The following is a 143,493-nucleotide window of genomic DNA, read 5'->3' on the forward strand; positions in this document are numbered from 1 at the left end:
TTTCGCCGTTGGTGTTGTAAGTCGATTTCTGTCAAATCTGGGTAAGGAGCATTGGGAAGGTGTTAAGTGGATATTGAGATATCTCAAGGGCACTTCCAAATCGTGTGTGTGTTTTGGTGGAAGTAAGCCCTTACTTGAAGGCTACACTGATGCAGACATGGCAGGTGATGTTGACTCGATGAAGTCCACCTCCGGTTATCTGGTTACTTTTGTAGGGGGAGCAATTTCTTGTCAATTTAAGTTGCAAAAGTGTGTTGCCCTCTCCACTAGAGAAGCCTAGTATATTGCAGCCACTGACTGTTGCAAAGAGATGCTATGGATGAAGAGGTTCTTCGATGAACTAGGGCTAAAACAGAAGCAGTTTGTAGTTCTATATGACAGTCAGAGCGCCATCCATTTGAGCAAGAATCCGAGTTTTCATTCTAGATCCAAGCACATACATGTGCGTTATCATTGGATTAGAGAAGTACTCAAAGACAAGCATTTGTGTATTGAGAAAATCCATACCGACAAGAACGGGTCGGATATGATGACCAAAGTCTTACCCAAAAGTAAGTTTAATGTTTGTTGTGTTACCGCCGGAATGGTATCACACTTCTCCTATTGATTTGGAAATTGCATGGAGGTTTCCCCCCTTACTGTTCGGGAGGGGGAAATTGTTGGAGTTATCCCTCACATGAGGAAGAAGGAGAAATCAGTAATGTTTGCGTGAAGAGGTCTGAGCGCGAGCGCGCTCAGATTGGTATAAGACCAAAGCGTGCCCGCGCCCTTGGTACTGGAAAACGAAACAGGTTGTTGAGAGCGTGCCTTGCGCTCGACATTGGCCTTTGCCGAGATCGCGCCCGTGCCCATGCCTATAATTGCGGTTTCTAATTCGCTACAGTAACCGCGAATTTTGTTTTTGGTATATAAAATCTAAAACAAGGTTTTGGAAAACCTAACACACGAAAAAGACAACACAAGTCAGATAAAACCCAATTTTGAGAGCAATTAAGATTGTGAGAAAACCCTTGCATCCAGAAAAACTTGTAAGGAGAGAGGAGTCATATAGTAATGTGAGAGACTGAAAGGAGTGATAGTAATATTTTTTTCCATTTTATAGAAGGATTAGCTCTTGTGGAAGTAGGCACAATTGGCCGAACCACGGTACATCTTTGTGTTGTGCTATGCTTGCTCTTCTCTTTACATTATTATTTGTTGTTGATAGTTGTTTAGAGAGTTGTGCATGCTAGGTTGGTTGTAGTGGATATTTAGAATTTGTCTAGAATTGTAGTGTTTTATATTACAAATTATCTGTGTAGTAGGGATCGATTGATATAGGTATTAACCCCAACACTAACACTAGTAGAGTCGGAAATGCTGAACCATCTTCACTGAGCTGAGAGTTCCAACAAAAATAAAAGGGCTTCAACATGTGCGTTATCCATGAGATGCTCAACAAGCCAACTTAAGGAGTAAGGAGAACCTTTCATCTTTACGCTTAATGTGGACAGGTGTTGACAAAAACAATGGCAAAAAGGTATTAGAAAGACTTCTGCCTCACGCCAACGTACAAGAGTTGTTTATTGAGGGGTACCCAGGTGTGATTTTTCCTGGTTGGGTTGGATCTTCTACGACATTTCCAAAACTGACTTCCCTAGAACTTCGGCTCATGCCTAATGTGGAGGGATGGTCTTCTGAATGTCTAATTCTCCCTTCTCGCCTTCAAAGATTGGAACTTCGTGTATCCCCCAAACTGAGATTACCCATGCCGCTCCCTTCTTCACAGTAAACCCTGGAGAGATGGAACGATCCTCAGTTGAATTCGGTGGAAGCACATACTGCTCAATCTTTCGTCCCTATGTATTATGGGATTTGATAAGGTGAAACTCTTTCAGAAGCACCTCTACAAAGCCTTAGGTTGCTGCATACTTTGATCATCCGGGTGTGCTATAAACTAACAAGGCTTCCTACGGAACTAGAAAACCTGATGACACTACGAATCTTGAAGATTTATTTTTGTGGAGGGTTGGAATCTCTGACGGAGGGATTACGAAATCTGGCTTCTCTCAAGGAATTGGTCATTGGGCATTGTCAAAATCTAAAATATCTATCTGAATCATCCCTGCAACATCTAACAACCCTTGAGACTTTGACATTTAGTCATTGTCCAGACTTAGAAATCGTATCGGTTGATTTTCAGAACCTCATTGCCCTTCGTTCTTTAACCTTGGACTGTTTGCCTCAGTTAACATCATTGCTGGAGGAATTACGAAATGCCCCTAGACTTCTACTTCTAAGAACTCAGAATTGCAAGAATTTGAGAAAGTTACCAAAGTGGCTACTCGACCTACCAACACTTTATTTTCTTGACATCATTGGATGCCATCCAGAGCTACATAAGAGATGCAAGGACTGGACGGGGACTCCCCACTTTCGTGTGGTGAACGAAGAATTATCATCGTAATTGGTGAAAGCTCCAATACCATTGATCAGGGTAAGCTCTTTTTTGGTTTAAATATACTTATCTCATTACATGCCTACTTCACTATTTTGATGAATGCCATTTATTGTTCATTTTGTTCACAAAAGGATTCAGATGTTAGGAATCAGATTGTATGTTCTAATAATAAATGTAATGAGTATATATGACTTAAGATTGACATATACTTATCATTTTTGTTGAATATTGATAGGTTCCTGTTGTAGATTCAATTCTTTGAGTTCTTAACGCACACACAACAGACACAACCACAATTTATGTAATTCTGATGTCTCATTTGAAGGTTGATGAACTGAGAGACAGTTGCACCTTCGGTCGACTCAACTACGATAGGCAAATATGAAGATGGAGATACTTTAGGTTAGTTCATCTTATCTATTTCCTAGCAACTGGAATCTTATCAATTGTCTCTTGGGAAATTGATTGCAATTACAGACATCTTAAGGAATCTTGCAGTTCATAAAGTCTTTGCTCGAGAATGGGTATTTCTTTCAGATGAATAAAAAGATTAAGTCCATTGTACTCGCTCATCAAGTATTTGCAGGCACATCTCGAATTTGGAATTGTGGTCTGTTCTTTGCAACCACAGGAATTCCCTTTCTTGAGGAGTTGAGAAAGAGGGTCGCGTATATGAACCTAACTATGGCAGACCAATAGTCGGAAAGAATTAGCTGAGGTCAGTTTTGTAGGAACCGTTATGGTTGCATGTAATGATTTACTACAAACTGCGAAAACCCATGCACAGCGGAATAAAGGGTTCTCACGATTTAGTTATGATTCATACCTTTAGATTAGCTGTGATATCTCTGAGAATCCAAGCTCTACGAATCAGCAACTTCTTGATCTTCTGTTGTATTCCTATCCTTAGAATGGATGTTGTGTGGGCGTTATCTACCACCCTTTCTCTTTCTCTTTGCCTATCTTTTTCTATCACCAAAACTGATAATTTCGGCCAAGAAGAAAAATGTTTATTTATATAGGCTACAACAGGGACCATGAGGAGAAATTAGGGTTAGGTCTCCTGACGGGCTTAAGTTTCCTATGTTTGCCCAGAACACACGGCCCAAGTCCGTCAACAAATGACTTATTCCACTAAAGGTCATTGTTGCACTACCGCCCTAATCCCAAATTACGTATATGAGCTCCATATTATATGTTCGTTGATTAAGTCAAGTTACTGACAACTACATTAATCAACTTCTTATGTCCTTAAGTAGTACCACTCAACCTCATTGTCATGTCGGATTAAATCCACCTGCAGGGTTTACATGACAATCCTTATGAGCTCCTCAAGGGGACATCATCAGCCCAACTTTCTGCGGGTCACGGATTCCTTTTATAATCAACAACACACCTTACATACAATGTCATTACCCAATCCATCGAGTTTGTTGATTCACAAATGAATTTTACTCACTGATGATTTAAAACAATGTACAATGCACGTAAGTGCCCGTTATTATATCCGGATTAAGAGGACAAACATCCATAATAACAGAGGTGTTTGTTTTCTTATATAGTCAGTATAAAGAGAAACAACTTCACTTGATCCTGTTCAATACACACAAAGTGTACTAGTGTAATCTTGTAGTCAAGATAGACTAATACCAGATTATACTACAACCGTACTAATGGTTTGTCCAAATTCATCTAGGTTGTGAACGCTTATTTATACTTTATAAGGTACTGATGATATGATCTTCAGTGTGTCATTACACACCATATCATCTACAACATAAAGTATTAGACGCATGCATATAACTAATAACATATATAATATGCATAATATTTGTCCATATAATTCTCATTCAAAATATAAAGAATTAGAGTTATTACAAAAGTAATGCTTTTAATATATAATCCTATCAAGTTTATCTCATATATTTTGTTCTTATAACCATTAATTAAACGAGTTTCTTTCATTATTAATAGTAATATTGTTATTGTCTGTAATATGCGTCTTTGCGTGCAGTGTTTGAATACGGTATTCAGATTATGGGGTTAAACATTAAGCCCAAGGTGGCCGTTCATATGGGGAAAAACAGCAAAGCCAAAGGGTAAATGTGTTCACTCCCTTAGAATTCGTTTGACCTCATTCTGGGAGCTAGCGGCCCTCATCCAAGGCGCAATCTGATTTCAGCCAAGAGGCATGTCAGTCTGGCCTGTTGTAAGATAAGCCAATCGACTGCCAACTTGGAGATGGGTACTCAATGTGAAAAGGTTCTTATCAGAATATTTTGGGCCGAGCATGGAGAAGAAGATCAAGAGGGATGTGAGATTACCGAACAGAAACTCTATTTGAAAGAGAATAAGAAATTGAGGAAAACCCTCTTTCCCAAATAATGGAAAGTTGGAAACTACCTCCACACCCAGCAGCTTTTATTATAGTCGAGGTAGGAGCTTGAAATGGACGTATGAAACAATGTTGGTTTTAAATGGCTGTAAGGTTGGATAAGTGAGAATACTATGGTTTCAATCCTCTTTTTTAATGAAAATGTTTCAATTACTAGAAATACTTTTCCTAAATCTATTGTACTTCTAAAGGAGTTATCTCCACCAACAACATTTGGACATGCTCACATTTAATCTGCAGCTTCAAAGGTTTTTACCTCCAAAGCCAACAACGATGAGATCATACAAAAAAAACTCCAGACAAAACACAAACTATGGCAAAAGGACAAATATGATATAATGAATCATTTGAGAGATCATCAGGTATAAACTATTTAAACAATAAATGAGAATTTAGGAACATCACTCGGGTTTACTCACAGAAATGGACCTTGTTCCATTACACGACTGAACTGAATTAAGTCATGTTCTGGATATTAACAACAACGCCTAGTGGTGAATTTCAATCTCAACTGGGCATCCAACACTACATAATATGTATTTTCTGTCAAGGGGTGTGAGCAATAAGCCTTGACAGATGAAGATATTGCATCAGGTTGACGGGAGAAGAAGTAGTCTTGTTGAATATCTTCACATCCGGACATTGCAGAAAATATATGGTTCTAACAATCAACAAACAGAGAATAATCTGGCTAACCATTACGCCAATGGAATTCTTACTGGCTTATGCTGTTGTGAAGATAAACACAGGAAGATGGGACTGATGAAAATTTTCAGAGGATTCCTACTTCTAGAGTATCTAAAAAGCAGTTAAGCACAAAGCTGACAGATGCAGTTTAGTCTTTTATATGATCTTCAGTTCCTTGAGCCATTCTGTATGTAAGGGGCATGGATCTGGCTTTCCCTCTGTAATTGCTTGCTGCGTGAGTGAATAAAACCAACCATTCCTCCACTTAAACTGCATGCAATTGAAACCCAGCGTAAGAAGCATAATGGATGCAGTGCAAGAATGCAAGATAGGATGTTAGATTATGCACGCAACAACAGGTTTACCTCTTTAACAGCAGTTGGAAAGTGAGCAACAGCCCTTGAATAAGCGCACAGCCTTTCCACCATTGCTTCTTCGAATAATAGTCCTTTCTCTGCGGCCGCAGCAGATGCAAGTTCGGAAATGAGGCTTGCAACCTGCAAACAAGACTAGCAGAGTGATTCTAGTTTCCGTGTTTCAATGCTAACCTCTCAATTATGATTCTTCGAAAATAACATCCGAAGACATTTGCTGGTGTAAAATATCTTTTTCATTTAACATGTTGAAATCAATAAATAATTAAACATACTCTTATCAATGGATACATTTAGGTGGTAGTTTAACTACTGTATGCATGATTTTCAAGAATGCTATGACCATAATTATGGCGTTTAATGCTCTATGTTCACACTTATGTGATGAGCTACCAGCACAAGTCAACTGATAGTAGGCAGTAGGCACTAGTTTTAAACTATTCTAACCATTTGACAACTTCTACTTTCTGACGCAATATGGTTAGCAAAAATGTCTTTTGTTCAATATGATCGGGATCAACTACTAAAAATAAAATAAAATCTCAAAGAGGACTAAAGGTTCAGTACGAGGATCGACTCAACTAACAAGGTTGAATAAGCTTTACCTCAGAACGATACTCTTTCTCCACAACACCCACAGTAGCACCTGGATGACGGGCTCCAACAAGCATAAAAGCACATATCCAGATCAATTTCTCTAACATTTGCTTCTGAAAAGCTTCCTTATCAAGTACCTATCGAAAATCCAAAATCAAGTTGACAAAATTTTAACACAAATATTCAAAATTTATCGTTTCATCCAAAATTGAAATTAACCAATAACTGTTCCAATCAGATCATTGGAAAAAACCATCATTAATCTACCTTGCAAGAAAGTCCTCCTGCTTGTAATCTTGTTGCGACAGCAGATGCCCATTTTCCATACGCAGCAGTCAAGCCTTCTGGATTGGTATCAGTCTTCCCATCAACAGGAGGTTCTCCGAGCTTCGATACAGCAAAATAAGCCAAAACTTGTTCAACGTCATTAAGGCCTTTACTATGAAGCCACGGCTCCAGCATCCCATTCTGGAAAAACACCAAATCTGCTCAAATAGTAAGTCCCAAAGATAGCAGTTGAAGCAGTGATTAGAATAGTAGGTGATAGCTTCATGTATTGAATGGAAAGCGAATGAGAAAATTCTTGCAACAGATGTTGGTCATATTATTGAATGTTTTCTATCTCTATATGCTTCTTCCCCAATATTTTAGTTTTAATCTCATATATATTTCCCACAACACTGTACCAATAGCTTTATCTGGTACTGGCGGAACTTTGTTTGTCCATGGATTACTTTCTTATTTTCTTCCTTTCTCTTTCTTGGCCTTTTTCTTGTACATAACTGAAAAATAGTTGTAAAGCAACAGTTTCTTCACTTTGACCAACTTTGCCCAAGGAACCTTAGCATATCATGAATCTGGGTAGAATGTTTGATAAATGGTGCCAAGATAAGTGCTTGCTTGTTATATAGTGCCAAGTTAAGTGTTTGGAATGAGGCGCTTGACAAAATCTAGTGTGTATCTAAAGGTAGGATTCTATTCAGTGCAAGGAACCTACCTCATTAAAAAAAACCTGATAGAACACTTGTGATACAGTGTCATTCAGTCCTAAATGTAGGAAAAGTATGGCATGACTTTGACAAAATGATATATAACTCGATGTGTGCTTTTGTTTGTCCAACATGTCACAAGAAGTTTGGCGCTACAATATTTTTTTAATACGTAAAAATTAATATGCTAGCATAATCAAAGGATTATGACAACACTTGAATTATTAGCCATAAGCTAATTATTCAAGACCGATACCCATACACCCTGAAAGTAAAAACAGAGATGACCAAAAAAACAACAACAGATGAACAGGCAACAAAATATATAGACAAAGCCCAACCCCCACACTGTTCTATGACCAGCCCACTCCAACCTAACCTTCATCTTCCTCCCCATCTTCTTTGCTCATTCCTCCCTCCTCGTCTTCCCCATTCACTTCCACGCTATAATATCTATCAAAAATTTCCAGATCCAGCATCTCATCCTCAGAATCAAATAAGTCATCTAAGTCTTCTACTCTTCTTGTTTTGACTCATATTTCCTCCGTCGCCATCTGCCTGTCCTGGTGCACTTCTTCCTCCACCCCTCAGTTCTTCTCATTAACCCAACCTTATCATTTGTAACACGGTACCACGGTCTAATGGTGTCACATGTTTGAATAAAATCTGATCTGTATCCCAAGGGTATGGTTTTGTTCAGTTAGAATGACGTTAAACAAGGAGTTCTGTCATCACGGTTATGAGATGATAGCTCTGAAAGAGTTGTGTTTTACCGAGACAATTTTCTGAGAACTAGCCAAGTCATTGGTATGCAAAACGAGTAATGCAATGGGGAAATGGACCTGGATAGTCCAATTTAGGTCTTGAAGATGGACAGAATTTTCCCTAGGACTTCCACTTCTAAAACTCATCTGTGGGCGTTTTACTACTATGCAATAGATTATAGAACACCACACCTTGTGTTCTTGAAAGTAACTGTGTGTGCATATTTTAGCAAATAGATATGTAACACGTGGCAGCATCTTCTCAAGGCTCGGATATGATCTTGGTGTGGGTAGAAAGTACCAGAACACACTTCAAATCCAAATCCTCTCACTTCCTAGGTTGGGAAGTGAGACAAGAAGAGGACGTTTGTGGGCTTTGGAACTAGTTGGAGTAGTAGGTTCGTATAACCAATTCCTAACTATGAACTCCAAATCCGGAACTCAACTACTAGGTTCGGAGCAGGTTCGTGGGCTTTGGAACTAGTTGGAGTAGTAGGTTTGTATAACCAACTCCTAACTATGAACTCCAAATCCGGAACTCAACTACTAGGTTCGGAGCAGGTTCGTGGGCTTTGGAACTAGTTGGAGTAGTAGGTTTGTATAACAAACTCCTAACTATGAACTCCAAATCCGGAACTCAACTACTAGGTTCGGAGTAGGTTCGTGGGCTTTGGAACTAGTTGGAGTAGTAGGTTCATATAACCAACTCCTAACTATGAACTCCAAATCCGGAGCTCAACTACTAGGCTCGGAGCTCTAACTACTATTTCGAACCTAAACATGTTTTTCTGTTGTTTAAGTCAATAAAGGAGACCTATTTGACTTGGGAAACATGGGGCTTCTAGAAGAGTCAAGATGAGACTTAACAAGAGACGGTCTCCTAGTTAAATACTAATTGGGAAACCTCATCTATTCTTATAAATAAAATAGTTGAACTACGCTTTGAGTTTGATTCCTATTCACAGGATACGTAGGCAGCCATTAAAGAACGTGGTTTAACTCATCTTTTCTTTTTCTTGATCCAATACTTCTCATTGTTCTTTGATCATCAACAAAATACTTGTGTTTCTAGATTAGGAAAAGTCATCACACAATTGGCGCCGTCTGTGGGAACACCATACAGAATTGATTTGATTTCTTGGTCGAATTTTTTTCGGTTCTTGGTTTTCCTACCCACCAATTTTTCTTGGGTTTGTTATTTTTTTTAAAAAAATTCTTTTCTTCACTTTGATTCAAAATCTTGGTTACTACAAGAGCTAACGCGAATCAAGGGAATAACGAGATCCATAACCCACATGTTACTTCTCAAAGACAATCTGAACGTAGAGGAGATCGTCGTTTTGGACAGGGGCGTGAGGAAGATGAGCCTAACAACGATACTCCCTAATCTGCCATAACCAACCAAGCCGTTATGGATGTTGTGATGGCCGAACGTGGTCGGCAGGAGGCTCGTTTACATTTTTTCCAAAACTACTACCGCACGAAGGAGGGTCGTTCACCTCCAAAGGTGTTGCCTACTGATGGAAACTCGAGGGGACAGTTCTGGCCACCAAGTGTCGACCATGGTGAGGGTTACGTCCCTACGCCTTATATCCCTTACTTCGTTGGGTATCATAGCGAACAACCAGATTCGAATCCAACCCGACACTCGAGTTCACACGGAACTGACTTCTCTTGGTATTCAAGTTCTCGAGGTACGAGGGATGGACGTCCGAATGTGCTTTCTCGGAATCCACAACTATCAAGGTCACCCTCGGTACGAAGAAGACTTTCAGTTCCAAGGGAACCTTCATTGCCTCGGAATCCCTCAGTTCCCCGATCCAGTTTTGCGAACTCCTCTACTCGATCTTGGGAACCGGAACCACGTTATCATCGAGATAAGAACTACGAGAGTCTAGGTTCGAGGTACAACAACGAGAGAACTCCAATTCATGAACTGACTACTCTTACACAGCTCAAGGCGCAAATACTGGAGGAATTGCGAGGTTCGAAACTAACCAAGATGGATGAGTCAGTTGTTCAATCAGCAATCGAGGGAGACATTGGAACTCCTTTTTCATGACATGTTATGAGTGGATACATCCCGGCCCCCATGATTATAAACCACCGAAGTTCTCTAAATTTAATGGAAAAGGAGATCCGGTCTCTCTTGTGCTCGTTTATCGTCAAGCAATGGTGGGTCTTTCTAAGAAAGATCATTATTTGTGTTGGTATTTTGCTTCAAGTTTGACAGACTCGACACTCATCTGGTACACGAAGCTGCCCAAGGGCAGCATTCACGAGTTTAAGGTGCTATCCATCAATTTCATTGTGAAATTCAGTTGCAACCGACCCTACATTAAAACCGCTGATGCACTATTTGACATGAAGATCCGAAAGGACAAACGTATTAGGGATTTCACCAAAAGATTTAACGAGGCTTAATTGCATGGTGACAACGTCGATGAGACCCTCGCCATTGTGGCCTTTAGAAAAGGGTTAGATCCCACTTCTGGTCTATACATGTCCTTGAAGAAAGAGAAGCCTACGAACATGACAGAGTTGTAGGCTCGGATCAATAAGTATGCGGAACTGGAAGAAGACCAATTGGATAGGAAATATTCTCATAAAAGAGTGATAACCAATGTCACCTCCGCTCCTGTTGGTAGGAGCTCTGCTAGTCATTATAATGATAGGAAGTATGAGGAACCACAGTCGGAGCACAAATTAGTCGACAGGAATTCCTATCAAGATAAGTCCAAGAGACAGAAGACTGGTGACACGTTTGGAAGTAATAAATTACCCCCACAGGATAGGGACTTCACCACTTTAACTTATCCTTATGAGGACATCTTTGAAGTTAACCAGGAACAAGATGTTCATGAAAGATCCTCTAGCGGTGAATCTCGATGCTAACATGTATTGTTTCCAAGTAATGTTACACTACTTCTTAGCTTCTAAGAGACAAAATTTTCACAAATTTGGATCTGCTTCCACTATACTAGGGGCATGATCTATGCCAATCAATTCTCAATAAAAGTTATATTTCTCTTTTCGAGCATTGTTTCTTTTATAATTTTCTGCTGGGATACATTTTAGATGTTAGGTGAGAGATCCTATATGTTGGCCAAAGTTGTATCAGAACCTTTAGAAAACTTTCTCGGGATGATGAGTGAAAGATCTCATGTGTTGTTCTCCGTGTGATGGAGAAAGTTTAACTTAGCTTGGATTTTATCCTCCTAAGAGCAGTTCTAATGCCTTATGCTTATAAGTGTCGGTTTAGGTATTAGATATCAGATCATTTAAGGACTTTACAGGAAATAATACAGGGGCACACCCTACGTTCCTACAAAGTCTTATTTATTAACAAAACTAAAGGTATTTACAGGAATTGACATAGGGGCAAACCTATTTTCCTACAAAACCTTATTTTTCTAAGATTCGGAATACGAATTTGTATAAAATATAATTCGACACTTTTGTCATTTTCCTTCAACGGTCGAATGTGCAACCATCGTCTGAGAGAAAAGTAGGGCATCTGTGTATACATATTTATGTAAATAAGGAGAAAAGAACACCACTTCCTAGCTAGTCTGGAACTTCACTTTCGGAACTTGTCCAAGTTCGGAACTCCACTTCCTAGCTAGCTAGTTAGGAACTCCACGTTCGAAACTCTACTTCCTAGCTAGTCTGGAACTCCACGATCGGAATTTGTCCAAGTTCGGAATTTCACTTCCTAGCTAGTCAGGAACTCCACGTTCGGAACATGTCAAAGTTCGGAACTCCACTTCCTAGCTAGTTAGGAACTCTACGTTCGGAACTCCACTTCCTAGCTAGCCTGGAACTCCACGTTCGGAACTTGTCCAAGCTTGGAACACCACTTCCTAGCTTGCCTGGAACTCCACGTTCGGAACTTGTCTAAGTTCGGAACTCCACTTCCTAGCTAATAAGGAATACAGAAAGTCCAAGTTCGGTACTGTTATCTCGATTAACAAATCCGAAACTGTTTTGTGGACGGAAGAATCCGAAACTACATTGTCAACTATAGTACCCGGCCTATCCGAATTGCATTGTAACTTGACAAATTCGGAACTGCCTCGACAATAGCATTGCCTAGTACTGGATTCGGAACTGAAATTTGTGGATTGAAGAGCCCGACATTGATTGGTGAGACATTGGATTTGGGAATACGCACTGATAGCAGCGGTACTAACTTGATCAATATGGATGTGCTGGCTCACTAGCAAAGCCGATACTGAGTACTGACCAACACTGGAACTAATTGTTTAAGTTCTTAATGTGGTTATTGGCTACCAAAACTTCGATTTCCTTAAGTCACCAATATATTGTGCTTTCGGCCTAATATGTGCATGTATGTGACGTTTCGAACAAACAAAGACATTACTCTGTTGATCAAGACTTGGAAGTACTCGAGGGCATCTGCCATTAACGAAGGCAAGGGGAGTCGGAGTCCAACTTTCAGCAGTCCAAGAAATATCAAGGGACTTTTGTCGGTTCCAAGGTTGGCAGTCCATGAATATTCAATTTTGATTTCTTTTGGAATTGAAAATGTGTTGCGGATCTTTCCCAAATTCGAGATATCACCGAATGGAATAATATACCAGTCAAAAGTGGGGATCTTAGTTTTCGGCGCTGTCGAAAGACGTACATCTCTAACTGCTCTATAACCCAGAACTGCTATATCAATTGAACTTGAAACGACATTGCTCGGTACACAATCCGAAACTGCCTCGCTAAATAAAGAATTCAACATTGATGGGTAATATGTCGAAGTCACACAGTCAAAGTAATAAGTCCGGAATTGGAAGTTATGGTTTGAGTAGCAAACCCGGAACTGATTGAAACTGGATTTGACAGTTTAGTTTTTGAAGAAAAAGACGTGGTTGTTTACACCAAAAAACCTCAATTTCCTTTTGTACAAACTTAAAGAAAGACGATCTAATGCAAGGAAAAAAGCGTTGATTATTTGTCAGACAACTACATGATCACCAACAATGCAATGGGGAAATGGACCTGGATAGTCCAATTTAGGTCTTGAAGATGGACAGAGTTTTCCCTAGGACTTCCACTTCTAAAACTCATTCTATGGGCGTTTTACTACTATGCAATAGATTATAGAACACCACATCTTGTGTTCTTGAAAGTAATTGTGTGTGCATATTTTAGCAAATAGATATGTAACACGTGGCAACATCTTCTTAAAGCTCGGATATGGTCTTAGTGTGGGTAGAAAATATCAGAACACACTTCAAGTCCAAATCCTCTCACTTCCTAGGTTTGGAAGTGAGACACTTCCTAGGTTCGGAAGTGAGACAAGAAGTGGAGGTTCGTGGGCTTTGAAATTAGTTGGAGTAGTAGGTACATATAACCAACTCCTAACTATAGACTCCAAATCCGGAACTCAACTATTAGGTTCGGAGCAGGTTCTTGGGTTTTGGAACTAGTTGGAGTAATAGGTTCGTATAACTAACTCTTAACTATGAACTCCAAATCTGGAACTCAACTATTAGGTTCGGACTTCGGAACAGGTTCGTGGGCTTTGGAACTAGTTGGAGTAGTAGGTTCATATAACCAACTCTTAACTATGAACTCCAAATTTGGAGCTCAACTACTAGGCTCGGAGTTCTAACTACTACTCCGAACCTAAATATGTTTTTCTATTGTTTAAGTCAATAAAAGAGACCTATTTGACTTTGCAAACATGGGGCTTCTAGAAGAGTCAAGATAAGACTTAACAAGAGACGGTCTCCTAGTTAAACACTAATTGGAAAATCTCATATATTCTTATAAATAGAATAGTTGAACTACGCTTTGAGTTTTATTCCTATTCACAGGGATACGTAGGCAGCTATTAAAGAACGTGGTTCAACTCATCATCTTCTACATCTCTTCTTCTTCTTGATCTAATTTTTGTCATTGTTTTTTGATCATCAACAAAATACTTGTGCTTCTAGATTAGGAAAAATCATCACATAGTAACTAAGCTAGTATGTCTGATCTTGGCTATAAGAACAGCGGAGGTTAACAGGTTAAGAGTACTATAGAGCTATGAAACCCAATATTACAGTACTTCCAATAGCAAAATAAATCACAGAAGTCAGTACCAAAATCAACTATCTTGTATATTCTACAAAATGGAAATTTTGTTAATCTGTTTTGCTAATGATAATACCCCCTAAGATTGAGTTTCAATCTAATTTGTATAGATATCCTTACCCTATCAACCTCCTTTAAGCAACTCAAACATATCATGCTGGAATTATAAGAAACACAACTTCATTGTCAAACATATAATAATTGACTTGTATCCAATACAAAACGGCGTTATTAGGAAATGAAAACCAAAGGGGAAAGGGGTAATTACATACCGTTCCAACGAGACTTAGGAGTGTTGTCAAGAACAGCATCCAGATCATCATTCCGGGTACACACCAAAACAGGACCAGGAAAACCAGAAGGCACAGCTTCCCCTCTCTTTATCATCAAGTCCCGACCATTGCCCATGTCCAACAAAGCAGTTCCTACACGTCCACCGCCAACTATTATGGCGGGAACAACTTTCGTAGAGGAGGCCATGCTGCTAGTTTTTGCACTCACTCTACTACCACTAATACTACTAGTACGGGACCAGAGTGGGCTACATGAAAAAAGTCCCGCTACTGCGCTGCTCATCTTTTCTTTATTTGGGTGTGATGACGATTTAAGAGCCACCCGTTTTAAGGTTTCTTTATCTTCTTCTGAAACGGGTCGGGTTCACTCATGGATCTCCATTTATAAATTTAAGACATTAGTTAATTCAAACATGGTTCGCGCTCGGTACCCAAAATAGCCAATATTATTATTCAAATCTAATAAAAAGGTGACCAAGTTCCAAATTTCCAACACACATTTCCCAAAGCAATTCAAATTTGAACTAAATCCATTTTCCCCGTATAATAATAACAAACAAAAGCAAAGATCCCATCTCTATACTATTTCCATTTCCATCCATCCATGACTACTAGTGGCTTCAAGAAAACACCAGTTCGACGTCAATCTTCATACAATTCACTCTACTTAAACCCCTTAACAAACAATGAACTCAAACACACTAGAACCACCAGTGACATGACTAACCGTAAAACATTAGCCCAACAACTTTTTGACAATCCAAATAATAAAGAAAATCTACTACCACCCAACTCAAAACAACAAACTACTGTTTTAACCAAAAGTAAAAACAGTAATGTACTAGTTCCACTTAGTGAGAGGAACATTGATTATAAATATTTTCCCATTACTCCATTGAGTGTTAAGAGTAAGCTATTGAAGTCATCTTCATTGCAGTTATGTATGCAACTGAATGAACCCGATACGAGTTTTGGGTTGAAGGTTTGGGATAGTTTTGAGTCTGACAAGTCGAGTCAGCCGAATGTTTGGGATCATTCGGATTCTGAAGCTGCACCGGCTTCTTCTTGGTCTACTTTGCCTAATAGGTTCATATTTAATATGCCCATTTTAGTTTTACTACTATTTTTTAATGTAGAAATGTTGATGGCTTATTTTTTTTTCTTCTTCCCCAGGTATTTGCTGTGTAGACCACTTCCTGTTGATATAGGAAGGTGTACTTGTGTTATTGTCAAGGAAGCTTCATTGGAAGGACTAGATGGTGGTTCACTATATTCGCTTTACACCAATGTGAGCTCGATTATTTATTTATATTTTCAAAATGTTGCATATTCTTATTGGGTTATGTGGTATGTGCATTAGTCATTTATGTGAACTTGCCACTTGGGCGATAAAAAAAAATTAGCAGCCGAAATTGTACTAAATCACTATTTGTCGGTGTCCTTCATAAGTAAACTTGAGCAGGATAACCTTCGTCAATAATTCATTTTGTTCTATTTCATGCTAAAGAATGTTGTCAGCTCATTCATGATGGTTCTGTGTCCATAGTTGTTGATTGCCTTGTGTAAGGACAATGAAGAAGAGAACCTGCAAAATGATATGGCTTAGAATTGATTCATAATTTATGACCAAGCTACTGGCGCATACTTTAATTATTGCATAGTTTGATATCATGCGAAAATGTTAGGTGTATGTAGTTTCTGGTTATTGACCTTTTCTCTATTTGTTTATACATAGAGTATGCATTTACCTTCTTGCTGTGGAGGAGTAAAGAACTTTTGTTCATGCTTATTTGGGTTTCAGTAGATTTGTTCATAATTAGCTAGCGTCTTACAATAATACATTTTTATTCTTATCTGTAGTACTAGGTTATCAATGGACATGGGCCTCTTGTTGCCACATCATTACATTTCATGATTTCGAATCATTTGCCTTACCTCCAGTTCTTCATATAAGTAAAGGATAATGTTGATGATTTTCTATAGCAGTAAGGAGCAAGTGTGTTAAATTTTGTTCTTTTCAAAGTGTGCCCTAGATGCACATCTATAAGTCAATAACAATTTGGATACTGAATTAGGTTCTCATGTGTTTTATTGATTACTCTGTCATTTGGTTGATTTTTGACATACAAATATCAGGACTTGAGAAAGACATAATAAAATGTCAATGCATGAACATTAAGAAAGTTTTTCTTGAAGTTTTGAAAATATTCAAGTGTTCTTTTCCCTGGAAACAAAGAGATACATGTATAAGGTATTCACAGTTAGTTTCCCTCTTTGTCTCTATAATTACTTCACTATCTCGTTAATACTACGTAGAGAGAACCATAAAGCATTAGAAAGTAAAGAAACTAATAATGCAGTTACGTTTGATTTGTAGAGTAACTCTACACTAGGGAGCCCTTAAACTAACAGATAAGGCCGATCAAACCCGTATGCAGGAGGGTCATGGAAGACAGGATCGAAAATTAGCTGTGGCTCATCACAGACGACGGAATGGACGATCGGAATTCACAGTTGCTCAGAATGCAAAGGGTTTATCATGCAGTTTGGATGAAAGCATCTTAGGAACTATAACATCTAACTTTATGGGGTCAAGATACCATATATGGGACCAGGTTTAGTACTATCTATTTGTGTTTGTTCCTTGTGATGTGTACATAAGACACAACCATTCATCCCAGAGAGTTTGCCCACTAACTCTAGGAAAATAATTTGATTGTAGGGAAGCACGCTTGACCAATTAAAAAAGCAACCAAAGCTACTTCTTGCAGTTGTAGGGTAAGCCAATCTAACTTTCCTTCTATTAGAAATTATTTTCTCCAACGGAATGAAAGAGTAATGTTTTGATCAAGGACATCCAGATATAAATATTCTTTTTGTTTTCAGATTTGTGCCGACGATAACCACCTGTACTGGAAGTTACAGAAGCTTGAAGGCATGGATACCAAAGCATCAGTCCATGCAGTTAAAAAATACAACTAAGGTGAGTCTGGTGGTAGAAATTAAGAATTAACCATGAGAAGTTCTACTGAATTAGTAGCAGACTGCAGGGTGGTAAGTTGTAGGCATCATATCATTCAGTGAATCAAGTGAATCCCTTTAGTCGGGATTCCCTGATTGTAGATGATCTAAGGAGCAATGTGATGTATATATATATATATTTTCTTTCACATGATACACCACTCAGCTGATTGAACCCTAATCTCAGGAGTTTCTTTGAGTTCTATTAAAGGCAGGGTGGCAACTTCTGCTCATGTTTGCAGCTTGTGTGGTGCCTATTCTTAGCGATCCACTTAAACCGAATAAGTTTAGTACTATCAAACAACTGACAGTCTAACACTATTGGTATTGTAGATTCAACACATTAATGGACTGCCGAAGGACTGGGAGGTGAATATGAACAAAGCTCAGCAGCTGTACTCCAAGATTCCACTTTACAATAGTGTAAGTCTGTAAGTGTCTACAGGCAAGAGTTCCCAATATTTACTCAAAGCCTTCACATTCAACCGCTGATAAAACATCTATGTTTATTTGATTTTGTATTTTTCTTCTTCTTATGCTTTCTCTTGCTCTTTCAGTTTTCAAAGCAACATGAGTTAGATTTTAGAGAAAGGGGGAGAGCAGGACTCAGAATACAAACTTCAGTCAAGAATTTCCAGTTAACAATGGAGGTAATTTTGTCCTTTTTTTTTTTTTTTAATAATCAAGTTGTCTTTAATTGCAGTTATTTACGAGTTGGATGATTGGGAGTTTCAGACATTTCTTGTCAAGCTGTACTGCTTACTTAATCAGACTGTGGAGCTAGAATACCAACTATTTGATGATGAATACTATTTATCTTTAAACAACATTAAGGGGAAGATTGCAGAATCACACATCTTAAATAGCATAGCTGATGTTTCACATCATCACCTGATAGTATACTCCGAATTTGAAAACCATTATTTTTCTCCTTGTTAGGAGAACGAAAGGCAATCGATCCTGCAGCTTGGAAGGGTGGGAAAATCTAAATATGTGATGGATTATAGGTAAGGTTTTAATTGTAACTTAAACCATTTGTATTTTATGAAACAGGAGCTGGTGGCCAACTGACCTTGAATAGAAACAACTCGTGTAATAATAACAACAATAATCAGAGAAATACTAACATAAGTAATGATAAGAACAGCAAGAATAATAGTACTATGAGTGAAAGACGGAAACTAAGAAAATCCTATTTTTTTATTTGCAGACATCCACTGACTGGATACCAAGCCTTCTGTATATGTTTAGCATCCATTGATTCGAAGCTTTGTTGCACCATATAATGGTAATATGGGTATCGCTTAATAGTTCAACCTCTGAACGCACAAGGAATTTTCTGCTTTTTGGTGCTTCCATGCCTCAGACAACTTACAAAAGTCGAACAACATGCAATTACTCTATGTAGAAAAAAGATCATAATGTAATTGCCACAGTTTTGGTGAACCGAGACTGAAAATTATGTGGTATGTGGGTGTGCGCTAAACATTCCTTGTTAAATGATAGCAAAAAGATGAAGCGGGAAGAGGTATTCAGAAATATTCATCTGTTTAAAAGTGTCCTCATTATTCACCTATGACCTTTGATAGGTAACAACTCATTCGTCTGATATATTTGCTATAAAGAAATGGTAGATTTTATCTTCAGATTTTTTGTCCTCGGATACTATAACCACTTGTTAATCTGGTGATGCTAATCCATATGTCATCTTTTTGTTTCTCTTTCTATGTTACTGCATTCTTTTGTGCTAAGATTCTGAGCATCTTATGTTTCATAACTAGTGTAAGAGAATGTATGTTTGGGACATGCTCTGCAAGTTTTACAAGGGCGACACATTGAGCATCTTGTGGTACGAGAAGGATACTGTACATAACACGACTATTCTGGGGGAAGACGTACTTCTTCACTGAGGTGGTACTGTTTTGCTCACACACGGTGGTTGAGGAGTAAGATTTTGTTGATCAATTTTTTTTTAATGATGTTCTAAGAGACACCAAGCTAACATCGAAGTTGCTCATGTTGGCATAAAATATGACAGAACATGCTAGCCACAGAAGAGTAGAAGACACACTAAACTATTACTACAGGACAGTGTATAAGAAAGCCGGTTACAGTGACAGTGTAAGAGGTATGGTCCCATCCAAAATCTGCTGCAGGTCTCTTCTCTCTTTCATATTGGTCTGATGTTGCTGGTTGGACCACATATTGCCACCAAGTTGGTTTATAAGAATCCAAAGAGCCATCAGCCATATTTGAGGTGGAAAGGTCCATATCATCTATGGAAGCCTTTCATCTTTTATCTATTATTACAGAGTCGCATTAGCTTCTCCACCACCACATTCATCTCTTCATCTCTTTTATTTCTCATATTCTCACTTATCGCCTTCATTCTCGTCCTTACCTCTCCTTTCTCTACCACCACCTGTTTAATCACCTTGGCCATTTCCCCACTCGCAAGTTTCCCGTTTCCACATTTATCTCTTTCGACTTCCACCCCTGCACCAAGCTCTACCACCAATCTAGCGTTCAGAGGCTGATCAATATGCATTGGCATAGCAATTATAGGAACGCCGAGCTTCATTCCCTCCAGGACAGAACTCCATCCACAGTGACTTACAAATCCACCAATGCTAGGATGCGCAAGAATCTTCATTTGAGGAGCCCAACCGTCAACAACCATCCCTCTCTCCCCAATTTTCTCTAAGAACCCTTTTGGTAGAGCTTCATGAAGCTTGGTTTCTTCCTCCCCCTCGGGAAACCTTATCACCCATATGAAGTTCACTTCACTTAACTCTAGTCCATGAGCTATCTCTTGCATCTGTTCTCTAGACATGAAATACTCAGTACCAAAGGAAACAAATACAGTTGAAGACTTACCCTTCTGGTCAAGCCATTCAACAAACTTCAGATGCTTATCATCGTTCGTAGCCTCTTGAACAAGGAGCCCTACAGGTAGGATCTCCTTACCAACTATGAAAGAGAGGTACTCTATATATTTGGCTTCAATCTCTCCAAATGTTTTAACTAAGATCATATCTGAAGATCGGTCACCGGACTGGAAGAACCTATCCTTGTTCAGCACGTTGTTTGAATAAGATCCTATCATTTGGGCCATTGTGTTGTACTCATGCTCTTGGTAGTAGATGGCCGGCAGTGGGAATTCAGTTTCAGCAGTTGAACTACTGAACTTGTGAATCAAATAGGAAGAGGCAGCTGCACCCATTGTTAGGAAATTGATGGCTGGAATGTTATGCTGAGAAGCTAGCTCAGGTGCCCAAGGTTGGATGAAATCATAAATAAGCAGATCAGGCTTTAAAGTGGTCAAGAAGGCTGGTTTTGCCATGTCAAGAGCTGTCTTGAGAGTGGATTGGAGATGGAGTGGGAGTGATTTTGTGGTGTGGCGTTGAGGGGGGAGATTTGGGAGGGAGGGAAGATGGAGCTCAACTAACTGAATTGAAGGAAAGGTTTCGCTGGATACTTGATTTTTGATGGACGATAAGTTTATAGGAGTAGAACAGAAATATATGTAGAAGTTTCTTTGCGTGAGTTTCTTGGCCAGCTCTAGGAAAGGTGATATGTGACCATGAGCCAACCATGGAAACAATAGAACATGAAGATCATACTCTTTACTATCCATGTTGTACTCTCTCTCTCTCAACAGTCGAAACTTTGATCTTCCTTAATGTAGGTGTAGGTACGCAACTCTTTTGTTCTATCTTGGTGTCTCTTAGTTTATCAGGCTTTCTCTTAAACGGACTGTCTGTTTACGGACATGTTATATAGTGTCTTTGCTCGTTGTTTGCTTGTTTATCATCATCCATATGGTTTAATGGCTATATAAATATCCATTCATTATGAAGGTTCTCTACCTTAGTAAGGATAGGTGGTGGAGGTTATAGGGTCCTTGCCAAACTCACTCATATAAGATCTCGTCACTTTGAGCGGGTTCTTGCTACGTACACCAAGCCCGCGTCAGGGTCGCAATGACTATCCATTAGAATTGTGCAGTTTATATAATGTCTTACACAATTTATATAGTCTCATATATAAGCATAAATTAAAAAGTTAATAAGCGTAAATTAAAAAAGTTGTTCAAGATACATGTCCGTAAAAGGACTAGTCTGTTTAAGAGAAAGCCTACTTAGTTTATTAATTAGGTAATAGTTTTGGATCTTGTTAGTGACTTCATTGATTTAAGAAACACGCGCGCTATATATGATAAGAACTCAAGGGTCACGCACACCCCCACACCTCATTTTATATCTTCGTCAGCTATCTTACGTATATTCTTCGAGTGTGCCATCAGTCATTTATAATTACATTCGTGTTCTGGACGAATGTGTTTGGTTCCGTATTCTAGTTGATGCTGATGAATTGCACTTGTTTTTCATCCTTTGGTAAACAGATACTTGATTGATCAAACCATCACTTTCCCTGTAAAAGAATTTGTCATTCGACCTGTTGATTTGCTTGCACTGAAGATGAACTGAAATTCGTCAGCCTATAAAAAATCTGACAAATTGTTAAAATGAGTGGTTTTCATCGATTTTAACTGACTTATTAGTTCTTTCGCCCCAAAATGAATTGAGAGTTTGAGGCCCAAATTGCCAATACACAACTATACATACCCATTAATCGAATTTATATATGTTCTTGCAATATTTGTAAATAAATGCTATGACATTGGTATTACTTTGGTACAAATGCTCCATGTCTTGTACTCGAATTTTAAATTAGCTTGAGTGCGGGTATAAGTTCTATGCTTGTATCTGATGGGATCTTAAGAATTAAAATCGGCATCTATATCAATCTAACATATTGAAACTCCCAAAATTAATTTATGGTTTAAATCTAATATATTGTCTCTGTATTGATAATTTAGGACTCCAAAATCTAATAAATCGTGGGAGTTTAAAGCAATCGGAGTTTAAATAGAAAATATATTCATAATTAATGACCCTCTGAGTACCCTAAGTTCCAACTATTGAAAACCCTTTAGAACAAGAGCTCTATGGTCAAATTGTTCAGCATGAAATCACTAATGTGGTTTCTCCGACCTACTTCTCAAGTTGCTGAGGTTGATGTTGGTTCTCTTATGGTCGTTATTCCAACTCAAGTTGATGTGGCTGCTAACACAAATGTTGATGCTGCTAGAGCTTTAGCTACTAAGGTGGTAGTTGGTACACATAGAGATGTGGCACCAGCTAAAGATACTCATCAAGATGTTGTTTTTGTACACATGAATGCTAAAATTAGTAATGTTGATTTGAATGTTGGGGTTCAAGTGGATACTGTTCCAGTACTGGTGGATGTTGCTATAGTTGCAAATGCTTCCTAGAACCTCTTGATTGGTGAGCAGGCTTGTGTTCCCATGATGAAACAACAGATGAGATCTAAAGTACAACCTAGCTCTCCACACGGTACAAGGTCGAGAGTTCAAAGAGAAACTCAAGTTGATGAGGAATGGACCACGGTTAGGTAAAAAAAAGTAGCAAAGAACCCTCTCCAAGTGTGGTAATGGGGCGCTTAGTTAGAGAAATTAGTCTTACCTTAGCTATGATTAAGCAGGTTTCCAAGACAAAATATAAAGGTAAAAATCTTGATGCCCATCAAGGAGATTTCAGATGATACTCTTGGATTAACATACGCTTGCGGTGAATGTGAGACTTTTTTCTACAACTTCGAGCATGTACATAAACATCTAAGGAATGATCATCCGGTCTTAAGGGATAAACTTTTGTTTGGTTGCATACATTAGATGTTTTTATGTTGTTAACTCTTTGTGTGTATACCCGAGCGGGTTATGTTCATGAGTTTCTCGTGGTTGTAAGGCTTAGAGCCTAGTATTATTGTAGTGAAGATTCTCCCTCTAATGATCATACTCTTAGGGAAGTATGTAACTCTTTGAAGTTTAATCAACAGGTAGGGTCTGCGTCAACCCCGTAACATTTTCAAAAATAAAAAAGTTTCAACTATTAAGGAAATAAAATTCATAATTTAAGACTTACGAGAGTACTTTCCTTTATATGACATTAATTACATAGATTTAGTTTAGGAAATAATTAAGGTCAACCATAACCATATATGTGATAGAAACTATACAATTTTTCCTTAATATATAGTTTCCAAATTATATTACAAATTAAACATCTATACATCCAAATTGGATTCCAAACTATACATCATGTTTCCACATTAAAACAAGCATACCACATTGTTTCGTACACAATTATTTGAATCGCACATCAAATTAACATTTTTATGTACGTGTAAGTTAACATTTAAATTGAGATGCCAAATTAGATTACCAAATTAAATATATATACCTCCAAATTGGTTTCCAAACTATACACCATGTTTCCAAATTAAAGCAAGCATACCACACTGTTTCGTACACAATCATTCAAATCGTACATCAAATTAACATTTTTATGTATGTGTAATTTAACTTTTAAATTGAGATGCCAAATTAGATTACCAAATTAAACATTGGGATCAATCTCTGTTTAGCATCTTTCTTCGCGAGAAGGTACCTAAGTGCTGCATGGTCTGTGTAGACGATGGTCGTGGAACCAACCAAGTAGGGATGAAACTTATCTAAAGCATAAACAATAACTATAAATTCTTTTTCAGTAGTAGTATAATTACGTTGAGCATCATTTAAGGTTTTACTAGCATAAAAAAATTACGGTGGACTTATCGTCTAACTTCTGTCTTAGCACAGCACCAACGACATAATCACTAGCATCACACAAGTTCGAAAGGTTTGGACCAATCTGGTGGTTGTATGATAGGTGCAGAGGTTAAAGCGGCTTTCAAAGTCAAAAACCTATTTATAATCATGATTAAAATAAAAAACAACATCTTTTAGGATCAAATTTGTTAACGGCCTAGCTATTTTAGAAAAATCTTTTATGAAACATCTATAAAAACCTGCATGGCTTAAAAAGGCCCTAATGTCATGGACAGTTCATAGTATAGGCAGAGACGCTATCTTATCTAATTTAGTCTTGTCTACTTATATGCTATCTTTAGATGCAATATGACATAATATTATGCCTCTAGTGACCATAAAATGACATTTTCCCCAATTTAAGACTAGGTTCTTTTCCTGACACCGTGTCAAAACCTTAGAGAGGTTTGACAGACAATCTTCAAAGGAATGACTATGAATGAAAAAATCATCCATGAACACTTCCATAAATTTCTCTACCATGTCACTAAAAATATGAAGCATACAACGCTGGAAAGTACCAGGTGCATTACAAAGGCCAAATGACATTCGTTTATATGCATACATACCAAAGAGACATATGAATGTAGTCTTCTCTTGGTCGTCATGGTTAATAACAATATAAAAATAGCCATAGTAGCCATCTAAAAAATAGTATTAAGCATGGTCGTCTAGACGTTCAAGCATCTGGTCTATAAATGGTAAAGGAAAATGATCTTTACGTGTCATGGCATTTAACTTTCTATAATCAATATAAATCTGCCACGTTATAGGACCTCGGGTGGAAACTAAGTCACCATCTGCATTACGGATGACTGTAACACCTGATTTCTTAGGGACTACAATAACTGGGCTCACCCATTCACTGTCGGAGATGGGGCATATAATGCCATCATCGAGTAATCTCAAAACTTCTGCCCTAACTACCTCTTTCATGGCAGGGTTCAAATGACGTTGTGGCTTGCGGGAGGTCTTCGCATTATCCTCCAAATGTATGCGATGTTTGCATACACTAGGGTCACAATACCTTTAATGTTGTCTAGGGACCAACCAATAGCAGAACGATGTTTAATTATGAATCACCCTTATCAAATTTGCCTCTTCAGTAGCAGATAACTGAGGTGAGATGATAATCGGATGAGTGCCATCCGGATCAAGATGAATGTACTTTAACTCAGTGGGAAAAGGTTTAAGCTCAGGGGTGGGAGGAGTGGGTAGGAGGGACTCGGGAGGTTCTTCCTCGTCAACAACGCAGATTTGTTCAGGAATAAGTTCTTCAAACTCAGGAGCTATATCTACTGAGGGGTCATGGATATGAGTAGACTCTATGAGGGCATGTACTTCCTAGATTTAGGAATCATCAGTAATGCCAAAGGAAAGGAATTGGTGCATCTGGTTTTCTGGGAATGTTTTGTTGAAACAATCTTGAGCAAGGCTCTCAATCATGCTAACTTCTCCATCTATAGTCGAGTCTGATGTCTGTTGCATCATCTTAAAAATATTTACCTCAACAACAACAAGGTTTCCAAAGGAAATAGACATCGAACCATCACAACAATTAATGAGGGTTTTCTCTCGCTGATTAGTTATACACTCCATCAGGCATTGTTTATTTCCTTCTATGAGGGTGTTATAAACCATCAGGTTTGTGAAACAATTTTGCAGAATGTGATTGATGGTGATTTGTGCGAGCAGTTTTCAACACTGTCTCCTGTTGAGCAGAAAAAGATTGTTGATGAGCTGGATAGAAGAACACCACAGGAGATATTGAAGAAACTCGAGGATATCCAAAACAAGATCATCTGAATAGGCTTCTGTGTATGCTTGCAAAACTCGAAGAGATGAGAATTATCACATGATACCACTATGTAGAGTTCTGTTACAAAACAATCAGATATAAACTTTTGTGTAGACAAAAAAGTTCAAGCGGAGATAATTCCTTTCATCATTGTAGAGTTTGCTATATGAAAGCATAAACCAGTTTTACTTCTGTTGGAGATGAGAACTTCTAATTTACATAATATACACTACACCATAACTGCATTTTTGTGATAGAGGCTTTTGAGGCTTTGTGATGCCAAAATGGCGCCAGAAATTTTGTGACGGCAATTAGGCGTCAGTATTCGTTTTTTGGCGTCACAATAAATCAAAAGGTTATTTTATTTTTTTAAGAAAATTCTGGAAAAAATTAGTGGCGGCATACAGGCGTGAGATTTTAGCTAAAAAAAAAGTTGAAATCAGCGCACGTGTTCTGCACAAGCGTCAAACTCGAAAGACGTTGGGTTTCTTCTCAATCTCAACTCTCTGAAAGAGTGAAACCCCTTGCCCTAAATATGTTCTTCCTCCCCACTTCTTTATATTCCACCTCCTTCCCCTAATTTCGACGACGACAGCTTTGTTTATCCCAACATCTCCATCTTAAACAGAGGTACTCTCTTTTCGATCTTTTAAGGTTACAGTCGATGAAGATAAGTTTTGTTTGTCTTGATTTTTGTTTTGGGGTTTCTAACGTGATTTCGTTTTCTTGGGTTTATAATCTTGTTCCTATGGAGTTTTCTCCATTTCGCAGTTTCTCCACCCAATTTGCATCAGATTCAGAAACGAGAACCATCTGTGTGAGAACCCCACTCTCTTTCTCTACTCTCTTGATCAAAACAAATCATCTAACCATATCCTCTCCTCTCTTTCTCATATCTTCAAACCCCATTTTTATCACTCTTGACCATTTATAGGAATATTTGGTAGTTAGGATCGGAAAATGTGTTGAAAATTGATACAATTCAAGTTGGAAAAAAGGAAGTATTTTCTGCAGAGGAAGCAATAAAGTTTCCTATTAACAAGCTGATTGATGGTGTCCAATTTGTTGGAAAACATGATGGAGAAGTGACGGCCTTATCCATTGGCACATGGATGACCATTAGTTTAGTTTCTGTGTCGACAGATGGCACGGTTGGTATCTTCACGTTTGTTCTGCGCTAGGCACTTTTATTTTGGTTATTCTAAAATGTTCTAGATACTTCTCTAGTTGATTAAGAGGCGTGAATTAAATTCTTATTGTTGTACATTTGGCTTTGTGTCTTTTCTGTAGTTGTGTCTATTTTTCTTTTTTGCCTTTTGCTTTGTTTTATTTAGCTTGCTTATCTGCCTTGGGTGTTAATTAGTTGGGTGTATTGTGTGTGTGTGTGTGTGTGTGTGTGTGTGTGTGTGTGTGTGGTGAGGGAGTTGGGTCTGGAGTTCTGGTTTTAGTATTAGCTTTTTGGTTTAGTATTTTTTTTTCCTGATTCTAGGTGTTGATGTAATCTCTGAATTATCTCAATATATTTAGATTGATGGATCAAAAATAAAAGTTACATTTGTGGCTTGGAATCATGAAATGATGTGGACAGTGAGGAGGATGATCACATCCGATTTAGGTCGACGATGACGTGGAAGGGGCCTGATCAGGGTAGGATGGCAACTGATGTTAGTTGTATTTTTTTGGTTTAAATACAAAAATATGCAACGTACTTAGGTCCTATTAACACTTGTATCAACATATAATTTTTTTTCCCAAACGATACAATGTACTATGCCCGATTTCACAAAAATAGCAATCTGTTAGGTTCCGTCAGTTAAGTGATGATGTGTCATTGTTTTTTCATTTTCATTTTATTTGTATTTTCCACTTGGCATGCCACATCAGCATTTTCTACCAACTCAGCATTTCCACCTCAGCATTGCCAACTCAGCATTTTCGGTTTTTTTTAAGTGACTGAAAAATAAATTAATAAATTTTTTTGAATTAATAAATATATAAAAAAGAATAAATTAATAATTATATAATAATAAAATAATTATATAAAAAATAAAGAAATATATAAAAAATATATTATTTTATTTATTATATATATTTGAAAATTATCAAAAAACTATAAATAATAATAAAAAAATATTATTTTATAATAAAAAAATATATAAAAAATATATTATTTTATTTATTATATATATTTGAAAATTATAAAAAAACTATAAATAATAAAAAAAAAAAGATTATAATATAAAAAAATATATTTTGTATATATATATAATAAAAAAAAATATTATTTATATATTTCTTTATTTATATATTTTTTATATTATAATATATTTTTTTATAATTTATAGTTTTTTTTAATTTTCAAATATATATAATAAATAAAATAATATATTATTTATATATATTTCTTTATTTATATATTTTTTATATTATAATCTTTTTTTATTATTATTTATAGTTTTTTGATAATTTTCAAATATATATAATAAATAAAATAATATTTTATTTATATATTTCTTTATTTTTTATATAATTATTTTATTATTATTATATAATTATTAATTTATTCTTTTTTATATATTTATTAATTAAAAAAATTATTAATTTATTTTTCAGTCACTTAAAAAAAAACCGAAAATGCTGAGTTGGCAATGCTGAGGTGGAAATGCTGAGTTGGTAGAAAATGCTGATGTGGCATGCCAAGTGGAAAATACAAATAAAACGAAAATGAAAAAACAATGACACATCATCACTTAACTGACGGAACCTAACAGATTGCTATTTTTGTGAAATCGAGCATAGTACATTGTATCGTTTGTGAAAAAAAAATCTATGTTGATACAAGTGTTAATAGGACCTAAGTACGTTGCATATTTTTGTATTTATACCTATTTTTTTTGTAAATGGGGGAGTTCTTAGTTGTAGGGTAGATTTTCCATTTCTTTCTCCTTGCTTCCTTGTCTTGGGATTTTTCCTTGTCTATTTTTTAAGTAAGGCCCAACAGCTGGAACTTGAGAACCAACGACTAGGTATTGAAGTCGTACTAGTCCTAGTTAGCTTGGTACATGTCTGAGTCTCCATGAATAGCCGCTAACTAGTAGTTAGTGCTTCCCCAGATCTTTGCTATATTCAGCGGCTTTCATAAGTATGTCCGAGACTCCTAGTATAGGTTAGACACCCTACCGGGCTGGTGCCTTTAGGTAAGGATAGCTGAAAAATAAAACCCATTTCATATAGATCGAGACTTGTAGCTTGATTATTTACTCATTCCATCTTGGTAAGAATTGCAGAAAATCATTCTATAACACTTCTTCTTCTTCGGGATATCCGACAAAATAGAAGTGAATTTCGTCTTTCTTCTTTGGGTGTTCTTTGCCGGTTAAGTCTTCTTGCCGGCGCTGATGCCCTTTTTGCTGCCGCCACTTTGGTGCCTGCTTTCTGCCGCCTTCTTTGGTGCTTTCTTTGCCCGGTGCGCATCTTTGTTGTTGGTGCTTCTTTGCTGCCATGGACCTTAGGTTATATAAGAGAAGGTAGGATCCAAGTTAAATACTTGAACTTGTTCCAAAAGGTAAGACAACAAGGAACCGAGCCAAAGGTAAGAATCACTACTAAAAAAAGCATATTTTATATCGGTTACAAGAATACCTCTTTTCAAAAATATTAGTGATACCCCCCCAATTGCAAGATCCAACGGTTACGAGACGATTTTTTTTTTTTCGATGAAGAAATCTAACCGTTGGATCACTCAAATGGGGGTGGGGGTAACACTAATTGCAACTAGTAATGGGGGGGGGTAAGTCTAACTAACCCTTTTTCATATCGGTTGTTGTTTGGTCATGTCGTTTACATAATAACTGATATGTTATATCCAACCTTTTATATCACAAAGTTCCAACCCATCTAAGTAGTTAAGTATGCATAATATCACTTACATTTTTTGCAATATAAGAATATTCCAGTTAGATATAAGAATTCGTGTGTTATTTCATTGCCTTACCGGAAAAGAAAGAGAAGAAACTTTTCGGTAGGCACAAACCAATTCTAGAGTTTGGGAAACTCATCCGCTGATGGTTGACTTAATTAGATCAACCTAGGTGTTCTCGAGCTTCTCTTCTCCACTAGATCGAGCATTTGATCTCCGTGGGGTTTTGCTAACTAGGTATCTAGTTCACCGGAATTTTAGATCTGTTTGTTTTGATCCAATTCGAGTAGATGGTGCCATGGGGTTTTGCTTTGTTTGAAGGTAATGTCTAATTTTTGAAATTGTTAGTTATATATGTTACTATGACTTGGAGTTTTTGGTTTTTATCCTTTTGTTTGCTTCTGAGATTCATTTGATGTATTATGCTGTATCAAGCTAACATTTTGGTTTGATTGTTAGAATCCCTGAAGTGTTACTCCCCGCCCAAGAAACTTCGGGGCTTTCACCTCTCCCTCCTGAACGTGGTGCAACAGTTGATATTCTTCTTGATTCTTCAAAGGTGAGATAAATTTTAGGACAGCAAATTACCTTATTAGGATGCCCTATTTAAGCTTTAACCTGAACTCATCATACGATACTTTGTTTTGAATTAGGATATCAAAAAGAAGGGGAAGGAACTCCAATTCAAGGAGGCTGAATTGAAGAATAAGGAGTAGGTATCTTCTGCTTTTGCCTTAGATGTGTATAAGCATGTGCATGTCGACATTGGATATCTGTGTGCTACATTAGACTAGGTAGTTGATGCCATACATAGAAGAGTATTAACTTTTCATTTTTTGTGATTGTCTTTGCCTTTAGTTAAAAATTAATCTGTTGGTTGCATTTTTTAAATGGCATTCAGGAACTAAATCGGAGAGAAGATGTTGTAGCACGAGGTATTTCCATATGAAACATCATTGTTTTAGAGTTTTAGCTTATGCTAATTGGAGTATATTTCAAAGTAGTTATAAATGTGTGCTAATTAGTGTAATGTTATTATTTTGTAGTTATTGGTGGTTCCCCGTAGCTTTTGAAACAACCACTATACATATTCTTGTTTGGTTTTGAGCATGAATTTCATGAAGTGTTTCTTATAGATTTGTATTCTGAATGAACATGTCGATTACACGTGTTGCTCTTTTGTTGCACAATCTTTGGATTGAAATTACTTTTGTTATTCTCTTTTCGGGGTGCTTTCTGTTTGTGTAAGGTCATTTGCAATCTCACAAAATCTTTGCTACCATTGCCGAGAAATATCATGGTGTAACCGATATAGATAAAGCGTTACCGTTAACGGTGAGTCTATAGTTCATCTTTCTATATGTATTATATATTACTCCAAAAGCATATGCAAATGCCAAAATTGTATGGGTAATAACTAGATATAACAATTTCTTTTGATCCAAGTATATATGATATGGTTGGGTTCCACAATTCTATCTCAGGGTTTTATTGGTCTATTGCAATTTGTAGGGTGTAGCTCTTTTAATAGTTACTAATACTATGACTTTAATCAAATGGCTTGAAGCGAGTCAAGCTGTTGAGTGTCCAAATCCAGCATGCATTCTTTTAATTTTATTTAGTTATTGGTAAATAAGGCAAGGTTTAGGTAGACAGACTACATAAATGCTTTTACAAACCAAAGATCACATCGTCAATAAGTTTATGCAACTAATACAAGTTACCTCGATCTTTCTGTCTCTATTAAAGATCTGAACCTATTCATTTATCGTAGACTTTAACATCTTTCTCGGCTACTGCGAGAAGCTTTTCTGGCGCATTTGTTAAAGTGCATCTCTATTCTGTTGTTAATTGTTATTGACGTCTACACATGCTTCCAAAAGAAAGACATTACTTTTATTAAGGCATAATCATTTGATGCGTAACCTTACTGCTATCTTATTCATTTTTTATTTGGCAGGAAAACTATACAGGTGGGGTGTTGCCATATCCTGTTACAATCAACTCATCCTTTGGTGTGTTTTCTAGCCTTAATTTGCTTTTTCTATTACTGATCAAAATTTCATTTTGTTTTACACAAATTGGGTGACAATAGTTTTACATAGTGATTATTTCAGTCAACTGTATCGTTATATGTGAATATTGTAGGGTATGTGACTTTGATTGCTAAATATTGATTAATGAGTTGGAGTTGAGATTGGTTAATTTTTTTATTGGGTAAGGTAAAGAGGGAATTGGGTGGTTCTGAAAAATGGAGCAGTTCCTTTAGGAATGTCTGACTCCTTTGGTAATTGAAGAGGAGTACTTGTTTAATGGATGAAGTTTTGTGGGGTTCTTAGAGGCTTCAAATATTTTCTTGACCCTGAAATTGGTTTTAATCAGTGTCATTGTTTATAGGTTGCTAAAGATCTATTGGAGGCAGCTCTACCACCAAGGTATTGAATGTGCATGAATAAAATCACTATCTTGTTGCAGGTCATGACAGAAACAGATCAATGCTATTGTGTAATTCTCAATGCTCATGATGGGGCTGCATTTCCAACTGACAATCAGTAGCCTACTTGTAGCTCTAATAAGACTTCGGTTTAAGAATTGAAACTGATTTTGGAAGGCTGAAGACTTCTAAGGTTAGAACTTCTCTCATTCAGTCTCCAAGAATCGTAATTTGGCTTGACTCATTTATTTGAATAAGTAGGGGGACTTTTATTTCAATTGTATTGTTAGTCTTTCATAGTTTTGTTCTGATTTTTCTTTGTTATGTGATGCATGAGTTCCAATTGATAACCTGTCAAAGTTTGAGAAGGGAGTGGAATATGTATAGTATGTTGTAGTAAATGTGCGTAAAACAGTGTAATGAAAATGAAAAATCAGCATTGCTAGAAGAAGCTACTGCTGATTTTAGATCCAGTGTTGTTGTTGAACATTCTTATGAGAGCGTCTTTCAAGTTACGAATCATTCAGGTTAGTTACTGTACCTTAATTATTTTATTTGCTCTACGTTCCTTGCTCTTTTGTTTTTCTTATCTATTTTATAATCTCAACTTTACTTTTCACAGATGATGTGATAATGAAAAACAGCGTTGGAGATGATTCAACTGTCTTGCCAGTTCCTTTACCATATACCAGGCAGAGTAGTAATGCTCCTAGCCTCCTACTAAGAAACCGGATTCGATCCGGTGGGTTCGGGTAAACAAATGGTTGTACCTTCTATAATATTCCATGAAGAAGATGAAGATGATGGGGATAAAGATAAGAAAATGAGGCCCTTGGTTCCTATTGATTACTCAACGGAGGAACGCAAGATGTCCAAACTCCCGTTCGAGGACACCACCACCTAATTTGGTTGTGGCGGCCAGAGTTTGCCAAAGCCGCATTTCAAATCTTAACCCAAAAGAAACGAAATGAAGCCGAAAGGACGTAAGTAGACGAGCTAGTGACAGTTCAAGCCAAGCCGTGAGTGAGATCACAATGATGAGGCCGGACATCGTCCGAGGGATGACTACAAGGAGAAGATAACTAACCGTGACAGGGAGAGTGAACGTGTTAAGACACAAGATAACAAAAACCTTTTGGATGCAAAGCAGTTGATTGACATGATTCCTAAGACAATGGAGGAGCTGTTCTCATATGAGATAAATTAGGCGATTAATGCGACAAAGGTGCGAGGAACATTCATATGATGTTATTTACTTATTTTCATATGTTGTTTTTTTATTAAATACAGTTTCTGCTGCAAACTGTTAAACACACACACACACACACACACACACACACACACACACACACTAAATTTTGGGCTTGTCTTTCCCTATTTTTAATGCTCTCGATAATGGAATTTACCCACTTTGCATACAAATGTTATTATTCTAGCATTCGGTAATTGCTCTTTTAGTTAGCTTAGCTAGTATGCATTGTAGCTAAACTTCGAATTGAGTCCGTTCTTCTTGTGCTGGAATGAACAAAACCTTTTTTCTTTGTCGAAGTTAAAATCATTGCTCGGTTTTCTTTGAATCCCAGGAGGGGATTCTTTCTAAGTCGATGATGAACGGAAGGGAAGGCATGAGGTTCACCAAAGTCGCGTTTAGCACTATGTGGCCCCAATCATTGAGTTAATATTTGATATGTCCTTGAGTCCAATGAGGCTAAAGAGTTAGAAGTCTTAGACTCCAAGAGCAGCAATGCATATCTAGTATAATAGGTTTCTGCTTCTACTTATCCGTTGTTTTATCTGCTCTTTCCTTTGAATCTGACTAGCTAGGCTGTTCCTAGTAGCTAGATATCTAGGTATCAAGTAAGTTCTATAGTCTTAGACTCATGAGACGAATCTGAGGCTGGATAGGCTTCCTCGCCTAGGTGGCTGGATGGAAAGAATCCTCGTCCAAAGCGAAAGGAAAGACAGGCGGAAGCCCGAGCGAGCATAATTTCATGTAAGTGTAATTCACAAAGGTGCTTCCAGACATCCCACAAAGTATCTCATTGTTCCTTTGTGGTAATGGTTGAAAAAAACTTTTATTGTCATCTTTTTTAGTCATTACTCTTTTTGTTAGGCAAATGGGACTCGAGCCTGACGTCTGATATATGATATGTTGCACATTTGAATATATTGCCATCTGATCATTGAGTTATTTTTTGAGCATGTTGAATTACTTGACATCTGAATAAGAAACTTTTTCGTTCAATTGATAATTCTTTGAAACAATCAGTACTATTAACTTAAATTACGGTTTAATAGTAACAATTTGTTGTGAAGATGAAGGTTTGAATTTGGAAAGTGATGTTGATGAGCAGTTTGGTTTATATTCCTTTCACTAAAGCTATATGCATTAGCATTGAAGGCCCTTGAGATGAAGGTGAGTTTATTTTACTCATTATCTTATGATTTTCTTTTAGTAATGCTTATAACTTTGAATGGTATTTATAGTCATTACAATTGATTGTCAATTGTAAAAACACAGTTGCGTTGGATTGACTACTTATGTTATTTATAGTCAATTGAATGGTATTTATAGTTTGTTATATATGAACTTAAAAAGTGTTAAGATCGAATAGGGAGAACCTTTGCACTGGACTGACTACTTATGTGTCTTTGCCATTTGCACAAGATATAAGATTAGATGAACTCTTACTTCACTAAAACACAATCGAGCTTGTGTTATTTCACTAAAAACACAGTTGCTTGTGTGTTATTATGATTAAACCTGAAAATTTATGCCTCATACCCATACTAAAAGCAAAGTATCTTAGCTAATTATACGCAACATCTATGTTAATGTCTAAATGGTGCGCATGTGTACAAATTCTCATAATATGGGTTTCTTAAAGTCGATAAGTTTTTATCCTACTAATGTTATATATCCTAGTTCATTATCACTTCTCGGCACCTTAAATGTATGTTTACTTCATAGGTGATAATTGAGACTCTAAGGATGGGGAACTACAGAGTTAATGTGCAAGGCCATGAAGATGTGGAGATAAGGGGTGGACTATTTTCATATATTTTAAGTTCAGGTTTGAAAAATCTTTGTTTCTTTTTCTCGTGTAACTCGTGGTTTATTGTGCTTACCAATACTTCAATGCATTCACCAGTGTAAATAAATTGTGAAACATTATGACATTGCCTTTGACACGGTTTTGTTAAGGTTCAAACCTAGAAGTTTTATGTTTAGTATGTTTTGACTATCTTTAGTGTAAAAATATGTTGGAACTAAACTATCTCTTGTTATAATTTAAATAGATCAGTCTATCTAAACTCTGTTAAATGAAACAGGCAAAGCATATGGCATTGGTTTGTCTCGCCTTGAAGAATGGAGGTGGTCTATATCGCAACAACTTGGACACTTTCTAATAAGACTTTCTTTTTATGTAGCTAGTTGTAAACACAATGTAATGTAGCATAGTACTTTCGCTTGGAAATTATAAGTATTTATTCTACAAGTGACTTCATAAATTTTGAAAGGGATGGAATGAATACTATATATTCTTGAATGGGATTGATGGTGTAATTTTGTATTCTATAGAGTGGACGGTGTTTTAAATGAGTTCTTTTACAGGGTGCAAGACTGTAAGGTCACAACAACCAATAATTTTTTTTTTCCTAAAATATATTTTGCGACGCCAAAACGATGTCACAAAATTTGTGATGCCTAACATTTTGTGACACCATTTTGACATCACAAATATTTGTGACGTCATTTTGGCGTCACAAAAATAATTGACGTCAAATTGTGACACCATATTTGTGACGCCAAAATAATGTCACTAAAATTATTTGTGACGCCATTTTGGCGTCACAAAAAAGCTGTTTTGGTGTAGTGATAGTTATATTTGGCTGAAAAAGATCATTGAGCTTGATTAGTTTAAAATATCATTCGGATATTTTTGTGTAGACAATGCAGACAAATGTGCTGTACACTCATGGGCGAACAATGTCAACACCCAATATGTCCATCTTTAAATGGCCATCTTCAGGTCATGGGCTCAGGCTTTGATTGGGCTCTGACCAAGATCATATCCTTATTTACTACAAAAATAAAAACTTTCTAATACTAATTCTGCAGGTAATATCTATCCAATTCACAACATAGAGAAAAACAATATAATCAATCAATGAAAAAAAAAAACAAAAACAAAACACTTGAATTTAAACCCAAAACCATATTTGAGGATTTGAAGTTTCTTTTTCATGATTTAACATTTGTAAATTGATTATTGTCCACATCATGATAAAATGAAGATGGGAGCGAGGATCTATGGTACAAAACAATAAAATATATTGATAAAATATAAACTAAAAGAATTTGAAATTAATACAATGATGAATGATTCATCTTTTCCAAGATTTGAAAGTTGAATTTGAACTCTTGATATTTGCCCAATGTTCAAACTTGAATATTTAAATTAATGTTGAACTCATAAGTTTTTTATCTCCCAAATTCCTACAAAAGTTAATTATAAAAGAGGAATTCTAGCATGCGCTGGCTGTACCGGTACGCAGGGCTAAGACAACCTAGATCCAGTACTTTGCCATGCAATACACCCTCACCTTTTGCTGGTGGAGGGCCTAGATTACATGCGTACCCATAATCCAACGTACTCTAGATTTTGCCTATACAAAATATAAACAAAATTCAAAATGTCGAGTTAGAGTCTTAAATTGTGCTTATCAACGGGGTTGGGTCGACAACTTTTGATCTGATTGTGGAGTCCGTGGGTTGACAGGTTGGGTTTGAGCATATAACCTACACCCATAGCCCGACCCAGCGTAGAAAAACGGTGTCGGTCGATCTTGAGGTTTGGGTGGCGACAAAAGACCGGGTCCTCTACTGGGTGATGGGTCAACGATTTTTTATTACAATCTATAATTAGGGAGTTCAATGCAAAACGCCGCGGCTGTGAAAGTGGATAAGGAGTTAAAACAGTTATCAAGTGGTCGGTTTAGGGGATGCCGACTCTTATAAAATCCACAATCACGGTACTTCTTCTCAGTTCCACGAATCATTCGCACAAAGCAAGCATGGGTTGCAAACCATCTCGAGATTTACGCTAAGTGATAGCGGGTCTCACGAAAAATCCATTGATCCGAAAATTTTTGTGAGGTTTTGCATTTCTTACTGCTAAATAAGTTGGCAAAGATGGTGAAGAGGATGAGTTGGCAAGTATATTGAGGTACTAATTGTTTTTGTTCATATACTTTTTATTTTTTGGTAACTCATATACTTAAGTTTGATAGTAGCTCATTTTACAAAACATAACCATATCTTCAAAGGTGCTACTTTTTCTAAAGTTTGTATTTGGTCACTCTCAATATACTTGAATATTGTATAGTTTGAGTTTTGGAGTGTTTTGGTATTTGGCAGATTAATATATCGTGGGGTATGGCTTTGTTTTGGTGACAATAGTTAAGGTTATTGCATAAAGTTTGTGTTTTTATTTATTCCAAAATCATGACAATACTTAATTCTTTGTTTTTTTTATGAAAGGCAAGCAGGGAAAAATCTCAACTTTTTGAGATTAACCCGTTTATTTCGATATTGGCTCACGTAAAAAAAAACACACACTATAACTTGCATCTTTATTAGTATGTATCATGATAGAGGCCGTTTGTTGTCCTAACAACTAGCGTATAAGATGCAATTAATATATAAGCATGATTCCGGTGGTATTGAGTTTACCACCAAACTGGTTAGATTAATGCTAATGCCAAACTAATTATCGTGTGGCTCATTGTGTAATATTTTGTATGTTATGCAGCTTAATGTCAGACGGATGATACAATTTATGCATATTTTGTTGCGTGCTCTTGGCGATGTTAATTACACAATGGGAAGTTCCACGATAGCCCCATGGGTAAAACGTTTAATTTAAGATTTATTAGAGCTCTTTATTAATGTCATCATTGTTTAATGTTTGAATACATGATGTTTCGTGTTACAGAGCGAAGCATTGACTCAATGGATAGAGGATCTAACACTCCTACAATTGTTGAACCAGCAAACACAAGTACCTCTACTAAACCATCTAAAAAAAGAGGTCGTGCTACATGTGATACTATTGCTACAGAAAAATCCAAAAGGATGAAGGTTCCTTTCAACGAGAGGGGTCAACCAATTGAAGATGAGTCCAATAAACTGGTCTCTTTCTTGGGAGCGACTGTAAGAGAGATATAAATATTGATGATTGGAGGAAGGTTTCTAAAGAACTAAAAAACAATTTGTGGACAATGACCAAGGTACTCTACTGCGAGAAAATTCTCATATTCAAAATGTTTATTATTTTAGTACTAATAATAAATGTTGCTTTTTATTTGAAATTGTAGCAAAAGTTTGTTCTTAAAGAAGAAGCAAGGAATTACGTTTTAAAGAAGTCTGGGTGCTTATGGCGAACATCAAAGTCAAGACTAAATGCCCTAATTGATGCTCATGATAATAAGCGTGATAGGATTGCTGCATGCCCTAAAGATATGAACCGTCGAATATGGAAGATATTTGTTAGGAAACATTCATCACATGAATACCAAGTGTGTCACGTACGTTCACTGTTTTTGGTAGATTATACGTGGAAGATGAAATATCGACTAATATTATTGATGTATGTTGCGGGGAAAAGGAAGATATTCAAACAAATCCAGTTGAAACACACACTTCCCCTTACAAGCAGTCGACTAGGATATGCACGTCTAGAGGCTAAAATGGTAATTCATGTCGATGTTGAATATTTGAATTCCATGCTTATACAGTACATAAAACCAAATGTTTAAATTGTTTAAGTTTCTCTTATGTTAGAAAAAGGAGAGTTCAGATCCCTCCTCCATAACGAGATCAAATGTCCGGGTAAAGGGACATCTGAAAAAAATGGAGAACACATGAATCACAGTAGGCTGAGAAAATGGTAAGATAAAGATTTTCTGAATACATTCCTTCAGAGGGGTGAGTCCATGTTTTTGCTCTTTTATTGTTAATTGGTCTTACCCAAATTTTTAGAAAACAATACAAGAAATCAAGGACACGGCATCATAATCTTCTTCCTCCTCCCTCCAAGATGATGCAATTTCACAAGTTTTTGGGCCTGAGTGTCAGGGTCATGTTAGAGGAGTTGGATTTGATGTTACTCCATCACAAATGGGTATCCTATCAGAAAGCAAGGAGAAAGTTGTGTAGCTAGAGCGACAAGTAGAAGAAATATCAAGAAAGGTTTCAAGCATTGAGTATGTAAGGGAAGAGATGCAAGACGATATTAGGCAAGAAATGCAAGAAGCGATAAGGGAAGAGATGCATGGAGCAATAAGAGAACAAATGCAACAACATATCCTTGAAAAGGAAGAGATGCAAGAGCAAATTATCCTTATGCAGAATTTAGTGAATCAGTTGATGATAACTCAGGTTACTGGTTAAGGGCTTGCTGTTGGCTTTATCCCTCACATGAGGAGAGAGAGAAGAAGTTCATTATGCGTGGAGATGTCGAGCGCGACCCGCGCCTAGATTGGCCTTGACCAAGGCGCGACCTGCGCCCATGCCGTAGAAGACCTCAAAATCTTTTGTCGGCCACGACCCGCTTCAGTTGCTCTTGCCCGAAAGCAACCAGCCCAAGACTATTTTTCGTGGGCTTTGCTACAGTAACCGCGAAATTTGTTTTTTCTTATAAAAACAAAATCAAGGTTTTGGAAAACCAAGAACTAATGCAAGCAAGCAACCAGAGAGAGAAAATCCAATCTTGAAACCTATCAAGATTGAGAGATAACCTTTACAGAGATACAACCCTATAAAGAGATAAGAGTGATCTAGTAAGGTGAGAGACTGAAAGGAGAGATTGTAATCTTCCTTCCCACTTTATATAAAGACAAGCTCTTGTGGAAGTAGGCATCATTGGCCGAACCATGGTATATCTTTGTGTTGTGGTATGCGTTTAATTCTGCTTTACATTATTATCTGTTGTTAATAGTTGTTTAGCGAGTTGGGCATGTTAGTATAGGTTGTAGTTGATATTTGGAATTTGTCTGGAGTTGAATTGTGTTCAAATACAAGTTATCTGTGTAGTGGGGGAATCGATTGGCATTAGTATAAACCCCAACAAGTGGTATCAGAGCCTTGGTTAGATTAGCCTAGGGTGTTATCCAAATCTTGGCTGGAAGGTGTTTGACAAAACTCCTGAGAGAATATTTGAGTTTAAATAACTTGTAGAGATGGACAAGTCCGTGAACACTCGCATGATGAGTCTGAATAGAAAGAACTACACCATCCGGCGCCAAGATGGAAGACTTACTATACTACAAGGACTTGACACTACCCATTGAGAATAGGGGAGTAAAACCCGAAAAAGGCGATGAGGATGAGTGGAAAAAGCAGCGATTGGATACATTCGACGGTGGATTGACGACCGGTGTCTTTCACCATGTGTCCCCAAGAGACTACAGCCTTCGGCTTGAGGAAGAAACTTCGAAGACCTTTATGAGAGGAAGTCGGGTGGAAACAAAGTCTTTGGTCGTTAAGAAGTTTGCCGACCACGAAGTACCAGAAGGTTCTTCATTGTCTGAGCATCTTAACGAATTATAGAATACCATCAATCAGATGCATTTGATGAAGATTGATTTGGGAGACAAAGTTGAGGCTTTGTTTATATTAGGCTCTATACCCGAAAGTTGGGAGACATTAACAGTCTCTCTACATGGAGCAACCAAGGATGGAATTGTTACCATTGAGATGGCTACCACGTCTTTGTTGAATGAGGAGACTAGAAGGAGTTCAAAAGGAAGCTTCTCTCACTCAGAGATCCTTTTCACAAGAGAAACGGGGAGAGGTAAAAGCGAGAAAACCATCTCGTTCTAGAGGTGATGACAGTATAAATCTAGGGGTGAAGCTAGAACTCCCCAAGGCCGAGAGGCAATGTTTACTATTGTGCCACCAAGGGGCCACTTCAGATATGAGTCTGAGAACATCGAAGGGATGAGAAGAATAGGCCGTGTACATGAAGACATGGTGCGGAGGAACGGAAACACAGGCAGAGATACTACTGCACTAGTCGACGATCTAGTGGGAATTGTATTAGATTGTGGTATGTGCTGTCTTAGTACCTCATGTCAGGATACATAGTGGGTGATAGATATAGGAGCATCCTATCACGTCACACTGCGCAGGGAATTCTTCACTACCTATAGCTGTGGTGAATATGCTGAAGTGAGGATGGGTAACAGTGGCATCTCGAGGATTATAGGCATTGGAGATGTTCATGTAGAAACCAATGTCGGCTACACCTTGACACTCAAGGATGTAAGACATGTCCCTGACATTCAGTTAAGTCTAATTTAATTTTGGGAAATTAGATGGCGATAACTTTGTAAACTTCGTTTGGTAATGGGGTATGGAAACCGGCGAGAGGTTCCATTGTAGCAGCCGAGGGAAGAAAACTTGCTCTCTTTACAAAACCACGAGGCTAGTTTGTGTAAAGCGAAGTGAATCTGTGAGAAGAAGCTTCCTCCGAATCCGTGGCACAAGAGGCGTGTCACATGGGCATAAAAGGGGTGGGAGTTCTTGCTAAGCGAAAGACCTTTACCCGGACATTAAAAGGTACACATTTAAATACATGTACTCATTGTTTGGTAGAAAAGCAACACAGGGTGTCTTTCCAAAGATTCCCGTCTAACAGAAAGGATAATGTCCTTGAACTAGTGCACACTGATTTATGTGGTCCTATGAGAGTAAAGTCCCACCAGGGAGCTTTGTACTTCTTGACATTCATTGATGATACATCAAGAAAATATGGGCCTATAGTCTGAAGATCAAGGATGAAGTACTTGGCGTGTTTGAGAAATTACATAGCATGGTGGAAAGAGAGACTGGGAAGTTGTTGAAGTGTATTCGCTCAGATAATGGGGGCGAGTATATTTGGCCGTTTGAAGAGTATTGCCAGAGTCATGGGATTTGTCATGAGCAGACCGTTCCCAGACACCGGAACAGAATGGAATAGCAGAGAGAATGAACCGTACCATTATAGAGAGGATAAGATGCATGTTATCTCACTCTAAGCTACCGAGAAACCTCTTGGGTAGAAGCAATCGCGTCTGTACCGTGCATGTGATCAACCTATCGCCCGTCAAAGCCTCTGAATGATAGTGACTATCCGGAGAGTATGGTAGGCGAGAGATGTTGATTATGGATACTTGAGGGTATTTGGGTCGCGGGGCATTTGTACATATTTGAAGGATGAGATCAAGCTTGATGACAAAGCCAAGCAAAGTGCATTTTTTGGGTTATGGAGATGAAAAGTTTGGTTACAAACTCTATAATCCGATTAACAAGAAGGTAATCCGAAGTCGAGATATTGTATTCTGGAAGACCAAACCATAGCAGACTTTGAGGAAGGTGAGAAGCTACAAAGCTTTCACCAATGATCTTGTTGATTGAAACCCGGAAGTACATCTTGTGGAACGTCGCGGAAGGCATTGAGAATCTGCAGAGAACCATGAGCACGAAGCTCGTGATGAGAATCCTATTGCTCATAATAGGATAGAACCTATTGGTATAGAAGATGCAGATGAGATGCATGAACCACCACCAGAGCAAGTAGAAGTGCATCCTCTTGAGGCACTAACAGATGGGGCAAAGGAGGTTAGACAAAGAGAGACTAGCTTCAACCAGGTATCCACCATATACGTACATGCTACTATCAGATGGTGGAGAACCTATGTACTATCAAGAGACACTTGATGGTACATACAAGGAGAAGTGGTTGAAGGCTATGCATGACGAGATGAATTCTTTTCATAAGAATCACACTTATGAATTAGTTGAGAAACCGCAAGGATGAAATTTTTTCAAGAATAAGTGGATATACAAAGTCAAGCATGAGGAGAACAATCCTCACCTAAGGCACAAAGCTCGCCTTGTTGTGAAGGGATTGACTTTGATGAGATTTTCTCTCCTGTAGTAAAGATGACTTCTATCCAGGTGGTATTGGGTATGACCGCAAGTATGAACCTAGAGGTTGAAGCGGTAGATGTTAAGACAACTTTTCTTCATGGAGACCTTGAAGGAGATGTCTACATGGACCAGCCAGAGGGGTTTGAGGTCAAAGGCAAGGGCACCTAGTATGCAAGCTGATAAAGAGCTTGTATGGGTTGAAGCAGTCTAGAAGGCGATTGGTACATAAAGTTTGATTCCTTTATGGCGAAGCAATGATACAAGAAGTCTGCTTCCGATCATTGTGTGTTTGTTCAGAGATTTCGAGATAGGGATTTCATAGTGCTATTGTTGTATGTGGATGATATGTTGATAGTTGGCCCAAACATCAACAATATATCAAAATTGAAGACTTGAGTAAAGTCTTTTTGACATGAAGGATTTAGGTCAAGCAAAGCGGATACTTGGGATCGCGGATTACTTCGTGTGAAAAAGAGTGGGAAGTTGTGGCTTTCAAGAAAAAGCTATATTGAGAAGGTGTTGAAGAGATTCAACATGGATCAAAGCCGGCCACCGTCCCATTGTCCGCTTGGTGCCCGATTCAAAGTATGACCAAAGAGATGTGTCCAAAAGATGAGCATGAGCGAGTCGATGGAAAAGATTATTTATGCATCCACAATTAAGCTTTGATGTCGCTTGATGGTGTGTACAAGACCGGATATAGCTTTTTTCATGGGCATTGTAAGCCGATTTCGCATCAAATCAGGGAAGGAGCATTGGGAAGGTGTTAAGTGGATATTGAGATATCTCAAAGGCACTTCAATCGTGTTTGTGTTTTGGTGGAAGTAAGCCCTTACTTGAAGGCTACACCGATCACGGACATGGCGGGGTGATGTTGACTTCGATGAAGTCCACCTCTGGTTATCCGGGTTACTTTTGCGGGGGAGCGGTTTCTTGGCAATCAAAGTTGCAAAAGTGTGTTGCCCTCTACTACAGGAAGGAGTATATTGCAGCCAGCGAGTGTTGCAAAGAGTTGCTATGGATGAAGAGGTTCTTGACGAACTAGGGCTAAACCGAAACGGTTTGTAGTTCTATGTGACAGTCAGAGCACCATCCATTTGAGCAAGAATCCGAGTTTCCATTCTAGATCCAAGCACATACACGTGCGTTATCATTGGATTAGAGAAGTACTCGAAGACAAACATTTGTGTATCGAGAAGATCCATACCGACAAGAACGGGTCGGATATGATGACCAAAGTCTTACCGAAAGGTAAGTTTGATGTTTGTTGTGCTATTGCCGGAATGGCAGCACACTCCTCCTGTTGATTTGGAAATTGCATGGAGGAAGCCCCCCTCACCGTTCGGGAGGGGGAGATTGTTTGGTTTATCCCTCACATGAGGAGAGAGAGAAGAAGTTCATTCTGCGTGGAGATGTCAGAGCGCGACCCGCGCCCAGATTGGCCTTGATCAAGGCATGACCTGCGCCCATGCCGTAGAAGACCTCCAGTACTGTCAGCGCGACCCGTGCTCAGAGTGCTCTTGCCCGAGGCGCGACCCATGCCCAAGACTATTTTTCGTGGGCTTTGCTTTCAAGATAGCTTGAAATTTGTTTTTTCTTATAAAAAAACAAAATCAAGGTTTTGGAAAACTAAGAACTAATGCAAGCAAGCAACCGGGGAGAGAAAACTCAATCTTGAAACCTATCAAGATTGAGAGATAACCTTTTGAGATACAACCCCTCAGAAAGAGATAAGAGTGATCTAGTAAGGTGAGAGATTTGAAAGGAGAGATTGTAATCTTCCTTCCCACTTTTATATAAATCTGAGCTTTTGTGGAAGTAGGCATCATTGGCGAACTACGGTATATCTTTGTGTTGTGGGTATCGTTTAATTTTTGCTTTACATTATTATCATTGTTAATAGTTGTTTTAGCGAAGTTGGGCATGTTAGTATAGGTTGTAGTTGATATTTGGAATTTGTCTAGAGTTGAATTGTGTTCAAATACAAGTTATCTGTGTAGTGGGGGAATTGATTGGAATTGGTATAAACCCCAACACTTGCAAAGCATTACATATGTACATCTGTTTGAGCATTTCCTTATATTTTCTTGCATTGTCTTAAACAGGGCTACGACCCAATGTTCAGTACAACTACAAATACACGAATGGTAAGAGCATCTTTAGGAGAGCAACTAAAAAAACACCAAAATTTTGAACCAAAAAAACACCAAACCAAAACAACACCAAGCAACTTTAGGAGCAACATCAAAAAAACACCAAACAACTACGCGGTTTCGCCAAAACCGCGCCATATAGCCCACGCGGTTTTGCCAAAACCGCTCCATAAAATCCCATCTTACAGGTCCAAGCCCACGCGGTTTTCCAGAAACCGAGTGCTATAACCATTTAACTCTCTTGGTTTTGCGATGTTCTCTTCATTTTTCATGTTCCCTCTCATCTAAACTCATCTCCTTGAGCCAAAAAAAAAAAAAAACACTACCAAAACTCTTGAAGATTTTTTCAATGGATCATTCATCTTCTTCTGATTCTTCATCGAGCTCGAGCTCTTCAAATGATAACATTGCAGTTAAAACTCGTAAATTAGTGGCTATTGCTCTACCTTTGGTTCGACATCGTCTGAGTTTATTGCATCAGCAAGAAGCAGAGTCTTTTTATAGACCACATGGTGGTTCGAAGAAAGGAAGAAAATATAAGCCTCGTCGATCTGAGGCAACACCGCTCGTGTAAATGCTAACTACTTCAGTATAAAATCCTATATTTCGTGACCACGACTTTCGACGCCGATTTCGTATGGGTCAGTCATTATTTACTCGTATTTTCAATCATCTTAATCATAATGTACCATATTTTTAACAAAAAGTTAATTGTGCGGGTAGGTTTGGGATTAACCCAAAAATAAAAGTAATTCTTTGCTATCACGAATGCTTGCTTATGGACCGCACTCTTGATCTAGTAGATGATATGTTACATGTTCTTGAGCCAACTTTGTTCATGAATGCATCGCTATTTTTGTGATGGAATTATTAGAATTTTTGGAGGTGAATACTTGCATAAACCAAATCGCTGCGGATATTCAACGTTTGCTTAAAGAGTCCGAGGCGTGGATGGCACGGAATGCTAGGAAGCATTGATTGCATGCAGCGGCAATGGAAGAATTGCCCATCCAGCGTGGCAAAGGGTCTCACACCGCCATAAGTATAAACCAAACAAATGATTTTGGAGGCAGTTGCCAATCGTTGGACGCATGGATTTGGCATGTTTTTTGAATGGCGGGTTCTCACAATGATCTTAATGTGCTTGACCGCCACTAATATTTGATGATATAGTCAATGATGAAGCTATTCCTTGTAACTACACCGGTGAATGACCATCATTATGATATGGGCTATTACTTGGCCGACGGTATTTATCCTAATTATGCCACTTTGATTCAAACGATTGCTAAACCGACTATTGCACAAGACAAACATTTTGCAAAGAAGCAAGAAGGCGCTAGAAAAGACATTGGCGTTTGGTATATTCTGATCAGCGTTGGGCTATTTTAGCGAATCCGCAGGGTTATGGTATTTGGATAACATGGCTCTTTTTATTATGAGGGCTTGCATTATTTTACACAATATGATTGTGGAAGATGAACGAAAGCGGATATCCCGTAGTATATTCACGATTTGGAAATACCAAGTAGAGAAGGTGCTCCTGAAGATCAACGCCACTTTGTTCTATCTCGTTGGGCATCAGGCGTCGAGAGGGTTCATTCAAAAGTTGTTCATGATAGATTGAAGAATGACTTGGTCGAGCATTTGTGGAGTAAGTGGGGCGGACTTGATTTCTATTTTTATTTGCACTTCATTTAGACTTTGTGTTTATTTATCGTTTCAATTTCTATGTATTTGTGGTTTTATGAAAGGATTTATGTATATGAGAATTTTGAAAATACAAATTTTTTTAGAATGATAAAAGTATCAACTTTAAATTAAAAGAAAATATTCAATTAAAGTACATTCTAATTAATATTAAAACACAAACTTAAATTAAAGTCGTCATTAATTAAAAGACATAAATTAAAAGACAAATTAAAATACTCAAATTAAAAAATATACAAACTCAAATTAAAAACATACAAACTCAAATTTAGACTATGCACTACTTTGACTACTACCAATGATATTGCCAAGTCGATTCTTCATTTTTGTAAAATTTCTACCCTTTTGAGTTTCAAATTTATTTCGTCTTGGGTAATCCTTCTAATTTCATTCCTAATATTTTTGCATCATTTTCATCTTCTCGAACTTCGGGAGCATCTTTTCTTCAATTGAAGTTTTTCTTTTTTGGATTTGAAGCTTCCAATCCATCGAACTTTTCTTCAATTGAAGTTTTCCTCAATTCCATCTCATCTTTCTTCAACCTCTTTGAGCTTCCAATTCATAGCCTTCTTTGGTGGTTTTAGAAAGTTCCATCAGAAAAACATCAAGTTTCTTAGCGGATTCCTCCACTTTAGAATCACCTTCTTCTTTCTCTTTTTGCCTTCTTTTTTTGTCTTCTTTCTTTCCAAGAGGTCTATCCTCAAGCCCATGAACTTGGTGTGGATCATAATCCATTGATTGAGTTGTCGCAGTTGATATTAGAATTGATGAACCTCCTTCCCCACTTTGACTTGACTTTTTTGGTAGGATGCAAATCATTTCTCTCTTTGTAGCCTCTTCCATTTTGGGTGAGTCTTTCACCATATTATAACATTGCATCCACTTCCAAACCCCATTATGCATCGCGATATGCACTTATTGCTTCCTCAACCTACCAATTAAGCAAAAACTAAATTAGAATTGAAAAATGTATTTGTTAATCAAAATAACAAATAAAAGTAAATACTTACCATCATATTGTCATTATAGCCACTTGGAGGAGATGCTTGAATTTTAGAAAGAATAGCATGAAACTTGTTGATATTAACTTGAATAATAGACCAACGGTGTTTCATACCCGTCAAGTTGCGTTCGGTCATTCTTCCTAAACTTGCATGAACTGCATTTAGAATTCTAGCCCAAAAATCGTTCGACTTTTGCTCATTTCCTACTACACCATCTTGACTAACTTGTAGCCAACTATTGGTGAGAGCAATATCTTCTTCTTGTATCCATGAAGCCCCTCTTGATTTTGATTTTTGGTTCTTGACTCATTGTTGTTTTAAGAATAGAGAGTAAAGAGTAGAGAATAAAGAGTAGAGAGTAATGAAAAGAAGTGAGTGTAAAAATATGGGGTGAGTGTTTCAATTTATAGGGTTCTTGACTCATTGTTGGAAAGATATAGCCGTTTTTTGGCCATTTTTTGCCCGTTGTTGTAATTGAGAGCACGCGGTTTTAGGAAAACCGTGCGGTTTTGGCAAAACCGCGTCATAGAAGCCCATTTAGCAGCCCAAGTCCACGCGGTTTTGGCAAAACCGCGCGGTGTTCCTAGCGTAATTGATTTGATACAGCATCAAACCTGGAACCAAATATTGGTCGATTTGGTGTTTGGTTTGATTTTTTTTGGTGTTTTCATCAACATGTAGCTCTCCTGAAGTTGAAAAAACACCAAATTTTTAATGGTTGATATCACTGCTAAAGATGCTCTAAAGCCATTTTTATTACTTTTGAATTTGTTTTTAATGGTTTTTAATGACTAAGTAGTATGATTATGTTTTTAAAGCCAAACAACCCACACATGGGTGTCAAGTGCAAGTTGTTCCGAATGGATAGAGGAGACGTTGTGGCTGAAGGGGTTTGGTTATCAGATAATCCCGACATCGTAGTGCAGGGAAAATAACTTGGGTCTGGTGCTTCTAAGATTGAGGTAAAAATTTTCAACGATCCTAAGGTGAAGTTATGGAGACCAAGCAATGGTCTCCATAACATTTGAAGATGCTCTAGGCTATTCCATTGCATGGCCTACTGACCATGTAATAAAAGAAGGTAATTTAGCTACTAATGATATCAAGATTTAGTCAATAATTTAGAGCTAATTTTTTCGTGCTGAGCATTCCTTTGTAATCATCTTTGTCCAGGAATCTAGGATTCACATCCTGCTGCGCAAGTTATTTTCAAGTTGGTATTTAATCATTTTTTTTTCTTCTCAAACTGCTTAAACCTTAAAAATTCCAAATTTTTGAGAATTTGAAGATCTGGGCTCATTTCAGTCACCAAGGTAATTGACTTGGTCTAGTTTTATATCCTTTTTTGACATGTGATTTTTTTATTATTAATAAGTTGTCCATTTCTTGTTTTTTTTACTTCTTCTTGAGTGAGTGTAGTGTTAGACTTAAGCCTCTTCTATTAACAAAGAGGTTATAACCTTTGTGCATTTTTTGCGTATGAGGGTTGCTTGACTGAGTTACTTATAGTCCAACGGATGTATAGGCCGGCTTTGATTGGTCAAAAGTTTCATAAAGAATTTGTAAAATCTTTACATGGGATGATCTATGAGAAAATCTCCCTTAAAATGCCTGTGCTGATGTTTGAGGTGTGGATAGCGAGGTAATCCCCACCTCCATTCCTTGATCTTAGGGGGCAAGCGCCAATATTTAGCTCAAAAGAAGTCTGTCTTAAATTGTATATTTCTATCGAGGTCTGCCTTAAGGCTCATCAGAATGTAAATGTCGACTACAAGTAAATAGTCAAATAGCTTACAATTAAAGACAACAGATTGGGATCCTTCGAAATGAACTTGGTCATATTCTGCTCTCATATTCGGAGCTGGTAGGAACCTGGACGTAATTCTATTTTGTATTCGGATCTGTTGGGTATTCTGTGGATCATAAACCAGTTGAATAGAAAAGCTGAAAACAAAAGAAGGGGTGGGCATTTCTGATTATTTTGATGGATTGTTATTTTCCATGGTTGGATGTGATGTTCATAGCATTTCTTTGAAGGGTGCTTTGATCACAGAAGGGACTTAACAGCTTGTGAAAACTTTAAGCCTACAGAAGGGCTTTCAGTAGCTATGGTGCTTCTATGATCAATAGTAAATATTCTTGGTGTGCTTCTGTAGTAACTGTGAATGTCTTGTGGCGGCAAGTCCTGAGTACATTCTGGTTTATTGTAGTAGTTCATACTGAAGGTTATATGAAGTTTTAAAATGCCTCTTGATCGCCTGCCTAATCTGGTCATTGCTATTTAACTGCTGCTGAATTGGGCTCCTTTAATAGTGCCTGTGCTGTTGTTTGAGTTAAGAATTTGTACTTTGCATTTGACTAATTATGGTTATTTAGTTAATAATGCAGCTTTTGCTTAGTTGCATTAGTAAAAATTCGATGTCACTATCTTTCTCTTCAAGTTCCTAGTATAGGAACCTGCTAGTGTAGTTTGTTTTACTATTGGAACTTGACTAGAGTTCTCATGGGATGCATTTGGGAGTATCATTGAACTGTCAGCACACAAGGCAGGGTATTGAAATAGTGAATCTTGTAATGCTCAGGCCACATAGTACAACTGTGCACCTTTGTCTGTGTCTTTAAATTGTACCAAGTAGGATTTTGTGATAGCCCGTCAGTTGTTTATTTTTTTGCCTAGCGTCGACTTGATTTTCATGTTGTCAAATTGTAAATTGTGTAGTGTTATGCTTAATCTCACAAGGCATGGTGGGATAGCTTGGTCCAGTTCTTAGAGGGAGAGAACTTAAATATCCTTCAATTGTACTTGACCTGTTATTCGTCTTCATTCTATTGGTCAAATGTTGTTGGCTGTCAATTGTCGCCAAGACTTTGAGCAGGGTATGTTCCATAGGTTTTTACACTTCAACTTATAAAAAGCAAGATTTGAGAAAATATTGGGTCTTGAAAGTTCAAAAGAATATGCATTTGTCCGTGTAACTTTGAATATAATTGTTTAGCTTCGAGACTTTGTAAGAGGTTTGATGATGTATTGAATATAATTGTTTAGCTTCGAGACATATTGTAGTGACTACATGCTTTGGAGTACTATATGAAACTTCGAGACATATTGTTTAGCTTTTTGTGTACTAATGTATTTCATTATAAGTATTTAGTTTATTTGCCTCGCACTCTAAACTGATTTTCTTTTGGCACGCAGCCCCTTGCTGCATACAGAAGGGGCTAAAAAATACAACACGATTGAGCTGTGAGCTGTTGAAAACATATGGTGGCTTATCTTATGTAAGATCTGACCTACTAACTTTGAATTGTAGCTCTTGACTTGTATTGTGCTAGTGAGTTCTCGATTCACCACACCATTTTTTGCAATATAAATTGGGTTTGGAATGGATAAAGTGTGTTCCTGGATGGGAACACTTAAAAGGTGTTCCAATACTTTAAAATCGCTCCTTTTAATAAAATGAACTGATTTTGGTTTGGGTGAGACTTCGAACACTAGACCAATCTCCCTAAAGGAGCCAACAGTTAACCAACTCGCAATTATTTTTATAGTTCTAAAATGAACGATTAAAAATTAACACTTACAATTAGCGGGAACACTTCAAACAACCGTTCAGCTCCAACTCTTCATTTTATTTTCTATTTTTTTTTTACTAAAACTAGGGTTCCAGATTGCTCCAACTTTTCTCGTGGACGCATCCTCATTTCTCGATCTCACTTTTAACTTGGTCAATCAGGTAACATTTCTATCAATCTCACTCTTAATATTTCAAGCGATCTCACTCTTTATTAATTTGATTAATTTCGAAATCAAACTAACTCAAATCACTTAATTAATTGTTTCTTCAATTCATAAATCAAAATTGTTTGATTCATTCAAGTTCGCTTCATTGATAACTTTGATGTTTCGATGAAATATTTTTTAGCAATTTTTCTATAAGATTGCTCTATATTTTGAATCTGAATTAACTGAGGTGTTTTAATGTTCTTTGAATTGGTTACTTAAAATGTGTTTGTTGTTAATTAATGTGATGTTAATTGAACTATTTAGTTACTTCAAACATTTTTTGCTTGACTTGATATTTGAATACTTTGTGCTTCATTATATAGAAAGAGAGAAAAAAAAAAAAAATGCAACAATGCTTGTATTTAGGTGGTACAAAAATAGGTTATGGTTACAAATTAGTCTTTTCGACATTTAGGGCTTTCTAATTTCAAGTTCCATTTTCAGAATGTCAGCCCTGCTTGACAAATTTTGGATGTCCAAACCTAGGGGCATTGATGAGTATATAAAAAGAGTAGAATTGTTTATTAGGTTTACAAACTATAAGAGTGAACCAGAAAGCTTGTTCTCGTGTCCATGTTTGAAGTGTAGAAATGGGCATGGGAAGATCCCTCTTGGTATGGTTCATTATCACCTGTTGCATCATGGTATAATATAGAATACCTTTTTTTCCCCCCTATTTGGTTTGAAAGCCTACTCATGTTTTTTATGTTCAATTTGAAGGAGCTTTTGATGGATGTGAGGGATAAACTTCTTTTTGAGCCAGAATATGCTGGTAATGTGAGGGAAAAGGTCCCACCTAAATCTTCTCTTCGTATTCTGTGGTCTTGGGTGCCTGCTGCTCTCTGCCTTCTTCAAGAGGTACTTCTATATAGTACATAAATTTGTGAATGAATTATGACAGAAAAAATTCACTTTTGTTTTCTATACTTTCTCTATCTAATATAGAGACTTAATTTGTGTCACACTTTTCTTGTTATTAAATCATTAACATACTTTGACGACACCAGCACATGCAACCCTGTCTTTGTCATGTAGCTCCAGACAACAATATCTTCTGTCACCTTGATGTCATCTCTCTTTTGATTTAGATCCTTCAGTCAGAGGTAGTCATTCATGCTGAGTTGTGTAATATAATATTTCAATTGCATTTACAGGCTGGAGAAGAGAATTTGGTTTTGGAAATTGGTTGTGCAGCTCTGCAACATCCTGATGCTAACCCATTTACTCAGCGATTGTCTTCTCTCCATGGCGCTAGCCGAGGTTAGACACGTTAATAAGAGATTAGTTCTTACAAGCTCTGTTGATGGTATGTAAGTTAATAGAAAATTTCGATTGTTTTTTGTTTTATTTCTCTCCACTAGAAATGTGGCAGCCAGGGAGATGGAAGGTTTATTCTATTTTCTGATGTGAAATAAAATTTTCTAGTTTAACACTTCACAGATTTATGGGAAGTATAATGATCAATGGATAATTTGGTTCCATGTTTATTCGTGTTTTATTTGTAATATGTCTGGACTTTTTATTTGAGCAGGAGAAGGAACTTATCCAGAGGCACAACGTATGGCTCAATGAAGAGTTGACGGTTAAAGTAACTGAGACAATCGAACTGCGTAGAAGACATGCTGAAGTTGAGGAAGACTTGTCAATAAACTTGCAGATGTAAGACTTCCTTTACTTTGCCTAACATTTTATTCTGGGCAGAAGTTCTGTTTGGTGATTTGTCATTTCTAATGGTCTTTAGGTTGAGAAACAATTTAATGAATGTTCAAGATCTCTGAGGTGGAACAAAGAGAGAGTGAAGGAGCTTGAAGAGAAGCACGCTTCTCTGCTGAAATTTCAACTGTGAGTTCTGGTGTAATTTTCATTTTTATTTGAATGTAGGTTCCTAAGACCATCAATATATATACTAACCCCTTGATTTTCAATATTTTTTTCTAAATAAACCTTGAACTGCAATTTCTCTGAGTCAGTTTTTTTCCTATTTTTTCTTTTGCAAAGGTTACCAAGCTTGTTGAGTTGTACAAAGATAGTTCTGAGGAATGGTCAAGGAAAGCAGGAGAGCTTGAGGGTGTGATCAAGGCTTTAGAAGTAAGATTGTTTATACATGTACTTTCACATCCTATTTGGTTGGTTGTTTGTGTTTTATTACTTCCTTCTCGTTTATTCCAGATGCATTTGAGCCAACTCGAGAGTGATTACAAAGAGAAACTTCAGAAGGAAGAATCTGCTAGAAAGATGCATGAATTAAATTCGAGCTTCAATCTCAAAACAACTTCAAAATGGCAGACAGCGGCAAGGCAGTTACGAACCGAACAAGGAAGTTCATGACCAACCGCCTTCTTTCCAGGAAGCAGTTCGTAAGTAGTCCCCCCACTAACTATATAATCAAACCCTAACTAATTAATTATTATTGATGTTTTTTTTTGTTAGGTTATTGATGTTCTTCACCCTGGAAGACCAAATGTTTCCAAGGTAATAATATTATTTTATTAACTCATTTGCATTTGTTAATTAGATCTATTGTTACTTTTTTTTGAGTCTGGGTTGGTTTTGTGTGGTGTAAAGGCGGAGCTGAAGGAGAAGCTGTCTAAGATATATGAAGTGAAGGATCCAAATTTGATCTTTGTTTTCAAGTTTAGGACTCATTTTGGTGGTGGAAAGTCAACCTGGCTTTGGTTTGATTTATGACTCTCGCTAACAGCATTAAAGTTTGAGCCCAAGTATAGGCTCATCAGGGGTAAGTTAAAGTTTGTTTTTTTTTTTTGTTTTTTTTATTTGCATTGTTTAATTTCTGTTGCTTTTTGAGTTATGTGTCGCTTTGATATATCTTGTGTTGCCATACTTGCTTATAGTGATTTGCTTTAGCTACCTATTATATTATATTAGAAATTGTAATGCTATGTACTGCTTATGCATGTATACCCATTTTCCATTGAGTAATATCAATGAAGTTGTTATGAGGGTTAAAATGTTACATTTTAGTGTTTATATTCTTTTTTTTTGTGAAAAAAATAGTTTTTAAGGTGTTTATGAGTTATGACACTGCATCTAACTCATACTGTCAAAATGGATTGTGGTGACTAGAACAACTTATTTTATGGCAAGTTTTCACATAATGAATGTGCTTTTTGTCTCCTTTGCTCATGCAATCTTCTTTTTTACATGCTTATGGTTTTAAAATTGTGGAAGTAAGTTCTGTTGAAAAATGATTTCTATTTTTGCTGTGTGTTTGTTGACTATTGTTTTATTGCTTGTTTTCTTTCATGTTTGTCCCCTGACGCGCTCTGTGTTTACATGCTATGCTATTGCATATAATCTAGGGTGAACTAGTATTACCCCCCCACTAGATGAGCCAATTAGGATTTCCCCCCCACTAGATGGGAAATTAGGGTCTCCCCCCTAAATACACACAAAAAAATTTCGGTCAACCCACTTTGACTTTTTTTTTGTGTGTATTTAGGGGGGAGACCCTAATTTCCCATCTAGTGGGGGGGAAATCCTAATTGGCTCATCTAGTGGGGTAATACTAGTTAACCCTATAATCTAATTGTATTTTTTTACATTATGCTGACAAATATAATTGCGTTCAATGCCACCTGACATAGTAAATGTCTTTGTACAAACGCAACTTTGTCATTGTTCTTGGTCATTTTTTTTTCAAAGCACAATTGCTGGGAGCCTCAATGTTTGTGTAGAATTGTGCCAATATATTATCTATGTCTATTTTTGGGTTCTAATTCCATGCCAAGGGGCTTTTATTCTATGTTAGGCGACCCAGAATAAAATTCTAATTGTATAGTACTCATCAGGAAAAAGAAAATCATTATTAGTTTCTGGTCCGTGTGTGTCCGATCATGAGTCAGGTCACCGCTCTCAGTCACAGTAGTGTCTCTTGGTAGGTTTGGACCCATTTTATTCTCCTGTCTGGGTGTGATTTGGGTTTGAAGAACAAGTAGGTAACATATCTAGTAACGTACCTTTTTTGGCGTTTCTCCAAGAGTTGCCAAGCCGTGGAATGATATTCCTTATGCGATCATGTACTATCAGAGTAAGATTTCAGACTGAAATGCTAAATACTTTTGTATAAACTCTGAGCGTTTCAGCATAGAGGTTCTAACTACTGCTTTAGCTTATTAGTTGCAATTAGGCTCGATGCTCTGCCTTGCAGCCTCGTAAAGTTACTGGGTCAGAACTAAGGTTACCAGCCTAGTGTCATGTTCTTGTTCAACAAGTTTCTAATGATTCTCAATGGGGCTCCTATTTAAACTACATGTCGCATTTGTCTAATAGCTGAATTATTAAGTTTTCATGAAGCTCTGGTATTTATTTCCAACTCATGTATTCAGGTACATACATACAAATGGACCCGGGCGATGGTGGAAGAAAAATCTTCTGATAAAACAGCTGAGAAAGCAGTGTCAGCAGCAGATTCAGCTGGGACTTCTTTGGCTTCAGTTGGATCTCAAGGGGATCAGGTCTGTCAATCTAATTTAAAACTAATCTGGTAGTTTAAAATGCCTGAAGTAGTTTATACTGATGAAATAAATGAGATCAAAATATTTCTCACATTGGAATGTAGTCCAAAAGTACCACTCTTCCTCTTTTTGACATTCTGAAATTCAGGAAAGTAATCGGAGTTTACATCCAATGTAAATGAATCAAACAGACATCAGATTTTCTTTACGCTAAAAATGTTATATAAAAGTCCAAAAATGCATTACTTATTTGAGTTCTTTCTTATTATCAAACTCATATCTCGACCTCGTTTATAATCAATTAACGTTTTTTCCTCTGCATCTGCTTCATTTCAATGGTCAGGAGAAACCCTAGAAGCCCAGTTATGTTCAAGTTTCTGTGGCGACATGTGCACATCTGATTGGATTGGAGGATGAAATCAAGACACTTAATGATCATGTAAAGACATTGAATGAAGAAGTTGATATTTTGAATGAAAAACTATCGTCTGCTCATTCTGAGATAGATGCTATTAAGGAAACTGTTGTAAAGCAGCACACAAAAGTTGCTGAAGAAGCTGTTTCAGGAATATGCTTTTGTAGCATGTGTTTTGTTTGTAATTACTTTAGATAAATAACTCAATATAGTTAGGATTTATGTGTTTTCTTTCAATTTATGTCTTTTGTTAAGGTTATACTTTGTGTTAATGTTGGGCTTTTTTGTAACATTTGTCCGAGTAACACAGGTATCATAGTTTGGCATTGAGTGTAATTTGGAACGTTTCTAAAACCCACCCAGGCACTCAGCATCACTTTTTTATTTTAGTTCGAATGCTCCATTTGGAACGCATGGAAAGTGTTCCAAAATTTTCATTTGGAACGCTTAAAGAGTGTTCCACCCCTTAAATTTGAAACAGCTGTGGTATGTCACGGGAGAGCTGCAGTCCGTTCCAAGACTTTAAACAAGAACGCACCAAATGTGTTCAATCATTTTAGGAACGCAGTAAACAGGGACGCGTAGCATCTATTCCAAATCTGTTCAGGAACAGATTACAACCGTTCCAGATCAGAAAAAATGGTGTAGTGATTTGAGGTAGCCTAGCTGCTGTCCAGGTAGCCTCCTCACCTTGTCGCCTTGCTAGGATCTCTAAATCTAGGTTTATGGCCAAGAAAATTCCAGAACTGTTGCCAATGCACTATATGACTTTAGCTTAAAACTTTTGTCTACTTACTAGATTTAATTCAAGTGTATTATTTGCAAGAGAACTCTTAGCTAGAAGGTTAACTTTGTAAATAGTTTCACTAGACTTGTTTTCATTACCTACCTCAGTTTCTGGTTTAACGACCTTATTAAGTTAGTTTTGTAAGCCTTATTCATCATCTTTTTAGTAATATAATCTTTATCAAGTTGGTTTCTTTCTAAGTTACGTCATTGGGGCAAGTTTTGTTTCATCCCTTATAAGATATTGTGCGTAAGGAACTAAGAGACTAGTATAAGAGACTAATATGTGTTAGTGTGTTATCTTTGGTTGCATGGGTCTACGCTTACAACGTTTTCATTATTGTTTATAGGAAAGGTGACATTCACAGTAGGTTGACGAGTCACAAGTGCATAATCAAGATGTCATATAGAAGAGTGAAAGACTACATGCTTTGGAGATATCGAATCATAGCTTGCAAGGTGTTGTAAAAATTGTACTTAAAATAGTTATGTCGGAGAAGATAAGATCTTCATTCCGATCGTAAAGGATTGCTTACTCGAATAATTATTTAGCTTGTACTTAGGTGGTGTGGATTTATTTATACTTAAGTTTTACTTTCTTAAGTTGTTTATATGATACTTTGAAGTTCTAGACTTGAGTTGTAATTATTTAATGAAGTGTTGTTTGACTATCAATTGTTCCAAGTGATGATGATACATTGTGGAGTAAAAAAGGTACATGTAATTAGATGCGTGCACCCTGGTGACCCACATATAAAAGGGCAAGAGAAACCATTTTTTATACAATGAAAATTAAGTTAGTAACGGATAATGTGTCGTTAGCAAAAGAAAATCAAAGTGGCGTTTATATCCGTTACTAACAGGAGGATAAACAAATTTGGTAACCGTTACTAATAAATTCTAATCCGTTATGTATCCGTTCACGGAAATTAATTTCGCTGACACTTTATAATCGTTAGTAAATTTTGTAACGGATAATAAGTATTACAGATATCCATTACTAATATTAGTCACGCTTTTGTGTCAATACAAGATAACCGTTACTAGTATTTTTTTGTAACGGATGTTATCCGTTACAAATAGTCTGTTATGGTGTGGTTACTTTTTTTGCACGCAAATAAGGAGTTTTATTAGAAAGAAAAAGAAATGAGGTACATCACTTTACAACCGAATTTACTCAAACCTATAATAAGTCCTAAAAGGACTCTCAATACTTGTTACAAAGTCGCCTACTCAAACCCCATGAGATGTCTCCTACGGCATTGAAGAGCCGCTTCCCTTCCAATCTTTGAGTCAAATTAAAATTGTACCCTCTCCAGATAGCGATATGTGAGACTTTCAGCTCTTTGTAAGTTCTTGGTTGCATGCTTCCAACGGGCTCTAAGCGGCCATGGTATGTCATTCCCTCGAGAATGCCGTGGACGCCCGCTGTGAATCTGCCTCTATCCATATTCCCCGTTCCAGTTCATGTCTTTAGCTTTCCTGCTTTAGTAGACAATAGCCTGCGCCTTTTCACCTTGAAAGAGGTAACATCACGAGCCCAACCAAGAACCCCCATGATTGCCAAGTCCTTTGTTTCTGAAAATTACGCCCGGCACCCCCTCTAGATGGTACTCCAAGAACCGGACCCGTCGTTGTTGCATTTAATGACCGAGCCCAGTGGTGGATACCAATGCACTTCTTTGATACCTTGGGGGGGGTGCCTTTGCTCTTCACTTGAGTCTGCTGCGAGAATTGGAGGTCCCGACACCATTGTACATTACGCCGCCTTTGAAAGCCAGGATGTGTCACTCGATTCCACACGCGCATGTAGACTTCTTCATATAACAAAAGTTAATTGGCAAATCTTGAAGTGGATTTTGTTGCGAAGTTTTCCAGATTTGTACCATCGGATGAACAACAAAACAGATTCCGAGGATCTCTTGATGATGGGGCTTCGACCTTTGGCGAGCCACATAAGGGTCATGAAAGTGAATTCGATGGGATGCGGTTCAAACGAACCGGCTGACCCAAGCCCGTAGCTCTTTAGTTGTCGATGCGGTCCATAGCATATCTTTGGACCGACTCCCTCTTCTTCGTATGACACCTCGAGTGCCAGTTTAACCCCGCTTTTCATGATGATGTCATCTGTTGGGAGAGCTTTTCCGATGAGCTTCCAAGCTAGACTAGCGGCCGCGGATGAATGTGGAAATGCCTGACCTTCCCCGTGCCATGTGATTTTAGATTTCTTCTTTCTAATCATGTCGAAAGCCGACGAATCAGAGATTTTCCACCGCTGTTTCCAGGTTTCCATATCCTTAAGTCCTCTTCCCCCTTTGGGTGCTAGACTTGAAAGGTCCATCCCCTAACCCTATTGAACACATTGATGATCGAAAGCGGGGAATGCGCCAAAGAGTTACCTTCAATGACATCCGCTACTGATAGCTTTGAAACCTGGTTCACTTTGTGGCGTTAGCTCCATGATGGATTGTCCATTAAATTATCCTCCACAAATCCACTTTGTCCATTGCCCGATGACCCCAGCCGGTGTAGGGGATTTGATGTCTTGAGTGCGACCTTTAGCCCCGCTAAACCGAAGAGGGGCTTATGGTAAGTGAGGAAGCTTCCGTTCTTCTTCCCGTGAACTTCATGGTCATGAACTTACTCCATCATCTTGCTTACATACGTAAAGCTCCGTGGCCGGTTTGAAGAGCGGTGCTTTGTTCGGCTTCTTCCGGCCTTTTTGATGCCTAGCCCTCCCTCGGCTTTGGGTTTGCGGACATCCTCCCACTTTAGAGTGATTTCTTTCCTTTTTGTGGGATCTCCCCGACCATATGAAGTTCGAATGGCCTCATTTCCTTCTTTCATGCTCTTTGCCGCCATTTTGTACCTGTACCATGTGTTGTGTATTGGCATGCTTGAAAGGATAGATTGGGCTATTACAATTCTTCCCCTCCTGAAAGCATTCGCACGACCCATCCGGATCTTTCTTTTTTATTTTATCCACTAAGGATTGAGTGAATCTTCTAGTAACTTTACCCTTGAAGAGCGCACACCCAAATATGATTCCAAGAACTCCCCTCTTTTGATTCTAAAGAATTCCTCCATTTTCCTTTTCCGCAACCGTCATGCTACCCATGTAAAGCTTGCTTTTTGTCGTCGTTGAAAAATTGCCCCAAGCATGTTGATAAGACTTAAGGCCGACCATAGTCTTCTAAGTCCCCGATGCCCAAGCTAAGAAAGAGAAAATCATTCCGCGAAAAGGAGGTGGGTAGGTCCATGGGTGTTGCCTACCTCGACCATATGCTTAACCTGCCTGAACTGAACATGTGGTTTATGCCGAGGCCGAGCACATCTTCGCCAAATCGAACGAAATGGGGACATGAGGGTCTCCTCGACGTAACCCTCTCGTGTGCAGCAAAAACCCACAAGGACCTCCATTTATCATCACCCGAAATCATAAGCATTTGTTTAGGATCTTGGAGATCCAAATACCACAAGTCTTGGAGAAGCCGAACCTTTGCATTACTAGAATAAGAAATTCCCAACTCAAAGTGTCAAAAGCTTGCACAATATCAAGCTTTAGGCTGATGTTGCCACCCTCCTCTTGTGGTCCAATTCATTAATCATTTCGAGGCGAGACGGATGCCCGTGTTACTATTTCTGCCTTTGATGAAGCCTAGGCTGCTCACAACTAATCAACTTATTTGCCATGAGGTTAGTTCTTAATGACAAAATCTTAGTGATAATTTTAAAAAGAAATTGTTGAGGCATATAGTATGGTAATGATTAACTTCTTGAAAGCATGCTTAATCTTAGGGATAAGGACTAGGAAGTTGGAATTCATACCCTTTGGGAGCTTGGTATTCCTGAAGAAGGAAATAATTGCCTTGGAAACATCTAGGCCCACAATGCTCCAAAAAGTTTGAAAAAATATTCCTTGAAACCCATCCGGCCCAGGTGAGCTGCTAGAATCCATGCTAAACACAGCGTCTTTCACTTCTGCTTCTGTGGGGAGATTAGTGAGCTTTGTTCTCGCTCTTCCGATATGAGCTTGGGAATCGGATCTAGAAGTTGCTCATTGTATTGAACCCTAATGTGCCCGGTACTTGCTTTGGAAGGTTGAGACCACATGTTGCTTAATCATCGCTGTTGTTGTTTCTGCATAGTACCATCACCTTTCTTAATCTCCATAATCAAAGAATTGTTCAACCTCGGCTTTTGTGAATTGCATGAAAGTAAGAAGTATTTCGTCCCCTTCAAAAGTTTCCTCGATTCTTGCTTTCTCGTCTCCATTGCTTTCCCGATTCCAAGTCCATCGCCTTGTTGAGTTCCCGCTCCTTTTCAAACCACGCGGTCTTTGTAGAGCTACATTAAAGGGGTGCTCTTTTCTTGTTCGGGACTGCTCGATTCTGCCTCGCTTTGCTTTTTCCTTATTTTCAGATTCCCAAAAAACACTTCCCGACCCACTTGCTTGAGTGCCAACTTGAGTCGCTTTCCGGTTTTCATCACTTTTCTTATTGAACATCCTCTAAAGGTTCTTCCCGGCCGCAGCGACTCATGCCTTCAACCCTTCATGGTTGATCCAAATCCTCTTTGAACCGGAAAGGGAATGTTTGTGGGTTTGGTAATAGAGGTGAAGCCACCCAACCACCGGGCGAAAGGATCCGAGAATTTTCTTTCAGAATTTTGCTCTTCCACCCGGCTACCAGCCTCCATCCATTGTTGATTCACTAGCATTCTCACAATCTTCGGAGCATTCTTCTCCCCTATTCTCTTTGTTGCACCAAGAGAACTTGTAGCCAAGGTTAGTGGAGTCAAGCAAAGCATTCTTATTAATGAATTGACGAATTCATTGACCGCCATTGGCATGGTGAGCCTCGCCCTCCTTTCTTTCGTGGTAACAATATTGAAATCGGCAACCACTACCCGTGCCCCTACATTCATTCCCGTCGAGTATTCAGTTCATCCCCCGAGGGCTCTCCGTTGTACATAAGGAGATCTTGCATGCACCGATTGAAACAAAGGCCTCCCCGACGCTTGACCATAATCATTGATGCCAAGCCCAAAAGACTAACATTCAGACCTTTTCTCCAAAAAGACCCGTGATATTCCCGGTTACGTTTGGTATGTTATTATGCAGAAAGTACTCATTAAACCCCATCCTACCACAAACTCCGGAGTCGTAGGGGTGGTTCGGTAAGTGGTTCTCGCTAGACGAGTATGTCCGCTTATTCGGTTATGATGTCTTTAAAGGTAAGTGATAGATTTCTTTTTTTCACTCCCCTTATATTCCGGAAGCTTATATTCATTGAAAAGATTTGAGGCTACTTTGCCCCGGTGGAGAGGAGGGGGAAGCCCATCCATTTGGACTTGTCTGTACTTCTTCTTAGGAGTTTGCCATTCTCCTTCCTTTGCCGTGCTTTCCTCATCTAGCTCCTTCGCCATGTCCGCCCCCCATTCCGCTTTCGATAAGTAGTCAGCCAAAGAAGGACTTGAAACATGTTCTCGCGATGCTTGAGATCTCCTTGTCGCTTCACTAGGAATAGCCGAAAGCCTTTGTAGCTGAATTACAACCTTCCCCGAGTTATACATCGCGAAAGCCGTGGACCTCTCCTTCCTCGACCGGGCTAGACCGCCCTCACTCAGCAAGCTCCTGCATTTTGTCCTCCTCCGATTCTCCCCAACCACCCGATTGCCTCTATCGTAGCAGCTGCCGCCTTCAATGAAGAAGTATCATTATAGGCCCCGCCATTGTTATCCACTAACTCCGAAGCTTGTGTCATGAAAGACCTCAATCAAGGTCGATTATTGTTGTGCATGCCTTTGAGGATCCTTTGTGCCACGGACCAGCTTGAGGGTATCCTTGTTCCCCGCTTTCCTTTTGTTTTATTTTTCCTTTCCTCGAAGTTCTTCGCTGGTCCGAAGCTCTGCAGCTTTCCTTGCCTGTGCTTCCGGGTGTGGTTTCAGGACTTCCTTCTTTTCTCCCCGCCGCCGCACGATCGAAAGATTCGCCATGATGGCCCTACCACTTTGCAATGGGGGCAGAATTTGGGCAGCTTTTCCCACATCCAAGATCTGCAAGAAGGTCTTTCCTTCCTCCTCCTAAACTCTGCGCTCATGGGATTGGTTTTGGCCGATCAATCTCAATCAAAACCGACGCGATAGGGCTTCAAAGTCCCCTGCTCAGCTGTATGCTTATCCACCCCCATCGGGGACCCTGTGGCTCGGGCCATGGACATGGTGGGATCTCAGAGTCCCCAATATTGCTGGCCGGTTTTGGGAACTTTTACCCCAAACAAATGCCGCGGGAGGTTCGCTATTAGCTGGATCAAAGTCCGAGTCCATCTTAGTGAGTCGAAGAATTTGCTCTCCCAAATTTCTATATGGTCCCTCCCTCCGCATCGCTCCAGAATCTTCTTCACATACCAACCTTATACTGGCAAAGTATCCCTTCCCAATGGCACTAGTTTCCAATCCCCTTGTGGCTTACAGGTCAAGTGCAATTTTTTAACTTCTTCAAGCTTGATTTTGTTAAAATCTAGTCTACCAACGAGGCTGAATTGCGCATCGCCTCTTTCAACCGCTTTAGCTTAGCTAAGGATTGACGGCATGTTGCCTTTCATTTCTGGTCTTTGGAGGTCGGGAACATTTATTTGCGTGTGGCTGGTCTCCGCATCTTTGTCCGCAAAAGGAGACCGTTTAGCGTAACGCTGCTTCATTCCTCGCTCGATGTGCCATGTGGTAAAGTTAATCAATGGTAGTGCTGCGCCTTTTCCCTGGTTCACTTCTGCCGAAAGCTTGATATTATCTTGTGAAGCCTTACAAGGGTTTTTCCACCATGAGATCCATGATATAAGTTTCTTTTCTCAGCTAGTGAGAGAGGGAGAATCAACTCCACTGCATCTTTCGTAACTCACATCGTTAAACACCTGCAAACAATGGTGTGGTTACTTTGGGACCTAACTTGAGCACAATGACTTGGTTTTGACATTTGCTCAAGAACAATTATGCTCTAGGAACATCAATCCGCTTTGAGGACTCATCTTTATCCTGACTCCCCATCCTTGTCACATGGATCTCAAAACTTCCTAAAACTAACATGAAACGCTTAATGGGCTAACAATGTCAACAATTCAATAAGTCCATCTTTAAATGGGCCATCTTCAAATCTCATGGGCTCGGGCTCATATTAGGGCTCCTCGCTAAGATCCTTATTTCCTACAAAAATAAAAACGCTATAATTCTAATTTTGATCGAGGTAATATCTTTCCAATTCAAATACAATAATACTATGACTTTAATCAAATGGTTTGCCGAGTCAAATTTGTTGAGTGTCCAAATCAAAGATGCATTCTTTTAATTTTATTTAGTTATTGGTAAATAAGGCAAGGTTTAGGTAGATGGACTACATAAATGCTTTTACAAACCAAAGATCACATCGTCAATAAGTTTATGCAACTAATACAAGTTACCTCGATCTTTCTCATCTATTAAAGATCCGAACCTATTCATTTATCGTAGACTTTAACATCTTTCTCGACTCTTTGCGAGAAGCTTTTACGGGCGCATTTGTTAAAGTGCATCTCTATTCGTTGTTAATTGTTATTGACGCTTACACATGCTTCCAAAGAAAGACATTACTTTTATTAAGGCATAATCATTTGATCGTAACCCCTTACTTGCTATCTTATTCATTTTTATTTGGCAGGAAAAACTATACAGTGGGGTGTTGCCATATCCCTGCTACAGTCAACTCGTCCCTTTGGTGTGTTTTCTAGCCTTAATTTGCTTTTCTATTCTTGATCAAAATTTCATTTTGTTTTACACAAATTGGGTGACAATAGTTTTACATAGTGATTATTTCGGCAACCGTATCGTTATATGTGAATATTGTAGGGTATGTGACTTTGATTGCTAAATATTGATTAATGAGTTGGAGTTGAGATTGGTTAATTTTTTTATCAAAGGTAAAGAGGGAATTGGGTGGTTCTCAAAAATTGAAAGGTTCTCCTTTAGGAATGTCGACTCCTTTGGTAATTGAAGAGGAGTACTTGTTTAATGGATGAAGTTTTGTGGGGTTCTTAGAGGCTTCAAATATTTTCTTTGACCCCCGAAATTGGTTTTGTCGTCATTGTTTATAGGTTGCTAAAGATCTATTGAGGCAGCTCTACCACCAAGGTATTGAATGTGCATGAATAAAATCACTATCTTGTTGCAGTCATGACGGAAAACAGATCAATGCTATTGTAAATTCTCAATGCTCATGATGGGGCTGCATTTCCAACCCGACAATCAGCTTACTTGTAGCTCTAATAAGACTTACGGTTTAAGAATTGAAAACCGATTTTGGAAGGTGAAGACTTCTAAGGTTAGAACTTCTCTCATTCAGTCTCCAAGAATCGTAATTTGGCTTGACTCATTTATTTGAATAAGTAGGGGGACTTTTATTTCAATTGTATTGTTAGTCTTTCATAGTTTTGTTCTGATTTTTCTTTGTTATGTGATGCATGAGTTCCAATTGATAACCTGTCAAAGTTTGAGAAGGGAGTGGAATATGTATAGTATGTTGTAGTAAATGTGCGTAAAACAGTGTAATGAAAATGAAAAATCAGCATTGCTAGAAGAAGCTACTGCTGATTTTAGATCCAGTGTTGTTGTTGAACATTCTTATGAGAGCGTCTTTCAAGTTCTGAATCATTCAAGTTAGTTATCGTACCTTTTAATTATTTTATTTGCTCTCGTCCCTTGCTCTTTTGTTTTCTTATCTATTTTATAATCTCAACTTTACTTTTCACGAGATGATGTGATAATGAAAAACAGTTGGAGATGATTCAACTGCCTTGCCGTTCCTTTACCATATACCGAGCAGAGTAGTAATGCTCCTAGCCTCCTACTAAGAAACCGGATTCGATTCGGTGGGTTCGAGTAAACAAATGGTTGTACCTTCTATAATATTCCATGAAGAAGATGAAGATGATGGGGATAAAGATAAGAAAATGAGGCCCTTGGTTCCTATTGATTACTCAACGGAGGAACTGCAAGATGTCCAAACTCCCAGTTCCAGGACACCACCACCTAATTTGGTTGTGGCATTAGAGTTTGCCAAAGCGCATTTCAAATGTTAACCCAAAAGAACGAAATGAAGCTGAAAGGGACAGAAGTAGACGAGCTAGTGACAGTTCAAGCCAGCGTGAGTGAGATCACAATGATGAGGCCAGACATCGTCCGAGGGATGACTACAAGGAGAAGATAACTAACCGTGACAGGGAGAGTGAACGTGTTAAGACACAAGATAACAAAAACCTTTTGGATGCAAAGCAGTTGATTGACATGATTCCTAAGACAATGGAGGAGCTGTTCTCATATGAGATAAACTAGGCAGTGTACGACAAGGTACGAGGAACATTCATATGATGTTATTTACTTATTTTCATATGTTGTTTTTTTATTAAATACGTTTCAAAACTGTTAAACACAATACACACACACACACACACACACTAAATTTTGGGCTTGTCTTTCCCTATTTTAATGCTCGATAATGGAATTTACCCACTTTGCATACAAATGTTATTATTCTAGCATTCGGTAATTGCTCTTTTAGTTAGCTTAGCTAGTATGCATTGTAGCTAAGCAACTCGAATTGAGTCCAGTTTGCTCTGGAATGAACAAAACCTTTTCTTTGTCGAGTTAAAATCATTGCTCGGTTTTCTTTGAATCCTAGGAGGGATTCTTTCTAAGTCGGATGACCTAACGGAAGGGAAGGCGTTCACCAAAGTGCGTTTAACTATGTGGCCCCGATCATTGAGTTAATATTTGATATGTCCTTGAGTCCAACGAGGCTAAAGAGTTAGAAGTCTTAGACTCCAAGAGCAATGCATATCTAGTATAATAGGTTTACGCTTCTACTTATCCGTTGTTTTATCCGCTCTTTCCTTTGAATCGACTAGCTAGGTCTGTTCCTAGTAGCTAGATATCTAGGTATCAAGTAAGTTCTATAGTCTTAGACTCATGAGACGAATCTGAGATTGGATAGGCTTCCTCGCCTAGGTGGTGGATGGAAAGAATCCTCGTCAAAGCGAAAGGAAAGGCAAAGTAAGCCCGAAATGAGCATAACTTCTTGTAAGTGTAATTCACAAAGGTGCTTCGGACATCCCACAAAGTATCTCATTGTTCCTTTGTGGTAATGGTTGAAAAAACTTTTATTGTCATCTTTTTTTTAGTCATTACTCTTTTGTTAGGCAAATGGGACTCGAGCCCCGGCGTCGATATATATGATATGTTGCACATTTGAATATATTGCCATCCCGATCATTGAGTTATTTTTTTTTGAGCATGTTGAATTACTTGACATCCTAATAAGAAACTTTTTTGGATGATTGATAATTCTTTGAAACAATCGCATTGCTATTAACTTAAATTACGGTTTAATAGTAACAATTTGTTGTGAAGATGAAGGTTTGAATTTGGAAAGTGATGTTGATGAGCGGTTTGGTTTATATTCCTTTCACTAAAGCTATATGCATTAGCATTGAAGGCCCTTGAGATGAAGGTGAGTTTATTTTACTCATTATCTTATGATTTTCTTTTAGTAATGCTTATAACTTTGAATGGTATTTATAGTCATTACAATTGATTGTCAATTGTAAAAACACAGTTGCGTTGGATTGACTACTTATGTTATTTATAGTCAATTGAATGGTATTTATAGTTTGTTATATATGAACTTAAAAAGTGTTAAGATCGAATAGGGAGAACCTTTGCGCTGGACTGACTACTTATATGTCTTTGCCATTTGCACAAGATATAAGATTAGATGAACTCTTACTTCACTAAAACACAATCGAGCTTGTGTTATTTCACTAAAAACACAGTTGCTTGTGTGTTATTATGATTAAACCTGAAAATTTATGCCTCATACCCATACTAAAAGCAAAGTATCTTAGCTAATTATACTAACATCTATGTTAATGTCTAAATGAATGCATGTGTACAAATTCTCATAATATGGGTTTCTTAAAGTCGATAAGTTTTTATCCTACTAATGTTATATATCCTAGTTCATTATCACTTCTCGGCACCTTAAATGTATGTTTACTTCATAGGTGATAATTGAGACTCTAAGGATGGGGAACTACAGAGTTAATGTGCAAGGCCATGAAGATGTGGAGATAAGGGGTGGACTATTTTCATATATTTTAAGTTCAGGTTTGAAAAATCTTTGTTTCTTTTTCTCGTGTAACTTGTGGTTTATTGTGCTTACCAATACTTCAATGCATTCACCAGTGTAAATAAATTGTGAAACATTATGACATTGCCTTTGACACCGGTTTTTGTTGCGTTTTCAAACCTAGAAGTTTTATGTTTAGTATGTTTTGACTATCTTTAGTGTAAAAATATGTTGGAACTAAACTATCTCTTGTTATAATTTAAATAGATCAGTCTATCTAAACTCTGTTAAATGAAACAGGCAAAGCATATGGCATTGGTTTGTCTCGCCTTGAAGAATGGAGGTGGTCTATATCGCAACAACTTGGACACTTTCTAATAAGACTTTCTTTTTATGTAGCTAGTTGTAAACACAATGTAATGTAGCATAGTACTTTCGCTTGGAAATTATAAGTATTTATTCTACAAGTGACTTCATAAATTTTGAAAGGGATGGAATGAATACTATATATTCTTGAATGGGATTGATGGTGTAATTTTGTATTCTATAGAGTGGACCCCGGTGTTTTAAATGAGTTCTTTTACGAGGGGTGCAAGACTGTAAAGGTCACAACAACCAATAATTTTTTTTTTCCTAAAATATATTTTTTCGGCCAAAAGCGATGTCACAAAATTTGTGATGCCTAACATTTTGTGACACCATTTTGACATCACAAATATTTGTGGCGTCATTTTTATACTCGGTGACGCCAAAATGGCGTCACAAAAATAATTGACGTCAAATTGTGACACCATATTTGTGGCGCCAAAATAATGTCACTAAAATTATTTGTGGCGCCATTTTGGCGTCACAAAAACTTTATTTTAATTAGTGTATAGTTATATTTGGCTGAAAAAGATCATTGAGCTTGATTAGTTTAAAATATCATTCTGATATTTTTGTGTAGACAATGCATACAAATGTCTTTGTACACTCATGTGGGCTTAACAATGTCAACACCCAATATGTCCATCTTTAAATGGCCATCTTCAGGTCATGGGCTCAGGCTTTGATTGGGCTCTGACCAAGATCATATCCTTATTTACTACAAAAATAAAAACTTTCTAATACTAATTCTGCAGGTAATATCTATCCAATTCACAACATAGAGAAAAACAATATAATCAATCAATGAAAAAAAAAACAAAAACAAAACACTTGAATTTAAACCCAAAACCATATTTGAGGATTTGAAGTTTCTTTTTCATGATTTAACATTTGTAAATTGATTATTGTCCACATCATGATAAAATGAAGATGGGAGCGAGGATCTATGGTACAAATTCACTACACCATAACAGTTTTTTTGTGACACCGGGGTTTTTTTTTTTCATAAGTGGCGTAAAATGGCGTCGATGGAATTTTGTGACACTAATTTGGCGTCACTTATAAAAAACTTCGTCACTAATAATTCCAAAATTATCCGAATTAATCTATTTTAAATTAAATAAACCAAAGTGACGGCTCATAGGCGTCACAAATCTGTAATAAAAATATTGAAAAGAAAAGCAACCCGTGGAAACCCAACTCTCACACGAACTGATCTCTCTCTCCCACTTTTTCTTCTCTACCACCCAACCTAAATCACGAAACCCTAACTCTGAAAGTCGAATCAGTCCCTCGAATTGTTCTCTCTCCTCTCTTCTCACTACATCCTTTCTTTACAATTAAATCCCTAAGTCTCTCATTTGTTCTCCCGAATGATGGAGGCATCGAGGAAGCAGACGACCCGGTCTATTCCCTTGATTATATTTTTTGCTTGGCAGATTCGAGTGTTAGTTCTTTTCTTCCCTTTTTCATTCAATCAACTATCAATTTTTCATAAAATTTTGCTTTTTTGATAACTTCTTTCTCCCTTTTTTTTAAAGTTCAATATTGTAGGTTTAGGTCACTTGGGGAGTTTAATTAGACTGAGTTCTAATTTCATTGATGCTGTAGAAAAGAGAAGGCTCAAGGAGAAATAAATAAGCTGGAGGAAAAGCTTTGCTTTGGGTAAAAATACTGCCTACTCCATGCATATGCTCTTTACTTTGTCAATTCGACCCCTCAAAACTATAAATAGACGAGACAATCTCATTTGAAAGCATCTGAGCATTGGAACTGAATAAAATGTTTACTCAGGCAAAGTGCATGTGGTCGTTCTAGTTAACTTCTGTATACATTACTATTGAGTTGAATTGTGTTTGTATATTATGCATCTACCATGGCTACCTGTAATAAGTTAATAACACTCGTTGCTATGGCTTTTTATTGTGCCTTGGAATATAATTCTTGTACGGCTACCTGGTTAACCTGTTTGAGAAGTGTTCTTGAATATTTCAACAATGTTCGGATATTATTTTGTTGACAGTTTGGCGTACATAGTAATTTAAAGTGTTTAGACAGTGAAATTTTGACTTTGCTTGGAAAGTATTTTGGGAAATGCTTATTGGACCTGTTCTTAACAAAGATAAACAATCAATGCTTACAGAAACCAGGTTATATATATTCGCTTTTGATGCCTCGAGTATTATGAGCATTAGAAATTGGGGTTAGTTTTTATTTGGGGTGCTGGAATGGGTTTATAATTTGTTCATGTGTTTCAATACCCTTCCATAGGTTTTTGCTTGCACATGGAAGTCGATCGAAGTTTTACCCTGGTCAAGCTAAGTAAATCAGCAAGATCTGTTTTTTAAGTTTATTACATGTTTTGCTTTTCACTTAGTTGACATTTACAAAAGTTTTTTTTTTCATCCCTTTTTGGTATGTGAGATAGACTAGATATATTACATGGAGAACAAAGCCTACACCTCTTGTACATACTGACTTTTTAGAGTGGTCGATTGTTTAACAATGACTAATCAACTTGTCATTCTTTTATGAGTAACATTGTTGGTATAGGAATAGATCATAGGAATTTGGGACTGCATACCATTTGTTAGTTTGTTTGTCTTAGTGTTGAATAATGAGCTTTTCCTTTATTTTTGTTGTTGTGACTGTTTGGTCTTGAGAAGTAACTAGTATGTTGAGTTGGTCATTCTTTATTATGATAATCGATAATCATAAGAAGAAATTGGCAAGTGGTTAGGTTCTAGGTTAAGCAATGACTAGTGATACTTTGAGAACTTTCCATGGACACCTTTATTAATTTTTTATTTGGTCCTAGAATTTTTGTCGTCATTGTCTTGCCACATAAAATGTGGGGTAGCCTAAGACTGAAGTCCAAGTGATCTTGTGATTTTGTGAAGCAAGTGTATTTCGAATAGATCATTGAATTCATGAGCTTTACAATCCAAATTAGTGAGAATGTGAGATAGATTTGAAAACCAGATTGAGAGCTCCCACTACAGACTTTTAGACGATATCTTAAATCCATTTGTGTTTCTTCTCCATCTCTTTGCATCAAATGTTTGGGGTGTCCTTGATTTGATGCCTTCAAAGAAATCAATATCTCACAATAACCAAATCAGTTTTTTTCTTTGAGGACCAATGAGTGTGTCCAGTGGTTTTTCTTGCTGCCAAAGCGAGGTGAGCAATATGACTATTTTGTTATCGTTTATAAGTTTTTCAAACTCTTGTATTCCTTCATTTCAACTTGTTTATTTTACCATTGAACAATCACATGTGCTTGTTGGTTATAATTAATTAAGACTCGTGGTTGCGCATTAATTTTAAACTATTAACACTTTTGTGGGAAATTCAGAAACTTGGAGACATATAAGCTAATTAAGCCATTGTACACTAAAGAATATTATAATAGGGAGACATCTAAACTATTAACCCTGTTGCTGCTTGACCATTTGGTATCTTCCGACTTGCTCTTCAACAACAACTTTACTTGTCGGTTCAAAATTTATCTCCTTCATACCAAATCGTTTCATTAGTATATGTGGTGTGAGTGTGGGATGGCAGGTGGTGGTAGTGTGGTGTATGTGAGAGTGTGTGCAGGTGATAGTGTGTGCAAGTGTTAGTGTGGTGAGTGTGTGTGGAGGTGCTAGTGTGTGAGTGTGGTGTTGTTGCTACTGGTGGAGTGTGCTGGGTGCCTGCTTGTTGCTGCTGCCACTGGGTGCCTGCTTGTTGCTGCTGCCACTGGTGCCTGCTGCTGCTGGTGTCGCTGCTGCCATGGACCTGCTGCTGCTGGTGTCGCTGCTGCCATGAACTGATTTTTGGTGACAATGGTCATGGAGGGAGGAAAATTAGCACACACACACCTATTTAATACCCGTGTGTCTGTGTGTTGTCCTTCACGGTAGTTTTAAATATAGAGGGGAAGGGGGGGAGGGGGGGTCAGATGCATTTTGTCTGAAGGAAAAAAAATAAGCATGATGTACAACCGAAGAAGTCGTTGGTATGATTATGTGAGACTGGGAACAGATATTGGTAGTGGGAAGGAAAGAACTTAAACAAACTCACACATTAACCAACGAATATTGATTTAACGCCTTAAAGGAGTTAAAGGTACTAAGTATGCTTCATGTATATACATAAAAGTGGTACAATTCTCACATGTATCTTGACACAGAAGATGATAAATTGTACTTTTGGTTTCTTTTGTGAGCATACTATGTACTGTGTTAACATTTGAATTACTTAAGCGTCCAAACTCCAATTCATGCAGGGGATGTTTTCTACACAAATTGGGATGATGTTCTCATTGGGGCTACTGCAGTTGTTTCAACTATTGGAGGTTTTGGTAATGAGGAGCAGATGAAGAGGATAAATGGCGAGGCAAACGTTTTGGCAGTAGACGCTGCAAAGGAGTATGGTACAACACTGACTATTGCACACCTGTTTATGTGGTTATTGTTATGACTGTAGGCTTCTTTTCTCCATTTCCTATGATTAGTGATTTATCCTTCACTGTAGTCTTATTGTTATGCATGTTGCCTCATTTTTTTGTGGAGTTAATGAGCTCTTTTGACATAAGATCGAAATATGCTTGTAGATGTGTACAAACATGTAAATTAATATTTGTTTATTCATGATATAATTAATTATGAGTCACAACTTATTATCATTGACCAATGAGTCTGAGAAAGGACGAACATTGCTTAGTGAGAAGGCCACCTATGCGTTAATACACACTGCTCTTGTTTGGTAAGTAGTAGCAATTTGTATTTCTCTCTTGGTGTGCTCTATGGATTAAACATTATTTTGTGTCATAGGGGTTCCCAAATTCATATTGATCTCTGCACTGATTACAACCTACCTTCATTTCTACTTTCATCCGGATACTTCACTGGGAAGAGGAAAGTCGAAGCGAGAGGTTCTCTCCAAATACCGAACTTCGGGTAATGTATAATGTTTGTCATTTAATCATTATTTTTCAGTCTGATACAATTCGTTACACTCTTTGCGATAACTACATCCACTGAAAGGACAATATTGTTGTTGGCTCACATCGCATCCATAGACCTGCTGGTGCTTGCTGCTGGTGGTGGGGTCGCTGTTGGTGCCCTTGATGTTTAGTTCTTCTGTGAAGGGCTAAGTATCAAAAGCCTTTGGTACTTAAGTCATGATGGCCTTACTGTTTCTGGCAACCGTTTCCGCAGAGTACGCGATGTGGATCTGAAGCACGATTTCATCTTTATTGTAAGTGTTTTTGGTCTCTCTCTCTCTCTCTCTCTCTCTCTCTCTCTCTCAGTTGTGTTTCAAGCATCTCTAAGCAGAATATTACACAGCTATAAGTTTCTTCTCATATGTTTCTCCTTGTTTTTACCTTTTTTGTACAGGAATTTAGTGATCCGCACAATGCTAATGATGCAAGATATAGCTTAAATGGTCGGCAATTTCGGCAATTTGATGGAAGTCTCATAGTTTGGAAACTTGGAAACTTTCTATCAAGATTTTATTTCTAGCTAGTTGTAAGCACAATGTAATGTACTTTTTGTATTGTATTTTTCTTTTGAAAAATGTAAGTACTTAGTGTTTGTGTTTGTGCTAGTGACTAGAGAACTTTAAAAGTGATAGAATGAATGTTATATTCTTGAATGAGAATGATGGTGTATTTGTGTATTTTATGGAGCTATTTGTTTTTTAAATGTGTCGTCTTGGTTTATAGATGTGTATAGATGGCCAGTTCTACAGGGTGTATGTATGAGAGCAAATTATTATTATTATTTTTTTAAAATCTAAAATTAGATTAGTGATGCCAAAATGACGTCACAAATATTTGTGACGCCAAAACGATGTCACAAATTTGTAACGCTATTTTAGCGTCACTATTTTTTGTGACGTCAAAAAGCCGTCACAAATTTGTGACGCCAATTTGGCGTCACTATTTTTTGTGACGCTATTTTGGCGTCACAAATATTTGTGACGTCAAAATGACATCACAAAATTTGTGGCTTTTGACGTCACAAAAAATAGTGAATGACAAAATGGCGTCACAAAAATAAATGACGCCAAATTGTGACACCATATTTGTGGCCGCCAAAATGGTGTCACAAAAATTTTTGACACCATTTTGAAACCACAAAAAGGTCATTATGGTGTAGTGAAAACAATAAAATATATTGATAAAATATAAACTAAAAGAATTTGAAATTAATACAATGATGAATGATTCATCTTTTCCAAGATTTGAAAGTTGAATTTGAACTCTTGATATTTGCCCAATGTTCAAACTTGAATATTTAAATTAATGTTGAACTCATAAGTTTTTTATCTCCCAAATTCCTACAAAAGTTAATTATAAAAGAGGAATTCTAGCATCTTGTTGGTCTGCGTCATGCGCGGGGCTAAGACAACCTAGATCCAGTACTTTGCCATGCAATACACCCTCACCTTTTGCTGGTGGAGGGCCTAGATTACATGCGTACCCATAATCCAACGTACTCTAGATTTTGCCTATACAAAATATAAACAAAATTCAAAATGTCAGAGTTAGAGTCTTGAAATTGTGCTTATCAACGGGGTTGGGTCAGCAACTTTTGATACGGTGTGGGTCCGGCGGGTTGACAGGTTGGGTTTGAGCATATAACCTACACCCATAGCCCGACCGCGTAGAAACGGTGTCGGGTCGATGCGGGTTTGGGTGGCGACAAAAGACCGGGTCCTCTACTGGGTGATGGGTCAACGATTTTTTATTACAATCTATAATTAGGGAGTTCAATGCAAACGCACGGCTGTGAAAGTGGATAAGGAGTTAAAACAGTTATCAAGTGGCCTGGTTTAGGGGATGCCGACTCTTATAAAATCCACAATCACGGGTACTTCTCAGTTCACGCAATCATTCGCACAAAGCAAGCATGGGTTGCAAACCATCTCGAGATTTACGCTAAGTGATAGCAGGTCTCTGAAAAATCCATTGATCCAGCAAATTTTGTGAGGTTTTGCATTTCTTACTGCTAAATAAGTTGGCAAAGATGGTGAAGAGGATGAGTTGGCAAGTATATTGAGGTACTAATTGTTTTTGTTCATATACTTTTTATTTTTTGGTAACTCATATACTTAAGTTTGATAGTAGCTCATTTTACAAAACATAACCATATCTTCAAAGGTGCTACTTTTTCTAAAGTTTGTATTTGGTCACTCTCAATATACTTGAATATTGTATAGTTTGAGTTTTGGAGTGTTTTGGTATTTGGCAGATTAATATATCGTGGGGTATGGCTTTGTTTTGGTGACAATAGTTAAGGTTATTGCATAAAGTTTGTGTTTTTATTTATTCCAAAATCATGACAATACTTAATTCTTTGTTTTTTTATGAAAGGCAAGCAGGGAAAAATCTCAACTTTTTGAGATTAACCCGTTTATTTCGATATTGGCTCACGTAAAAAAAAAACACACACTATAACTTGCATCTTTATTAGTATGTATCATGATAGAGGCCGTTTGTTGTCCTAACAACTAGCGTATAAGATGCAATTAATATATAAGCATGATTCCGGTGGTATTGAGTTTACCACCAAACTGGTTAGATTAATGCTAATGCCAAACTAATTATCGTGTGGCTCATTGTGTAATATTTTGTATGTTATGCGGCTTAATGTCGACGGATGATACAATTTATGCATATTTTGTTGCGTGCTCTTGGCGATGTTAATTACACAATGGGAAGTTCCACGATAGCCCCATGGGTAAAACGTTTAATTTAAGATTTATTAGAGCTCTTTATTAATGTCATCATTGTTTAATGTTTGAATACATGATGTTTCGTGTTACAGAGCGAAGCATTGACTCAATGGATAGAGGATCTAACACTCCTACAATTGTTGAACCAGCAAACACAAGTACCTCTACTAAACCATCTAAAAAAAGAGGTCGTGCTACATGTGATACTGTTGCTACAGAAAAATCCAAAAGGATGAAGGTTCCTTTCAACGAGAGGGGTCAACCAATTGAAGATGAGTCCAATAAACTGGTCTCTTTCTTGGGAGCGACTGTAAGAGAGATATAAATATTGATGATTGGAGGAAGGTTTCTAAAGAACTAAAAACAATTTGTGGACAATGACCAAGGTACTCTACTTTGAAAAATTCTCATATTCAAAATGTTTATTATTTTAGTACTAATAATAAATGTTGCTTTTATTTGAAATTGTAGCAAAAGTTTGTTCTTAAAGAAGAAGCAAGGAATTACGTTTTAAAAGAAGTCTCAGGCTTATGGCGAACATCAAAGTCAAGACTAAATGCCCTAATTGATGCTCATGATAATAAGCGTGATAGGATTGCTGCATGCCCTAAAGATATGAACCGTCGAATATGGAAGATATTTGTTAGGAAACATTCATCACATGAATACCAAGTGTGTCACGTACGTTCACTGTTTTTGGTAGATTATACGTGGAAGATGAAATATCGACTAATATTATTGATGTATGTTGCAGGAAAAGAGGAAGATATTCAAACAAATCCAGTTGAAACACACACTTCCCCTTACAAGCAGTCGACTAGGATATGCACGTCTAGAGGCTAAAATGGTAATTCATGTCGATGTTGAATATTTGAATTCCATGCTTATACAGTACATAAAACCAAATGTTTAAATTGTTTAAGTTTCTCTTATGTTAGAAAAAGGAGAGTTCAGATCCCTCCTCCATAACGAGATCAAATGTCTGGGTAAATGGACATACGAAAAAGAATGGAGAACCTGTGAATGCAGAAGTAACTGAGAAAATGGTAAGATAAAGATTTTCTGAATACATTCCTTCAGAGGGGTGAGTCCCTGTTTTTGCTCTTTTATTGTTAATTGGTGTTACCCAAATTTTTAGAAAACAATACAAGAAATCAAGGACACGGCATCATAATCTTCTTCCTCCTCCCTCCAAGATGATGCAATTTCACAAGTTTTTGGGCCTGAGTGTTAGGGTCATGTTAGAGGAGTTGGATTTGATGTTACTCCATCACAAATGGGTATCCTATCAGAAAGCAAGGAGAAAGTTGTGTAGCTAGAGCGACAAGTAGAAGAAATATCAAGAAAGGTTTCAAGCATTGAGTATGTAAGGGAAGAGATGCAAGACGATATTAGGCAAGAAATGCAAGAAGCGATAAGGGAAGAGATGCATGGAGCAATAAGAGAACAAATGCAACAACATATCCTTGAAAAGGAAGAGATGCAAGAGCAAATTATCCTTATGCAGAATTTAGTGAATCAGTTGATGATAACTCAGGTTACTGGTTAAGGGCTTGATGTTGGCTTTATCCCTCACATGAGGAGAGAGAGAAGAAGTTCATTATGCGTGGAGATGTCAGAGCGCGACCCGCGCCTAGATTGGCCTTGACCAAGGCGCGACCTGCGCCCATGCCGTAGAAGACCTCAAATCTCAAATCATCCGCGACGACGACGCTCCGATTGTTTACTTGCCTCGAAGCGCTGCCATTCGCCAAGACTATTTTTCGTGGGCTTTGCTACAGTAACCGCGAAATTTGTTTTTTCTTATAAAAACAAAATCAAGGTTTTGGAAAACCAAGAACTAATGCAAGCAAGCAACCAGAGAGAGAAAATCCAATCTTGAAACCTATCAAGATTGAGATAACCTTTACAGAGATACAACCTCAGAAAGAGATAAGAGTGATCTAGTAAGGTGAGAGACCTAAAGGAGAGATTGTAATCTTCCTTCCCACTTCCTTTATATAAATACAAGCTCTTGTGGAAGTAGGCATCATTGGCGAACCATGGTATATCTTTGTGTTGTGGTATGCGTTTAATTCTTCTTTACATTATTATCCATTGTTAATAGTTGTTTTAGCGAGTTGGGCATGTTAGTATAGGTTGTAGTTGATATTTGGAATTTGTCTGGAGTTGAATTGTGTTCAAATACAAGTTATCTGTGTAGTGGGGGAATCGATTGGCATTAGTATAAACCCCAACAAGTGGTATCAGAGCCTTGGTTAGATTAGCCTAGGGTGTTATCCAAATCTTGGCTGGAAGGTGTTTGACAAAACTCCTGAGAGAATATTTGAGTTTAAATAACTTGTAGAGATGGACAAGTCCGTGAACACTCGCATGATGAGTCTGAATAGAAAGAACTACACCATCTGGAACGCCAAGATGGAAGACTTACTATACTACAAGGACTTGACACTACCCATTGAGAATAGGGGAGTAAAACCAGAAAAGACTGATGAGGATGAGTGGAAAAAGCTTGACAGAAAAGCGATTGGATACATTCGACAGTGGATTGACGACAGTGTCTTTCACCATGTGTCCCAAGAGACTACAGCCTTCAGCTTGAGGAAGAAACTCGAAGACCTTTATGAGAGGAAGTCGGGTGGAAACAAAGTGCTGGTCGTTAAGAAGTTTGCCGACACGAAGTACCAAGAAGGTTCTTCATTGTCTGAGCATCTTAACGAATTATAGAATACCATCAATCAGATGCATTTGATGAAGATTGATTTGGGAGACAAAGTTGAGGCTTTGTTTATATTAGGCTCTCTACCCGAAAGTTGGGAGACATTAACAGTCTCTCTACATGGAGCAACCAAGGATGGAATTGTTACCATTGAGATGGCTACCACGTCTTTGTTGAATGAGGAGACTAGAAGGAGTTCAAAAGGAAGCTTCTCTCACTCAGAGATCCTTTTCACAGAGAAACGGGGGAGAGGTAAAAGCAGAAAACCATCTCGTTCTAGAGGTGATGACAGAAGTAAATCTAGGGGTGAAGCTAGAACTCCTAAGGCCGAGAGGCAATGTTACTATTGTGCCACCAAGGGCCACTTCAGATATGAGTGCAGAACACTGAAGAGGGATGAGAAGAATAGCTGTGTACATGAAGACATGGTGCAGAGGAACGGAAACACAGGCAGAGATACTACTGCACTAGTCGACGATCTAGTGGGAATTGTATTAGATTGTGGTATGTGCTGTCTTAGTACCTCATGTCAGGATACGAGTGGGTGATAGATATAGGAGCATCCTATCACGTCACACTTGCATTGAAATTCTTCACTACCTATAGTGGTGAATATCTTTGAAGTGAGGATGGGTAACGCTGGCATCTCGAGGATTATAGGCATTGGAGATGTTCATGTAGAAACCAATGTCGGCTACACCTTGACACTCAAGGATGTAAGACATGTCCCCTCGACATTCAGATTAAGTCTAATTTGGCCGGAAATTAGATGGCGATAACTTTGTAAACTCGTTTGGTAATGGGGTATGGAAACCGGCGAGAGGTTCCATTGTAGCGAGCAGAGGGAAGAAAACTTGCTCTCTTTACAAAACACGAGGCTAGTTTGTGTAAAGCAGAAGTGAATGCGGCAGAAGAAGAAGCTTCCTCCGAACTGTGGCACAAGAGACTGTGTCACATGGGCATAAAAGGGGTGGGAGTTCTTGCTAAGCAGAAGACCTTGCCAGACATTAAAGGTACACATTTAAATACATGTACTCATTGTTTGGTAGAAAAGCAACACAGGGTGTCTTTCCAAAGATTCCCGTCTAACAGAAAGGATAATGTCCTTGAACTAGTGCACACTGATTTATGTGGTCCTATGAGAGTAAAGTCCCACCAGGGAGCTTTGTACTTCTTGACATTCATTGATGATACGTCAAGAAAATATGGGCCTATAGTCTGAAGATCAAGGATGAAGTACTTGGCGTGTTTGAGAAATTACATAGCATGGTGGAAAGAGAGATTGAGAAGTTGTTGAAGTGTATTCGCTCAGATAATGGGGGCGAGTATATTTGGCCGTTTGAAGAGTATTTCCAGAGTCATGGGATTTGTCATGAGCAGACCGTTCCCAGACACCGGAACAGAATGGAATAGCAGAGAGAATGAACCGTACCATTGTAGAGAGGATAAGATGCATGTTATCTCACTCTAAGCTACCGAGAAACTACTGGGTAGAAGCAATGCGTACAGCCGTGCATGTGATCAACCTATCGCCGTCAAAGCCTCTGAATAGTGACTATCCAGAGAGAGTATGGTAGGCAGAGATGTTGATTATGGATACTTGAGGGTATTTGGGTGCAGGGCATTTGTACATATTTCGAAGGATGAGAGATCCAAGCTTGATGACAAAGCCAAGCAGTGCATTTTTTTCTGGTTATGGAGATGAAAAGTTTGGTTACAAACTCTATGATCCGATTAACAAGAAGGTAATCCGAAGTCGAGATATTGTATTCCTGGAAGACCAAACCATAGCAGACTTTGAGGAAGGTGAGAAGCTATAGGCTTTCACCAATGATCTTGTTGATTCAGAACCAGAAGTACATACTGTGGAACGTGCAGAAGGCATTGAGAATGTAGAGAACCATGAGCCTGAAGCTCATGATGAGAATCCTATTGCTCATAATAGGATAGAACCTATTGGTATAGAAGATGCAGATGAGATGCATGAACCACCACCAGAGCAAGTAGAAGTGCATCCTCCTGAGGCACTAGCAGATGGGGCAAAGGAGGTTAGACAAAGAGAGACTAGCTTCAACCAGGTATCCACCATATACGTACATGCTACTATCAGATGGTGGAGAACCTATGTACTATCAAGAGACACTTGATGGTACATACAAGGAGAAGTGGTTGAAGGCTATGCATGACGAGATAAATTCTTTCCATAAGAATCACACTTATGAGTTAGTTGAGAAACCGCAAGGATATACAAAGTCAAGCATGAGGAGAACAATCCTCACCTAAGGCACAAAGCTCGCCTTGTTGTGAAGGAATTGACTTTGATGAGATTTTCTCTCCTGTAGTAAAGATGACTTCTATCCGGGTGGTATTGGGTATGACCGCAAGTATGAACCTAGAGGTTGAGCAGCTAGATGTTAAGACAACTTTTCTTCATGGAGACCTTGAAGGAGATGTCTACATGGACCAGCGAGAGGGGTTTGAGGTCAAAGGCAAGGGCACCTAGTATGCAAGCTGATAAAGAGCTTGTATGGGTTGAAGCAGGTACCGAGGCAGTGGTACATAAAGTTTGATTCCTTTATGGCGAAGCAATGATACAAGAAGTCTGCTTCCGATCATTGTGTGTTTGTTCAGAGATTTCCAGATAGGGATTTCATAGTGCTATTGTTGTATGTGGATGATATGTTGATAGTTGGCCCAAACATCAACAATATATCCAAGCTGAAGAAAGACTTGAGTAAGTCTTTTGACATGAAGGATTTGGGTCAAGCAAAGCAGATACTTGGGATGCGGATTACTCGTGACAGAAAGAGTGGGAAGTTGTGGCTTTCTCAAGAAAGCTATATTGAGAAGGTGTTGAAGAGATTCAACATGGATCAAGCGAAGCCAGTCTGTTGTCCGCTTGGTGGCCAGTTTCGTATGACCAAAGAGATGTGTCCAAAGGATGAGCATGAGCAGAGTCAGATGGAAAAGATTCTTTATGCATCCACAGTGGGCAGCTTGATGTACGCAATGGTGTGTACAAGACCGGATATAGCTTTTTTCATGGGCATTGTAAGCCGATTTCTGTCAAATCTGGGGAAGGAGCATTGGGAAGGTGTTAAGTGGATATTGAGATATCTCAAAGGCACTTCTAAATCGTGTTTGTGTTTTGGTGGAAGTAAGCCCTTACTTGAAGGCTACACTGATGCAGACATGGCAGGTGATGTTGACTCGATGAAGTCCACCTCTGGTTATCTGGTTACTTTTGCAGGGGGAGCAGTTTCTTGGCAATCAAAGTTGCAAAAGTGTGTTGCCCTCTCTACTACAGAAGCCGAGTATATTGCAGCCACTGAGTGTTGCAAAGAGTTGCTATGGATGAAGAGGTTCTTCGACGAACTAGGGCTAAACCAGAAACAGTTTGTAGTTCTATGTGACAGTCAGAGCGCCATCCATTTGAGCAAGAATCCGAGTTTCCATTCTAGATCCAAGCACATACACGTGCGTTATCATTGGATTAGAGAAGTACTCAAAGACAAACATTTGTGTATCGAGAAGATCCATACCGACAAGAACGGGTCGGATATGATGACCAAAGTCTTACCGAAAGGTAAGTTTGATGTTTGTTGTGCTATTGCCGGAATGGCAGCACACTCCTCCTGTTGATTTGGAAATTGCATGGAGGAAGCCCCCCTCACCGTTCGGGAGGGGGAGATTGTTTGCTTTATCCCTCACATGAGGAGAGAGAGAAGAAGTTCATTCTGGGTGGAGATGTCAGAGCGCGACCCGCGCCCAGATTGGCCTTGATCAAGGCACGACCTGCGCCCATGCCGTAGAAGACCTCCAGTACTGTCAGCGCGACCCGTGCTCAGAGTGCTCTTGCCCGAGGCGCGACCCATGCCCAAGACTATTTTTCGTGGGCTTTGCTGCAGTAACTGCGAAATTTGTTTTTTCTTATAAAAACAAAATCAAGGTTTTGGAAAACTAAGAACTAATGCAAGCAAGCAACCAGGGAGAGAAAACTCAATCTTGAAACCTATCAAGATTGAGAGATAACCTTTACAGAGATACAACCCTGTAAAGAGATAAGAGTGATCTAGTAAGGTGAGAGACTGAAAGGAGAGATAGTAATCTTCCTTCCCACTTTATATAAAGACGAGCTTTTGTGGAAGTAGGCATCATTGGCCGAACTACGGTATATCTTTGTGTTGTGGTATGCGTTTAATTTTGCTTTACATTATTATCTGTTGTTAATAGTTGTTTAGCGAGTTGGGCATGTTAGTATAGGTTGTAGTTGATATTTGGAATTTGTCTAGAGTTGAATTGTGTTCAAATACAAGTTATCTGTGTAGTGGGGGAATTGATTGGCATTGGTATAAACCCCAACACTTGCAAAGCATTACATATGTACATCTGTTTGAGCATTTCCTTATATTTTCTTGCATTGTCTTAAACAGGGCTACGACCCAATGTTCAGTACAACTACAAATACACGAATGGTAAGAGCATCTTTAGGAGAGCAACTAAAAAAACACCAAAATTTTGAACCAAAAAAACACCAAACCAAAACAACACCAAGCAACTTTAGGAGCAACATCAAAAAAACACCAAACAACTACGTGGTTTTAAGCAAAAACCGCCATATATAATTTCCACGCGGTTTTTGCCAAAACCGCTCCATAAAATCCCATCTTACAGGTCCAAGCCCACACGGTTTTCCAGAAACCGAGTGCTATAACCATTTAACTCTCTTGGTTTTGCGATGTTCTCTTCATTTTTCATGTTCCCTCTCATCTAAACTCATCTCCTTGAGCCAAAAAAAAAAAAAAACTACCAAAACTCTTGAAGATTTTTTCAATGGATCATTCATCTTCTTCTGATTCTTCATCAAGCTCGAGTTCGAGCTCGAGCTCTTCAAATGATAACATTGCAGTTAAAACTCGTAAATTAGTGGCTATTGCTCTACCTTTGGTTCGACATCGTCCCGAAGTTTATTGCATCGCCAGAAGCGAGTCTTTTATAGACCACATGGTGGTTCAAGAAAGGAAGAAAATATAAGCCTCGTCGGACGAGGCAACACCGCTCGTGTAAATGCTAACTACTTCAAATAAAAATCCTATATTTCGTGACCACGACTTTCGCCGATTTAAGTAGGGTCGATCATTATTTACTCGTATTTTCAATCATCTTAATCATAATGTACCATATTTTTAACAAAAAGTTAATTGTGCGGGTAAGTTTGGGATTAACCCAAAAATAAAAGTAATTGCTGCTATACGAATGCTTGCTTATGGACTCTGCTCTTGATCTAGTAGATGATATGTTACATGTTCTTGAGTTAACCGCTCATGAATGCATGCGCTATTTTTGTGATGGAATTATTAGAATTTTTGGAGGTGAATACTTGCGCAAACCAAATGCTGCAGATATTCAACGTTTGCTTAAAGAGTCTGAGGAACGTGGATGGCCTGGAATGCTAGGAAGCATTGATTGCATGCACTGGCAATGGAAGAATTGCCCATCCGCGTGGCAAGGGTCTCACACTGGCCATAAGTATAAACCAACAGTGATTTTGGAGGCAGTTGCCAATCGTGACGCATGGATTTGGCATGTTTTTTTTGGAATGGCGGGTTCTCACAATGATCTTAATGTGCTTGACCGCTCACTAATATTTGATGATATAGTCAATGATGAAGCTATTCCTTGTAACTACACTGTGAATGACCATCATTATGATATGGGCTATTACTTGGCTGACGGTATTTATCCTAATTATGCCACTTTGATTCAAACGATTGCTAAACCGACTATTTCACAAGACAAACATTTTGCAAAGAAGCAAGAAGCTGCTAGAAAAGACATTGAGCGGGCGTTTGGTATATTACAGTCGCGTTGGGCTATTTTAGCGAATCCGTGCAGGTTATGGTATTTGGATAACATGGCTACTGTTATGAGGGCTTGCATTATTTTACACAATATGATTGTGGAAGATGAACGCGAAACGGATATCCCGTAGTATATTCCTGATTTGGAAATACCAAGTAGAGAAGGTGCTCCTGAAGATCAACGCCACTTTGTTCTATCTCGTTGGGCATCTGGCGTCGAGAGGGTTCATTCAAAAGTTGTTCATGATAGATTGAAGAATGACTTGGTCGAGCATTTGTGGAGTAGGCGTGGGCGGACTTGATTTCTATTTTTATTTGCACTTCATTTAGACTTTGTGTTTATTTATCGTTTCAATTTCTATGTATTTGTGGTTTTATGAAAGGATTTATGTATATGAGAATTTTGAAAATACAAATTTTTTTTAGAATGATAAAAAGTATCAACTTTAAATTAAAAGAAAATATTCAATTAAAGTACATTCTAATTAATATTAAAATACAAACTTAAATTAAAGTACGTCATTAATTAAAAGACATAAATTAAAAGACAAATTAAAATACTCAAATTAAAAAATATACAAACTCAAATTAAAAGACATACAAACTCAAATTTAGACTATGCACTACTTTGACTACTACCAATGATATTGCCAAGTCGATTCTTCATTTTTTGTAAAATTTCTACCCTTTTGAGTTTCCAAATTTCGCGCTCGTCTTCGGGTAATCCTTCTAATTTCATTCCTAATATTTTTGCATCATTTTCATCTTCTCGAACTCGGAGCGCATCTTTCTTCAATTGAAGTTTTTCTTTTTGGATTTGAAGCTTCCAATCCATCGAACTTTTCTTCAATTGAAGTTTTCCGAATTCCATCTCATCTTTCTTCAACTGTCTTTGAGCTTCCAATTCATAGCCTTCTTTGGTGGTTTTAGAAAGTTCCATCAGAAAAACATCAAGTTTCTTAGCGGATTCCTCCACTTTAGAATCACCTTCTTCTTTCTTTTTTGCCTTCTTTTTGTGTCTTCTTTCTTTCCAAGAGGTCTATCCTCAAGCCCATGAACTTGGTGTGGATCATAATCCATTGATTGAGTTGTCGCAATTGATATTAGAATTGATGAACCTCCTTCCCCAATTGCTTGACTTCGACTTTTTGGTAGGATGCAAATCATTTCTCTCAGCCTCTTTCCATTTGGGTGAGTCTTTCACCATATTATAACATTGCATCCACTTCCAAACCCCATTATGCATCGCATATGCACTTATTGCTTCCTCAACCTACCAATTAAGCAAAAACTAAATTAGAATTGAAAAATGTATTTGTTAATCAAAATAACAAATAAAAAGTAAATACTTACCATCATATTGTCATTATAGCCACTTGGAGGAGATGCTTGAATTTTAGAAAGAATAGCATGAAACTTGTTGATATTAACTTGAATAATAGACCAACGGTGTTTCATACCCGTCAAGTTGCGTTCGGTCATTCTTCCTAAACTTGCATGAACTGCATTTAGAATTCTAGCCCAAAAATCGTTCGACTTTTGCTCATTTCCTACTACACCATCTTGACTAACTTGTAGCCAACTATTGGTGAGAGCAATATCTTCTTCTTGTATCCATGAAGCCCCTCTTGATTTTGATTTTTGGTTCTTGACTCATTGTTGTTTTAAGAATAGAGAGTAAAGAGTAGAGAATAAAGAGTAGAGTGAAATGAAAAGAAGTGAGTGTAAAAATATGGGGTGAGTGTTTCAATTTATAGGGTTCTTGACTCATTGTTGGAAAGATATAGCCGTTTTTTGGCCATTTTTTGCCCGTTGTTGTAATTGAGAGCACGCGGTTTTAGGAAAACCGATCGCGGTTTTAACAAAACCGTCATAGAAACCCATTTAGCGGCCCGTCCACGCGGTTTTGGCAAAACCGCTGCTGGCCTGTTCTAAACAACGTAATTGATTTGATACAGCATCAAACCTGGAACCAAATATTGGTCGATTTGGTGTTTGGTTTGATTTTTTTTGGTGTTTTCATCAACATGTAGCTCTCCTGAAGTTGAAAAAACACCAAATTTTTAATGGTTGATATCACTGCTAAAGATGCTCTAAAGCCATTTTTATTACTTTTGAATTTGTTTTTAATGGTTTTTAATGACTAAGTAGTATGATTATGTTTTTAAAGCCAAACAACCCACACATGGGTGTCAAGTGCAAGTTGTTCCGAATGGATAGAGGAGACGTTGTGGCTGAAGGGGTTTGGTTATCAGATAATCCCGACATCGTAGTGCAGGGAAAATAACTTGGGTCTGGTGCTTCTAAGATTGAGGTAAAAATTTTCAACGATCCTAAGGTGAAGTTATGGAGACCAAGCAATGGTCTCCATAACTTTTGAAGATGCTCTAGGCTATTCCATTGCATGGCCTACTGACCATGTAATAAAAGAAGGTAATTTAGCTACTAATGATATCAAGATTTAGTCAATAATTTAGAGCTAATTTTTCGTGCTGAGCATTCCTTTGTAATCATCTTTGTCCAGGAATCTAGGATTCACATCCTGCTGCGCAAGTTATTTTCAAGTTGGTATTTAATCATTTTTTTCTTCTCAAACTGCTTAAACCTTAAAAATTCCAAATTTTTGAGAATTTGAAGATCTGGGCTCATTTCAGTCACCAAGGTAATTGACTTGGTCTAGTTTTATATCCTTTTTTGACATGTGATTTTTTTATTATTAATAAGTTGTCCATTTCTTGTTTTTTTTACTTCTTCTTGTGAGTGTAGTGTTAGACTTAAGCCTCTTCTATTAACAAAGAGGTTATAACCTTTGTGCATTTTTTGCGTATGAGGGTTGCTTGACTGAGTTACTTATAGTCCAACGGATGTATAGGCCGGCTTTGATTGGTCAAAAGTTTCATAAAGAATTTGTAAAATCTTTACATGGGATGATCTATGAGAAAATCTCCCTTAAAATGCCTGTGCTGATGTTTGAGGTGTGGATAGCGAGGTAATCCCCACCTCCATTCCTTGATCTTAGGGGGCAAGCGCCAATATTTAGCACAAAAGAAGTCTGTCTTAAATTGTATATTTCTATCGAGGTCTGCCTTAAGGCTCATCAGAATGTAAATGTCGACTACAAGTAAATAGTCAAATAGCTTACAATTAAAGACAACAGATTGGGATCCTTCAAATGAACTTGGTCATATTCTGCTCTCATATTCGGAGCTGGTAGGAACCTGGACGTAATTCTATTTTGTATTCGGATCTGTTGGGTATTCTGTGGATCATAAACCAGTTGAATAGAAAAGCTGAAAACAAAAAGAAGGGGTGGGCATTTCTGATTATTTTGATGGATTGTTATTTTCCATGGTTGGATGTGATGTTCATAGCATTTCTTTGAAGGGTGCTTTGATCACAGAAGGGACTTAACAGCTTGTGAAAACTTTAAGCCTACAGAAGGGCTTTCAGTAGCTATGGTGCTTCTATGATCAATAGTAAATATTCTTGGTGTGCTTCTGTAGTAACTGTGAATGTCTTGTGGCGGCAAGTCCTGAGTACATTCTGGTTTATTGTAGTAGTTCATACTGAAGGTTATATGAAGTTTTAAAATGCCTCTTGATCGCCTGCCTAATCTGGTCATTGCTATTTAACTGCTGCTGAATTGGGCTCCTTTAATAGTGCCTGTGCTGTTGTTTGAGTTAAGAATTTGTACTTTGCATTTGACTAATTATGGTTATTTAGTTAATAATGCAGCTTTTGCTTAGTTGCATTAGTAAAAATTGATGTCACTATCTTTCTCTTCAAGTTCCTAGTATAGGAACCTGCTAGTGTAGTTTGTTTTACTATTGGAACTTGACTAGAGTTCTCATGGGATGCATTTGGGAGTATCATTGAACTGTCAGCACACAAGGCAGGGTATTGAAATAGTGAATCTTGTAATGCTCAGGCCACATAGTACAACTGTGCACCTTTGTCTGTGTCTTTAAATTGTACCAAGTAGGATTTTGTGATAGCCCGTCAGTTGTTTATTTTTTTTTTGCTAGCGTCGACTTGATTTTCATGTTGTCAAATTGTAAATTGTGTAGTGTTATGCTTAATCTCACAAGGCATGGTGGGATGGCTTGGTCCAGTTCTTAGAGGGAGAGAACTTAAATATCCTTCAATTGTACTTGACCTGTTATTCGTCTTCATTCTATTGGTCAAATGTTGTTGGCTGTCAATTGTCGCCAAGACTTTGAGCAGGGTATGTTCCATAGGTTTTTACACTTCAACTTATAAAAAGCAAGATTTGAGAAAATATTGGGTCTTGAAAGTTGAAAAGAATATGCATTTGTCCGTGTAACTTTGAATATAATTGTTTAGCTTCGAGACTTTGTAAGAGGTTTGATGATGTATTGAATATAATTGTTTAGCTTCGAGACATATTGTAGTGACTACATGCTTTGGAGTACTATATGAAACTTCGAGACATATTGTTTAGCTTTTTGTGTACTAATGTATTTCATTATAAGTATTTAGTTTATTTGCCTCGCACTCTAAACTGATTTTCTTTTATAATTTCTTTGGCACGCAGCCCCTTGCTGCATACAGAAGGGGCTAAAAAATACAACACGATTGAGCTGTGAGCTGTTGAAAACATATGGTGGCTTATCTTATGTAAGATCTGACCTACTAACTTTGAATTGTAGCTCTTGACTTGTATTGTGCTAGTGAGTTCTCGATTCACCACACCATTTTTTGCAATATAAATTGGGTTTGGAATGGATAAAGTGTGTTCCTGGATGGGAACACTTAAAAGGTGTTCCAATACTTTAAAATCGTTCCTTTTTAATAAAATGAACTGATTTTGGTTTGGGTGAGACTCGAACACTAGACCAATCTCCCTAAAGGAGCCAACAGTTAACCAACTCGGCAAATTATTTTATAGTTCTAAAATGAACGATTAAAAATTAACACTTACAATTAGCGGGAACACTTCAAACAACCGTTCAGCTCCAACTCTTCATTTTATTTTCTATTTTTTTTTTACTAAAACTAGGGTTCCAGATTGCTCCAACTTTTCTCGTGGACGCATCCTCATTTCTCGATCTCACTTTTAACTTGGTCAATCAGGTAACATTTCTATCAATCTCACTCTTAATATTTCAAGCGATCTCACTCTTTATTAATTTGATTAATTTCGAAATCAAACTAACTCAAATCACGAATTAATTGTTTCTTCAATTCATAAATCAAAATTGTTTGATTCATTCAAGTTCGCTTCATTGATAACTTCGATGTAATATTTTTTAGCAATTTTTCTATAAGATTGCTCTATATTTTGAATCTGAATTAACTGAGGTGTTTTAATGTTCTTTGAATTGGTTACTTAAAAATGTGTTTGTTGTTAATTAATGTGATGTTAATTGAACTATTTAGTTACTTCAAACATTTTTTGCTTGACTTGATATTTGAATACTTTGTGCTTCATTATATAGAAAGAGAGAAAAAAAAAAAAAATGCAACAATGCTTGTATTTAGGTGGTACAAAAATAGGTTATGGTTACAGATTAGTCTTTTCGATTATTTCGTGCTTTCTAATTTCAAGTTCCATTTTCAGAATGTCAGCCCTGCTTGACAAATTTTGGATGTCCAAACCTAGGGGCATTGATGAGTATATAAAAAGAGTAGAATTGTTTATTAGGTTTACAAACTATAAGAGTGAACCAGAAAGCTTGTTCTCGTGTCCATGTTTGAAGTGTAGAAATGGGCATGGGAAGATCCCTCTTGGTATGGTTCATTATCACCTGTTGCATCATGGTATAATATAGAATACCTTTTTTTCCCCCCTATTTGGTTTGAAAGCCTACTCATGTTTTTTATGTTCAATTTGAAGGAGCTTTTGATGGATGTGAGGGATAAACTTCTTTTTGAGCCAGAATATGCTGGTAATGTGAGGGAAAAGGTCCCACCTAAATCTTCTCTTCGTATTCTGTGGTCTTGGGTGCCTGCTGCTCTCTGCCTTCTTCAAGAGGTACTTCTATATAGTACATAAATTTGTGAATGAATTATGACAGAAAAAAATTCACTTTTGTTTTCTATACTTTCTCTATCTAATATAGAGACTTAATTTGTGTCACACTCCTCGTGTTATTAAATCATTAACATACTTTGACGACACCAGCACATGCAACCCTGTCTTTGTCATGTAGCTCCAGACAACAATATCTTCTGTCACCTTGATGTCATCTCTCTTTTGATTTAGATCCTTCAGTCAGAGGTAGTCATTCATGCTGAGTTGTGTAATATAATATTTCAATTGCATTTACAGGCTGGAGAAGAGAATTTGGTTTTGGAAATTGGCCGTACAGCTCTGCAACATCCTTATGCTAACCCATTTACTCACGATTGTCTTCTCTCCATGGCACTAGCCGAGGTTAGACACGTTAATAAGAGATTAGTTCTTACAAGCTCTGTTGATGGTATGTAAGTTAATAGAAAATTTTGATTGTTTTTTGTTTTATTTCTCTCCACTAGAAATGTGGCAGCCAGGGAGATGGAAGGTTTATTCTATTTTCTGATGTGAAATAAAATTTTCTAGTTTAACACTTCACAGATTTATGGGAAGTATAATGATCAATGGATAATTTGGTTCCATGTTTATTCGTGTTTTATTTGTAATATGTCTGGACTTTTTATTTGAGCAGGAGAAGGAACTTATCCAGAGGCACAACGTATGGCTCAATGAAGAGTTGACGGTTAAAGTAACTGAGACAATCGAACTGCGTAGAAGACATGCTGAAGTTGAGGAAGACTTGTCGAATAAACTTGCAGATGTAAGACTTCCTTTACTTTGCCTAACATTTTATTCTGGGCAGAAGTTCTGTTTGGTGATTTGTCATTTCTAATGGTCTTTAGGTTGAGAAACAATTTAATGAATGTTCAAGATCTCTGAGGTGGAACAAAGAGAGAGTGAAGGAGCTTGAAGAGAAGCACGCTTCTCTGCTGAAATTTCAACTGTGAGTTCTGGTGTAATTTTCATTTTTATTTGAATGTAGGTTCCTAAGACCATCAATATATATACTAACCCCTTGATTTTCAATATTTTTTTCTAAATAAACCTTGAACTGCAATTTCTCTGAGTCAGTTTTTTTCCTATTTTTTCTTTTGCAAAGGTTACCAAGCTTGTTGAGTTGTACAAAGATAGTTCTGAGGAATGGTCAAGGAAAGCAGGAGAGCTTGAGGGTGTGATCAAGGCTTTAGAAGTAAGATTGTTTATACATGTACTTTCACATCCTATTTGGTTGGTTGTTTGTGTTTTATTACTTCCTTCTCGTTTATTCCAGATGCATTTGAGCCAACTCGAGAGTGATTACAAAGAGAAACTTCAGAAGGAAGAATCTGCTAGAAAGATGCATGAATTAAATTCGAAGCTTCAATCTCAAAACAACTTCAAAATGGCAGACAGCGGCAAGGCAGTTACGAACCGAACAAGGAAGTTCATGACCAACCGCCTTCTTTCCAGGAAGCAGTTCGTAAGTAGTCCCCCCACTAACTATATAATCAAACCCTAACTAATTAATTATTATTGATGTTTTTTTTTGTTAGGTTATTGATGTTCTTCACCCTGGAAGACCAAATGTTTCCAAGGTAATAATATTATTTTATTAACTCATTTGCATTTGTTAATTAGATCTATTGTTACTTTTTTTTGAGTCTGGGTTGGTTTTGTGTGGTGTAAAGGCGGAGCTGAAGGAGAAGCTGTCTAAGATATATGAAGTGAAGGATCCAAATTTGATCTTTGTTTTCAAGTTTAGGACTCATTTTGGTGGTGGAAAGTCAACTGGCTTTGGTTTGATTTATGACTCTGTTAACAGTGCTAAGAAGTTTGAGCCCAAGTATAGGCTCATCAGGGTAAGTTAAAGTTTGTTTTCTTTTTGTTTTTTTTATTTGCATTGTTTAATTTCTGTTGCTTTTGAGTTATGTGTCGTTTGATATATACTGTGTTGCCATACTTGCTTATAGTGATTTGCTTTAGCTACCTATTATATTATATTAGAAATTGTAATGCTATGTACTGCTTATGCATGTATACCCATTTTCCATTGAGTAATATCAATGAAGTTGTTATGAGGGTTAAAATGTTACATTTTAGTGTTTATATTCTTTTTTTTTGTGAAAAAAATAGTTTTTAAGGTGTTTATGAGTTATGACACTGCATCTAACTCATACTGTCAAAATGGATTGTGGTGACTAGAACAACTTATTTTATGGCAAGTTTTCACATAATGAATGTGCTTTTTGTCTCCTTTGCTCATGCAATCTTCTTTTTTACATGCTTATGGTTTTAAAATTGTGGAAGTAAGTTCATTGAAAAATGATTTCTATTTTTGCTGTGTGTTTTGTTGACTATTGTTTTATTGCTTGTTTTCTTTCATGTTTGTCCCCTGACGCTCTGTGTTTTTATGCTATGCTATTGCATATAATCTAGGGTGAACTAGTATTACCCCCCCACTAGATGAGCCAATTAGGATTTCCCCCCCACTAGATGGGAAATTAGGGTCTCCCCTAAATACACACACAAAAAATTTTTTTCGGTCAACCCACTTTGACTTTTTTTTTTTTGTGTATTTAGGGGGGAGACCCTAATTTCCCATCTAGTGGGGGGGGAAATCCTAATTGGCTCATCTAGTGGGGTAATACTAGTTAACCCTATAATCTAATTGTATTTTTTTACATTATGCTGACAAATATAATTGCGTTCAATGCCACCTGACATAGTAAATGTCTTTGTACAAACGCAACTTTGTCATTGTTCTTGGTCATTTTTTTTTCAAAGCACAATTGCTGGGAGCCTCAATGTTTGTGTAGAATTGTGCCAATATATTATCTATGTCTATTTTTGGGTTCTAATTCCATGCCAAGGGGCTTTTATTCTATGTTAGGCGACCCAGAATAAAATTCTAATTGTATAGTACTCATCAGGAAAAAGAAAATCATTATTAGTTTCTGGTCCGTGTGTGTCCGATCATGAGTCAGGTCACCGCTCTCAGTCACAGTAGTGTCTCTTGGTAGGTTTGGACCCATTTTATTCTCCTGTCTGGGTGTGATTTGGGTAGCGAACAAGTAGGTAACATATCTAGTAACGTACCTTTTTTGGCGTTTCTCCAAGAGTTGCCAAGCCGTGGAATGATATTCCTTATGCGATCATGTACTATCAGAGTAAGATTTCAGACTGAAATGCTAAATACTTTTGTATAAACTCTGAGCGTTTCAGCATAGAGGTTCTAACTACTGCTTTAGCTTATTAGTTGCAATTAGGCTCGATGCTCTGCCTTGCAGCCTCGTAAAGTTACTGGGTCAGAACTAAGGTTACCAGCCTAGTGTCATGTTCTTGTTCAACAAGTTTCTAATGATTCTCAATGGGGCTCCTATTTAAACTACATGTCGCATTTGTCTAATAGCTGAATTATTAAGTTTTCATGAAGCTCTGGTATTTATTTCCAACTCATGTATTCAGGTACATACATACAAATGGACCGGCGATGGTGGAAGAAAAAATCTTCTGATAAAACAGCTGAGAAAGCAGTGTCAGCAGCAGATTCAGCTGGGACTTCTTTGGCTTCAGTTGGATCTCAAGGGGATCAGGTCTGTCAATCTAATTTAAACTAATCTGGTAGTTTAAAATGCCTGGTAGTTTATACTGATGAAATAAATGAGATCCAAAATATTTCTCACATTGGAATGTAGTCCAAAAGTACCACTCTTCCTCTTTTTTGACATTCTGAAATTCAGGAAAGTAATCGGAGTTTACATCCAATGTAAATGAATCAAATAGACATCAGATTTTCTTACGCTAAAAATGTTATATAAAAGTCCAAAAAAATGCATTACTTATTTGAGTTCTTTCTTATTATCAAACTCATATCTCGACCTCGTGTTATAATCAATTAACGTTTTTTCCTCTGCATCTGCTTCATTTCAATGGTCAGGAGAAACCCTAGAAGCCCAGTTATGTTCAAGTTTCTGTGGCGACATGTGCACATCTGATTGGATTGGAGGATGAAATCAAGACACTTAATGATCATGTAAAGACATTGAATGAAGAAGTTGATATTTTGAATGAAAAACTATCGTCTGCTCATTCTGAGATAGATGCTATTAAGGAAACTGTTGTAAAGCAGCACACAAAAGTTGCTGAAGAAGCTGTTTCAGGAATATGCTTTTGTAGCATGTGTTTTGTTTGTAATTACTTTAGATAAATAACTCAATATAGTTAGGATTTATGTGTTTTCTTTCAATTTATGTCTTTTGTTAAGGTTATACTTTGTGTTAATGTTGGGCTTTTTTGTAACATTTGTCCGAGTAACACAGGTATCATAGTTTGGCATTGAGTGTAATTTGGAACGTTTCTAAAACCCACCCAGGCACTCAGCATCACTTTTTTATTTTAGTTCGAATGCTCCATTTGGAACGCATGGAAAGTGTTCCAAAATTTTCATTTGGAACGCTTAAAGAGTGTTCCACCCCTTAAATTTGAAACAGCTGTGGTATGTCACGGGAGAGCTGCAGTCCGTTCCAAGACTTTAAACAAGAACGCACCAAATGTGTTCAATCATTTTAGGAACGCAGTAAACAGGGACGCGTAGCATCTATTCCAAATCTGTTCAGGAACAGATTACAACCGTTCCAGATCAGAAAAAATGGTGTAGTGATTTGAGGTAGCCTAGCTGCTGTCCAGGCAGCCTCCTCACCTTGTCGCCTTGCTAGGATCTCTAAATCTAGGTTTATGGCCAAGAAAATTCCAGAACTGTTGCCAATGCACTATATGACTTTAGCTTAAAACTTTTGTCTACTTACTAGATTTAATTCAAGTGTATTATTTGCAAGAGAACTCTTAGCTAGAAGGTTAACTGTAAATAGTTTCACTAGACTTGTTTTCATTACCTACCTCAGTTTCTGGTTTAACGACCTTATTAAGTTAGTTTTTGTCGCCTTATTCATCATCTTTTTAGTAATATAATCTTTATCAAGTTGGTTTCTTTCTAAGTTACGTCAGTGGGGCAAGTTTTGTTTCATCCCTTATAAGATATTGTGCGTAAGGAACTAAGAGACTAGTATAAGAGACTAATATGTGTTAGTGTGTTATCTTTGGTTGCATGGGTCTACGCTTACACTGTTTTCAATTATTGTTTATAGGGAAAGGTGACATTCACAGTAGGTTGACGAGTCACAAGTGCATAATCAAGATGTCATATAGAAGAGTGAAAGACTACATGCTTTGGAGATATCGAATCATAGCTTGCAAGGTGTTGTAAAAATTGTACTTAAAATAGTTATGTCGGAGAAGATAAGATCTTCATTCCGATGCGTAAGGATTGCTTACTCGAATAATTATTTAGCTTGTACTTAGGTGGTGTGGATTTATTTATACTTAAGTTTTACTTTCTTAAGTTGTTTATATGATACTTTGAAGTTCTAGACTTGAGTTGTAATTATTTAATGAAGTGTTGTTTGACTATCAATTGTTCCAAGTGATCAGTGATACATTGTGGAGTAAAAAAAGGTACATGTACGGGTACGTGCACCAGTACAGGTGACCCACATATAAAAGGGCAAGAGAAACCATTTTTTTTTATACAATGAAAATTCGTTAGTAACGGATACGTAATCGTTAGCAACAGAAAATCAAAGTGACGTTTATATCCGTTACTAACAGAGGATAAACAAATTTGGTAACCGTTACTAATAAATTCTAACTGTTATGTATCCGTTACGGAAATTAATTTCAGTGACACTTTATAACTGTTAGTAAATTTTGTAACGGATAATAAGTGTTACAGATATCCATTACTAATATTAGTCACGCTTTTGTGTCAATACAAGATAACCGTTACTAGTATTTTTTGTAACGGATGTTATCCGTTACAAATAGTCTGTTATGGTGTGGTTACTTTTTTTTTGCACGCAAATAAGGAGTTTTATTAGAAAGAAAAGAAAATGAGGTACATCACTTTACAACCGAATTTACTCAAACCTATAATAAGTCCTAAAAGGACTCTCAATACTTGTTACAAAGTCAGGCCTACTCAAACCCCATGAGATGTCTCCTAGCGGCATTGAAGAGCCCTTCCCCGGCTGAGTCACCAAATTGCCCTCTCCGGATATGTGAGACTTTCAGCTCTTGTAAGTTCTTGGTTGCATGCTTCCAACGGGCTCTAAGTGGCCATGGTATGTCATTCCCTCGAGAATGCCGCGACCGATCTTGTGAATCTGCCTCTATCCATATTCCGTTCCAGTTCATGTCTTTAGCTTTCTGCTGCTGCGTAGACAATAGTCTGCGCTTTCGGCTTTGAAAAGAGGTAACATCACCGGAGCCCAACCGCTAGAACCCCCATGATTGCCAAGTCCTTGTTTCTGAAAATTACGCCCGGCACCCCCTAGATGGTACTCCAAGAACCGACCCGTCGGTGTTGCATTTAATGACCGAGCCCGATGGTGGATACCAATGCACTTCTTTGATACCTTAGGGTGGGGTGCCTTTGCTCTTCACTTGAGAGTCTGGCGAGAATTCGAGGTCCCGGACACCATTGTACATTCTGCCTTTGAAAGCGGATGTGTCACTCGATTCCCCTCGCGACCGTAGACTTCTTCATATAACAAAAGTTAATTGGCAAATCTTCGGTGGATTTTGTTGCGAAGTTTTCCAGATTTGTACCATCGGATGAACAAATAAATGCATTCCGAGATCTTGGATGATGGGGCTTCGACCTTTGGCAAGCCCTATAAGGGGTCATGAAAGTGAATTCGATGGGATGCGGTTCAAAACGAACCAATGACCCAAGCCCATAGCTCTTTTAGTTGTCGTGCGGTCCATAGCATATCTTTGGACCGACTCCTCTTCTTCTTTGGGCGTAAGTGACACCTCGAGGCCAGTTTAACCCCAGTTTTCATGATGCGGTCATCTGTTGGGAGAGCCTTTCTGATGAGCTTCCAAGCTAGACTAGCAGCTCGCGGATGAATGTGCGATGCCCAGACCTTCCTGTGCCATGTGATTTTAGATTTCTTCTTTCTAATCATGTCGAAAGCCGATCGAACAGAGAATTTTCCACCTGTTTCAGGTTTCCATATCCTTAAGTCCTCTTCCCCACTTGGGGGTGCTAGACTTGAAAGGTCCATCCCGAACCTATTGAACACATTGATGACTGAGCAGGGAATGCGCCAAGAGTTACCTTCAATGACATCCGCTACAGTAGCTTTGAAACCTGACCAGTTCACTTGTGGCGTTAGCTCCATGATGGATTGTCCAGCCCAATTATCCCTCCACAAATCCACACTTTGTCCATTGCCGATGACCCAGCCAGTGTAGGATTTGATGTCTTGGAGTGCAGCCTTTAGCCCCGGCTAAACTGAAGAGGGCTTATGGTAAGTGAGGAAGCTTCCGTTCTTCTTCGTGAACTTCATGGTCATGAACTTACTCCAGTCATCTTGCTTACACAGAAAGCTCCAGGCCAGTTTGAAGAGCAGTGCTTTGTTCAGTTCTTCCAGCCTTTTGATGCCTAGCCCTCCCTCGGCTTTGGGTTTGCAGACATCCTCCCACTTTAGAGTGACTGCTTTCCTTTTTGTGGGATCTCCCGACCATATGAAGTTCCGAATGGCCTCATTTCCTTCTTTCATGCTCTTTGCCGGCCATTTGTACACAGCCATGTTGTGTATTGGCATGCTTGAAAGGATAGATTGGGCTATTACAATTCTTCCCTGAAAAGAAAGCATTCTGCCAGCCCATCCGGATGCTTTCTTTTTTATTTTATCCACTAAAGATTGAGTGAATCTTCTAGTAACTTTACCCTTGAAGAGCGGCACACCCAAATATGATTCCGGCAACTCCCCCTCTTTGATTCTAAAGAATTCCTCCATTTTCCTTTTCCTGGCAACCGTCATGCTACCCATGTAAAGCTTGCTTTTGTCAGTGTTGAAAAATTGCCCCGCAGCTTGTTGATAAGACTTAAGGCCAGACCATAGTCTTCTAAGTCCCCGCATGCCGCCGTTCGCAAAAGAACAGCGAGTCATCTCGAAATGAAAAGGAGGTGGGTAGGTCCATGGGTGTTGCCTACCTCAACCATATGCTTAACCTGCCCGGAACTGAACATGTGGTTTATGCTTCGGCTGAGCACATCTTCGGCCAAATCGAACAGAAATGGGGACAGTGGGTCTCCCTGACGTAGCCCCTCTCTGGTGCAAAAAAAACCCACAAGGACCTCCATTTATCATCACCGAATCATAGCGGCTGTTTAGGATCTTGGAGATCCAAATACACCAAGTCTTGGAGAAGCCGAACCTTTGCATTACTAGAATAAGGAATTCCCAACTCAAAGTGTCAAAAGCTTGCACAATATCAAGCTTTAGGCTGATGTTGCCACCTCTCCTCTTGTGGTCCAGTTCATTAATCATTTCTGAGGCGAGACAGATGCCTGTGTTACTATTTCTGCCTTTGATGAAGCCTAGCTGCTCACAACTAATCAACTTATTTGCCATGAGGTTAGTTCTTAATGACAAAATCTTAGTGATAATTTTAAAAAAGAAATTGCTGAGGCATATAGGGCGGTAATGATTAACTTCTTGAGCATGCTTAATCTTAGGGATAAGGACTAGGAAGTTGGAATTCATACCCTTTGGGAGCTTGGTATCCCTGAAGAAGGAAATAATTGCCTTGGAAACATCTAGGCCCACAATGCTCCAAAAAGTTTGAAAAAATATTCCTTGAAACCCATCCGGCCCAGGTGAGCTGCTAGAATCCATGCTAAACACAGCGTCTTTCACTTCTGCTTCTGTGGGGAGATTAGTGAGCTTTGTGTTCTCGTCTTCCGATATGAGCTTGGGAATCAGATCTAGAAGTTGCTCATTGTATTGAACCTAATGTGCCTAGTACTTGCTTTGGAAGGTTGAGACCACATGTTGCTTAATCTCATGTTGTTGTTTCAGAATAGTACCATCACCTTTCTTAATCTCCATAATCAAAGAATTGTTCAACCTCAGCTTGTGAATTGCATGAAAGTAAGAAGTATTTCTGTCCCCTTCAAAAGTTTCCTCGATTCTTGCTTTCTGTCTCCATTGCTCAGATTCCAAGTCCATCAGCTTGTTGAGTTCCTGTTCCTTTTCAGTTTCACTGTGCTGTAGAGCTACATTAAAGGGGTGCTCTTCTTGTTCCCGCAGGACCTGCTCCAGTTCTGCCTCTGCTTGCTCTTTCCTTATTTTCAGATTCCCAAACACTTCCCAGCTCCACTGTTTGAGTGCCAACTTGAGTCGTTTCAGTTTTTTCATCACTTTTCTTATTGGAACATCCTCTAAAGGTTCTTCCCAGCTCTGCTTGACTACTGCCTTCAACCCTTCATGGTTGATCCAAATCCTCTTGAACCGGAAAGGAATGTTTGTGGGTTTGGGAATAGAGGTGAGCCAGCCAACCACCGGCGAGTGATCTGAGAATTTTCTTTTAAGAATTTTGCTCTTCCACCCCGCTGCTGCCTCCATCCATTGTTGATTCACTAGCATTCTGTCAATCTTCTGGAGCATTCTTCTCTCCCCTATTCTCTTGTTGCACCAAGAGAACTTGTAGCCAAGGTTAGTGGAGTCAAGCAAAGCATTCTTATTAATGAATTCGACGAATTCATTGACCGCCAGTTGGCATGGTGAGCGTCCTCCTTTTCTTTCTGTTGCCGTGGTAACAATATTGAAATCGGCAACCACTACCCAGGCCCCTACATTCATTCCCAGAGTATTCAGTTCATCCCAGAGGGCTCTCCGTTGTACATAAGGAGATCTTGCATGCACCAGTGAAACAGTGGCCTCCCCGACCTTGACCATAATCTGTTGATGCGACAAGCCCAAAAGACTAACATTCAGACCTTTCCTCCAAAAGACCCAGATATTCCCGGTTCTGTTTGGTATGTTATTATGCAGAAAGTACTCATTAAACCCCATCCTACACAGAAACTCCGGAGTCGTAGGGGGTGGTTCGGTAAGTGGTTCTGCTAGACAGAGTATGTCTGGCTTATTCGAAGCTATGATGTCTTTAAGGTAAGTGATAGATTTCTCTTTTTTCACTCCCCTTATATTCCAGAAGCTTATATTCATTGAGAAAGATTTGAGGCTACTCTTGCCCTGGTGGAGGGAGGGGGAAGCCGCTGCTCCATCCATTTGGACTTGCTGTACTTCTTCTTAGGAGTTTGCCATTCTCCTTCCTTTGCTGTGCTTTCCTCATCTAGCTCCTCTGCCATGTCCGCCCAAATTGGTCTTCCGCCTTGACAAGTAGTCGCCTTCAAAGAAGGACTTGAAACATGTTCTCAAGCGATGCTTGGAGATCTCCTTGCTGCTCACTAGGAATAGCCGAAAGTGCCTTTGTAGCGAATTACAACCTCCGGGAGTTATACATCGCGAGTGTTGTGACCTCTCCTTCCGAATTGGGCTAGACCGTCCCTCCTCACTCGGTCGGTACTTTTTGTCCCTCTCCGCATTCTCCTGAACCACCCAAATTGGCCTCATCGGTAGCAGCCGCTGCCTTCAATGAAGAAGTATCATTATAGGCCCTGCCATTGTTATCCACTAACTCCGAGCTTGTGTCATGAAAGACCTCACTGTTGTCAGGATTATTGTTGTGCATGCCTTGAGGATCCTTTGTGCCACTGGGACCAGCGAGGGTATCCTTGTTCCTGTTTCTCCTTTTGTTTCTATTTTTTCCTTTCCTCGGAAGTTCTTCGCTTTGGTCCGAGTTTGCGCTTTCCTTTGCCTGTGGCTTCCGTGTGGTTGTGACTTCCTTCTTTCTCCCTGCTGCGTCGCATGACTGAGCATTCGGCCATGATGTGCCCTACCACTTTGCAATGGGGGCAGAATTTGGGCAGTTTTCCTACATCCACATCTTGCAAGAAGGTCTTTCCTTCCTCCTCCTCTACTTCAAACTGCTGTGGGATTGGTTTGGCGAGATCAATCTCAATCAAAACCGACGCATAGAAGCCAAAGTCCCCTGCTCAGTGTATGCTTATCCACCCCATCGGGACCCTGTGGCTCTGCCCATGGACATGAGGATCTCGTAGTCCCAATATTGTTGGCCGAAGCTTTGGGAACTTTACCCAAACAAATGCCGTGGAGGTTCACCGCTAGTTGGATCAAAGTCCGAGTCCATCTAGTGAGTCGCAGAATTTGCTCTCCAAATCTCCATGGTCCTCCTCCCGCATGCTCCGTAAATCTTCTTCACATACCAACCTTATCATAAAGTATCCCTTCCCCAATGGCACTAGTTTCCAATCCCTTGTGGCTTCCACACAGTCAAGTGCAATTTTTTAACTTCTTCAAGCTTGATTTTGTTAAAATCTAGTCTACCAATGAGGCTGAATTGGCGCATCGCCTCCCCTCTTTCAACCGCTTGCTTAGCTAAGCGGATTGACGGCATGTTGCCTTTCATTTCTGGTCTTGGGAGGTCAGTAACATTTATTTGGTGTGGTTGGTCTCCGCATCTTTGTCCGCAAAGGAGATCAGAAAGAGCGAACGCCGCTTTTCCTGCTCGGATGTCTTTGCGGTGGTAGTGCTAATCAATGGTAGTGCTGCGTCTTTTCCTGTGTTCACTTCTTGCCGAGCTTGGATATTATCTTGTGAAGCCTTACAAGGGTTTTCCAGCTCATAGAGATCCATGATATAGTGTTTCTTTTCTCAGCGCAGTGAGAGTGGGAGAATCAACTGACCAGACCTTTCAGAACTCACACTGTTAAACACTGTTAAACAATGGTGTGGTTACTTGACGAACTTGAGCACAATGACTTGGGTTTTTTGACATTTGCTTAAGAACAATTATGCTCCAGGAACATCAATCCGTTTCTTGAGGACTCATCTTTATCCTGACCCCATCCTTGTCACATGGATCTCAAAACTTCTCCTAAAACTAACATGAAACGCTAATGGGCGAACAATGTCAACACCCAATAAGTCCATCTTTAAATGGGCCATCTTCAGCTCATGGGCTCGGGCTCATATTAGGCTCTGACCAAGATCCTTATTTCCTACAAAAATAAAAACGTTATAAATCTAATTCTTGATCGAGGTAATATCTTTCCAATTCACAACACAGAGAAACAAAATGGAATCAATCAATGAAAAATAAACAAAAATAAAAAACTGCAACTTGAACCCAAAACCATATCTTAAAATTTGAATTTTCTTTTTCATGATTTAACATTTGTAAATTGATTATTTTCTACAACATGATAAAATGAAGATGAGAACAAGGATCAATGGTACAAAACAATAAAATATCGACTAAAAGAATTCGCAATTAATACAAGGATGAATGATTCATCTTCTCCAAAATTTGAAAGTTGAATTTGAACTCTTGATATTTGCCTAATGTTCAAACTTGATTGAATATTTAAATTGATGTTGAACTCATCAGTTAAAATCTCCCAAAATTGTACAAAAGTTAAAAGAAAATACAATTCATATTCAAAAATATTAGAGTTAGAGTCTTGAAATTGTACTGATCAATGGAGTTGGGTCAACGGCTTTTGATACGGTGTGGGTCGGGCAGTCTGACGGGTCGGGTTTGAGCATATAACCTACACCCATAGCCCGACCGTGTAGAAACGATAGCGGGTCGGTGTGGGTTTGGGCTGCGACTGAAGACCGGGTCCCCTACCGGGTGATGGGTCAACGGTTTTTTATTACACTCCTAACTGTGGGCGTTGAAAATCTATAATTAGGGAGTTCAATGCAAACGCACGGCTGTGAAAGTGGATAGGGAGTTAAACAGTTATCAAGTGGCCTGGTTTAGGGGATCCTGACTCTTATAAAATCCAAGATCACGGGTACAAATCAATTCACGCAATTGTTCGTACGTACAAAGCAAGCATGGGCTGCAAACTATCTCGAGATTTGCACTAAGAAACTAGTTTGGGCTGCAATAGTAATCGGTCTTGTACAAGTTTCTTTAATCCTTAGAGAAATTGATTTATCTCAAAAGAAACTAGCCCAGATGGAAAAGGAAGTTCTTGGGTATGAAGACAGATTGTGTTGGTTGTTTTGATTTGGTTAATGGGACTGAAAAATATAGATTTGTTCAGGCTAAAAGTAAGAATGATTTTCTTGTCCATGATGTTATGGATTTGGGGAGTGGGGGAATTAGAATAGGACTAGATATTGGTCGTGGATCTGGGACCTTTGCATCAATGATGCATGGCAGAGAAAAATGTGACTGTTGTAACATCAACATTGAATGTTGATGCCCCTTTTAATGAGTTCATTGCTGCAAGGGGGCTATTTCCTATGTTCTTTAGTTTAGATCAGAGGTTCCCCTTTTACGACAATTTGTTTGATCTGGTTCATGCTATCGATAGTTTAGGCTTAAAAAGGCCGTCAAGAGAAAAAATGGAGTTTTTGATGTTTGATATTGATCGGGTTTTTAAGAGCTGGAGGCTTGTTTTGGTTGGATAACTTTCATTGTGTAGATGAGGAGAAGAAGATGACTCTAACACGGGTAATTGAGCTATTTGGATACAAGAAGTTGAAATTGGTGGTAGGAGGAAAAATGGTTTCTTCCGAAAGTCTCGTGTTTACTTGTGCCGCTATTTTTCGAAGCCCTGTAAGAAGAGTACAATCGCACTAAGCTTGCTTTGACTGGTTTTAGGTATGGATGCTATTGTATTTTATATCTCTTCTCACACAATATGTGTGAATTATATTATTTGCCTTAACATCTGCATGAAATTTCTTTTGTATGTTGAATAAGTGAAGTGCATGTTGTTTCCTTGCCATACTGCGAATTGGCAGTGGAGGGAGATCCTGTAATTTATTGTTGTTAATGACAGTAGTGGTTAATTACGGTAGCAGGATTATCTTGTACCATTCAGCTCTTTCAATGAAAACACACTGGCAACAAGACATTTGCCCCATAGATGTTGTGCTTCATATTGGGAAAATAGGGTTTAGATCATTGAGCAAGTATATTAAGGTACTAATAGTTATTTTTTCCATGTATGTTGTATAAGCCGACGGAGTTTTGGTGACAGTCATTAAGGTTATTGCATAAATTTTTTGTTTTTATTTATTCCAGAATCATGACAATACTTAATTTTTTGTTTTTTTATGACTGTCAAGCAGGGAAAAATATTAACTTCTTTTAGATTAACCCATTTATTTCGATATTGGTTCTTGAAAAAACACACACACTATAGTTTGCATCTTTATTAGTATGTATCATGATAGAGGCCGTTTGTTGTCAGAACAATTAGCGTATAAGCTACAATTAGTGTATAAGCATATCTCCGGTGGTTTTGAGTTTACCACAAAACTAGTTAGATTAATGCTAATGCCAAACTAATTATTGTGTGACTCATTTTGTAATATTTTGTATGTTATGTAGCTTAAAGTCAGACGGATGATACAAGTTATGCATACTTTGTTGCGTGCTCTTCGCAAGCGGAAATTACACAATGGGAAGTTCCACGACAGACCAATGGGTAAAATGTTTAATTTAAGATTTATTAGAGGTCTTTATAATTTCTACTTGTTTCAGAACTTTCCTGAGTATTGAGATCCCATAAGGTTGAAGTGAATGAAATTGGTCTGCCACGCGAAATAGCCTTTATTACATTTGAAGAGAAAGTAACTGAATGAAATAAGGTTCACCTACAAGAGTTGGTCTATAAGAAGTAAGAACCACCCCTGTGACATGAGTAGTGAAATTATAGCCAGTGGCATTATGTCCACTGACTATAATATTTCAAGTCATGCGACGGTGGTGGTTCTTACTTCTTATCAACCAACTCTTGTAGGTGAACCTTATTTTGTGCAGTTACTCTCTCTTCAAATGTAATACTTTGGGTAATTTCGCGTAGCAAACCAATTTCATTTACTTCAACCTTATGGGATCTCAATACTCAGGAAAGTTCTGAAACAAGTAGAAATTATAAAGACCTCTAATAAATCTTAAATTAAAGGATGTTATATGCTAGCTATACTTTGGCAGGGGTCGGTGTTAATACAAACTATATGGAAGAATGCTTAGCCATCGTGGAGAGTGTCGAGATTGCAGTACAAAGAATTATATTGTCTTCAAGAGATCTTAATTGTAGCCAGTGGCATTATCGTCGAGGATGTAGGAGATTGATGTAGTTTTAGGTACTTGTGACTTGTAAGGGAGATCTATTGTCTGTGTTTAATGTTTACTTTATAACCCTACTCTACAGTATCTACAAATTATTATATTGTTACTTGTTTCTATGTATAATTTCTATAGATATTGGATCATTTGTATTGTTGATGTAAAAAGTTTTGACTGGCGTATTTCTTCGAAGTTAAGAATTAATCAAGATATAGGCTCCTCATGGTCTCCTTATTGTACCGAGTGTTGACTCTCACTTTGGAATCAATATTTGTTGTTATTCCTGCTATGTTCATAGTGGCCCATCAATGTTTTATATACATGTCAACAATGAGTGCAGCAATAGTAGATGGTAATAACATGAGTAGGAATAGTTGCTGAAGCACCCACTGCCCACAGAACAATCGGCTAGAAGACACTCTCTGGCAAATGTTTGCTGGAATACGTGGTGGTATATCAGAGATTCAATTTGATGAACCTCCTTCCTTGCTAGAGTGCAATATTTGATTACCAGAGACCAGATTCTCAAGGCTTTGGCATCTCCACCTTGTTTTGAATTTGTTACTTATTGTGGTTTGAAAGAGGGTTTAAAATCAGAGCTGGAAAAGTTGTCTCACCTCCCTAGGTTGTTGATTGCTTTGTCGCACTACCCCTTTGCTAATTTTGGATATGTGTAGGTGGCAAAGAGAGCAACAACTATGTCTTCTGAGTCCCCCTTTATGTATCATGGTAAGCCTCCATGGCTATATAAATGGGAGGCTTACACTAGCACTTATTTTATATTTGATTGAATGGAAGTGGTACCTGATGTAGTGATATATTGGAGGCCTACGGGTTATGATCTCACTTCATCAGTGTATGCTGCTATCTTTTCACCTTTCTTTATTTCTATTATGTATTTTACACTTAAACTCTTGTAATCTCCTACCCCTTTTCCCATACTTAATACAATTCTGAGCTCACTCGGCAAAAAAAAGATGCCAAAATCTACAGTGCGCAGGCTTGTGAAATGGATAACTATTTAGGTAAGACATCAGGCCATTAGCCATTAGCCATTCAACAAATATTTATGACCACTCACCTTGAAATTCATCTACATCTATCGATGATGAAAGACTCAGAATCACTTTAAACGATTTGGGAAGACCGCTCGTTTTTACTCTAAACTGACTATTTCAGACCGCTTCAAGTTGTTCTAAACGATTTCTTCAGATTGTTTGGATCTATATACTAGCGATCTGAGGAGGTCATTATATCCACTTTCATCTGTACATGGTATATGATATGTTCCATCCCAAATAATGGATGGTATATAGTATGTATCATCCTTACTTTGGCAGACCAAAACTTCCAGTAAGAATGGTGAAAACCAAGTGATAATGGTGCTCAAAAGGATGGTATATGGAATGTAGCATTCTAAATAGGGATGGTATATAGTATGTATCATCCTTATTTTGGTAGACCAAAACTTCCCGTAAGAATGGTGAGAACCAAGTGATAATGGTGCTCAACCGGATGGTACATGGTCTGTCGCATGACAAATAATGGATGCTACATAGTATTTATCATCCATACTTTGGCAGATCAAAACTTCTAGGAAATTAAAATGTGTTAGCGACACAAACAAGAATAATGATTTGTTAAAAGAAATTCTATATGTACTAGTAAATGGGCACGTGCGTTGCACGTGCTAGAAAAGAAAATTGGGGTGGAGAAAATCAAAGGAATGAATGCATGTAAATTAGTAACATATTACATTTGTTTGAATGGATATTATGTAATATGGTTTAGATTAATACAGGTCGAGGTCTGACAGAAAACTTCAAAAAGAAAAAACACTTCAATATGCTAGTTGTGTTTTTTGTCTGCTTTGATTTTTGTTGTGCTACCATGTTGCGAATAAATATATTCGAAAATGTATTTAACACCTGTAACTTAGTCAATATATAATTATTAGTGCATATGCCACAAACTAATTTACCAAAAAATAGGTATTATGTTGATGCAGTTAACCTTTGTACTGTTGGTTGTGTAATTATCTTGTCGAGCATCTATATGTGATTGAGGAACATTGTTGGATTCATATGAGTGTATTACCTGTAAGATATAAGAATATTATATTATGGTGTGCAAAATAATTGTTATTCTACATTGGAGAATAAAATATCTCAAAAAAAAATGCAAGAAGAATAACCTTTTTTTCATCATTGTCTTCAAAATGATTTAGCGAATCCATCGGCTCTTTTTTTTTGTCGTTCTAAATATTTTGGTTGGTTTAAATAAGTAGGTAGCTTGGACAGAGAAAGAAATTGTAGGCTTTGTAGCTAGCTAACAAAAGTCATTTTCTATTTATTTATTTAGAAACGATTACAATGAGAAACAATTAGAAAAAAAAGATTGGACACTGTTAATATTTGTTCTATATATAGATCTATTAAGTCGGATATAATATGTGGAGTGAATTGAATGGGTAAATAAAAGCTTTCTGTAAGATGTCTATGTGGCAAGATTACCATTATTTAAAAACTTTCAATATAATGTGGATCTTATTACTTGTGTATGGAGATTGAATGATTAAAATGATGGAGTGATGATTTTTTCAAATTATATGTATGGAGGCGACAAAAGGAAAAAAGGAAGAAATTATAGATGCTAGTCGCATCGTTGAATTACATATGTTTAACCATGTCGTTAGTCGCACAATACTTTGATCAATTCTTGTATTGGTTATTGGTCCCGGCCCCATTCTAAAAATGCTATTATGAACCAACTTCACATGCAGTTCGTTGGCACGTGTGGGGCTTCCATTTGATTAACATAATGCAATGGAATGTTGGTTCTTTGAGAGTCAAATTAAATGTAGTGAGTAGCTAGCAGCAGGTGCAGAGTGCAGAGTGAAGGGGTTCAGAGGCATTAAAAGCGTTATCCATTGTGCACACTCACTATGTTATGCGTAGATGATTATATAAACAATTTTTCAAGCGGCAACAACTTTGATTATAGAAACATCCATAATACAGACTGGTGTATTGGGAAAAATGTTAGTGTTCTTCATAAAAAAAAATTGTTGGATTGGTATTAAAAACTCTAATATTGCATCCAATAGATGATACTTATGTATGTCAGAGGTGTCATGTTGAATAAAAACCCCATCTAGTATTCTGGATGAGAACCTTAGAGGCTTCCTTTCATTTAGTACTCCGGAGTCAAAATGAAAAGTTGGAAGAGAAGCCCAAACCAAAAATGCTCATTTGCACAATGTATTTTGTATCTACTAAGGCGAAAATTACCATGTCATGATATATATATATATATATATATATATATATATTTTTTTTTTTATTTTGAAAAAATAACCGTTTGAACTTTAATTACAGTCATAAGTTTCATTTCTTATTGCACATAAGTGTGCATGCGGGATCTGAAAATGTAGACAATGTTACTGATTATATTTGTAAGTGAAACTATTGGGAATGAAACTATATGAAGTCTAAATGATGTAATAGAAAATTTTGAACAATAAAGTGAACACATTTGTTTATTTATAAATCTATTAAGCAAGCCTAAGCCTACCTCACATGAGTGCAATTTTATCCCTTGATTCAAACACATTAGCCTTCTAAATGGTTAACCACCAGCGTGCGTGGTGAATATATATATACCTCATTAGGGCATCTCCAATGGAGAGTGTAAAGCGTATAATGTGTGAAATTTACACCCCTACTTTGAAAAAACCCTTTCCAATGGGGTGTGTAAACCGTATATAATAGCTATTAGTTGTTAAAATTTGGTGGAAATTCCCCTCCCAGATTATTAGTTAATAAGAAACACGGACGTAACTTTAAATGTCGTGGGTGGGTTTTCAAAATTCGGACGTCACTTCAACAGACGTGGGTACTTAAAATATTTCATTTGCGACGGCCATGACCGTTGCTACTCTTGTTTCCAGATTTCTAGAATACGGACGTGAGTTAAAGTGACGTGCGTTCTCCTCTTAAAATTTTCTTTTGCAAACTTGCGACGGTTAACATCTGTTGTTTTACTCTTTATTTCCACACCACCATTGGAAGAGCCATGAGATGTATATTTATTACTTTAGAAATAAGAGTGTAAAATCCTAGTGGCGCTTACATGGAGCCTATGTGGAGGTGTAGATTTACACACTCCATTGGAGATGCTCTTAGTAGAAATCTCATTGAACTCGACCAGGTAATCGATTTGAAATCCGAAACTTAAATCTTTGAACATTCTTGTGAACTTGTCTAAGTACTAATACCTTATTATCAAGTCTTCATTTCTTTTCTTGAGCCTTGAATATTGTATGCCTTGAATACTCTATGAACCTGACTTACATACCCATAACGCTTGTTTAACTTTCGAGTTGTTACATGCATACCGTATAGACCCACGTTGAACTTGAAATAAACTGCTTATTCTATTTTTTGTATAATGTTTATCTTTTTGCCATATATATAATTTCCCATCATTTGATTCCATGACTGAAGAAACTGTCAGGCTAGAGCACAGAGCATAGTTCCTTTTACAACTCATTTCCCACTTATACTACAAAAATCCAGTATGTTAGCGTGGCAGTTAAGCCCCAAGAACGCCAAGCCACATGAAAAATGGAAACTGGGCCAAAGCCATAAAGAGAAAAGCGTGGATTACGTTTCTTTGGAATCATAACTCCTTATCTCTACAAATAGAATTCTCTTCATGGTCTTCACCAAGAAAACCCCCATGCATAAGCACATAAACGGCATGAGAAAGTAGTATGAGTAACTCCACATGATCCTTCCCATAACAGCCACACACTACCCAGTAAAAGCATATCCAGCATATGCGACAATGTCCAACAACGGTGCTTCCCCACTCCCCAATGAATACAATGATACCTTTAGTAGCAGTACCTGCAGAAACCATCCAAGTAGTCCCTTTGTGAACTGAAGGCTTAAAGCTTTTGGGCTAAACCTGCATCACATGAAGGAAATGAGGAACATTGGAAATGTATTCGTAAGGGGAAAAAAACATTGTATGGCCCTAATTATGCAGTCTTACTTTCCAATGATGCCTAATGTGAAGCCAGGCAAGGACCACATAGGTACCAAATGACATCAGGGGGATGTACAGGTCAGGAGCATTTATGTCAAAAGCTGGAGGTTTATAGGAGAGTTTGCCACTTACTGGTTCAGTTATTCTTGTCTAATGGCCCTGAATAGAAGAGTGAAAAGCGGATTAACAAAAGAACAAAACAAAAATCTCAAGAGAAATTTAAAAAAAAACAGCATTAGAGAAATTTCAAATCACTTTGTGCTTACTCAGTGTAAAAAAGGAAAAAGAATAACTTTTAGCTTGTTCCTCACGTATTGTCCATTCACTTAGAAGTAGTACTGAGGACTAGAGAAGTACTTGCTTACCTGATCAGAGGATAAAAGAAGAATTAGTATATCTAAATATCTTACTTCCCATAAATTTCACAACTCAGTTGTATATCCCATTGCCTAATTAATGCACTCTGGAAATATTTTATCAACAAGATACATACATTGCTTTGCACAGAATTCTCTCTCCATATGCACCCAATCCATCCCGGATGATTCCTGGCCCAGCCCGTCTGTTTTTCGTCGAAACAAATGAACAAACACAAAAATGAAATAAAATAAAATTAGACACAATGCACAAACTTAGAGGTGAAGGGCAGTAAGCAAAACTACCACATTAGTTGTCCCCGTTACTCCTGCTGCCCCATTGCCTCCACCTGACTCTAATGATCCAGCAGCAAAATGGCCATCAAGAACTGCTTGGGCTGGACGCTTTTCATTTCCAGACTCATCAAGACCAGAAAATAGAATAATATTATTCAGACAACCAAAGGGATTAGTATGCTTTGGTATTGGATCAGAAGAAGTATATTCAGGAGGAAATTAACATAGTTTCAGCTTGTCCATAGTATATTCAGTATGCTTTCATGCACCTCTTCCCCCATTAGTATCCTGAGTCTCCTCACGCACATCAACCGGAGACGTTCACAGCTACAAATTAATAAACAAAATACCAGTAAATGTTTGTAGGTTGGTATTCATACCCCAGCATGCGTCAATGACTGCACCCACTTGTTGACCTCCTCTTCTAGTGGCGGGGTTTCATATATCACTTGCATTTGCCACCTGGCTTCCATTGTCCCCCAGGTAACATTTAAACACAATCTTTTCTAAAAAAATAGTGAATGTTAAAAAAAAGAATGTGAAAGCAATGATACCAACGCTAAAAAGAAGAATATAAGGAACATGACTGTTGAAACAACAATTTTGTTCTACCAAATTAAAGTCGAAATGAAGGCATAAAATTGAAAAAAAAAAAAAAGAAAAGAATATGAAGAGACAATATAGAGAAAAGTGGGCAGTCGATACCTTTGCAACCAAATAGTTAGCAAGGAAAGGTTAGTCTTCAGCTCCAGAGGAGACTGTACGGAATAATTTGGATCTCCATTTTCCGCCCGAAACTTAAAACCCAAAGAAGACAGATCGAGCCTTAACTCCAAGTTGACTGAGTCTAACTATATGAGTCGTAGAAAACTTCTCATTAAGCTCTCCATTATCACTGGCAGCATTGTCATTGTGGTGGTACTTAACCTCGCTCACGAGCAACAGATGCTGATAGTATGCTGAGATCACGGTTCAAATAAGTCAATACAGACTCACACTCTGTAATAATTTTTGTGATGGATGAGGGCTTATCCTTAGTTAATTTAGATGATCCTGCTGACTCAGCTGCATGCGAATCTCGGATATTCCTCAAGGTCCAAAGGAACTGAAATTGAACACGAAACATTAAATGTCTTCAGAAATTATCTAGCTCTAACTATATGAGTCATAGCATTAGCTTCTAATACAGAAATATGGTCTCTTTTCAAGGTCAAGAGCCCTGAATTCCCTGGTGAATGATGTGAACAGTTTAGAGTTTGATGACTGGGAAACAGTCTGGAACCTTGAACATTGCCAATCATGGGAAGATGTTGTTCTTTTTTAAGCATAACAAATCTGAGGCATTTAGCATTTGTAGGAGGCAAACTAATGTCACCAGGCTTTTCTTAGTACAATAGCATATCTAGAAAGAAATCGATGGGCAACATAAAAATTGAAAATGTGTGTTCAGGGCTTTGGTTGACTGTTTCCTGGTAGCACGGTCAACACTTCATATCTGATAAAAAAGAGATAAATTGTGTTCTTTACATAAAATGAAAGAATGTTCAACAATGAAATACCTTCAAAAGCATTTTATAAGCCTCCAACAAGCAATTAGCAGCAGGGCCAAACCCATGCAATTGTGGTACCTCCATCATGTGAGTCCAGGGACGAATTGTCTCCACATCCAGGGTGCACTATCAGTTCCATCTCTGCAAGCATCTATGAACTCCTTTGCATCTCCTTCAAAGATTGTATACTTCCAAAGTCTAGTGCTAGCTCTGTAGCCAACAATTCTGCCTATGCGGAGGTACATGACTTCATCTTCTTTGTGCAAGCTCCTAGAAACCTTCCTTCATAATCCCTGCCAACCACCGCTAACATAGCAAGAGTGCCATCATTCACAAATGCCTCATCAAAGTTCTCTTTAACCCAACCAGGAGGTGGACTAATGCAGGCAGTATCTTTGGCCCTTATTTCAGCTGGTTCCACAAGAAGAGTTGTCCATTTTAAAGAGAAAGCCTTCTGCCAATGCTCAGAAAGTTTAGAATAGATTCATGAGAACTTAAAATCTTTTAAAACTTCCACTTATTTCTAGCTTGCCATATAACATTCAACATAGCAATGAAGTAACCAATTGATGCCTCTATTGACCTCTTACAGGGATAACTTATATTCGACACAGTACCTTGATAAACAGTTACTCCTGCTGCAATAGTGCCTCTAGGTGACTCTAATGATCCAGGTGACTGAATATAATTGAAGGGCCAACCGAGGAAACCTGTCCTGCCACCAAGAAATGGATTGCTCGTGAGACGCCTGATACCTCTGAAGTGTTCAATGCAAGAATCACACTAATCAACAATGTCAAAAGGCCTATGACAGTTGTGCCTGTACAGGCTTGCAAGTACCTCAGTTTCTTCTCAGTACTTTTCTAGGAACACTGTGACTTTTGTAAGTAGACTCGAAAAATATACATTTGTATACAAACATCATAATACGGTGTGACCCACATGCATTTAGAGATCTTTTGTGCCAATAGATGGGCTTTTGGAAGATTGGAGATGTCGGGTCCTCCAAAATCCTTCAACACTGCCAGTGAGATTGCTAGATTAATTAGGGTTTAATTAGTGAATTTTTATTCGGGCAAAAGGGGACCAAAGAATGACATGGAAGGTTAGTCATTATCAAAACAGTTGCACCACACTATAGTGGAATAACATTGGAGAGTATGCTTAGGAAAGTTTTGAGCATAATCAAATAGCTTTAAAAAATAGTAACAAAGTATTGCAATCGCATTGAAAATCAAGCATGATCAAGCAAGTTCTGACTGGAGTCATTACAAAGAAACTATAATGATTTTCTTGATTAGCCTTACAATGAAGTAGCCAATCAAGGTTTCTTCCAAAATTGTTTTTATGAATACAAAATGAAAACTTTCGGCTAAGAGCATGTAGTAAAAGAACTTATGAAACGAAAGCGTATCCAGTACCGGCTTCTCCGTACGATACTGTTAATCCTTTTTTAGGTAGACCGGCAAGAAAGCACAAAAGTTTGAACAAAACAAACAACCAAAATGTAGTTACTCAAAAGCAAAAGCATATGACAAATATGATCACTGCCACTTCTTTTAGACTACCGATTTATGCTAATATTTGTCATAAAAAATGTAATAGGCCACTCATTTCTAGATGTATAAAACAGATTAGCGAAAAAAATAAAATAATTCTAGATGTATAAAGTAAATGTACGCAGTACTAACAGATGTACCATAATGGAAATTTTATTCTACAACATTTCATGTTTCTAAAAGAATGACATTCATTGAAATCAAAGGAAAAGAAATACCAAATTATTCATTGGTGAAATTTATTATCTTGGTTTATGTAATCTAAACTATGTGTTTGGTTTGAGTAAGTTCAATTTTCTAGCAGACTAAGAAGTTACTCATCTCTATTTGGGCTTCTAATGGTTGTCAAAATAATGTTATACTTCATATTATGGTTGAATATCACATGATCTCAGTGACTTATAAACAATCTTCAACCATGGGTCGGAAAAATGGTGAATGTCATTCTAAACCATTGGCGTAATGATAATGAAATGCTTGTATAATATTTATGTGGAATTTATTGCCCACTGTCTTTCTCGTGTCGAGCAATTCTACTAAACAACTAATATGTGAGTTGCATACAAAAGGCCACCTACCAACGACAAACTTTATACAATCCAAACTTGAAGTACATTCTTTGGTCATCGAAGAGACCCAAGTGGCGATTCTACTCAAGTGGAACGTGTGAAACTCAAAATGGAATTTACTTAGCATTCTCTTGTGTCATAGTGCCGGATAGCCACACTTGTTAGAAAATTAAGAAGTTAATGTCACAGTGAAAACGATAAGGCAAACAAAGCATATGATAGGAAGAAAATAGAATACAGGATGAGCATGAACATATGATAACCTTAATAGTGAGCTTGTTGGTTTTGAAATGGGTATATATAAAACCGCTGAAGCAGTGATCAGTCCGCTTCTTCTTATTGTACAGTCAGCTTGTTGGCTTTGAAATGGGTATAAAACCGCTGAAGCGGTGATCAGTTCGCTTCTTCTTATTGTACGTTTAGAAGCATCTTCTCCTCAACTTAATTCTTAACGTAATTGATCGAGTAGTAAGGCCTGTTCAACCCGTCTCAACCAAGAAATCAGTTACTGGCAGAGGATGTCATCAAGAAGGAAACAGGTCAAGGTTGATTTACAAATAAGCTCATTAGCAATTAATAACATACTACGATATACTCAATTTCCATCATAACAAAGAAAATATAATCAAACATAGATGAATGACAACGTTATTTACATCTTCCACTGTGCATTGAAATAGATCGGAAGAGATATGAATCTAAATTTCATAATAAAGTCAATAATATATATAATACAAATTTTATAGTACCATATCCTCAAAATGTTTACCTACGACAATAAATATAGAAGCAAAACTAAAAATGTTGTTATTCAATGTTTTCAAGGTTCGACAATTATTTTTTTAAATTGAGAAATATTAACATGATCGGTGACGCATAGAAGTGGTCAAAGCATTAAACCTAGGACAATCCTCTGTAGTAGCCATGATCATAAGAACATTAGAATGATCTAGCATTTAAACTACACTTGAGACCATTAGAGAGGGGTATATGAAATCAGTTAGTTGGAATGTTTTCTATTGCTTTAGCATCTAAGCAAATGGCTAAATAACCCATATCAATGGCAAAGTAGTAGTGGTTTTAAGGGACAACTAAAAGAGGCACTTGGTAGTAGAATAATATGAACTCCATATTTAATTGCATACTATTGAGTTTCTTAAATTCTCATGCAAAAAGAAATGCTAGGCTTATGGCACGCAAAAAAAGCAGAGTACATACAAAAGGATCGCTCTATTTTGGTGCTTAGGAAAAACTGGTTCACACACAATCGATTACAAATCCAGAGACATATAAGCAAACATACATAAATAATTAAAGCTATTTTGTTTCATATTTTTTTTAATAAAAATACAAAGAATATTGTTCTAGATAATGAAATTGTTGACGACATCAAAGAACGTGTGAAATAGTAACTTAAGAAACGTTAAGAAACTAACCTCTTCCATAACGTTGGTTACCAATCTCCCATAATTTCTCTCCCTCTGCGAAGTGTTGTCAAATGTGGAAAGGTGTCAAAAGTCGAAACAGTTCGTACGTGGTTTAGAATGGGTTAGAAGCTTTTGGAGATGGAGCAATTATGGTAAGGGGAAGCAACGGTTGTCCGTTTGAAGCGGTGTGTTTTGGACTCTGTCTTTCGAGAAAGATAGACCGGAAAGGCGAACTGATTTGAAGAAATGGGTTTAACTGATTTTCTTGTCAAATGCCCCATGTACCCTTTTTCTGTAACCTCTCCAAAAATGTAGGGGGTGAAACTTTCGGGTACCTTTTGCACCAAAAGATTGAGTTAAAACCAAGGATACGGGAACTAATAAACGGCTGCTAGTTTTCCCAATTATATATAAGATAGTTATAATTGTTGAACAAGTTTTTAAAAGTGAAGGTGTGTATGCACACATCTACTTTCTAGTTTAAAAAAATATATATTTTTAAATAGGGTATGTATTTATGTAAAATCTTTTTCTTGAAAAGTACTATTTGAAATTAATAGGGTTTTTTAGACATTAGTCCTACTATTACTATGGTAATTAGACTTTAGTCTAGAAATGCTGAAATATTAGGTTTTGGTCCTACTTCTGTTACTTGACCGTCACCTACTACTGTTGGTCATGCCGTTTGCTCTTTTGAGCGTGTGTCACACGTGCTTACAAGTAAGACTAAACTCTAATATCTAACTTATAATAAGGACCATGTCCTAACAATGACATTATTATCTGGGTCAGATACTAACTTATGTTTAAGAGTGAGAAAGGAAGATGGTTTAGACATGGGTGGACCCAATGTATAGGCAGGGTATTTAAGTGAATACCCTCAAGTTTCTCCCAAAAAAAAAAAAAAAAAAAAAAAATAGTAGGCTTAAATGTTTAATATTTAACCTAACCCATTAGTATTTAGCCAAAAAAAAAACTTGGCTCATTAGTTAATGCTTTTTAACATTTTGGATTAAAGACTCTGTAAAACTGTAACGTAGGTCAAATCCACACTTTTACTTTTACTCCAATGAATAATTCATTTCATTTTTTTTCTAGTAAATTTCTCAAATGTTCTCGATTTCTCAATCACCTTCTCTATTATTTGGACATTTTTTTGGATTCATTTATCAAACCATCTCAAATTCTCAATTCAATTTCTCGCAGGTATCATTTTGCTTTTTGAAATCATATGTTTATACTCGTTAATTTTTATTTATTTATTTATTTTACATAATACTAAAGAAAATTTTCATTGTTGAATTTCCGACTTAGCTTGAATACCCTCGACGAAACTCCTGAGTCCGCCCCTGGGTTTAGACAATGTGTATCTTCCAATCCTCCTGTTTCGATCTTCTGCAACTCTTCCTTATGTTCTCTAAGTTTTGCAAGTTTTACTTTCAGTCCCATAGTATATGCCTCGCAGAGAATCAAAAAACAAAAAGATACCAAAAGAATTGTTTAGAAAACACATGCATAGCTTAAGAAGGAAACTAGAAAAATTGTTTTGAAAACACATGCATGGAAGAAGGAAACTAGAAAAATTGTTTTGAAAACACATGCATAGAAGAAGCACTATGGTGTCGTGAGTATCTCAATACAAAGTAAGTAGTCACAAAAGAAATAGATATGCATCTTTCAAGTAGGATCTTGGAACATGCATGTTATCCAAATTAAGGACATAAAGGTTCATATAATCTTTACATGTTCGGTCCATTATATATGAGGTGACCTGGAATGATGGAACATATTAAGTTTTTACTTAGCTTGAACATTGAATGACAATTCTACTTTATGGAATTAACAATTCTACTTAGCTTGAACATTGATTCACCGATTAATCGCATATCACCGATTTTACCCGCTTAGGAAAATAGGAATTAAACATTCCAAAATCTATTACATTACCCAAAAATCGAAATCTACTGTGGGCATTGAAAATCGGTTATTAGGGGATAGTAGAAATCAAATGCAAAAGCATGGCTGTGAAAGTGGATAGGTTGGGAGTTAAAATAGTTATTGTGTGGCCGGTTTTAGGGGATCCCGACTCATAAAAAAACCCACAAATATCTGTTTGCGCGTACTCTATCTACAGGTATAATAGGAGTTCGTACCAATGCAAGCATGGGCTGCAAACCATATAGAGATTTGCGCCAAGTGACATCTGGTAGACTTTGAGAAATCCATTTTTGTGAAGTGCAGCAGTTCATTTCGGAAAATAACTAAGTTGGCAAAGATGGTGAAGAGGATGAGTAGGTTATTTAACTTTGTTCTTGTTCATATAGTTTTAGTTGTTGGTAACTCATATACTTAAGTTTGGCAGCTCATTTTACAAAGGGAAACATAACCATATCTTCAAAGGTGCTACCTTTTCTAAAGTTTGTATTTTTCACTCTCAATATACTTGAAAATTGTATAGTTTGGGTTAAGGAGTGTCTTGTATAAGGATGAATGTGTTTTGGTTTGATATATGGTGCACAATGGTATGGTTTTGTTTAGATCCGCCCAAACATAGAAATGTCATCTTTGTTTTGGTGACAGTAGTTAAGGTGATTGCATAAAGTTTGTGTTTTTATTTATCATGACAGAGGTCGTCTAGTCTACTTTGGTAGTGAAAATTTTAATTTGAATCATTAACAATTCAAACATAGAGAACTAGTGTAGTATTTATACATGAGGTTAGGTGAGTTATTATACTAACTAACTTCTGATACAGACGGTCTCTTCTTCTAGAACGTTTGATATGTTTCCGACATCTATTAGTGTTTTGTATAATACATAATATGTAGGAAAGTGTAAATATATGTTTTTGGTTGTTAACTACTTCTAGAGGTGTTGACGGACCGTATTCGGTCTTTGGCTTTAAGTTGAAGAGGTACTAATCGGATGACATGTTATATTTGGTTTGATTTGAGAAGAAGAAAAGAGTAGTTTTTGGTGGATTTTCAGGAGGTTATTAGTTTTGAGGAAATTTGAGCAGTAGAGGAATTGATTGATGGTAAATCTTTTTTTTGGAAGACAAGCAGTGAAAAATCTTAACTTTAAGAGATTAACCCATTTATTTCGATATTGGCTCCTGAAAAAAAAAACAAACTATAGCTTGCATCTTTGTAATTGTATGTAACTATGTATCATGATAGAGGCCGTTTGTTGTTATTGGTTTTTCATAAAGTTGTTTCTTTGCTAGTTCTTTATTTTTTCATGTCTATTATAAACAATGACCTTGTGTTCTCTGTTGTTTTATATACGAAAATCCCAGATTCAGAAAAATACAAAGTTGAACCAAGTTTATCGTACAACATATATGACGCTATTAACTCTCTGAAGAGGGAGTTAAGCATTGTACGGGCCGAGGTCCAAGATATTAAAAGTACACTCGCACCAGCTCTAAGTCAAGTAGTGGAAGATGTTGGTGCACTTTCTATTTATATGAATAGATTGAAGAAGATGTTAGCAGATGAAATCGATAATACCCGAAGTAGGGGAAAAGTTCTAGATGAGGATGATATTGATATCTCCGTTCTGCCTTTCGACAATGAAGAAGATTTATGTACACCACCTTTAAAGAAAGGCAATGTTATATTCTCTTCTCCAGTGATCCAAAGAGAATAAGGTAACTTCAACTAGAATATAGAAGCATACCCTTCAATTAGCATATAAGTTGCAATTAGTGTATAATTTGGGTTGCATTGTAGTTTGTAGTTAGCTGTGAAATTGAAGACAAGCCATATACGGATATAGATCCAAAGTGGCTAGAACCTCATTGGTTACTAACAACTGACGAAGAAAAAGTCTTTTGTTGGATATTCTCTCCTACTGCCAAACCCGGGTAAACAGTCTCATTGAATTGCCTACATGTTATTTTGTTACCTCATCCACCACCAATTAATAATATTCTTTCTTGTCACAACGAATTCATTGCAAGCTTTTCTACGTGGCACGCGTCCTGATCTACATTTAAATGTTTGTTAGGAACCAGTGAAGTGTCGCTTTTCGTATGTTACTACTATGATACTATCATCGTAGTGTTTGATTTCATAAATTTACTACTGTTTATCAAATAAATGCAGTTACTAATATGTTATACCACCTAATATGTTATTTGTTGTAGTTTGGGTTTCTTTGGTGTGCCTATCTGAATGCACAACAAAAGCGCAGGTTTATGGGTAAGGACTACTAGTATTCGGCGCTTATGAACACACATATGAAGGTATCAAGCTGAATCTTTTATGTTCCAAATCATAAGTTAAATTATGAGATAGTGAATCAATAACTAGGAGGATTTCAAACAAGAGACATTCTATCATTGTTTAGGAGTTCCGATTAAGTTTTGTAGGAATGGAGCACTGACCCATTGAAGCTTGCTGCTGCAACAAAAACAATTAAGTTAGATTCAGACATAAGATAATATCGGAGAGTAAGATGATTTTGTCATGAATCATACGTTCTATAACGTAGGTTGGGTTTGAACCATGAGAACTAATTCGATTGTTATTGTGCAGTGGTACATACCGATATTGAAAGATCATCATTGGTGGTTATACGTTATTGACCCCAAGGATCGTACCGTAGTTGTGATTGATTCGCTGTCAACATCGGCTAGTAATATCTCTAGTGGTCTTCCATTTACCACCAAACTGGTTAGATTAATGCTAATGCCAAACTAATTATTGTGTGGCTCATTTTGTAATATTTTGTATGTTATGTAGCTTAATGTAAGACGGATGTTACATGTTACATATCATCGTTCTGACATGAGGTTATATCATATATATCATCCATTTTTACACTTTATGCTTATGCTTTATTTTTTGTTTGCTTAGGTTTCCTATATGCATACTTTGTTGCGTGCTCTTGGAGATGCTCATGCCATAGATTCTCCTATCACACATTGGATAATTACAAAATGGGAAGCTCCACGACAGGCCAATAGGTAAAACATTTAATTTCAAATTTATTAGAATTTTACCATCTAGAGTGACTAAAATGGAATTTCTCTATGTAGGTATGACTGCGGGGTGTTCACCTATAAGTTCATGGAGTTTTAGGATGGGCAACAGTTGGACTACAACTTCACCCAGCTAGACATTCCATACTTTCGGCATCAAATGGCAGTTTCAATGGTGATGTCCGAATAAAATGAAGCGAAACTAGATTTGAACGAGATTTGTCAGAATATATTTTGGGAGTTTGAAACATAGTTTTGTGTAGTTGAAGTGATCTATGATATTACTATTTCAAATTCACCGTGAATTTTGTTTTGTAAGTATTTTGTAAGTGATCTTAGATTTTGGAATAAATGTATTATTACTGTTGTTGATACATACAGCTGTCTTGAGTATAATGTATGTAATGTATTATGAACAAGTTGTCAATTATGATATATATATAATGTATCATCCCGAAATGGCTTGTCACTTGTGGGAGCTCCATTGACGTACTTAAGTTGAGTGAGAAGGCTTGTTCTTGATCCTAGTTAACTAGTAAACTGTCCAATATGTACACTTTATAGCTGCCAAAAACTACTGTGCGCAGGCTCGTGAAACGGATAACCACATATGGACATCAGGCCATTGGCCATTCAGCAAATATTTAAGACCACTCACCTTGAAACTCATCTACCTCAATCGATGATGGAAGACCGCTCAGAATCACTTTAAACAATCTGGGAAGACCGCTCGGATTCACTCTGAACAACCTTGTCAGACCGCTACAAGTTGTTCTAAACGATCTTTTCAGATCGTTTGGATCTATATACCAGCGATCTGTGGAGGTCGTTAAGGCCAGTTTCGTCTGTGCATGGTAGTATATGTACATGGTATGTGGTATGTAGCATCCCAAATAATGGATGGTATATAGTATGTATCATCCTTACTTTGGCAGACCAAAAGGATATATGCTATACTTTGGCAGTTCATTTGAAGATCTACAACATTATCAAAAATCGTTTAGAATGTAATTAAATTCATAACAACTTTTGAATTCATAACAACTTTTGACAAGGTTACACTTAGTCAATTGATATGATTTTTAACAATTAGGTGTTCTTCATCATGTGATATATCTCTCTACAAAAAATTAGCCCTCAATTCATATCGAAGGTCAACTTTTAGGAGTGGAACTTTGGAGTCATTACAAGGTGGAGTTAATATAACCATTCCCGTCAACAAAAGGATATATATATCCACCTATATATCTTGGTTTATGGGGTACATGATATATTGCTCGAATTCGATATTTTCGTCCTTGCCCCAAACTGATTTAAAAAAAAATATAACACAACACAAAGGCAGCATAAAATTAACCAAAATCTAGTGTTAGATGAGTGCATAGTAAACCAAGTGCGATGAGTGCATAGTGACGGAGTTCTCATTCAGAGAAAAAATATAGTACGTAGTTTCCTAAAATGAAGTCCAGAGTTTAGTTCATGATAAAAATGATCCATAATAAACCAAGTGTGAAATATTATACAACTGCCATTAAACTACTAAGTTGTATTCCTGATAATACTGTCATAGAAATACACTTGCCAAATAGTAAACAACAAGTTCTATGTATTCATGATGAGAAAAAACCGTTGGTAAAGGAAATTGCGAAATGTTAAAATGGCCACTGAATCAACCCAAGTGCCAAACCATAATAAAATAAAATATCTAAATAAAATAAGTTAACAAGTAGGACCTAGTAAAATCATCTTGGAATAATTCATAACACAACAATAGTAATGAATTTTATCAGGAGTACATAATAACACCCAACATTAAATGATCAGAAGAAGATACACGTGTCCCTTTAATGCAAACCATCCTCTCTCTAAGGTTCATTGTAGCACACCTGAAAAATTATATAAAAAATCGTCAACAGGAGAACTAAATGCAAAAATCAAGATATACTGTCGAGCTAAATTAGATAGAACGGCGACGGGAACATGATGGAATACCTGATTAACAGCACATTCAAACTACTCCTTGTCACCATCTACTTCACTCTCAACTTCCTCATTGTCAACATCGACTTCACTCTCAACTTCCTCACTGTCACCATCTGCTTCTGTCTCACCATCCTCATTATCATTATCATCTTCCTTCATATTCATATCTACTTGGACCTTCTTCTACCACTCGTCTTCCTCAGGAGCCTCCGGACCCTCATAATCGGATGGGATATAGTCTGAACGCTAAATGTAGGAACTGTCTGTACTGAGTTCCAAGGAGGACAAACAGTTTGTGCATATCTTCTTCAAGTATTCTACCATTATAGCCAGTTGGGATTTTGTACCCAACGCTAGCCGGGACAAGTATTTTGTTTGAGCAGCATTAGGGACTATTGGGTAGTCGTTATCACTATATTGTTCATGAAAGGAAATGTCTGTACTGAGTTCCAAGGAGGAGGGCGGAAAGTTTGGGTATGTCTTCCTAAAGTATTCTACCACTATGTCCAGTTCAGATTTTGTACTCTGCGTTAGGCAGTAAATGTCTTTTATTTTGGCAGCAATCACTTTTATTGGGAAGTTGTCATCACTATCTTGTTCGTACACAGGCCTACTTGTCATCCTCGAAACAGTCAGTCGGCTAATAGGGGAATCCTGCTCAATATACATATAATGGGGAGGAACACCAGCACCTGTGATGATTTTGCTGATAAGAATGCCATGAAGCATACATATATTCTTTTTGCTTCTACCAGAATGCTCCATAATGTTATGCCAGATTATAGTTCCCAAGTCGACTTTATCCCCTTTCCGCATTGCATTGATCAGATAAAGCCCAAAGTCGTTGATGTGGTTAAAATGACCACATTTTGGCAAGACAGTTGAGAATAATATCCGATGGAGAATATGGAACCGCGGCTTCATCCTAGTCGATGTCTGACTATTTTCATAAGACCCCACTCCAACAAACTTGGCAATAAAATCTTTGTAATGGTGTTGAAAATTGACCTTCAATGGATAAAGAAGATGAACGTCTCCTCCAGAAACCTGAAGGGTTGACGCGATGCTTGCCGGAGTAACAATATCTTTCCCTCATACTTTTGTTTTGAAAATGAGGTTATGCATTTCCACTCCATGAATATTTACGTAAAATAACTTGACCAAATGGGGGTATGCCACTCCCTTTATTTTCATTAAGTTTTGCTAGTTCATCCTCTTGATCCATTTGGTCATAATATTGTCACTGATCTCATCGAGCAAAACCTCATGTTCCAAGGCCAACGGTCTATTATTATAAATCTCTTCCATGTATGTTGCATAAGCCAACGGAGATATGAAATCTTTATGAGAAACCCCACAAGTGTTAACAGTCGGGCCCCTATTACCAATGGACTGAGAAGGCCTCTTTCGCTTCGGCGCCATAATACTATATTTAGTTCTGAAAAACCTAAATTGGAAACCAGCTCAAGAAGACTACATCAGTAACAATTTAATCAGTTTGCTCAGTAAGTGTAATGTGAATATAGCTTAAATTTAGATCTAACAATGTTTGATATAATACTTGGTTCCACTTCCAATTAAGCATTTTATTTCATGAGCAAGTATCAAACTTGATAGGGTTAACTAAATAACTAGTAACTAGTATTTGACAATTTAACAAGTTCTAAGTCTACACAATATACTCAAAACATAATTTAACACTGAATATAGTTATTAAGTCATTAGGTAGAAAACTGAATTGAGGCTCATTCTATAATGAGTAGAAGAGAATGCATACCTGAATCAAAGCCAAATTGTATGTGTTCAATATTTGGTCAAGAAGCCCTGAGCACCCATTTTTCTTAAGGTTTCATGGCAGCAGCTAGCTGATGAAGAAGACAAGGCACCAAATAGATGAAGCCCAGCCCTAACCAACACGAGATATAATTGTGTTGAAAAATAAATTTTCAAATTTCGAATGAAATATATTGGAGTATTGGACCCTATTTTGCCCACTCCCAATTTCGCCCACTCCAGCCCACTCCAAATCTCACGCACTCCATCTCGAGATCTAAGGGCCCAAATTAAAACAAACAAAAATCCAAACAATTCATTCCCAAAAACAAGAGTACTCAAAAACAAACCAACCTCGAGAAACTAAATAACTAAATAAATCGAAACCTTCACTCCCATTATACCCACTCTACATCGAAATTCTCAAACTTGCAATACTCAAACTAGAACCAGAACCAAATTGATACGGGTGCTTGTAAACTTGCAATATTGGGTTTGTTTATCAGCTTCGCAAGTACAAGAAATACAATCACGCTATTCAGGTTTTTTTTTAAAAAACTCTTTTTGCCCCTTCTTCATTTTGTTTGAATTATATTAGTGTTATAGAATGTGTATGGAATGCTCTAAAATGATATTTGTTGAAATGGGATTGACTTAATTTAAGGCTAGAATGAATTATGAACTAGAATTTGCAACTCTAGGCTGTAGATGGCCCAGAGTGTAGTAGCTACAAACTCACGCCTGTCTTGCTAAGAGGGCATTCAGATTAGAATGCATTTGATTTTGATTTGGTCTATGGGTGTTTTACACTTTACCAGGCTGATTATATTACAACAAAGCCATTGTTGTGCATTACTACAGTGTCCATGTTAATCATATGCTCCCCTCGTTGGGTTTTATTAACTAGGGCATGTTAATTTTTTTGCTAACTTCAAACAGAATTAGGAATCTGGTTTAAGTTGTAGAATAACTTTTACATTGGTTCATTAAACCATTTTCGATTTGGAGTGGTTATGTTTGTTTGTTATTCGATTTGGAGTGGCTATGTTCATTTTTGTTTGTTGTCATTTTACAAAGACGACAACTATTTTTTTAAATTACCTTGTTACTAATACTTGTTTATTATTTATCTTTGTAGTAATAATGACTCCTCGATCAAAGAATGTTAAGAATGTAGCGAAAACTATCTACACAGGTGCGAAGAAATTGCTTAGTGGTGACAGTAGTAGTTCGGGTCGTGCTGACCCGCCTGAGAAAAAAAAAGGAAGGGCCACGTCGGCATCCGCCCGTAGAGGGGATCGAGAAGCCACTGATCTGAGTAATGTAGTAGGTGTAGGTGATTTAGAGGTAGTAGAAAAAAATAAAAGAAGAAGGAAGAAAGAAATAAGGGCTCCTATTGTAGATGAGGATGTCGACGTAGTTCTTCCTGAGAATTTAGATGGTGGTGATAGTGAAGAGGAGGATGAGGATGGTGATGAGGAATGGGAAGAGGAAGGGGCAGGGGAAGGGGAAGAGGAGGATGCTGATGGTGACAAGGAAGAGGAAGGGGAAGGGGAAGAGGAGGATGATGAAGAGTTTGGTGACGACGATGAGGAGGGGGAAGAAAAGGATGACGATCTGGAGGAGGATGACAATGAGGGAGAGGATGATGATGAGGAGGAAGTGGTGGAGGAAACAATGGAGGCATCGGTGGTACGTCTTGTTCAAACTTGTGTGAGAAAATCGAAGAAAGACAAGGAGTACCAAATAGGCACATATGGTGGTTGCCCTATTTATGGAGTGATAGGACGTTTCAAAGACCAGCTGTTGTATGGCTATGCTGTGCACGTTGCTCGCGATGTTTGGGAGGGGCAGGTAATATTAATATTAATTAGTACTTTAATTTTATTTTGTTAACGAAATTAAATTTTCTCCTCATTGACTCTTTGTTGTCTTTATTGTTTTAGGAGCGCGGAGTTTTGAAGTGTGGTCAACACCTAAACAAGTTAAATCAATGGAATATAGAGTCAGAATTTAAAAACTCTCCTAGATTTCAAAACGAGCTCAGAAATACAGGTTTGTATGATCTCGTGATGGGAGTATACGAGCATCAAGATTCAGTGTTGGTTTCTGCGTTTGTGGAGAGGTGGCATCCGGAGACCAACACATTTCATATGCCATTTGGGGAGATGACTATTACTTTGGATGATGTCTCCCAACTCCTAGGAGTTTCGATCAAAGGAAGAGTCGTGCAAGGGAATATTGATATGAAGTTGGAACAGACTTGCAAAATTCTTAACCGCACTTTTAACATATCGTTGGGAGCGATTAAGGCGGAGTTGGAAGCCAGCCACTTCATATAAAAAATAAGGTTACAATTCCTGAAGCATCACATGGTTGGGAAGGTGCATGATAGTGCGATTACCACATCAAATGCCGGCGTCGACCAAGGTAGAGGTACAACGTGCTGTCAAAGGTTATTTGTTATTCTTCTTTGGATATACTCTCTTCCCTGACAAGTCTGGGACTGCAGTGCTTGTTTGTTACTTGAGGTTGTTGATGAAGTTTGCCGAGATCAAAGACTATGCGTGGGGTGCAGCAATACTTGCATACTTATATCATGGTCTTGGGGCTGCCACAGGTGGCAAAGTCAAAGGCATTTCAGGCTATTTCACTCTCTTATAGGTAAAATATTTAGTATTTTAGTTTATATGTTAACCCTTTATCTTATTAGTATTTTAATTGTATATGTATTTTCTTATCTAGGCATGGATCTATAAGTACTTCACGTGCTTCAGGCCAATCCCAAACCTGGAGTATGAGGTTGCGCAGCCTCGATGTTGTAGGCACTCAGTTGCCGCTCCGCATTATGTTAACGCAAAACATGCATTGCAGTGTTATCGAAAACGTCTTGATGAGACAACTTGTACTCAGGTAAGTATATGGGCTTGTTTAATATTTTATTGATGAATTGATAGTTGGAGTATGTGATTACTGATTTATTCAACTTCTCATATGACAGGTTGAATGGTTGCCCTACAACAATGGTATAGCTTTATGCCCGGTGGATGATATTGTTTATTTTGATGACTTTATATGCTTTTTTGGTGTCGTGGAGATTTATGCTGTTTGTAGGGTGGTCCATCAGTTAGGTCACCTACAGCTTATACTTGCCAATCCTATTCGGCCAAATGTCGCGACGAGAACTACCAACGGACGCGGGTACGAGGTCAAATGGAATCTTGCTTCGGCATATTGGACCACATGGGAGAATCACGTGATCCAACCCCAAAATCGAGGACCCCCAGCTTCATATCTATGGGAGTGACTTTGGCTACATGGAACGGTATGAAAAGAATACTCACATTCGAATGATAAATCCTCAACTTCCTATTCATATCTCCCTACAATCACTTCCTAGTTCTAGTGCTCAGCTGGTGAGTTTTGTGCTTTTAAAATTGTAGTTCCGCTCTTTTAAAACTGTAAATGCTAACTTAGGTTTGTATTTCTTTTTACATAGCAACGTTCTCGACGAAACTACTCTCATGCTTGAGAAAGGTCTGCAATTAGGTGGGTCTGAGATTCCCGAGGAAGCAAGGAAATTGTTCCACAAAGCGGAAAACTTGACCCGGTGCAAGTTTATTGGTGGGTGTCACTGTCGTGATCGTGTCTAAAGTTGGAGCTTTGAAGTTGGTTTAGGGTTTGGTTGGATTAGGGTTTGGTTAGGGATTAGGGTTTGAAGTTAGAATTTATATATTTGAAGTTATTAGTTATGAATTTTGAATTTGAAGTGATGTATATGAATTTGAACTTGAATTTGAGTTTGAGTTGGAATATGGTTTGATGTATATGAATATGATTTGATTTTGAAAGTGAATTTGAGTTTAAATATGAATATGATTGTATGTATATGAATATGAAGTTGATGTTATGTGCGTATATGAATTAAGTTTGGATATGAAATGAACTAAATCAAATAGTAAATTTGCTATGATTTTGGTCTAAACTACCCATCCAGGTCGTATATAACCATAGAAAACGATCCCCACATATCGTTCACAGATGAAACGGGCCTTAACGACCTTATCAGATCGCTTGACTATAGTACCAAACGATCTTATGGGGTCATTTATATCAACTTAAAGCGGTCTGAAGGTGCCGATAAGAGTGACACAAAGCGGTCTTCCAAGATCGTATCCACTGATATGAGTGGTCTTCTAATGTTGTCTAGAGTGATATTCGAATTAAAAATACCAATGTCAAATTCTAATTCAAATTCAAATGTCAAATGTCAAATTCAACATCAAATTCAAATTCCAAATTCAACGTCAAATTCATAATGAAACCCTAATCTATATACAAAACCCTAATCCGTAATCAAATTCAAATGACATATTTGAATTTAACGTCAAATTCAAATGTCATATTTAAATTCAAATTCAACGTCAAATTCATAACGAAATCCTAATCTAAATACAAAATCTTAATCCGTAATCAAATAGGGCATTCAAATGTCATATTCGAATTTAACGTCAAATTCAAATTCAAATGTCAATGTCAAATTCAAATTCAATAGTCATATTCAAATTCAATTTCAACGTCAAGGCCAATTTCAAATGTCAAATTCAAACCGAGGCAAATGATAATTCAATGTCAAAACTTCCAGTAAGCATGGTTAGAACCAAGTGATAATGGTGCTCAAAAGGATGGTATAACATGCAGCATTTCAAATAATGTATGGTATATAGTATGTAGCACAAGGATGGTATATGGTATATAACATTCCATATAATGGATGGTATATACTATGTACCATCCATACTTTGGGACTACAGATGCAATTGGCCTTAATGACCTTCTCAGATCGCTGGATTATAGAGCCAAACGATCTTCTGGCGTCGTTAATAATAATGGATGGTATATAGATGTATCACCCTTACTTTGGCAGTCTAAAAGTTCCAGTAAGAATGGTGAGAGCCAAGTGATAATGGTGCTCACAAGATGGTATATGGTATATAGCATTCCATATAATGGATGGTATATAGTATGTACCATCCATACTTTGGCAGTACAGATGAAATTGGCCTTAACGACCTACTCAGTTCGTTGGACTATAGAGCCAAACGATCTACTGAGGTCGTTTATAATAATTGATGTTATATAGTATATATCCACTGATATGAGCGGTCTTCTAATATCGTCTAGAGTGGTATTCGAATTCGCCACCAACGTCAAATTCTAATTCAAATTCAACGTCAAATTAAAATTCCAAATTCAACATCAAATGTCAAATTCAAATATCAAATGTCATATTCGAATTCAGCATCAAATTCAAATTCAAATGTCATATTCAAATTCAATGTTAAATTCAAATTCAATAGTCATATTCAAATTAAACGTCAAATTCAATTTCAACGTCAAGGCCAGTTTCAAATGTCAAATTCAAACCGAGGGAAATGATAATTCAATGTCAAAACTTCTAGTGAATATGGTGAGAACCAAGTGATAATGGAGCTCAAAAGGATGGTATAACAATGGTATATGGCCTTTAACGTCTGAGAATTGGCCTTTAACGGTTTCAAATGTCAAATTCAAACCGAGGGAAATGATAATTCAATGTCAAAACTTCTAGTGAATATGGTGAGAACCAAGTGATAATGGAGCTCAAAAGGATGGTATAACATGTAGCATTTCATAAGGATGGTATATGGTATATAACATTCCATATAATGGATGGTATATAGTATGTACCATCCATACTTTGGCAGTACAGACGAAATTGGCCTTAACGACCTACTCAGTTCGCTGGACTATAGAGCCAAACTATCTACTAGGGTCGTTTATAATAATTGATGTTATATAGTATGTATCCACTGATATGAGCGGTCTTCTAATATCGTCTAGAGTGGTATTCGAATTCGCAACCAACGTCAAATTCAAATTCAAATTCAACGTCAAATTCAAATTCCAATATAAAATGTCATATTCGAATCCAACGTCAAATTCAAATTCAAGAGTCATATTCAAATTCAACGTCAAATTCAATTTCAACATCAAGGCCAGTTTCAAATGTCAAATTCAAACCGAGGCAAATGATAATTCAATGTCAAAACTTCTAGTAAGCATGGTGGGAACCAAGTGATAATGGTGCTCAAAAGGATGGTATAACGTGTAGCATTTCACAAGGATGGTATATGGTATATAGCATTCCATATAATGGACGGTATATAGTATGTACCATCCATACTTTGGCAGAACAGACGAAACTGGCCTTAACGACCTACTCAGTTCGCTGGACTATAGAGCCAAACGATCTACTGGGGTCGTTTATAATAATTGATGTTATATAGTATGTATCCACTGATATGAGCGGTCTTCTAATATCGTCTAGAGTGGTATTCAAATTCGCCACCAACGTCAAATTCTAATTCAAATTCAACGTCAAATTCAAATTCCAAATTCAACGTCAAATGTCAAATGTCAAATTCAAATATCAAATATCATATTCGAATTCAACGTCAAATTCAAATTCAAATGCCATATTCAAATTCAACGTCAAATTCAATCAATTTCAACGTCAAGGCCAATTTCAAATGTCAAATTCAAACTGAGGCAAATGATAATTCAATGTCAAAACTTCCAGTAAGCATGGTGAGAACCAAGTGATAATGGTGCTCAAAAGGATGGTATAACATGTAGCATTTCACAAGGATGGTATATGGTATATAACATTCCATATAATGGATGGTATATAGTATGTACCATCCATACTTTGGCACTTCAGACGAAATTGGCCTTAACGACCTTCTCAGATCGCTGGATTATTATTAACGATCTACTGGTGTCATTAATAATAATGGATGGTCTATAGTATGTACCATCCATAATTTGGCAGTACAGACGAAACTGGCCTTAACGACTTACTCAGTTTGGTGGACTATAGAGCCAAACGATATACTGGCGTTGTTTATAATAATTGATGTTATAAAGTATGTATCCATTGATATGAGCGGTCTTCTAATATCTTCTAGAGTGGTATTCGAATTTGCCACTAACGTCAAATTCTAATTCAAATTCAACGTCAAATTCAAATTCCAAATTCAAATTCAAATGTCATATTCAAATTTAACGTCAAATTCAAATTCAAATGTCATATTCATAATGAAACCCTAATCTATATACAAAACCCTAATCCGTAATCAAATTCAAATTCAAAAGTCATATTTAAATTCAAATTCAAAGTCAAATTTAACGTCAAATTCAAATTCAAATGTCATATTCAAATTCAACGTCAAATTCAAATTCAAATGCCAAATTCAAATTCATATACAAAACCCTAATCCCAAATTCAAATTCTATATTTACAAATTCAAAGTCCCTTCAAATTCAAATGTCATATTCAAATTCAACGTCAAATTCAAATTCAAATTCAAAAGTCATATTTAAATTCAAATTCAAAGTCAAATTCAAATTCAAATGTCATATTCAAATTAAACGACAAATTCATAATCAAATGTCATATTCGAATTCAACGTCAAATTCAAATTCAAATTCAATGTCAAATTCAAATTCAAATGTTAAATTCAAATTCAAATTCAAATTCAATGTCAAATTTAAAATCAAATGTCATATTCAAATTCATAACGAAATCCTAATATATATACAAAACCCTAATCCGTAATCAAATTCAACAAATTTGACGTTGAATTTGAATATGACATTTGCATTTGAATTTGACATTGAATTCAAATTTCACTCTAAACGATAGTGGCAGACCGCTCAGAATTACGTTAAACGATATGTGGTGGTCGTTTTATATCTTGTTGTACGACCTGGGTGGATCATTTGGACCAAAATCAAAGCATATGGTTATACTATTTAGGGTTTATAAATTAAACAATTATTCAATTATTATTCCCTATAAAAATACATATTGGGTCACGAAACCTTGCAATCCTGCAATCCAATTACTTGTGTTGTTCTGATTGGTTACTTTTCTTTTCTGGAATGGAGCTCAACAACTAGTCGACAGTAATGATGGGGAGGAAGAAAGAATAGAAACTCAACAAGGAACTAGATTGACAAGTTCTATACGACATAATTCAATATTCAATTGCTAGACAGTACGGAAATGAAAAGAAGCCTTCATTGCATACATCCATTCAGGGACTTGAGCCATCATATGCACATTTTCGTTTAACTACGTACAAGGGATTACATCAGACCTAGTCAATTAGGAGAACACCCTCCCAGCCACCACTACCATCACATCAAATCCATACAATTCACTTTAATCTTCTTAGCATACATGAACCCATACTTCTACCAAATCTTAGTCTCATGTCTATCAAAGACTCATTTTAACACCACAATGATTCATTACATTTCAAAATATTCATAGCCATCTTTGCACGATGTTTCAACATTTTATATGGAGTGAAGCTAATCTTATTAAGCTCTTTATAATTGCCAATTTTTCGCATAATCCTGCACACAAATACGCCACAGCCCACCCTGTTACATGGAAAATATTATTAGTATCCGAACTTTATTTCTTGCGATGAAATGAACTAGTTCTTAAACATCTCTAACAACGACAGTATAATCCATATAAAGCTAAGATGACTATCACCATCCAGGGGCGGCGCTAAGCATGTGGAGTGCGACCGGACATGGCCCCAAATCTTAAGGTCCCCAAAATTACCTATAACGTGTTGATTCCAAAATTAATCCAAAATTCTAATGTAAAATATTCTTTTTATTAAAAAAAATATGATATTGTCTCCATTAAAAGAGGAATTGAAATAAATGTCATACTAATTAAATTATGTTTCCAAAATAAAGTTTTATTTCTCCATTCAATTAAGTTAGACAGCCAGCTAAAACAAGGATATGAAAAACGGAGGTCAAAAAAATAAAGAAGACTGATAATTTTTTATTCTTTTTCCACACAATTTCACACGTTCCAATTTTTAATTTTCACATTCTCTTGTTCCATCAAATTTTCTACATCTACACTCTCAAGAGATGATGGTCTGGCTCTTGCAAGGTTACTAGGCATTCAACTAGTTACTCCTCCCATAAAATATTTGGGTCTACCTCTATCTGTTGCTAGACTCTTCCTCTACTTGAGAGCATCACTATTCGAATGTCTAATTGGAACCTCGCTCCTAACTAGGTTACAAAATAGGTTCAATAACTTGCATGATATAACTCGTTATTGAATATATGTGCTTATTTACCTTTTTCATTTACATAGTAATAAGTTAATGAATTCAAACTGATAACAACCCAAATACTTCTATATGGTTTGAACCTATGTGTGCACATGTACTAGTCAATGTCATTCTGCAGCCTAGAAATGGGATTAACTTACCACCTGATGCAACAGTGAGTGAGCTAATGGCTGGAGGAAAGTGGAATCAAATTGTTCATGACCTTCCTCAAGGTTTTGTCAAGCAAGCTATCCTCAATACTGAGATACACTACAACTGGGATCGTTTTAGGGTGGTCTGGACCCCCTCACAAGATGGCAAATTCACCTCAAAGAGTTCATATCAAGCCTTATCAATGCCGAAGCCCAAGGTTAAATGGAGGCATCTAGTTTGGGGTAAGCTAGTAATACCAAGGCAATGGTTCTCATTGCCTGGCAAGCATTTTCTGATAGCCTTCTGACACAAGATAAACTAATGCATAGAAAGGTTATACAAAACTCTTCTTGTGTGTTCTGCAATAACTATCGAGAAAGCTCAAAACACTTATTCTTTGAGTGCCCTTACACTCTACAAATTTGGACAAGCATCAAACACCACTTGGGAATCACTTTCAATACTAATAACACAAACGGAGAATGGATGAGGATATTCAAAATGGCTGGAAAGAAGAAGTGTGATTATGAAATTTACAAAGTGTATATTTGTGCGTCTATCAGTTATGTGTGGAGGGAAAGAAACTTGAGAAGATTCCGACAAAAAACTATGGAGCGGGAACATGTAAGAGACACAATGATTAATGATATGAGAGTTTATCTGCAGGTCACTTTGACGAGAGTCGAAGACACACCCGTATCAAGAAGCTTACTGACAAAACTAGGGATTTCTGCACAATTCAAAGAGAGAGCGACCAAGAGATGCAAATGGTTGAAACCAGATCACCAATTTGTGAAGCTCAATGCTGATGGATCTCTATCTCAGAAAAGGCATAGTTATTGGTGATGTAGCTAGAATTGAAAATGGAGAAGTCCTTTTTGCCTATACAGGTTCAAGAGGAGCGAGATTCTACATATGTACCATGAACTAATGGCTATTTAGCAGGGGTTACATAAGTGCAAGGATTTGCTAGTGACAAAACTGGTGGTGGTCTCTGATTCTCTTAGGGCCATTAATGCTCTAAACAGTGCAGAAAATGCGCCATGGTATTGTCAAAACTTGGTCTTGGAGATACAAAAGTTGGCACTAGAATTTGACATCATAACATTTGATCATGTTTACAAGGAAACAAACTGAGCAGCAGACTACTTAGTTAGTCTAACTACTGATGTAAATGATGAATGCACTTTCATTCCACCTCTGGATTTAAAGTGATGTAATATTATAGAGGATAAGAGTGGCATGATAAATGTAAGACTTTGATTAGTTATGAATGCTGGTTAGGGTCTGCCGAACCCTCTACTTTATTCAAAAAAAACAAAAAAACCAAATACTAGTAGTATTCAGCACAAAACTTTTTATCTCAGGATGAAATGAAATAGATTATAGTACTTACGAATCCCAAGGTTGTTGTGGGCAATTAACAATCGATATGGCTTTGAGTGGATTCTGATCATGATGTTGAGGCTCCAATTGAGCATTTGCAAGTTCTTCCTGAACCTTTGCCTTCTGTTGAATGAGAAAATACAAGTCTAAATATTAAATTAAAGGAGCTAACTAATGAATTTGGTTATGGAAGACATATTACACGTGTTATTATAGATTAGAAGAGAATTGTTTACCATTTGCAGTGCAGATTTGTAGTGTGGGCAATTATTTGGATTTTCTCTTGCTTTGATGGAGTTGTAGAATTTCCAATTCATTGTTTGACTCAAATCGAGCTCCAATAGAGTGAAGTGGTTGTCCACAACGATAGGGAAGAGCAAATTATGCACCTGGTTATGGTCTTTGGCCATCATTTCCAACCTTCTATTCAGCACGCGCTTCAAACCTTTTTCTTTTGAGTTTTGATTTTTGGTCTCAGGTGATATGTATCTCTATGGGAAAAAAAACATAAAAAAAAAGTTGTAATATTAGATGTCAGATGGTATAAACTATTGCCCTAATAAACTATAAGTCTGTGGAATTGAGTTTGATGTTCTTACGTATCCCCAAGAACTAAACACGATCGTTTTGATTTCGGTTATATGGGTTATTTTCAACATATCTTCCGTATCAGTCGACTAACTATAAACAAATAAAATAAACAGAAAAATCTATGTGTAGTTAGTAAAATGTTGAATTACAGTAGTGTATGATTGAGAATTTAGGTAATAACTTACGTCGCTTGAGAGCATATCATTATGCAGCAGCCGTTGAAGCTCCACTCCTCCCATACAACTTTCTCCTTCTTTGTCTTTCCATAATACTGTGCACTTGAAAATGTTTTTATAGGATTGCTCTAATCTTTATCGGTCATCGTCATTGATATATCTCAAGCATTTTGATCGTTTGAGCTCTTTCAACCTCATTTTGGGTTGACTAACACAAGTCAAATCATCGATTTCAATAACATTGACCTTTTTCTTATTCCTCTCAGTAGCAATCCTTTTCTTCTTGTTTTTCTCCTCTGCCACTTCGTTAGGTCCTGTTTGACCCACATACATCACGAAACCCTTTTCACCGAGAGACATCAAGAAACCCTTCTTTGATGCTTGTGAGGATCCTGCAATAGATGGACTTCCGTGAGAAAGACTAATAAAATAAGCCATGAAACCACATACTAAAAAAAACCACAATGACACAATTCCTTATGAGGGAGAGTTATAAGAAATTTAACTAACTACATTCTTACTTCATTCAAAGTAAAATATAGTTTGTCATTCGCTCAATGAGTGGGGGGTTCAACAATTTCGACTTGAGCAATATGGTTCAACTTGAAGTCTTCACACACAACCAACAATAACAAACAAGAGTATGACAACCTCATGAGTCAAAACAAAATTGTCGCTTCAAAACAATCCTTTAAGACATTATCTATATATGTGATAAGACAATATCTATATGACGATCACTCCTTATGAGGGACATAATCTTTGAATATTCTAGGAATGAATATCATATGAAAATTACAAATGAAAAGGGATACCGACCATATTTACCTTCATCTGAGTCTGGTTCACCCTCACCCTTTGGGTTATCATCTATGGGGTATGTGGTGAATTCTTGGTTGGTCCGTCGTAGCCAAATCTTGCACAAAATCCACATAAATATGAACGTGGCCATCTTCACGAGGAGATGAATCTGTAAAGAACTCTTTCACTATTGCATCAGTATCTAGAGGAATCTTCATACCCCTAACCAACCAATAAGCGTATGTATCATCATTGGGAGGACATTCAATAGCTCATTGTATCCAACCCAACAACTACCCTCTAGTCACTGATATCATCTGGAATACTTGAGTTGAGCTTCAACAATGGTCCCCCCTTCGTACTCAAACATTTCTATCTTGTTGATCTTCTTAACAATCCAAAGCCTTCCGTAATGCAGTTTGATGAACTTACTATCAAGATGAGTGCCATCGGTGGCATCATCTCCATCTCCATCTCCATCCCCATCTCCATCTCCATCAACATCAACATCAACATCAACATCAACATCAACAACATCAACATCAACATCAACATCAACATCAACATCAACATCAACATCTTCCTCTCCATCTTCATCTTCACCCAAAATTGCCCTAAGTTGTGCATTCTCAGACTTGAGGTCAGCGTATTCTCTCCTCAATCTCTCACACTCGGTCTCAGCCTCTTTCGGTTCGTAGCATTGGTCTAGAAGAATTTGTTCTTCCTTGTTGATATCTCTGAGCACTTGACTTACTTTTAAGGAAATTTGATCCTGAAAGGAAAAACTAAAATTTAATGGAGAAATCAAAATCATATAATCCACGAATACATCCCACCATTCTTCATTGCTAACATTGATCCATTAATGTAGTGATATATGTCCTATATAATTTCAAAGCTAAATGATATATTATGATACAGAGAAACTAAAAGGAACCCATCACGCCACATCGATAGAATATAGATGGAATTTTACTTCTAAGAAATCAATGATTCACTAGATGAACAAGATAAAAGATTACAATTAGGATGGTATATGGTATGTAGCATTCCAAATAATGGATGATATATAGTATGTATCATCCTTACATTGACAAACCAAAACCCTTACATTGACAAACCAAAACTTCCAGTAAGAATGGTGAGAACCAAGTGATAATGGGGTTAAGCTGATAAGATTGTATATGGTATGTAGTGTTCTAAATAATGGATGATATATTGTATGCATCATCCTTACTTTGGCAGACCAAAACTTGATACAGAGAGGAGGCTCTCACTATGTTATAAAGAGGAGCTCTCACTTCACTCACTTTTAGAATGATCTCTCTCACTCACAAATTTCCGGTATGCCTTCTCGACTATTTTTATTGCATATTAGTCCCTACAAATTTAGCAATTCGCCTTTCAGTTAAATATTCCTCTGCGTACTTTTTATATATTTTTACTCAAACTTGTCCATCTCAATAACATTCTTTAAAATCTTAATTCTAAATGCTGTTTCATATACGCGCAATCCAACACTAGATGAAAACTATATTAACATGTCCCAATTTCTTTAGACACAACAAAAGGCCGTACAAACAAAACACTAATAACTTAAGAGAGTTCTAAAAAATGTGGTGTTACACTTATCAAAACCAAAACTTACCTTTGCTTTACTCTTTTTGTCCAGCCCCTCACCTACTACTTGTGGGAACTTGTGATTGAGCACACTCAGATCCCACTTTGCGCACCTAGGGTATTGCATTTCATAATCATTGACTGGTGAGATGAAGTCCACCGTATGCTCATAGAACCAGTACTATTATTGAAAAAAATGAAATAAAAAAAACACTATTATTATTCAATCACATAATAATAAAACCTATAATACCACTAAATTGGGTTAAATACTTACAAGTAGTTGTACCACACATGTAGCAGTGCTCATTGGGCTTTTAGCACTGTGTTTTCTAATCTGCTTCATCATGTGGTCGGAGATTGTTGCTGGCCACGACACCTTATTCATTTCTTCGAAACTGTAGACATAGTACACATATGCTGAAGCCATAGTAAAATTTGATTTTGTGAAGAAGACGGAGTTGGGCATAAACAACACCATCAGCTTGGCAAAGTCGGCTATTGACTCCTTATCTTCTTTCTTCACAACTCCTTCTAGTGCACTCCGGATTTCAGAAGTGGTGATGAGGCTAGCGTTGAAGTATTTCACTTTAAAATCAAGTGCATCCCCACTCAAAAACTTCTTCTCTGATTTACTTACTACTTTAACAACATTCTCACCCTGCTTTGGTAGCCTAAAAGTTAGGCTCACATCCTCTGGAGTTAGTCGCACACTAACTCCGTGTATTACGAAACACCCCTCCTCTGCGTTGAATGCTTCAATGATAGTCTTAATGAATTGACTAGACTTCGAAACCATCTTCTCGGTCAGCTTTGAATCATAACAACATTTGAACAGTGGGAAAAAGGGGTTTTCTTCATCTCTTCCAAGTGACACTTTTTTATTGCACTTTTAAAAGAGGGTTCACCCATAAGCTTCACCAAAGACAACATTCCACTCCGGAATGGAGTTACATTTCTCTTTTTGTTCCTCACTACCTCTTGCTCTTGCTCATTTGATTTGTCTTTCCCTCTAGATTTGTCCTTTCTCAGTTCCTGATATAAGATATTTGTTGTGAACAATGTAATGGAAGACATAAGACATGGGATAGTTATGTAAAAACACTATATACTACATTAGATAATATATACACATGGCATAATATATACGGTGCATCATCCGTCATACAACATATAACAAATCAATGATTTTTAAATTCACAAATAAAATCTTACAAGCGTGTTGCATTTAACATAACTCATGCATGCATCATAAAATAATCAAATGCCGATAAGAAAGCATGTAACCAATAATTAAATCAAACGGATGCAAAGACAAAAGAAAAGTGGGAATAAAATCCTAATATAAACAAACTATGTATAATAGAAGCTTACAATCGCGAAATAATTATAACGGGATATCGGTGTAGAATGTTGGGACACACAGGAAATGAACCGTACAACGCAAGGGTCAAACTTATGCTACTAGATTCCCTTGCGCAGACTTGGAGAAATTGAAACTCGGTAGATCTTATGTGACAACCAGAGTAAATGTGGTGCTAGTGCTAGTGCTACCAATTGACATCTTGATTAATGCCTTCAAAGGTTATTAAGACTAAACTGGAAAATTAGGGCCTACTGATAACAGAAGCAGATAACTTGTAGAAATTTATTCAGAACATCGCAAATAGAAGATGAGAAGGGCTAGGGAACCCTTTGGCAGTACATAAGGGCTTAATCAGTTTCATGTCCCTAAAGTAGTTGATGCCCCTACTCAAAGTATCTTCAACAATGGCTAAGAGTAAAGGAGACAGTGGGTCTCCTTGTCAGAGGCCCCTACCAATTTCCATAAAGCCACAAGGGCCTCCATTCAAGAGCACTTAAATCCATTGCAATCCATTTAACGTCAATACTATGGCAAATGGTCCAACAACATGAACTAGTTCAAATCCAGGCATCGTCACAAAGAATCCTGTAAATGATGTTTCATCACCCTACTTTCTCCATTCTTCTATTGCAAAGAAAAAATTAGATCTAAAACAAGAATAACAACTAATTAACTAATTGAAAAAACTAGATCTAGAACTAACCTTTTATGGCTACTCTAATGGCTCCTTTCTATCATAACCTAATTGATCCTTAAGAGCTAAGTCTTGTGTGTGGAAATGGAGGAGACCAGATCCACTAATTAGTTATGAATTGGTAGAGATGTCATGTATAATTAGGAATAAGAATGTGAGAATTGGATTACAACAATCTATACTAGTTTCTTAAGTTGGATTCAAGGTGGATTCAATTTCCCCCTAATTCTTATTCTAGATTCAAACTTTAGTATTCTGTAGCATTTCGTAGTATAATTCATAAAACTCTCATTGACTTTGGTAGGATTGATAGTCGTAGGAAACTTGAATGCTAAAGAACTAGGAGTGGAACGAATCTTCTATTCCAACTCTACTTCAATAGTATCGAGAGTAGAAATCTTTGATAATCAATAGTATACGATAAAGTTTTAGTTTTACTTGCGTTTGAATTTCATCGTTTATTCGTAAGTAGAATTATATTCAATTCCCCCCTCTAATGGAGGGGGATTACAAAGAATCGTTGTAAGAGTCTATTTCACTCTAGAAGGTCGTTGATTCGCCATGAGAATGGGTGGACTTCCTCACATGCTAGTTATGAATTTATAAATTGGTAGAGATGCCATGTATAATTAGGGATTAGAACGACCAATTCTTATCGTAAGAATGTCAGAATTGGATTACAACAATCTATGCTAGTTTCTTAAGTTGGAATCAAGGTGGATTCAATTACCCCCTAATTCTTATTCTAGATTCAAACTTTAGTATTCCGTAGCATTTCATAGTATAATTCGTAAAACTCTCATTGACTTTGGTAGGATTGATAGTCGTAGGAAACTTGAATGCTAAAGAACTAGGAGTGGAACGAATCTTTTATTCCAACTCTACTTCAATAGTATCGAAAGTAGAAATCTTTGATAATCAATAGTATACTATAAAGTTTTAGTTTTACTTGCGTTTGAATTTCATCGTTTATTCGTAAGTAGAATTATATTCAATTCCCCCTCTAATGGAGGTTTAGCCTTGATTCATCAAACTATCATTTCCATATGAATTAAAACTAGACATCATAAAAAGATTGGAACTTTACTAATTTAACTAATCAATAGATTCAAATCTAAATTAACAACTAAGAAATGAAATTGATAACTAAATAATTTAAACTAGATTATGATTAACTAATTAACA

General features: G+C 37.4%; 9 protein-coding genes, 5 long non-coding RNA genes and 1 pseudogene across 36 annotated transcripts; 10 read left to right on the top strand and 5 right to left on the bottom strand.

The window, feature by feature from the left end:
* The first annotated feature begins 1,491 nt into the window (after positions 1–1,491).
* Positions 1,492–4,995, top strand: LOC147509735 (uncharacterized). 2 transcript variants are annotated; one of them, XR_015218592.1, is made up of 4 exons: positions 1,661–2,476; positions 2,766–2,842; positions 3,027–3,158; positions 4,455–4,995. It is a non-coding gene; the product is annotated as an uncharacterized LOC147509735 (long non-coding RNA). The 2 variants fall into 2 exon arrangements; XR_015218593.1 differs by lacking the exon at positions 3,027–3,158 and having other exon boundaries at positions 1,492–2,476.
* Positions 4,996–5,147: 152 nt separating this feature from the next.
* LOC147509736 (nuclear protein) lies at positions 5,148–14,990 on the bottom strand. Its single transcript, XM_086601965.1, has 5 exons — positions 14,615–14,990; positions 6,761–6,978; positions 6,502–6,630; positions 5,888–6,019; positions 5,148–5,792 (listed from the first exon to the last, which is right to left on the bottom strand). The coding sequence occupies exons 1-5, from the start codon at positions 14,916–14,918 to the stop codon at positions 5,679–5,681; spliced, it is 897 nt and encodes a 298-aa protein (XP_086458091.1). The 5' UTR covers positions 14,919–14,990; the 3' UTR covers positions 5,148–5,678.
* Positions 14,991–15,114: 124 nt separating this feature from the next.
* TLP8 (tubby like protein 8) lies at positions 15,115–19,377 on the top strand. Of its 2 annotated transcripts, XM_086601964.1 has the most exons (9): positions 15,122–15,721; positions 15,809–15,923; positions 17,074–17,250; positions 17,358–17,413; positions 17,522–17,618; positions 17,990–18,079; positions 18,214–18,306; positions 18,596–18,663; positions 18,867–19,377. In XM_086601964.1, exons 1-9 carry the CDS (start codon positions 15,240–15,242, stop codon positions 18,940–18,942), a joined length of 1,254 nt encoding a protein of 417 aa, XP_086458090.1. In that variant the 5' UTR covers positions 15,122–15,239; the 3' UTR covers positions 18,943–19,377. The 2 variants fall into 2 exon arrangements, 1 of the variants encoding a protein (XP_086458090.1); XR_015218595.1 differs by lacking the exon at positions 18,867–19,377 and having other exon boundaries at positions 15,115–15,721; positions 17,990–18,087.
* Positions 19,378–19,602: 225 nt separating this feature from the next.
* LOC147509738 (beta-D-glucosyl crocetin beta-1,6-glucosyltransferase-like) lies at positions 19,603–21,693 on the bottom strand. The gene has a single exon (XM_086599247.1). The coding sequence runs from the start codon at positions 21,291–21,293 to the stop codon at positions 19,953–19,955; it is 1,341 nt and encodes a 446-aa protein (XP_086455373.1). The 5' UTR covers positions 21,294–21,693; the 3' UTR covers positions 19,603–19,952.
* A 16,868-nt stretch (positions 21,694–38,561) lies between these two features.
* LOC147509739 (uncharacterized) lies at positions 38,562–39,123 on the top strand. Its single transcript, XR_015216626.1, has 2 exons — positions 38,562–38,834; positions 38,922–39,123. It is a non-coding gene; the product is annotated as an uncharacterized LOC147509739 (long non-coding RNA).
* Positions 39,124–48,994: 9,871 nt separating this feature from the next.
* Positions 48,995–54,450, top strand: LOC147509740 (plastid division protein CDP1, chloroplastic-like). 9 transcript variants are annotated; one of them, XM_086601968.1, is made up of 11 exons: positions 48,996–49,466; positions 49,559–49,698; positions 51,582–51,664; positions 52,046–52,119; positions 52,614–52,813; positions 52,890–53,027; positions 53,324–53,429; positions 53,701–53,828; positions 53,911–54,011; positions 54,168–54,257; positions 54,339–54,450. In XM_086601968.1, exons 5-8 carry the CDS (start codon positions 52,760–52,762, stop codon positions 53,739–53,741), a joined length of 339 nt encoding a protein of 112 aa, XP_086458094.1. In that variant the 5' UTR covers positions 48,996–49,466; positions 49,559–49,698; positions 51,582–51,664; positions 52,046–52,119; positions 52,614–52,759; the 3' UTR covers positions 53,742–53,828; positions 53,911–54,011; positions 54,168–54,257; positions 54,339–54,450. The 9 variants fall into 9 exon arrangements, with proteins under 9 accessions (XP_086458095.1, XP_086458094.1, XP_086458100.1 ...); XM_086601967.1 differs by having other exon boundaries at positions 49,033–49,466; positions 49,559–51,664; XM_086601969.1 differs by lacking the exons at positions 51,582–51,664; positions 52,046–52,119 and having other exon boundaries at positions 48,995–49,466.
* Positions 54,451–56,547: 2,097 nt separating this feature from the next.
* On the top strand, positions 56,548–57,296 carry LOC147509741 (uncharacterized). The gene is made up of 2 exons (XR_015216627.1): positions 56,548–56,644; positions 56,988–57,296. It is a non-coding gene; the product is annotated as an uncharacterized LOC147509741 (long non-coding RNA).
* Positions 57,297–70,519: 13,223 nt separating this feature from the next.
* On the top strand, positions 70,520–74,276 carry LOC147509742 (uncharacterized). Of its 2 annotated transcripts, XR_015218599.1 has the most exons (4): positions 70,529–70,810; positions 70,905–71,028; positions 73,634–74,112; positions 74,181–74,276. It is a non-coding gene; the product is annotated as an uncharacterized LOC147509742 (long non-coding RNA). The 2 variants fall into 2 exon arrangements; XR_015218598.1 differs by lacking the exon at positions 74,181–74,276 and having other exon boundaries at positions 70,520–70,810; positions 73,634–74,174.
* A 103-nt stretch (positions 74,277–74,379) lies between these two features.
* Positions 74,380–75,075, top strand: LOC147509743 (uncharacterized). The gene is made up of 2 exons (XR_015216628.1): positions 74,380–74,607; positions 74,748–75,075. It is a non-coding gene; the product is annotated as an uncharacterized LOC147509743 (long non-coding RNA).
* A 10,001-nt stretch (positions 75,076–85,076) lies between these two features.
* Positions 85,077–89,141, top strand: LOC147509744 (uncharacterized). The gene is made up of 2 exons (XM_086597903.1): positions 85,077–85,705; positions 89,072–89,141. Exons 1-2 carry the CDS (start codon positions 85,077–85,079, stop codon positions 89,139–89,141), a joined length of 699 nt encoding a protein of 232 aa, XP_086454029.1.
* On the top strand, positions 87,771–93,120 carry LOC147509745 (uncharacterized). Of its 11 annotated transcripts, XM_086601978.1 has the most exons (11): positions 87,771–88,104; positions 88,196–88,333; positions 90,227–90,309; positions 90,692–90,765; positions 91,253–91,452; positions 91,529–91,666; positions 91,964–92,068; positions 92,340–92,468; positions 92,551–92,651; positions 92,808–92,897; positions 92,979–93,120. In XM_086601978.1, the coding sequence occupies exons 5-10, from the start codon at positions 91,399–91,401 to the stop codon at positions 92,881–92,883; spliced, it is 603 nt and encodes a 200-aa protein (XP_086458104.1). In that variant the 5' UTR covers positions 87,771–88,104; positions 88,196–88,333; positions 90,227–90,309; positions 90,692–90,765; positions 91,253–91,398; the 3' UTR covers positions 92,884–92,897; positions 92,979–93,120. The 11 variants fall into 11 exon arrangements, with proteins under 11 accessions (XP_086458104.1, XP_086458101.1, XP_086458102.1 ...); XM_086601975.1 differs by having other exon boundaries at positions 90,227–90,765; XM_086601976.1 differs by having other exon boundaries at positions 90,692–91,452.
* Positions 92,874–95,933, top strand: LOC147509746 (small ribosomal subunit protein eS24-like). Its single transcript, XM_086601986.1, has 5 exons — positions 92,874–93,167; positions 93,241–93,282; positions 93,376–93,546; positions 95,153–95,280; positions 95,625–95,933. The coding sequence occupies exons 1-5, from the start codon at positions 92,979–92,981 to the stop codon at positions 95,680–95,682; spliced, it is 588 nt and encodes a 195-aa protein (XP_086458112.1). The 5' UTR covers positions 92,874–92,978; the 3' UTR covers positions 95,683–95,933.
* A 2,521-nt stretch (positions 95,934–98,454) lies between these two features.
* Positions 98,455–98,928, bottom strand: LOC147509747 (uncharacterized). Its single transcript, XM_086597904.1, has one exon. It carries the CDS (start codon positions 98,926–98,928, stop codon positions 98,455–98,457), a length of 474 nt encoding a protein of 157 aa, XP_086454030.1.
* Positions 98,929–100,554: 1,626 nt separating this feature from the next.
* LOC147509748 (uncharacterized) lies at positions 100,555–101,610 on the bottom strand. Its single transcript, XM_086597905.1, has one exon. The coding sequence runs from the start codon at positions 101,608–101,610 to the stop codon at positions 100,555–100,557; it is 1,056 nt and encodes a 351-aa protein (XP_086454031.1).
* Positions 101,611–111,244: 9,634 nt separating this feature from the next.
* On the bottom strand, positions 111,245–112,952 carry LOC147509749 (uncharacterized; annotated as a pseudogene). Its single transcript, XR_015215955.1, has 6 exons — positions 112,888–112,952; positions 112,749–112,806; positions 112,489–112,602; positions 112,093–112,191; positions 111,833–111,985; positions 111,245–111,745 (listed from the first exon to the last, which is right to left on the bottom strand). The product of XR_015215955.1 is annotated as an uncharacterized LOC147509749 (transcript).
* Positions 112,953–143,493: the final 30,541 nt, after the last annotated feature.

The sequence above is a fragment of the Coptis chinensis genome, chromosome 3 (assembly GCF_015680905.1).
Source record: "Coptis chinensis isolate HL-2020 chromosome 3, ASM1568090v1, whole genome shotgun sequence".
In the NCBI taxonomy this organism is placed as follows: domain Eukaryota; kingdom Viridiplantae; phylum Streptophyta; class Magnoliopsida; order Ranunculales; family Ranunculaceae; genus Coptis; species Coptis chinensis.

Excerpts from the sequence above, each read along its gene's own strand:
- LOC147509736 (XM_086601965.1), bottom strand. The coding sequence starts at position 14,918 with ATGAGCAGCGCAGTAGCGGGACTTTTTTCATGTAGCCCACTCTGGTCC. Across the intron at positions 6,979-14,614 it reads TCCTAAGTCTCGTTGGAACG|ATTTGGTGTTTTTCCAGAAT; the intron begins GTATGTAATTAC and ends CTATTTGAGCAG. Across the intron at positions 6,631-6,760 it reads CAGGAGGACTTTCTTGCAAG|GTACTTGATAAGGAAGCTTT; the intron begins GTAGATTAATGA and ends GATTTTCGATAG.
- TLP8 (XM_086601964.1), top strand. The coding sequence starts at position 15,240 with ATGACTACTAGTGGCTTCAAGAAAACACCAGTTCGACGTCAATCTTCA. Across the intron at positions 17,414-17,521 it reads CTACTTCTTGCAGTTGTAGG|ATTTGTGCCGACGATAACCA; the intron begins GTAAGCCAATCT and ends TTTTGTTTTCAG. Across the intron at positions 18,080-18,213 it reads AGATTCCACTTTACAATAGT|TTTTCAAAGCAACATGAGTT; the intron begins GTAAGTCTGTAA and ends TTGCTCTTTCAG.
- LOC147509738 (XM_086599247.1), bottom strand. The coding sequence starts at position 21,293 with ATGGATAGTAAAGAGTATGATCTTCATGTTCTATTGTTTCCATGGTTG.
- LOC147509740 (XM_086601969.1), top strand. The coding sequence starts at position 52,760 with ATGGGCATGGGAAGATCCCTCTTGGTATGGTTCATTATCACCTGTTGC. Across the intron at positions 52,814-52,889 it reads TTATCACCTGTTGCATCATG|GAGCTTTTGATGGATGTGAG; the intron begins GTATAATATAGA and ends TTCAATTTGAAG. Across the intron at positions 53,430-53,700 it reads TCTCCATGGCGCTAGCCGAG|GAGAAGGAACTTATCCAGAG; the intron begins GTTAGACACGTT and ends TTATTTGAGCAG.
- LOC147509744 (XM_086597903.1), top strand. The coding sequence starts at position 85,077 with ATGGACTCTGCTCTTGATCTAGTAGATGATATGTTACATGTTCTTGAG. Across the intron at positions 85,706-89,071 it reads ATTTTAGCGAATCCGTGCAG|AAGGGACTTAACAGCTTGTG; the intron begins GTTATGGTATTT and ends CTTTGATCACAG.
- LOC147509745 (XM_086601975.1), top strand. The coding sequence starts at position 91,399 with ATGGGCATGGGAAGATCCCTCTTGGTATGGTTCATTATCACCTGTTGC. Across the intron at positions 91,667-91,963 it reads CTCTCTGCCTTCTTCAAGAG|GCTGGAGAAGAGAATTTGGT; the intron begins GTACTTCTATAT and ends TTGCATTTACAG. Across the intron at positions 92,069-92,339 it reads TCTCCATGGCACTAGCCGAG|GAGAAGGAACTTATCCAGAG; the intron begins GTTAGACACGTT and ends TTATTTGAGCAG.
- LOC147509746 (XM_086601986.1), top strand. The coding sequence starts at position 92,979 with ATGCATTTGAGCCAACTCGAGAGTGATTACAAAGAGAAACTTCAGAAG. Across the intron at positions 93,283-93,375 it reads GAAGACCAAATGTTTCCAAG|GCGGAGCTGAAGGAGAAGCT; the intron begins GTAATAATATTA and ends TGTGGTGTAAAG. Across the intron at positions 95,281-95,624 it reads TTGGATCTCAAGGGGATCAG|GAGAAACCCTAGAAGCCCAG; the intron begins GTCTGTCAATCT and ends TTCAATGGTCAG.
- LOC147509747 (XM_086597904.1), bottom strand. The coding sequence starts at position 98,928 with ATGGAGCTAACGCCACAAGTGAACTGGTCAGGTTTCAAAGCTACTGTA.
- LOC147509748 (XM_086597905.1), bottom strand. The coding sequence starts at position 101,610 with ATGGGGTTTAATGAGTACTTTCTGCATAATAACATACCAAACAGAACC.